The 125323-nt window shown below is 35.9% G+C and overlaps 15 protein-coding genes and 2 pseudogenes across 22 annotated transcripts; 6 read left to right on the forward strand and 11 right to left on the reverse strand.

Moving 5' to 3' along the window:
* Window positions 1–125: 125 nt before the first annotated feature.
* LOC114724796 (65-kDa microtubule-associated protein 6-like) lies at window positions 126–5422 on the reverse strand (annotated as a pseudogene).
* A 9140-nt stretch (window positions 5423–14562) lies between these two features.
* Window positions 14563–32806, reverse strand: LOC114724790 (cyclin-J18-like; the record flags this gene model as incomplete). Its single annotated transcript, XM_028911242.1, has 8 exons — window positions 14563–14608; window positions 16540–16632; window positions 31861–31921; window positions 32019–32145; window positions 32262–32332; window positions 32404–32421; window positions 32507–32605; window positions 32708–32806. Coding segments are annotated over 8 exons (582 nt in total), but the record flags the coding sequence as incomplete, so codon positions are not given.
* On the reverse strand, window positions 17032–18663 carry LOC114724788 (cyclin-J18-like). The gene is made up of 9 exons (XM_028911239.1): window positions 18538–18663; window positions 18387–18463; window positions 18162–18261; window positions 17962–18060; window positions 17859–17876; window positions 17717–17787; window positions 17472–17598; window positions 17281–17362; window positions 17032–17087 (listed from the first exon to the last, which is right to left on the reverse strand). Exons 1-9 carry the CDS (start codon window positions 18661–18663, stop codon window positions 17032–17034), a joined length of 756 nt encoding a protein of 251 aa, XP_028767072.1.
* On the reverse strand, window positions 20748–23428 carry LOC114724795 (receptor-like protein kinase FERONIA). The gene has a single exon (XM_028911246.1). The coding sequence runs from the start codon at window positions 23337–23339 to the stop codon at window positions 20751–20753; it is 2589 nt and encodes an 862-aa protein (XP_028767079.1). The 5' UTR covers window positions 23340–23428; the 3' UTR covers window positions 20748–20750.
* Window positions 32807–34251: 1445 nt separating the features above from the next.
* LOC114724789 (receptor-like protein kinase FERONIA) lies at window positions 34252–35796 on the reverse strand. Its single transcript, XM_028911240.1, has one exon. The coding sequence runs from the start codon at window positions 35706–35708 to the stop codon at window positions 34500–34502; it is 1209 nt and encodes a 402-aa protein (XP_028767073.1). The 5' UTR covers window positions 35709–35796; the 3' UTR covers window positions 34252–34499.
* A 14-nt stretch (window positions 35797–35810) lies between these two features.
* LOC114724791 (receptor-like protein kinase FERONIA) lies at window positions 35811–37036 on the reverse strand. The gene is made up of 3 exons (XM_028911243.1): window positions 36889–37036; window positions 35956–36810; window positions 35811–35854 (listed from the first exon to the last, which is right to left on the reverse strand). Exons 1-3 carry the CDS (start codon window positions 37034–37036, stop codon window positions 35811–35813), a joined length of 1047 nt encoding a protein of 348 aa, XP_028767076.1.
* An 817-nt stretch (window positions 37037–37853) lies between these two features.
* Window positions 37854–38201, reverse strand: LOC114724792 (auxin-responsive protein SAUR61-like). Its single transcript, XM_028911244.1, has one exon. The coding sequence runs from the start codon at window positions 38199–38201 to the stop codon at window positions 37854–37856; it is 348 nt and encodes a 115-aa protein (XP_028767077.1).
* Window positions 38202–47305: 9104 nt separating this feature from the next.
* LOC114724784 (type IV inositol polyphosphate 5-phosphatase 9-like) lies at window positions 47306–50772 on the reverse strand. Its single transcript, XM_028911236.1, has 8 exons — window positions 50692–50772; window positions 50369–50550; window positions 49900–50007; window positions 49387–49747; window positions 48870–49057; window positions 48127–48235; window positions 47752–47906; window positions 47306–47611 (listed from the first exon to the last, which is right to left on the reverse strand). The coding sequence occupies exons 1-8, from the start codon at window positions 50710–50712 to the stop codon at window positions 47368–47370; spliced, it is 1368 nt and encodes a 455-aa protein (XP_028767069.1). The 5' UTR covers window positions 50713–50772; the 3' UTR covers window positions 47306–47367.
* Window positions 50773–60869: 10097 nt separating this feature from the next.
* LOC114724785 (annexin D5-like) lies at window positions 60870–63208 on the forward strand. Its single transcript, XM_028911237.1, has 6 exons — window positions 60870–61079; window positions 61641–61786; window positions 61891–62109; window positions 62327–62545; window positions 62644–62733; window positions 62928–63208. Exons 1-6 carry the CDS (start codon window positions 60998–61000, stop codon window positions 63126–63128), a joined length of 957 nt encoding a protein of 318 aa, XP_028767070.1. The 5' UTR covers window positions 60870–60997; the 3' UTR covers window positions 63129–63208.
* Window positions 63209–64542: 1334 nt separating this feature from the next.
* LOC114724787 (tRNase Z TRZ1) lies at window positions 64543–68040 on the forward strand. 2 transcript variants are annotated; one of them, XM_028911238.1, is made up of 9 exons: window positions 64543–64676; window positions 64852–65110; window positions 65257–65423; window positions 65501–65570; window positions 65679–65774; window positions 66361–66474; window positions 67147–67215; window positions 67334–67408; window positions 67661–68040. In XM_028911238.1, exons 2-9 carry the CDS (start codon window positions 64892–64894, stop codon window positions 67733–67735), a joined length of 885 nt encoding a protein of 294 aa, XP_028767071.1. In that variant the 5' UTR covers window positions 64543–64676; window positions 64852–64891; the 3' UTR covers window positions 67736–68040. The 2 variants fall into 2 exon arrangements, 1 of the variants encoding a protein (XP_028767071.1); XR_003738351.1 differs by lacking the exon at window positions 67661–68040 and having other exon boundaries at window positions 64559–64676; window positions 65257–65419; window positions 67334–67358.
* Window positions 68041–69363: 1323 nt separating this feature from the next.
* On the forward strand, window positions 69364–72135 carry LOC114724793 (cation/H(+) antiporter 15-like). Its single transcript, XM_028911245.1, has 3 exons — window positions 69364–69511; window positions 69816–70810; window positions 70918–72135. The coding sequence occupies exons 1-3, from the start codon at window positions 69364–69366 to the stop codon at window positions 72133–72135; spliced, it is 2361 nt and encodes a 786-aa protein (XP_028767078.1).
* Window positions 72136–73544: 1409 nt separating this feature from the next.
* LOC114724800 (purple acid phosphatase 3) lies at window positions 73545–78317 on the forward strand. The gene is made up of 7 exons (XM_028911253.1): window positions 73545–73861; window positions 76533–76689; window positions 76824–76931; window positions 77027–77154; window positions 77296–77424; window positions 77742–77809; window positions 77961–78317. The coding sequence occupies exons 1-7, from the start codon at window positions 73658–73660 to the stop codon at window positions 78172–78174; spliced, it is 1008 nt and encodes a 335-aa protein (XP_028767086.1). The 5' UTR covers window positions 73545–73657; the 3' UTR covers window positions 78175–78317.
* Window positions 78318–78715: 398 nt separating this feature from the next.
* LOC114724799 (uncharacterized) lies at window positions 78716–82965 on the reverse strand. The gene is made up of 8 exons (XM_028911252.1): window positions 82799–82965; window positions 82575–82701; window positions 81822–81897; window positions 80964–81036; window positions 80758–80853; window positions 80498–80548; window positions 79389–79751; window positions 78716–79146 (listed from the first exon to the last, which is right to left on the reverse strand). Exons 1-8 carry the CDS (start codon window positions 82859–82861, stop codon window positions 78823–78825), a joined length of 1173 nt encoding a protein of 390 aa, XP_028767085.1. The 5' UTR covers window positions 82862–82965; the 3' UTR covers window positions 78716–78822.
* Window positions 82966–85044: 2079 nt separating this feature from the next.
* Window positions 85045–90829, reverse strand: LOC114724797 (RNA demethylase ALKBH10B). 3 transcript variants are annotated; one of them, XM_028911248.1, is made up of 9 exons: window positions 89605–90829; window positions 89338–89340; window positions 88708–88833; window positions 88267–88349; window positions 88011–88128; window positions 87055–87177; window positions 86826–86938; window positions 86578–86732; window positions 85045–86045 (listed from the first exon to the last, which is right to left on the reverse strand). In XM_028911248.1, exons 1-9 carry the CDS (start codon window positions 90230–90232, stop codon window positions 85343–85345), a joined length of 2052 nt encoding a protein of 683 aa, XP_028767081.1. In that variant the 5' UTR covers window positions 90233–90829; the 3' UTR covers window positions 85045–85342. The 3 variants fall into 3 exon arrangements, with proteins under 3 accessions (XP_028767081.1, XP_028767082.1, XP_028767083.1); XM_028911249.1 differs by lacking the exon at window positions 89338–89340; XM_028911250.1 differs by lacking the exon at window positions 89338–89340 and having other exon boundaries at window positions 88708–88830; window positions 89605–90828.
* Window positions 90830–95299: 4470 nt separating this feature from the next.
* Window positions 95300–100692, forward strand: LOC114724801 (anthranilate synthase beta subunit 2, chloroplastic). Of its 5 annotated transcripts, XM_028911255.1 has the most exons (11): window positions 95408–95664; window positions 95794–95833; window positions 95966–96175; window positions 96268–96425; window positions 97358–97428; window positions 97563–97600; window positions 97753–97863; window positions 98109–98208; window positions 98817–98952; window positions 100303–100434; window positions 100501–100692. In XM_028911255.1, the coding sequence occupies exons 3-10, from the start codon at window positions 96058–96060 to the stop codon at window positions 100408–100410; spliced, it is 840 nt and encodes a 279-aa protein (XP_028767088.1). In that variant the 5' UTR covers window positions 95408–95664; window positions 95794–95833; window positions 95966–96057; the 3' UTR covers window positions 100411–100434; window positions 100501–100692. The 5 variants fall into 5 exon arrangements, with proteins under 5 accessions (XP_028767090.1, XP_028767088.1, XP_028767087.1 ...); XM_028911257.1 differs by lacking the exons at window positions 95408–95664; window positions 95794–95833 and adding an exon at window positions 95300–95380; XM_028911254.1 differs by lacking the exon at window positions 95794–95833.
* A 4994-nt stretch (window positions 100693–105686) lies between these two features.
* On the reverse strand, window positions 105687–108619 carry LOC114724798 (probable xyloglucan endotransglucosylase/hydrolase protein 28). The gene is made up of 4 exons (XM_028911251.1): window positions 108220–108619; window positions 107989–108089; window positions 107243–107451; window positions 105687–106527 (listed from the first exon to the last, which is right to left on the reverse strand). The coding sequence occupies exons 1-4, from the start codon at window positions 108407–108409 to the stop codon at window positions 106023–106025; spliced, it is 1005 nt and encodes a 334-aa protein (XP_028767084.1). The 5' UTR covers window positions 108410–108619; the 3' UTR covers window positions 105687–106022.
* A 14962-nt stretch (window positions 108620–123581) lies between these two features.
* Window positions 123582–125319, forward strand: LOC114724794 (probable transmembrane ascorbate ferrireductase 3; annotated as a pseudogene).
* The last annotated feature ends 4 nt before the right edge of the window (window positions 125320–125323 follow it).

Consider the following 125323-nt stretch of genomic DNA (forward strand, 5'->3'; position numbering starts at 1 on the left):
TTATACGCGGTCAGTAAAGCTATCCTAGTTAGATGGCAAGAGGAGTCCTGAACTGTCCCTACGAGCATCTATCGATCAATGCTTCCCAGAAGCTTGATCATCTTCAAACCATAAACATCCAAATCTGTGTCCTCAATTGCCAGTAATCATTGCTCATGTATATCTCCGTTTATTACAAGCACATAACTGTATACAATCCTCATATTCACAAGGTTTACGCTAGGCACGGCCAAGGAGATAGTATGCGATCCCTGAACAAGCAAAAATAATTTTGATATTAAATTCCAGGTCTATCGGTGGACATGTAGCTTTGGATTCTCAAGGACTTTTTCACCAGGACCAAGTCGTTGTGAATAACAACAATATAAGGGTTCAAACAACGAAAACTGAAGCCTGACGTACCTTGTCTGTTTTCTTAAGTTAGCCCTGGGGAGGGATCCAGGCTCCGAACCACAGAGAGATGCGTAAGACATTGTATCTTCTTTAGAGATAGCCACAAAGTTCAGAGGAGCAGTAGACAATCTTCTCATCTCAAAATATCCATTTTGGCGTCCAGAGTATGAACGCGGTGTAAGAAGTTCAGATGATCCGCTTCTAACTGAGTTGCGTCGAGGTGTAGGAGTCATTGACCCATTGCCATTGGACCGATACCCATTTGTCTTCCTGAAGCTGTTACTTTTTCTTGGACTAGGTTTGGACCCATACATGGCTTCCTTTTGGTTATTGAGTAGATCTTGCAGCTTCTTTTGGTCCTACGAGATTCAAGAATATTCACACCAACTAACTATATAATGGGGAAAGGCAGATAAACACGAACGACTTTCTCATAGAATTTGATAATATTCCATTTATTATCATGTGTAAATGGGTTGAATATAATCAATATTGCATACTAAGTCACCATCTGATCACTATGTTCAGACGTCAATTTCCGGATAACAAGTGTTTATGTGAGATGTCCAGTGTTGATAAAATTAGTAACTTACCCTGGATCTTCTCTTTTCTTCTTCTTTCTGTAGTCTGGTCAACTTGTAATCCTCCAATATAGACACCAATCGCACCTGCATATATATCGTCATTCATGTTCAATGTCTTAAAAGAATTACTGCAGAAAAAAGCAATAAGTATTTAAACTTCAGGACTCACCCCATCATAAAGAAATGTGTCTTCTTTTCATCTTCCAGGCTAGTGTTTGTAGATAAGATTGTCGACCATTGCTGAAAACAGAATACACAATTACCAATGCTCCAAAATATCGTCAACAATTATAGGCTATGATGAAAGCTTACCTGTATTTTGCTTACAGTCACTCTTGCTCTTTCTGCACGTTTAGATTAATGTGAGCGCTCTTCCAGCATTGTACCGATTATCATCCTGAAAAATCATTGGCATCCTTAAGAGAACAAGCTAGTTGATCTAACAGTAGTTTTGCTTCATAAACCGTATCATTTCAATAATATTTATTTGAACTGCAATACTTATAATGTATAATGAGTTTTTTTTTTTAAGTGTAATTTGGTAGAGAGAAGACAAACACAAAGAAAGATGGCTAAAAAATAATGAGGGTCCAAATTACTTGATTATAGTCTTCAAGCCAATTCTCCTCTTCACAGGCAGAAAGCCACTTATCTATCCTATCTGTGACTTCTTTTCTGCTCAAAGCCTCATCCTTCACCTTTGTAATCTGGGCTTCAATATTTGCTAATAGTTCAGAAGGATCAACTAGGCCTGTGAAAAAAAGCAACCTTCAGAAAGGTCTGTTCTTCTCAAATTAATCTGCAATAATCATGGCAGGAACCAAGAAACAAACCAGAATCTATTAATGCGCTAGATTTCTCAGCAGCAGTGCTTGTATCAGGTTGAATATGAGTCAATCTACATATTTCTTCTAGCTCTGACCGCCTTTTCAAAACAAGTTCCTTCATTCGGCTTGCTTTCAGCTTCGCTAGCCTCTCCACTTCTGCTGATGCCTGTAAAATTGCATATCAATCTTGGTCCCCTACATCTAGGGATTAAACGCCAAAAAAATCAATTGAAGGGAAGGGAGAGAAGCACTGAGACCTTTTCTATCATTTCTGGGGAAAGAGCTCCTCGATCTGTGATTTCTGATTCTGAAGATCCAAGAATAGAAGTGATACTTGAGAAACCGTTCCTCTCTTCTTTTGATGAATCCATCAAATTCCAAAGTTCAAACAGTTTAGCAACAATATCCTTCAGCTGCATTTTCAAAGATACTTCAAAAATCAAAGATATAGGAGAAAAGGGCCAAAAAAAAAAGGAAGAAAAGGTTAGAAAGATATGAAGAAGAAAAATTAAGAGTGGTGCATATGGAATACCTTCCGATGCGAGCTTTCCTTTCTGCTTTTAACCTCATAATGGTATGCTCCAGACCTTCCAACGTGTTATTACTATATTAGTCGATTGTTCCACATCAGTCCCATGCAAGCTTGGATGCACATCACCCACTGTCTGGCCAAAATCTAATCCAAGCACACCACATAGAGAATGCACCTCATTCACATATTGCAAGACCTTATTAAGGCGGTCAGACTGCAAAGAACAAGTCCAGTAAATGCATAAGCATGTGAGAAGTGGAACAGCATGGCAATCGATAGGTTTGATCTTCACACATGAAAAAGATTCCACCCATTCCCAACCACCCCCCCCCCCCAAAAAAAAAAGGTCCGACTTGTATATCCCACAGGAGGGGCTTTTAGGACAAAATGAGTGGTAGCATTAAATTTGCAGCTACCATAGTAATGAAGTGTAATGGTAAAGGAGGTAAAAAACAACAAAGGAGTTGAGCGGATGGCATGTGACTATTAACCCCATCAGAGATTATTTCCTTGAATCATGATCTGCGGAACTACCTCAAGGAGTCTCAAGAGTCTTCTATACCTTCTCTTTTTGAAGACTGCGAAGATGTGTTTGAAATTCAGTAAGTCTTCTAAGGGACAGATCTGTTCAACAAGCGCTGATGTGCTGATGGCAGGATGGTATCCAGAAATTTCGCCGCTTATCTTTTCTATTTGAGCCTTTACATCAGCAAATTGTTTCAGTCTTTCCTCATGTTTCATCTTCAAATCTTCAACCAATGGTGAGACTGATGCAAGTTTTTCCTTCAGGGATGAAGATCTCTTCTCCATCTTGATCTGTAAATTTCATCAGACGACCAGATAAGGAAGTCAGATCACACAAGGACATTTTGCACCCTCTCAAGTAAAATTCAAGAAAACTTGCACCTAAAACAATATTGCACCGTCTAAGATGCATCTCTGATATGTATACTTTGAATCACGCCTAAAACTAACTCAGTTCTGACACACAGCCCGGCCAAGCATCTATTTTAGAAGTTTCGCCATTCATACAACATGAAACAACAATCATATATAAAATCTTCAACATAGCATGTTATTCACAAGTTGTAAATAGAACAGCTCATTTTTCAAACTCCGCAAAATGTACAGGAACCCGCCTAGTTAATAAAAAAACTAGTAATATTTTTTATGCCCAATTTTATTCCGTTTCTCCCTAAACCTGAAAGGAAAAATGCAAAGAAAATACTAACTGCAACAAAGATCCATTGCTCAACATATATGGATCTTAATGCATGAAAGTATTTGCATGCCTATATTCATCACCAGAAACATGATCAGGCATATTTTGTGACTACCGCACTAAATGCTACCTTATTCTTTCAAATTTTTTCCCTCCAAAATCCACAATTCCTGAAAGTTCACTTTTTGCAACACCATCTTTAGCTGAGCACCATTTTCTGGTGTCTTTTCCTTCCATAAATATGCTTTTTGACAGCCAATTACTTAAATGCTGGACATTAAGAGGATTTTTTTTCTGTTTTTACTTAATGGATAGATCGAGTCAAGGATGGTCATCTTACCGGTGAATGCATATTAAGTTCTCCAAGAGCAGCCATTAGTGTTGCAAGCTCTGCTTCCTTGGCTGCAACAGTCTGATGAAGGCGTGCTTTGGTGTTGGCAGCCTCATCAACCTTTCTCCTGTAAACTTCTAAGCATTCTCTCTCAAGTTCCAACAACATGCGGTCTCTATCCACTTCAGTTTCTCCAATATCATTCCATATTTGCTGCACAAACAATGCAAGCAATCAACCCACATAACATGAGAAACTAAAAAAGCAACAGAAGGAAAAGGGAAAAAGAATAACAAAAATGGGAACATTGAAAAAAAGAACTACTAAGATATCCTAGTCATTAATCTCTCAATCTCTATCCCCATCTCTCAATCTCAAACAATGCAAGCAATCAACCCACATAACATGAGAAACTAAAAGCAACAGAAGGAAAAGGGAAAAGAATAACAGAAAATGGGAACATTGAAAAAAAAGAACTACTAAGATATCCTAGTCATTAATCTCTCAATCTCTATCCCCATCTCTCCCTCTCTCTGTGCGTGTGAATTCATTTTCGGCTAAGCGCAGGCAAGAGATGTTCTAGAAATCGCAAGGCCTGGCTTCCCACTAATGTGATAACGTTTAATAAAATTATGTTAAAAAAAGGACCGAAACAGAGCACCTCAAACTCTATTAACTGCAATGTAAATCGTTCCAGTCATCATTTTGGAAACAGGATCAACAAGCACAAATTTAGAAAAGAAAAACATCTGATAATAGACGAACTGCAAAAGAAGAAAGCAAAACCAAGAATTAATGTGGAACCCAATGATCTAAATCATAAGAATTGCGATTAGAAAGTAACCTAATTGTAGAAAATCCATTTCAATTATACGAATATATTTTACACGAGAAAACACTGATCATCACGACAAGGGTAGCCCCAAAAAATTAAAAGAAGCGTTCTTAGCCTAGTTCTTCTCAAGAGGAAATAACAGAACAAAGAGCATGTCCCCTTATAAAAAAAACCAAAAGAGACCCAAATGTATGTCAACTTTATAAGATATTATGATTCATTATGGACCAAAAAATTAAATAGAAGGGGAAATAAGACATCATTGGGGAGAGAATCGCCACGAAGGAGTAAAACAATAGGTATCGAAAACAAATAATTAGAAGCAAGTTCTTCATCGAGGAGAACAACACAATTCCATTCTTCTCTGAAACCCAAAAAATCCAGAGACTTAGAACACCTGGAGTTTACTGAGCAAACCGTGAAGTCAGAGCAATGACAGAACAAAAGAGAGAGAAAGACCTCAAGTTCTCTGAGCAAGCAGCGCAGGTAGTGCTGTTACGGAGACCGGTGGTAGGATTTCCAATGGTCAGCATTATTCAGAAGTCTCAGCTTCTCTCTCTTAAAATCTTTCGCTCTGTGAAAGTAGAGCTGAATATGTGAAGGGAAGCCACCAGTAAGAGCAACACCTGCGTAAACGCCAAGAAGGCAGCGCAAGACTGAACTACAAGTTCCTAGAAACAGAGCCTGGTAAGGAAGAGCCTACGGACGGAATCTAAAGACGAAGCAAGAACTCGGTGGGTAGTCTAGGTCAAAGAAAGGACAAAGACCAAGAAACATTGGGTGCTTCCATTGCTCCAAACAAGCTCAGTTTAACCAGATCTAAAGCTCGAAGAAAAACTCTCTCTTTTCAAATTCTTTTAGCCAAAAAAGAAAATTTCAGAAAAGTTATAACAGGATCTGTAAAGGGAGGAGGGAAGAGAGAACATGGGGGTAAAGTGGCTCAGTGGGAAAAAATGATTGTCATGATTATTATTGTTCTTGTCGGATTAGGTTAGTAAGAAAAAGCTGCAGCAAAGCCAAGAGGCAAAGAAGAAAGGATAATGCTTTCTTAGGGTTTGGTGGTTGGCTAAAATGCGCCGATGTAGCAGGTAAGACTAAAAAGAAGGAGTTTTGTTTCTGGAAATTGTTGGATCTGCGCACATTAGCCAACAAGTGGAAGTGGGTATTATTATTTTCTCTCAGTTCTCTCATGGAAGTCATGGAAGTGTGAGAATCTGCAGAGTTGTTTCAGGGCAGGGGTATATGCCCTCCTTACCCTCAAAACGGAGCGTGGCATCCACCGCCCAATAAAAGTAGAATTTCAGTGCATGACCTGATGAAAGCGCGTGAACAGAAGCCTGGAGATTTGACATTGTAGTGACTCAAGTAGCGTTTTTGACGTTGAAGTTTTAGTAAAAGGACAACGGAGAAGAAGATAAATAAATGAATAAACGAAAAGATTAATTAGGAAGAAGAACTCTGCAATATTCTCAACATGCGTAGCTGGGTAAAAGCGCATCGAATGAATGAATTCTTTAATTAAAAGTTGTTCCTTTTGGAGAGAGATTCTGCAGAGGAAGAAGGTGCCTTGGTGCTTTTCCGTGCTAATTAATTTTACTTCTGAACGTGAGTGATAGAGTTAAGAGAATACTAATAAGTTTTATCTGCAATCCTTTTATGGAGTAGTCAAATTAGAGAATTTTTTCAAAATATTGAAGTAATAGAAGCAATTAAGATTAAGATTTAGTTCCAAATAATATTTCATTAATTTTTTTAAGGATGTAATATAATTGTGTCTCTATCATTCAAAATAAGGTACATCTAAACTTTCTTTCAGGTTAAGGGGGTGTTTGGATAGAAACCAAACCATGATTTCAAAAGTGCTTTTACGGATTACGAAGTAAATATGTGGAGGAGGTTACCTCGTTTTGCGGAAAAGTGATTCTGAAACCTAGGTTTTGGTTTTGCCAAACACCCCCTAAATACATACCATGAACAGAAAGAACATAAATTAATTAGACGAGTTCATCATTTGAAAAACTCTCTTCGTATGTGAGAGCTGAGAGGTCATCGGCAATAAAGTGCGCCTTTTTTAAATTATCTGACTAGATATTAATAAAATAAAAAATGAGTTTTTTTAAGGAGCAAAAATGAGGTTTATTAGGGTTGTTCTCTCCAAGCAATGCACGTTTCGAAAGGCACAGTAGAGGGATTTAATTACATAGATGTCGTCGTCATGAGTCAATTTAAAAGGAGAGTTTTCAAGGGTTAAATAACACCCAATTTGGTTAACAGTCTATTCCGTGGAATAAAAGTTGTCACGCCTAAATTTCATTGCGTCTTAGGAAACAAAGCAGAGTAGCACCAAAAATAATTTCAAACTCCATATAATTAATTAAACATATTGTCGATATCATGGAATTTCGTGTTCTTTTTCCATTTGCTGATGAAAAATAAAGAATATTTCTTTTTCTTTTTTTATCGGCTCAATATCAAGGAATTGACAGGCACAGATCCACTAAAACCATATATAGTAGTTGATTAATCTCTTTGACATGGAGTCCTGGTTTCCTTTATTCACCAACACGCCCTAACTTCACACCTAATTGCTTAGCTGTAGGGTTGTGATTTTTTGGCCCTTGGTGTTGAAAGTCAAAACCTGTCAGATGTCAAGTTTTGTTCTCCTCATCATGGTTATATCAGGAGGATATCTCCAATTGAACAAGTTCTAGTAAACTGGGATTTCTACGGATTAAATGACACGATAATTGTCTTTATAAACACAGTAAGGTGTCACTTTTTGTAAAGTTGAGATATCATATATGAGTATGAGAGGTAAAGACATCCCATCAAAGAGGGGAAAAAGAATCTTGCATTAGATTGGTGATATCATGATTCATGATCAGTTTGTTATTCTCTTATTTTATCGTTGTTGTGTTCATAAAAATTTAGTACAATAGAATTCATCATAATTGAACAAAATCTGATATTTTGCGTTCTTTCCTCCCTGTCCAATTCACTCGCAGTTTAAAATGTCAATCTTTACCATTACTCTCTGATCTCCCTCTCTCTTTATCCCCACCAAGGCCTGCCAACTTTTGACGCCTCCTTTAGCGAGTGAGAATATTATCTTAAATTTAGTGGAAAAGTGTGGGGGAACAACTTTAGTTCGCAGAAAAGGAGCATTAATACAATCTATTCAATCATTTTTACGAATCTATGAAGAATCATTTTTCTAACCCATGATCGTCGACACTTGCTTAAAAATTTTTACAGGACTCTTAAAATCAAGCTCTGTGTATTGTTGAGTGAGCGTGTGTGTGTGTGCGTGTATCAAGATCTTTAATCCTCTGTATTTGGGATATAAATCACTCATCTTGTAATATGTGATGGAAAGATATGGTAAAGTTTGGTTGTGGGTCACTCCAATTATGATGATTACTCATTGTATATAGGAAAAATTAACGGATGGAGATAAATGGACTCGTCTAGAAAGATATCCACTGTTATTTTTGTGTTTTTATGAGTGAATGATATATATATATATTCCTGTCTATGGTCCAACTCATCAACCATGATTTAAATTGTTTTAAAAAAGATTTCACGGGAATAATAATATAGATGATAGAATAGTAATTGTGTCCCAGCTAGCCCTGCGTGCAGTATAATACAAATACCCAAAATGGAAGACTAGCCACACCAAACAAAGAAGCAAATCATTAAAGATATGTAGCTTTCAACTTTATCATGCTCGAACAACTTAATTAAGCCGTTAAATAGCAAGATTATTCTTGCTAATAATGGGGTAATATAGATTTCGGCATCAAGCTATATATGTATCAAGTATATGATGCCCGGATGTGTAATCATATAAACTGAAATAACTTTATATAACGTATTGAAAAGTTGAGGTCAATATTGATTGAAGCCAAAACTCGGTTAGAAAATCACCACAAATAATGAAAAAGGCTTGGCTTATAATTAGTGGCAGCACCTGAAAAGATTGGCGGAAAGCAGGATGACAGATAATGGGTTGAAGGAGTACTAATGAAGGGGCAACTTGACCTAATGTCTATATATCATATCTCACACGGAAACGCATATATAAGGGTTGACGTATATCTAACTAACATAATTATCTAAATATAAATCACTTATCCCTTAAAGCGAAGCAATTATTGGTTTGTTGGATTAGGTTTCACATCAATATAATTGATTGCTCGATAATAGTGACAGTATGTGATCCTGATAAACATGTATTATCATCAATTAGTATTATATATCATCCTTCTATTATTTTAATCCTCAAATGAATTCATATAACACATATCAGGCAATAATGCATGGATGGCAGAGAGAGAGATGGTAAACTACCTCCTCTCTTGGCTGAATGGAGAAGCCTAAAGTAGTGATAAGAATCAAAGGCAAAGACAAAGTAATTATTATTATATAGAGAAAGGGGGGTGGGGGGGGGGGGTGAGTAACCTCGAATTCTCTGAATGATAAATACATAATGGACCCCTCTTCTCTCCCCTTTCGATCCCCTTCCCACTGTTCTTTTGCACTCTCATTACCGCAATCATACACAGAAGAAGATGCCCTCTTTATTTTCTCTCACACGCACGCACGCCCGTACACCGAGTTATCTTCATTAGACCAATATTTATTTACCAATTATATACGTATTGCCAGAATCTAGCGAGTGACGTGGTTATATTTATATTCATTGCTTGTTATATTATGATTTATGACTTAAAAGTTGGCTGCCCGCTCTCCTCCCCTCTGCAAAAGATAAAGAATGTCAGAAAAACTGTATCACAAATAAGTTCAATATTTGAGTTCATATTTGATATTTGTCCACCTGACTAGCTTAGGTTGTGTAATAGAGATAGACGAAGGCAAGGGTATATTGTAGAGTATCATTTGATGAGTGTCATAACATACGAGCATACGACTGGCGAAAGAAATCACATGGGGCCCTTTTTTCTGTTTAATTCTGTCTTTTCCTCTTCCATACAGATAGAACAAGAAGCCAAACCTACCATTGATTTGATTTTGATATTTTAAGCAGGACTTCTTCAAATTCAGGGCCTTGGCTTTGGAGATGAATTATAACGCTCTGCTTCTCGGCGTTATCCAAAAGTGACAATATTTCATCAATTGCACGGGCGTTCTTATATATTTTACATCATCATTTCTGTCGGAAAGTTACTCAAATTCTCTCAACGTTCTTTCAAAAGCATTCATAAAAATAATTAAGATATTTTTGCCATTAATTTAGTATGAATCACAGCCGAGTATTGTTCCCCGTTTTTATATGGCATCATTGAGTTAGTTTACGTGTTGTCACATGTGACAGATATATCGGAGTCTTCAAAGTAACGTTATCCAGTCATGGCCACTGCAAAAGAAATATATATATATATATACACACAAATATAAAACAAAAGCAAGTCAGTGTTGACAGAAACAGATATCACTGACACTATCATAGCAGTTTCCGGGTTATGAGAAGAGGGGGACAAGGACAAGCACAGAGCAGAGTGACACTTACCACTGTACATAAATTAAAAACACGAGAGAGAGATGCAGCAAATTATGACATGCACATGGAATTCTTTTTTAAACAAAGTGATAATATATTATCTAAATATACATGAAAAAAGTAAGAAACACTAAAAGAACGTCTATTTGATATACTTATTCTGGATTTCTGGTATTGCGTGGGTCATTGTAATTCACAACAATTTTTCTTTTGGGTTTTCCGTTTTGCAATCATCTCAGCTTCACTGTTGCGGAGCATGAGTAGAAGATAGAAGAAGATGCTTTTGTTCGTGTACATGTGTGAATGATTGAGGGTGAGAGAGAGATCCAGGGAGGGAAAGAGAGGGACAAGCAGAAGGGGTGGAGAAAGGGCCTGCTAGTGAAATTTATACGTACTACCTCCCCTCTCTCTCTAAGGTAAGAGTTGGTTGAGGTAATATAAGAGCTTAATCTATTAATTTGTCCCATTTTTATTTTTTTAATATCTCTATTAATTGTATATGTTAAGAGAATTTGTATTATAAAATAGTTTCAATACAAATGATTTAATAAAACATTTAAGAAAACCAGAAAATATTTTTTCATAAATAATCAATTTAAATAATTTTTTAATCTGTTAAATTAGTTAAATAAAATTTATATTAAGAATCAGAGGAAATTCTTTTTAATCTCGATTCCTTCATTCTTAAATTTTGGCTCCTCATAGCCATAGGTGGTATAAAGGTAAATAATGGCGCTTTACATAGGAAGGGTTCACAAGCTTATAATTACAAGTACCAAAAGATAAGAAAATATACTTTTTCATTGAAAAGAAATTAAAGGGATATTGGGGGAGACATTTGCACCGTTGTTTTGCGCTCGTGATTGTGGGGTACTATGCGATTAATATAAATTATTAATCCAAAGTGAAAAACTAACTCAAAGAAAAAAAAAAGTAAAGAAAAAGGCCGTGTGTGGGCTTCTTATATTGGAATCATTAGCCGACAATATCGAATATAAAGCACCAAATCATATTATGGACTTGCTTCAGCAGTTGACATGTATCATTAGATTTAATTACTCACCAAATAGCAATCATCACCATACGTAAACTAATAAAAAAAGGTTTATTAAAGCAAGAGCATCGTTATTTATGAATATCGCTTTCTTCGCCCACAGCAAACTTTCCTTTCACATATCTCCATTTAATTGTATTTCACGTGGCTCCTATTATGTAAAACTCTAGGCCATTAATATCTCACATAAGTTTGGTTTCATAGATGATGATAGTCCATATATCTTCTAAATCTTTTACTGCAAAATTCTCACAAACTTCAAAAAGTAGAAAACTAAGGAGTACGAAAAGAAAACTAATGAATTTTATAATTATTTTATTATTTGCCTCAATTGCTTTGTTGAATTCCGTCTCAATTTTGCCACAAACATATATTTTACTTCTTTAATTTAGTGTTCATTAATTGATCAAAGCTAGCTGGGTCGAAACCGGCCCCTTTCTTGTGGGGATGTGTTATGAACTATTCATTTTAATTAATTTTGTGCGTAAGAGCCAGACATGCTAAAAGCTTTATGCAAATTGGAATTAATAAATCAATTACGATTTTTTCTTTTTATAAACATCAATTACGTACAGGGTGCTTCTTAAGATTTAAATGTTCAAAGCTAGTAGTTGTGCTTTGCAGTTGCAGGTCAAAGAAGTGATCATCATTGTCAGTTGGGTCAAATATCCTCCAAAAGGGCAAAAAAAGAAACTGCTGTCTGGTGGCTTCTCATTTATTTATTGGGGATGAACGTCCTCTTATGGCGGATCATTTTCCTTCCGCTATGAATTAATTATAAGGGAAAATAAGTGTTTAATTAATAAAATAAAATATAAAAAAATTATATAGATATATGATAATGAGGTGTTTTTGCAAGGTTTTTAATGATAACACACTGAGTAATTATCACAGCTGCATATTTATGATAGGAATATGAGACTATTAGTTAAACTAGAACAATTCATCGCCAGTTGGTTGAAGAGCTCAGTAATATCAATAACTGAACATAGATTCTTTAAAAGTTTTATCAAGAGAATTTATTCCCCCCTTTTTTAAATTCTTCTTAGGTGTAAAGCTAGATAGAAAGTGTATAAAAAATTTAAAAACTCTATCTAGGAGACAATTATTTTTTCAAATAGTAATTTAGCATTTCCATAGTACTCTGAAAACATCCAAGCTTTTGACAGTCCAGCATGCACGAGCCATATGCCCCTGCCAGACCGTTGAGAGATTCTGACAACAAAAGTTGTTAATTAAGGTATGATTATTAGAGAGAACGGTATAATTAATTAAAATAATACAACATTAATGATAGGATAACTTGATGACATGTGTTCCAACTCATCCCCTCACTATGCGCTGGTATATATATTTTTCTAACAATTTCATGACTAACGTCTATCAACGGTGGTGGACATTATAAAACCAAGGGAGCATCTGATTCGTCTATCTGATTTTCAACCTTCAACCCATGGTTCATTGTTTTTCCTTTTCTTTAAAGTTTTGCACTGTTTCGTGTATGTATATGTCAAAACATAGACGTCTGTGTCACAATATATATAGGACGAGGAAAAGTGCCTATATCTTAAAGGACACGTACGTATTGATATATTTCAAATTGAAACAAACCACTCAAACTTTCGATCACATTTCATTTGTTTCCATGCGTCAAAATTATTAAATCATGTAATTTTCGATCGAGCAACTATTGTTTTATGAGATCTTATTTTAGTTGCTGATAGTGCGCGAGTTAAGATATGAGATTTAATTTTATGTGTTTGAATGAGCGAATATAATAAATTATGGTCCGAGGTGCGGGGACACCCTTCTTAGTTACCCATCAAATGGGGCACTACTTGTCACTTGTGAGTGTGACAATATCACATGATTTTCTGCGAATTGTTTCAGGTGCACACATATATATGGAATCGCCCTAAATCCCATTTTGTGTTGCCATTTTCCATAACAGAGAAGGAAGATCATCAAACAAAGAAAAGGACACATTCAAATATATAGACAGACACATGTTAAATAACGCGCCTATATATGATGTGGCACTTTCTTGCGGCTAATATATATATGAATATTGGCATATATATCTCTTCAACCAAAATGTGTATATATGGTACGTCCTGGGATGGTAGAATCCAGGCATCATAAGCAGTCAGAAAAGTACTCTCTCCTCTTAATGCACGAATGGGTCCATCTCATTAATAATTCCACTCATTATTCAGTGAATTTTCAACAGTTAATTATCCTCGGCACATTTGCAAGATCTGGAAAACAGGCAGTGAACTCGGTTCCCCATGGATGTAACTCCATGATCAGATTAAATTCGGACCACTTTACCAGCTACTAATGTCAAATGAAAATAGTTGAACGTACAGGAGAGTCATATGTAACTGAGATATATATTTGGGTTGGTGAGAAAGAAGATGGTGGTGGGAACAGCTGTTGAAATTTCAAAACAACGAATTCGGAAGAAGGATGTCGTTTATCAGCAAAATGGCTTCTATCATTAGTGCCGATGTGGGGCGAGCAACCCCACGCAGCATTTGGAGAAAACTTTTGAATATGTACTATCGTTAGCTCCGATCCCTCACTCTTGTTCTCTTGCGACTGAAAATGAGATGGCATAGGATCTTTAAGTCTAAGGCGTGAGGTGAAGCAAAAGAGGAAAGCATGACAGGGTTTGTTAGGTTACTCCTTTAATCTTATTTACAAGGGACAAAAAATGTGTTTTTTTTTTTTTGGTTCCATCTATAAGTCACATATAATTGTACATTTTATTTATTATTAATAGGAGTGTAAAATTCCTATTAAACAGGAATAACGTCAACAAAATATTAAATTTCAAGACGGAGTAAATTAAAATTTTGGTTTTCTTTAATTCGAGTGAGATATAAGTAGGAGCCAAGGAGTATATAGTATAAAAAAATAAAAGCATTGGCGAAAACAGGGATAGCGGGTAGGTTTGGTTGTGTATGGTAAGTGGCAATTGCAGTAAGCAAAAGAGGAAGAGATGAGTTCGGAATTAAGGGACCGCCTTCTGCTTTAATAAATGATCATCGCACCTGATTGGCCCTCTCTTTCCCCCTCATAAATGCTTCATTATTACATGCTTTCCTTTCTTTGGATCATCGTTGTGGAGTGCTGTTCATATGTGAACAGAAGAGAATAACAAAGAAACCAATTGTCAATTAGAACTCAGAAGTTGGGTCTGTCACACGTGGATTGCTCATACCATATTGCAGAGTAGTGACTTCATTTCTTCTATCTCGGGTGGGCTAATTATTCTAGTTGCTTACATCTACAATGTAAATCCTTGAATTGAGAGAGAAATGTTAACGAGATATCGATTTAACCAACCACTTTTTGAGACCCAAAAGCAAGATTAAAATGTAGATACTTGTAGCAATCAGCATGATTTGGTATCCAAAAAATCTGTGAAATGGGACATCATCATGTAAAAAATCATGAGTATTAGTGGCTTATAATTAAAATTAGTCTCGCAAATCAAGATATATACGTCTGTATTTGGGGTCCACAGGTCGCTCTCAAGTCTCAACCCTTGGGGGTCTACAAGTGTTATATATTTATATATATATATTGAAATGAAATTTTTAAGGATTGAAATCGGAGTTTTTTTTTTTGTTGACCGGATTGAAATCGGAGTTTGAATTGTATTGTAATGTTGGGTTCGTGGTCAATGACAGCTCAAACGAAAGTGGCACGGGGAACAAGAAGGAAGGAAGGATGAGGCCTGAAGGAGGAAAGAGGGGCTTTTGTATTGTGGTGAGACTCTGAGATAGGCCACCGACAGGGGAATCAAAACACACACACTACCGCACAGCCAGAGGCATTTTAGATTGGCACTCAATTTCAAAGGATCAGATCATTGTCATCAACAGTGCCTCTTTTGGACCACCCCCTTCATTCACTATTTGTGTTTGTACAGGAAATGGGTCAAATAGTCAGCATACATGGCTGTACATTTAATTTACCCATGACCACACTTCTTTCTTTCTTTATTATTAAAAATAATAATAACTAAAAGTGTCTTTTCAACTTTTCATAACACTAATCATCAAAGTATCCTGCTTTTTTCCAAAAGATAAGCAAAACGGCTCAATTTTCAGCAAATTAAATCGGCATTAGAACTCTATGAACTGTTTTAAGTCATAGAAGGTTGTCTCGGTGTTAAGCTGGTTTGGTTTCAAACGTTATCTGGTGAATGAATTTAAAATTCGATCATGGATACATAGAAGGATCTGATCTGAGTCAAGATAAAGTAAATAAATAATGAACACCAGCACTGTTTACAAATAGCATTTGGAATTCAAGCTTTAGCAGCTTCTTTCGCCAGACTCTCAGGAAATAGCTCCGATCGAGGAATGTGCTTAGTGTGACCACCAATATATTAGTAATTGGGCCTCAAGACTGTTACCCATGGCCTTTCAAGCAAAAATATAAAAAGGAAATTGGCCAAGGACAATCAAAATTGAACCGGCACTCTTATTAGAGGTAAAACTGGTGCTTGGATTGCTGGATTTTGCCAGGAAATTGGCTTTTGTAGTGTTTTAGAAGCTGAGGAATGGGCAATATATAAAGGCTTGAATCCGGCTTGGGGTTTTGGATTCCAATGCGTGTTACTTGAATCAGACTCCAAGACTTTGATTACGCAACTGAGCAGTAAGGAAAGGAATGATAATTGCAGCTTAATGTTCATCAGGATCCGTGAGATGCTGAATCTTAATTTGGAGGTCCAGTTAACATATATTCCGCGAGATTGCAACAGGGTTGCGGATGCTATGGCTAAAATGGGTTTATCCCAATCTTATTGATTTGATAGTTGGCCAGCGAATCTGAAGGCTTTGGTGGAGTCTAAGTCCAGGTGCCATAATGCTGTAAGTAGCTAGTTTCCTTTTGGGCTTAGCCCTCAATTGTACCCCAAAAAAAAAAATTGAGCCGGTACTTGCTACGTATTCCCCTCCAAATCCGTATCCAAGTCGTATGGTACAACCACCGAAAAAAAAAAGACATAATAATGCCAAAAGTACTTTGCAGTAATGGTGGGAGGTGGCCAATGTATTCTCTAATACGTGTTTTGGTTTGGAGTATCTGTCCCTTTTAGGCCATTGATCCGTTAATCTAACTTGGCAGATTCCAACACTACTAATCATTGATATATCATGGTTTGACTGAGCTAAAGTTGAAGACATCCAAAATGATTCAACCTTTTGAGGCTCACTAACCTTGTAGGTCAGAGGAAGGATCGAGTACATGCTTGAGAATGTCCCTCACAATTTTTATGATCTCCTCTTCTGTATACGAAGTTACAAACTTCGCTGCCAACAGAATGCTTTCGTTAGTTTCCAGGTAGTTGGAGTCTGTCTATGTAAGTCCATAAATTATGTTCAAAAAACAAAGAACAAATTAACAATCTAGTTTTATTTTACTTCGAATTCAGCCCTCAAAATATCAGAGGATATGGTTTGTTAGATGTGAAAGTAACAAGCAGGGGATTCTCATAGAACTAAGAACAATGTGAAGAAAATAACAGTAATCCAAATGCCACTAAGACGTCAAAATATCTCAAAGCGACAGATGAAATCAGGGAAATCCTAAAATTGAAGACCCGGGAATTGCTCAAGGGGCATCGGGCATCAGAGCCACAGAAATGCAACATGCGTCAAGCAGAGGGTTTTTACAGGTAAAGATGCTTTTCTACTCCTCTCTAAGCTAGTTTATACACCACTTATATGAGGGACAACAGCCAATATTGAAATCAGTCGAATCTTCCCTAAAGGATATAGAAGTTGCTAACATCAAAGGATTCCCAGACCAAACGAAAAGGAAGCCCCTTCTCTAAACATCTATCAGTAGGGTAACTTATAAGGACATTCGTTCATGAAGAATGAGACTGGGGAGCATTCGTAAATATTAAATGATAATCATTTAAAATAATATATATTTTGTCAAAATCAGCCAACAACATCTAGATAAACCTTTCTTACCCCATGGAAGAAGTGGAAACTCCCACTTCTGCTTTGGGACTGTGATCAAATAAGACGCAACCTGCCCCAAAAGAAAACAAAATAAAAAGGAAAAGAAAAGAGAGAATAACTTGCCGAAAGTAAATGTCGTTAAATAACTGGAATAAGGAAATAACCAACGAAGAAGATACCAAGATTGATGCCGCGAGAGAGCAAGGAGACTTGTAAAGAAATGATGTCTTCTTCTTTTCATAGAGAAGATCCATAATTTCCATACATGCTTCGAAGTTGATGAGATCACCAACTTTGGCCACTCTCCTTCACTCCAAAAGATGAGAATTAGCAAGCCACCAAAAAAAAGAAAGAAAAGGAATTAGCAAATAGAACAAAACATCTGATGTACGTATATAATATCTATCTTGTAAATGTGACTCACTTGATCTGCACCCACAGCTCTTCAAGGAACAAAAATGCAATATTTGTTGTGCCAATCTCAAAGTTCAACACCTTTGGAAGTGCCAAATCATATTAGCCAAACAATTCAGAACAAAATACCTGGCAGGTTTCTCAATTTATACCTGCATGAAGAGCACCTCCTGCAGATATCAATATCAGTTATCAACCACCAAAAATGTAGATCATTCATAGTCGGGAGTTTCATAGTTTAAAGAAAGAACTTACTGCTTCGAGGAAATCTCGAGTGGCAAAGTGTTGGTCCTTGATGATATTGTTAGCCAAGGACTTCAAACATCTCACAGAAAGCGGATGAGAATCATGTGTCTGCATAGCTTGACTTAGTGTTATAAAACGAATTTAAAGTTTACAGTAAATTAATTACGAAGGGAAAAAAAAATCCACTAAGAGAGGGCGTAAAAACGCACTTTGCTTGAAATCCACACAGAAATCAGCCCAAATAACTGCAAATTGCTCTCTGTCACAGGACGCAAGAGCCAGCTTCTGGTGTTACCAGCTTCCATGAAACTTCAGAACCGCCAAGTATAATGTAACAAAATCAAGGAGCGAATGGAATTACTATACGAAGGGGTAAAACTAAAAGAATCCAAAGCGGTGATCGAAATTGTGAGAAACAGGAAGAGGAAGATCACCTGCGCAAAGAAATAAAGAACCGATCAACGAACAATGACAATGCCGAGTATTTGACAATGGGAGCGACTTCCAGTTGCTACAGGAGAATAAAAATTTGAAACGAATCACACCGAAAAGGAAGAGAGGAGGGTGAGGGGAAAGAATGGTTACTTGAGCAGAGTGGATAAGGAACTCAACCAAGCGAAGACGCTCATCTGCAGAGGGCATAGACAGAGCTGGGTTTGGGGAAGCAAAGCAGGAAGAAGCGGGAAGGGAAACCACAGCAACTGGCGTCATTGTGCGTTCATATAGGCGGTCAATTGTAGTTGGATTTAGCTCGGATTTATTAATATACAAATAAAAGAAAAAAAATTAATACTACCTGAGTCCTTAGTTTATAAGTCACTCTAATTTAAACAAAATAAATTGCAGGAATCTAACTGAAATTGATCTAAAGTATAAGAATTTAAAAATTAATTTTTAATAAAATATTATGTTTTTATTTTAATAAAGCAAAATTTGAACTATTAATTCATGTATCAGTGAGATTAGAAATGATTGTGATAGATAGAATTCACCCTTGCAAAGTTCTAGGCACTTTTTAAAAATATTATTATTAAATATACAATCATATGATGAGTAATGTTTTATTCCTATAATCTGAAATTGAGGTGAAAAATGTCATACAAAAGATGGAAATTCTATGAAGAAGAAAATTGCGCACACTCAATGATACAAGCTAAATTTTTAAAAATTGACATGTACTTTTATATATATATATATATACTCTTCCGGTCTTTAATATAAGATCTATTTAACTAATTTGATTAGATTAAGGAAGTTAGGTAAGTTAGTTAATTATAAGAAATGTGACACATTTTTCCTAAAATACCATAATTATCTTTCTTAATACCCCTTCTCCCTCTTCTACTTGATTATAGTTGAAGGAGTATTCATAGGGGTAATTTAGAGAAAATTGATAAATATGATAAATTGGTTTTATACTTAGAACCAAAACCAACTCAAGAATTGGGTCCTATATTAAGGATCGGAGGAGTATATATATATATTTTAATGCCGCGTAATTAATAAACGGTAAAATCACAATAACAAGGATTTGCTTTAATTTGGATACTCCGCATACGCCAAGAAAAGGCAATTATTGACCAGATATAGACCTGGCCACGAATTTTCTTGCCTGTTCATGGAAACTTCATATGAGATCCGATCATGACGGGAGAAGACCGAGTCAAGAGGCACTTCCTCTTTGTCGTGGATGCGTTAACTATATGAGTCCATGCTTGAAATCTTGTGCAATCAAGAATTTATGAACTAACAGGCTGCAGATAACAAAATTATACAATGGCCGATGACGCATCGAATATTTGTGCAGAATGTGAACGAGTGTTCAAGCGTTTCGATGTGAATAATGACGGGAAAATATCACTGGCAGAGTTTGAGGAAGCTCTCAAAGCCTTAGGGGCAACTTCGCCCGAAGAAATCCACAGTCGAATGGCGGAGATCGACAAAGATGGCAACGGCTATTTTTCCCTGCAGCAGTTAATAGAGTTTCAGCAAGCTAACCCTTGCTTGATGGCCGAAGTTTTTAAGAGGCTCTGATCTTCATCTTTTCTTGCTTTCTTGTATGTTAATGAGAATTATAGCATCAACATCTTGTAATGACCTAAGTTCTTTCTGCGTCCCCCATCCTCGTCATTTCTTTTTTATTAGCAACCAGTACATATCAATATGGAGTTTAAATTCAGCCGTGGCTATGTTGAAGGAGGCCGGTTGATTTGGAGAAATGTCGGTGCTAAAGAAATGGCTTCTTCATTCTATGACTTGATTACTCTGTCTTGCATATTGAAACTGTGATCCTGTCCACCTCTGATAGCACATATTGACGTGAGGCTGACCCACAACAGGAGGGAGCATTGTCTGTTATGGTCAATAATTTGATTTCAAGAAATTGTAAGAGAGATAAACAAAACGAAGAGAAGTGTGTCCAATTGCAATGTGGATAGTGATGTACGATATGAAACCACTAAGGGAAATCACATGATGCATTTTGTGGATGTACTTTTACGAGCTGCCACCATGTCTTTAGGATAGGCCTTTTCCTCATCTCTTTAGTCATCATATTTCTTATATTACGAATCAAATGCACGATTGATCTCGAAACTGTGATACTTATAAGCATTAAAACTATTAGCAGAGGCAAGCGAAGGGTCCGAAAGAGGAACTCTATTCATAGTATATTTGACTTGTTGGATGGATCCCAATGCAGAATCCATGAGTCAATTGAACTATCTACCTAATAGTGTAATCTCATGCATTAGACACAAGCACTGAATTTCCATTTGCAGTTACTTATTTGTTCCATGTTAGCGTGCTGTTGGATGCGCAAGCTCAGAGAACACTGTAGGAACCAAGGCTTGCTCCTCCTCACTACTGGTGACGGTGACCTTACTGCTGCACTTGGATTCAGTTGTGGTGGATCCACTTGAAGTCGAGAACTGTACTCCACTTTCTTCATCTTTTCTAAATTGGGTCACTGTTGGTCTGTTCTCTTTGTTTGCCTTTCCATCATCTCTCAGGATCTCAACCTCCATGCTCCCCTGCATCCTCAACGTGGACTCTAAGCCCCTCACAACATCTCTCATGGGCGGCCGAAGCTTCCCATTATCACGCAGACAAGCCAATGCTATTTGAACGAACCTGTTCAAACACTGGGGTGTTATGACCCCCTTCAAAAATGGATCAACGACCTCGCCGATCTCCCCTTTTTCATAGCATTTCTTAACCCACTCCACCAGGTGTACCTGGTGCTTCTCCTCGTTTCGAAATATATGTGGCTTTCCGCACAAAGCCTCAAGTAAAACCACACCAAAAGAGTAAACATCAGATTTTGTGGTCAGCTGTTGACTCTCGTAGTATTCTGGGTCTATGTACCCGACGCTGCCTTTGACGAGTGTGGTCACATGTGACCTGGACAAGCCATTCGGCCCAATCCTGGACAATCCGAAATCTGAAACCTTTGCTTTCCAATTCTCGTCTAACAAAATGTTTGCACTCTTCACATCACGGTGGATCACACTTCGCTTGTTCTCACCAGTGTTGGTGTGAAGATAGAGCAGTGCATTTGCTGCTCCGATGCAGATCTCCAGCCTTTGCTTCCATGAAAGTGGCTGGTTAGCCGGTTCGTTAAGATGATCTCTGAGGGTGCCGCGGGCCATGAATTCATAAACCAGGATCATCTCCTTGTCATCGTTGCAGTAGCCAATAAGATCAACCAAGTAAGGATGGCGAAACTGGGACAGCATCTTGATCTCTGTCTCGAACTCATCGGCCCCTTGGTCTGATTCTGCTTTAAGCCGTTTGATGGCTACGGGTGTTGATGTCTTCCCGTTGTTAATGTGTCCTTTATAGACTACACCAAATCCTCCCTGACCAATTATTGAATTACCATCGAAGTTGTCGGTAGCAGCTCTGATCTCTGCGATGGAAAAGTTACGGCACAAATCTAATGATTTCTCAGCTGTCCCGTCCCCTGAATTTCTGGTCCTTCGCCGACATACAAAGAAACAGATGACAGATAGTGCAATAATAACACCTAAAGCTGCACACGCTGAGGCAATCACCATGGGAGTTTCTGTTTTTTTCTTCGAGAGTTTTGATGGTTTGGTTGGTGAAGATGTTGGGCCTGGGTTGGGTTTGTCACTAGGATCACTGATCTTGAAAACTTCAATTCCATTCAATAGGACATCGTACTTGCTTTTTGAGAGCCTCTGCAACTTGATTGAAATGTTCTGACTACTCTTCAAGTTTCCTTGCTTCAACGAAACAGCATAGTCCCTATAAAGAGGAACTCGGCTGTCTTCCCGCAAACCAAGCACATCGATCTGAGGCTCAGCCAGAGTGTCAGCTATGAGTATCTGAAAAACTCTTTCTCCCTTCTGGACTCTCGGGTCCAACTCACAGAAGTGCAGTCTGATCATATAAGCAAACATGGAGTCCACTTTAAACTCCCAAGTCATTGTATCTTTAGAGGTCTTTGCAGTTAAATAGACATCCTTAGGTGCTGCGTCTTTGAGAAGATCTTTTGGGTACCTCGGCTCTGCATCAAAATCATTATCTTCTAGATCTTGCAAGGTTTGCATCACCGCATAGCCATAGCCAGTTACGCCATGCCAGTCTCGAAGCAAACCAGTAGTGTCTTGCTCAGCTGGAATCTCATCCTTTCCGACATTGATTCTGTACACCATCTCCAGAGCAGTGTTGTTATCAACTCGAATCCGATTATTCTCGTCATTAACCAGCTGCAACGCTGGGTCACCAGCTTTTTTGTAATAAAGATTGGTCGGTATGGCCACAACCTCAATCCCATTAATAAACGCGTAGGCGTCTGGATGGTTGGTGCTACTTGGAGTGAACGTGATGTTCAGCCTGTGACCAGGTTCCACGTTAACACAGTACTCTCTGAACACTTTTTGCCCAGGATCATCGTCGTTATCAGCAGTGAGTGAAGCGTTGAAGTCCTTAAGAAGGGTGTGGTGGCCTGCTTTAACGGAGAAGAGAGCATTGGAACGATCAAAATTGTCATATGCAGCTGGGTAAAAGAAGAGGCGAACAAACTTTTGGCCTTCGGGGACCTCAAAGGAGTAGGTGAATTCAGAACGAGACAGGCGAGCCGTGGCATAAGGAACTTGCTCCGGTGGAGGAGAAACCTGAGCGATTGAGGTCCGGCTGTTTTGACCGAGGGAAACTAGTTTGGAATTGTCATCTGGTTGCCATTTTCTGCCACCTGAAGTAGTGTATGAATTGCCTGATGGGGAGCCACAGTTAATGGAAAACCTCTCTGCAGGAGCGAAGGAAGTGACCGGAATGGTGAAGAGATGTTGAGAGTGAAACAAGAAGATGACCAGAGAGAAGAAGACGCTTGGTTCTTCAATCTTTCTCAAGCTCAACACCATGGTTGTTGCGATTGCAGAGTTGAGGAGTTGCTAGCTAGAAAAGAGGAGCTTTAATTTCTATGTCAATTGGATGAATGATTGGGGGGGGGGGGTTGGAAGAGCATCTTTAACTTTTGCCTTCTCAAGTTAAAGCTGCTTTAATTTTTCCTTTCCTCGTCTTTCACTGCTAATAATGTTTAAATAAAGGCGACTGACGGGCAACAACTGCTTTAATACATGCATCTTTCTTGTATTATTAGAGGTTAGTTAGATGTTGGCATGCTTGACTTTGACTTGGGCTGGCTAGCGATGTAGAAATCTTTTATCGTTTATCAGATTACTCCTGTGTAGTGCAGGAATTTTCGGGTGGCGTTCAGATTTATTTCCGCGCACCGTCCACGTTGTCTAGACGTTGGACTGTTACGAAAACAAAATTCATCAGAAGTCGAACACGGTGAGGGCTGAAGGGAAGACAGACCAAGACGCAAGTTATATAATATTTTAACTCCACAATTATATGTACTTGGGCTTCGCTGATCGCTGCCGGATGGAAAGGTGGAATGGATTATAAGTTATAGAAAGTAACTGATAACATGTATAAAGAAAAACGATGTGTCAAACTCAATATTACTTCCTCTTCTTAGAAAGTGTTGGATTTCATTTTAAATAAAATACTCTAATTGATTTTGTATTTCAAATTTATATTTTTTTTCTTCTCAATAATTGAAATCCTGCTATATTATGAGATTTAAATTATATGGTTTTATATAACAAGTCAAGGTCTTACAAGTGCACAGATTGAATATGCAGAAACCTGATTCCAAACAGAGCGCATGGAAATCTGGGAAGAAATATTAAAGATGGTTATGAGAAGGAAGAGAGCTGGGCGTGGGTACGGAAGTAGTGAGTGAAGTTGCGCGTAAAGGCATAATAATGAGGAGGTCTGTTTGGATGAGAAGGATGACGTGCCGCATATACACTGCATCACAAGGCAGCGTTATGGGGCCCTTAACAGAGTCGCCATATTTGGCTTGAGACTGCTCCAACAGCTCTCGGAAGACGGCGTGGCAAAGGTACTCTATGGGTATCACAAACCGAGTTTGATCGCTCGTGTATACCACAAACTTGCCACCTTTCTCTCCAAATATACTCTCCCTTCTCCTCCCAAACCCTATCACTCTGCTGTTCCACTTCCTTCGCATATTGCCGAAGAACTTCCCCGAGCAGCTCCTCATCATCATCTTCTTAATTACACTTCTCTAAATTAGAGTCCAGCACGCTAGTAATTAATCATGGAGGTCGGGTCCATCGAGCTTACTTCACTATAGATCGAGCTTCAGGCTAATTTAGAGAGCTTGGTTACGTTGTTTACTATGCAGCTTTACTATGCAACTTCTTGCCATATGTTTTAATTTGTGAGGATTCCATGCAGACAAATCATCCGCTGGACCTGGAAGCATATAATTAAGGAGTATCAAATAAATGATCCCTTGGGCGGTTCAGTAAAGTTGTTGCAATGTCTCTTGGAACTTTTGACGCTTTGTTACTTTGAAATTAATGACACCTCGATCGATGTGATTCACTTGTTTCACGCTGATTAGTCACCTCATATATATATATATATATGGTCTTAGATTATTTCAAAGCTCTGTCCTTTCTTAATCTCATTCTCTCTCTCTCTCGTCTTTTTTGATGTCAGGTCAGTAGCATAAGATAATGTGCACGTTTATAAGACTTGTGCTTTTCGGTAATGTTAATTACAATTAATGGGATTATTGCTCTCTCCTATCTAAATATAGGATCTTTTTACCAGCTGATTTATGAATATCAACTGGGGAAAAATTAAATTAGTCGTTATTTGCAATCCATGCTTAAAAAAATTTGTGATGCTTTTCTTTAAATATTATTCTTGCAATTAACTCACCATATTTACTCATTTCCATTGGCCAGAAAACAGTGAAACATTAGTAAGAGGTATTAAAAAATTAATTAATATTATTTTTGTCCTAATTATAATACCTTGTTTATAGTCTACAAACTGGGTATTATAAATAGGATAAGAGGTAGTATAACAAACTACTGTGGATAAAGTATTAACTTAATGATCAAAACAAAATTATCAAAAGATTATATATATACATACATATATATACTTTTAAAATGAGAGGGAGTATAAACAGGTCTTAGGTTGAAAGGTTATTGACAATACGGGGATTTGGGAGAAATGAAAAAGTATGGGAAACGACTAATAAGTAAAAGGACGATAACGAGTGAAAAAAAGTACGGATGATAAATTGGAAGTTTTTCAATTCGACTAATAACTATTGCAAGAAGCTTCGTAGATCATCGCAATCTTTTTTCTCAAAAAAAAAAACACCTTACACTTTATAGCCGCCCAGGCCATAACATTCTAGGACCCTAAATTGGGTCAGCAACACGCGGTGGCGTTTAAGGTTTCAACTTGACTGGAGGAGTAAGAAGAGAAAGCACAGTCAGAGTTGCGTAAATTGATCGTTGAATACCCTAACACGCACCCCCCCCGGGCCGATAAATTTGAAGGTTGTTGGGTAATAACAATCGGATCAAAATAGTTAATATAATTCCATGATATCCTCAGAAATTATTTTGGATTTAATTCAAAATAGACTTTAGATATAATTTGATGATAAAAATAATAAACCACAATATCTATTTAAATAGATGGCCTAAAAAAAAAACCTTTCGCCCGCACACATCATCACATGCATACGAGAGGGATAAGCTAGTGTGGAGTTAATTGACCACGTTTTTGTTTTCGATGAAAAGTTAATTGATGTCCCCATAATGAGACAAATTGTAAATTAAGGCCTTAATATGAGACAGGCAAGTCCAATAATTAGGCAGACTCATTGAGGAAAAGTTGTGACCGGCAAAGGTAAAAAGATTCGTCAGTTTTCAGGCTGTAATCTAATCTAATACTCGCAGTCCATATCATTCTAGGGTTTGAGATAAGTATGTGAACGAGATTTTATCTCAACTTACGTAAAATGTGCTTATAAGTGATTCTGATTAAGTTAAACCATAGATCAATTCGAGCATGCATAAGCCAACAAATGAAAGGTTAATTATAATTATGAGTTGGAGCCAGCAGATTAGTGCATCCCCACAGTAATTAATTTATAAGCCGACTTCGTCCAGGTGCATCCATGATCCTCTTGATACGAGGCACAAGAATCACAAAGTGCTATATGAAATATTCTGAGTCGCGCACACAAATAACAGATCACTACCACAAACAATACACACAGTACAGCTTTAGGGTTTTGATCAATATGCTCTGTTCTTTGCTGGAGCGAAAAATCAATATATACAGTGAGAGCGATCAGAATTATTGGCACTGACGAGCTCATCATCATATTGTTGAGAAAATGGCAAAAATTAATCAAAAGTCGAACACGATAAGGGCTAAAGGGAAGAGAGACCAAGACGCAAGTTATATAATATTTTAACCTCAAAATTATACGTACTTTCAAAAGCATTCATAAAAATAATTAAGATATTTTAGCCATTGATTTAGTATGAATCACAGCCGAGCATTGTTCCCATTTTTATATGCCATTATTGAGTTTGTTTATGTGTGGTCACATGCGACAGATGTATCGGGGTCTTCAAAGTAACGCTATCCACTCATGGCCACTGCAAAAGAAGCATATATATATATATATATATACATATAAAACAAAAGCAAGTCAGTGTTTGACAGAAACAGATACCACTGACACTATCAAAGCAGTTTCCGGGTTATGAGAAGAGGGGAACAAGGACAAGCACAGAGCACAGTGAAATTTACCACTGTACATAAATTAACAACACGAGGAGAGAGAGAGAGGGATGCAGCAAAAATACTACATGCATGTGGAATTCTTTTTTAAACAAGGTGATAATATATTAATTGAATTATACATGAAAAGAGTAGGAAACACTAAAAAGAACGTCTGTTTGATATACTTATTCTGCATTTCTGGTATTGCGTGGGTCATTGTAATTCACAAAAACATTTATTTTGGGTTTTCCGTTTTGCAATCATCTCAGCTCCACTGTTGTGGCGCATGACTAGAAGACAGAAGAAGATACCTTTGTTCGTGTACATGTGTGAATGATTGAGGGTGAGAGAGATAGATCTAGAGAGAGAAAGAGAGGCACAAGCAGAAAAGGGGGGGAGAAAGGGCCTGCTAGTGAAATTTATACGTACTACCTCCTCTCCCTTCCTAATGTAAAAGTTAGTTAACCTAATATAAGACTTTAATTTATTAATTTGTCCCATTTTTATTTTTTTTAAAATATTTTTTTAATTGCACATGTTAAGAGAGTTTGTATTATGAAATAGTTTCAATGCAAATAATCTAATAAAGCATTTTAAGAAAACCAGCAAATATTCTTTTTATAAATAAATAATTTAAATAGTTTTCTTAATCTGTTCGGATTAATTAAATAAAACTCATATTAAGAATTGGAGAGAATTTTTTTAATCTCGGCCCCTTCATTCCTAAATCTTGGCTCCTCACAGCCGTATAGGTGGTATAAAGGTAAATAACGGCGCCTTACGTAGCAAGGGTTCACAAGCTTATATGAGTTTAGTGTACGTACATTAAAGAAAGGGTTAATATAATTTTTAGTTTCTTAATTTTATTTATATTTGGTTTTGGTTCTTTAAATTTCAAACAATAAGTTTTAATCCTTCTAGAAGCAAAATGGTCCAAATTTTTATTAAATTATCAGGATCAATATTTTAAATAAAAAGAAATTTAAGAAACCAAAATTTATGAATATGAGGAACCAAAATTAAAATGAACAGAGACTTGGAAGACAAAAAATTATATCAACTGTGAAGGAAATTATGACCGGCAAAAGATAAGAAAACATACTTTTTCATTGAAAAGAAATTAAAGGGATATTGATTTTGCACTCATGTGATTGTGGGGTACTATGCGATTAATATCAATTATTAATGCAAAGTGAAAAACTAACTAAAAAAAAAAAAGTAAAGAAAAAGGCTGTGTGTGGGCTTCTTATATTGGAATCATTAGCCGACAATATCGAACAATAAAGCATCAAATCATATTGTGGACTTGCTTCGGCAGTTGACATGTACCATTAGATTTAATTACCCACCAAATAGCAATCATCACCGCACGTAAACTAATAAAAAAGGTTTATTAAGGCAAGAGCATCATTATTTGTGAATATCGCTTTCTTCGCCCACAGCAAACTTTCCTTTCATATATCTCTATTTTATTGTATTTCACGGGGCTCCAATTATGTAAAACTCTAGGCCACTTATGCCTCACGTAAGTTTGTTTTCATAAATGATGAGAGTCCATATTCTTTTGCTGCAAAATTCTCACATACTTCAAAAAGTAGAAAACCAAGGAGTAAGAAAAGAAAGCTAATGAATTTTATAATTATTTTATTATTTGTCTCAATTGCTTTGTTGAATTTCATCTCAATTTTGCCACAAACATATATTTTACTTCTTTAATTTAGTGTTCATTAATTGATCAGAGCTAGCTTGGTCGAAACCGGCCCCTTTCTTATTGAGATGTGTTATGAACTATTTATTTTGATTAATTTTGTGCGTCAGAGCTAGACATGCTAAGCAGCTTTATGCAAATTGGAATTAATAAATCAATTACGATTTTTTTTTATAAACATCAATTACGTACAGGGTGTTTCTTAAGATTTAAATGTTCAAAGCTGCGTGTGTGTTCGTCAAACCATAGACGTCTGTGTCACAATACACACACACACACACACACAAATATATATAGGACGAGGAAAAGTGCCTATATCTTAAAGGAGACGTATTGATATATTTCAAATTGAAACAAACCAACTCAAACTTTCGATCACATTTCATTTGTTTCCATGCATCAAAATTATTAAATCATGTAATTTTCGATCGATCAACTATTGTTTATGAGATCTCATTTTAGTTGCTGATAATGCGTGGGTTAAGATGTGAGATTTAGTTTTATGTGTTTGAATGAACGAATATAATAAATTATGATCCGAGGTGCGGGGACACCCTTCTTTTTTTGTTGTTGAATGAAATGGATAGTTCTCATTGCAGAATAAACTATACAAAGTCAGGCGATATACAAGCAACAGGATTTTCATGATTAAATTGATAGTGGAAAAACTTTTTAAGGAATGCCTAACTATAGCACAAATATTTATGAAAATATTTTTAACAGTATAATTCTCATTAGAAAAGAGACGGTGATTCCTTGCTTCCCATAATTTCCAACAAGTTATGCAAAATCTAATTTTTCAAGAATCCTCTAGGTTTGGATGCTGTAGTTGATAAGTTAACCAGTAAACAATATCTTTCCCAAAAAAATCTATGTACATATTATTTGGGAGAACTTTCTTCCACACTGAGAAAACTAAAGGACAAGTCTTAAAGACGTGATTAAGATCCTCTATGTCCGCACAGCAAAGAGTACATATCCGCTATGATGTTATGCCTCTTCTTTATCTTTTAGAATTAGTGAGCAGTTTCCTTGTGGAATTCAATAAATGATCATCGCACCTGATTGGCCCTCTCTTTCCACCTCATAAATGCTTCATTATTACATACTTTCCTTTCTTTGGATCATCATTATGGAGTGCCGTTCATATGTGAACAGAAGAGAATAACAAAGAAACCAATTGTCAATTAGAACTTAGAACTTGTGTCTGTCACACGTGGATTACTCATACCATATTGCAGAGTAGGGACTTCATTTCTTCTATCTCGGGTGGGCTAATTATTCTAGTGGTTTACATCTACAATGTAAATACTTGAATTGAGAGAGAAATGTTAACGAGATATCGATTCAAAGAACCACTTTTTGAGACCCAAAAGCAAGATTAAAAAGCAGATACGGGTAACAATCAGCACGATTTGGTACATCCATAAAATCTGTGAAATGGGTCATCATCATGTAAAAAATTATGAGTATTAGTTGCTTATAATTAAAAAAGAAAAATTCGTCCCGCAAGTCAAGATGTATATACGTCTGTGTTCGGAGTCCCGAGGTCGCTCTCAAGTCTCAAACCTTAGGGGGGTCTACAAGCGTTAAATATATATATATATATATATATATGGAAAATCAAATTTTTAAGGATTTGAACAGGAGTCTGAATTGTAATGTAATGTTGGGTTCGTGGTCAATAACAGCTCAAACGAAAGTGTCATATGCGACAAGAAGAAGGAAGGATGGGGCCGGAAGGAGGAAAGAGGGGTTTTTGTATTGTGGTGAGACTATGGAAAATCAAATTAAATCGACATTAGAAACTCCATGAACTGTTTTAGGTTATAGAAGGTTGTCTCGGTATTAAGTAGGTTTGGTTTCAAACGTTATCCGGTGAATGAATTTAAAATCTGATCATCGATGCATAGAAGGATCTGAGTCAAGATAAAGTAAATAAATAATGAACACCAACACTGTTTACCAATAGCAGTTGTAGTTTAAGCTTTAGTAGCACTTGAAATAGCCCCGATCGAGGAATGTGTTTAGTCTGACCACCAGGATATTAGTAATTGGGCCTCAAGACTGATACCCATGGCCTTTCAACCAAAAATATAAAAAGGAAAATGGCCAAGGACAATCAAAATTGAACCGGTACTTACTACGTATTCTCCTCCAAATCCGTATCCATGTCGTATGGTACAACCACAAAAAAAAAAGGACATAATAATGCAAAAGTACTTCGTAGTAATGGTGGGAGGTGGCCAATGTATTCTCTAATACGTGTTTTGGTTTGGAGTATCTGTCCCTTCCAGGACATTGATCCGTTAATCTAACTTGGCAGATTCCAACACTCCTAATCATTGAGATGTCATGGTTTGACTGAGCTAAAGCTGAAGACATCCAAAATGATTCATCCTTTCGAGGCTCACTAACCTTGTAGGTCAGAGGAAGGATCGAGTACATGCTTGAGAACGTCCCTCACAATTTTTATCATCTCCTCTTCTCTATACGAAGTTACAAACTTCACTGCCAACAAAATGCTTTCGTTAGTTTCTAGGTAGTTCGAGTCTGTCTATATTCAATCTAGGTAATCCAAATGCCACAAAAATGTCAAAATATCTCAAAGCCACACATGAAATCAGGGAAATCCTGACATTGAAAACCCAGGAATTGCTCAAGGGGCATCAGGCATCAGAGCCACAGAAATCCAACATGCGTCAAGCAGAGGGTTTTTACAGATAAAGATGCTTTCGTGCTCCTCTTTAAGCTAGTTTATACACCACTTATATGGCGGACAACGGTAATAATGAAATCAGTCGAATCTTCCCTAAAGGGTATAGGAGTTGCTAACGTCAAAGGATTCCCAGACCAACGAAACGGAAGCCCCTGCTCTAAACATCTATCAGCAGGGTAACTTATGAGGACATTCGTTAATGAAGAATGAGACTGGCGACTGGCGAGCATTCGTAAATATTAAATCATAATCATTTAAAATAATATATATTATATCAAAATCAGCCAACAACATCTAGATAAACCTTTCTTACCCCATGGAAGAAGTGGAAACTCCCACTTCTGTTTTGGGACTGTGATCAAACAAGATGCAACCTGCCCCAAAAGAAAACAAAAGAAAAGAGAGAATAACTTGACGAAAGTAAATGTCGTTAAATAACCGGAATAAGGAAACAACCAGCGAAGAAAATACCAAGATTGATGCCGCGAGAGAGCAAGGAGACTTGTAAAGAAATGATGTCTCTTTCTTTTCATAGAGCAGATCCATAATTTCCATACATGCTTCGAAGTTGATGAGATCACCGACTTTAGCCACTCTCCTTCACTCCAAAGGATGAGAATTAGCAAGCCACCAAAAAAAAAAAAAAAGGAATTAGCAAATAGAACAAAGCATCTGATGTATGTATATAATATCTATCTTGTAAATATGACTCACTTGATCTGCACCCACAGCTCTTCAAGGAACAAAAATGCAATATTTGTTGTGCCAATCTCAAAGTTCAACACCTTTGGAAGTACCAAATCATATTAGCCAAACAATTGAGAACAAAATACCTGGCAGGCTTCTCAATTTATACCTGCATGAAGAGCACCTCCTGCAGATAGCAATATCAATTATCAACCACCAAAAATGTAGATCATTCATAGTCGAGAGTTTCATAGTTTAAAAAAAGAACTTACTGCTTCGAGGAAATCTCGAGTTGCAAAGTGTTGGTCCTTGATGATATTGTTAGCCAAGGACTTCAAACATCTCACAGAAAGCGGATGAGAATCATGTGTCTGCATAGCTTGATTAAGTGTTATAAGAACGAATTTAAAGTTTTTCAGTAAATCAATTACAAAGGGGGAAAAATCCACGAAAAAGAGGGCATAAAAACGCACTTTGCTTGAAATCCACACAGAAATCAGCCCAAATAACTGCAAATTGCTCTCTGTCACAGGACGCAAGAGCCAGCTTCTGGTGTTACCAGCTTCCGTGAAACTTCAGAACCGCCAAGTATAATGCAACAAAATCCAGGAGCGAATGGAATTACTATACGAAGGGGTAAAACTAAAAGAATCCAAAGCGGTGATCGAAATTGTGAGAAACAGGAAGAGGAAGATCACCTGCGCAAAGAAATAAAGAACCGATCAACGAACAATGACAATGCCGAGTATTTGACAATGGGAGCGACTTCCAGTTGCTACAGGAGAATAAAAATTTGAAACGAATCACGCCGAAAAGGAAGAGAGGAGGGTGAGGGGAAAGAATGGTTACTTGAGCAGCGTGGATAAGGAACTCAACCAAGCGAAGACGCTCATCTGCAGAGGGCATAGACAGAGCTGAGTTTGGGGAAGCAAAGCTGGAAGAAGCGGGAAGGGAAACCATTAGCAACTAGCGACTAGCGTCATAGTCCGTTCACAAAGGCAGTTAACTCGGATATATTAATATACAAATAAAAGAAAAAAAATTAACGCTACCTTGAGTCCTTAATTTATAAGTTACTCTAATGTAAACAAAATAAATTAGAGGAATGTAGTTGAATAAATAAAATATTATTTTTTATTTGAATAAAGCAAAATTTGAACTATTAATTCATGTATCAGTGAGATTAAAAATGATTATGATAAATATAATTCATCCTTGCAAAGTTCTAGGTACTTTTTAAAGATATTATTATTAAATATACAATAATATGATGAGTAATATTTTATTCCTATAATCTGAAATTGAGGTGAAAAATGTCATACAAAAGATGGAAGTTCTATAAAGAAGAAAATTGCGCACACTCAATGATACAAACTAAATTTTTAAAAATTGACATGTACTTATATTTTTTTTAAAAAAAGAATGCCTGAAAATTAAATAAACAGTACAATTACAATAACAAGGATTTGCTTTAATCTGGATACTCCGCAGATGCAAAGAAAAGGAAATTATTGACCAGATATAGACCTGGCCACGAATTTTCTTGCATGTTCATGGAAACTTTCATATGAGATCCGATCATGAAGGGGAAAGACGAGTCAAGAGGCACTTCCTCTTTGCCGTGGATGCGTTAACTATATGAGTCCATGCTTGAAATCCTGTGCAATCGAGAATTTACGAACTAACGGATATTGACGTGAGGCTGACCCACAACAGGAGGGAGCATTGACTGTTATGGCCAATAATTTGATTTGAAGAAATTGACAGAGAGATAAACAAAACGAAGACGTGTGTCCAATTGCAATGTGGATAGTGATGTACGATACGAAACCACTAAGGGAAATCACATGATGCATTTTGTGGATGTACTTTTACGAGCTGCCACCGGCCGTGTCTTTAAGATAGGCCCTTTTCTTCATCTCTCTAGTCATGTTATTTCTTACATTAAGAATCAAATGCACGATTGATCTCGAAACTGTGATATTTATAAGCATTAAAACTATTAGCAGAGTTTAAGTGAAGGGCCAAAAGAGAAGCGCATGATTCATACTCCAAGGGATATTAATACCCTGTTCAAGTGACAGTATATTTGACTTGTTGGATGAATCCCAATGCAGAATCCATCGGTCAAATGAACTATTGACCTAATAGTGTACCCTCTCGCATTAGACACAAGCATTGAATTTCCATTTACAGTTACTTATTTGTTCCGTCTTATCGTGCTGTTGGATGTGCAAGCTCAAAGAACACTGCAGGAACCAAAGCTTACTCCTCCTCACTACTGGCGACGGTGACCTTACTCCTCCACGTGGACACAGTCGTGGTGGATCCACTTGAAGTCGAGAACTGTACTCCACTTTCTTCATCTTTTCTGAATTGGGTCACGGTTGGTTTGTCCTCTTTGTTTGCCTCTCCACCCTCTCTCAGGATCTCAACCTCCATGCTCCCCTGCATCTTCAACGCAGACCCTAAGCCCCTCACAACATCTCTCATGGGTGGCCGCAGCTTCCCATTATCACGCAGACAAGCCAATGCTATTTGAACGAACTTGTTCAAGCACTGGGGCGTTATGACCCCCTTCAAAAATGGATCAACCACGTCGCCGATCTCTCCTTTCTCATAGCATTTCTTAAACCATTCCACCAGGGTTACCTGCTGCTTCTCCTCGTTTCGAAATATATGCGGCTTTCCGCACAAAGCCTCAAGTAAAACCACACCAAAAGAGTAAACATCAGATTTTGTGGTCAGCTGCTGACTCTCGCAGTATTGTGGGTCTATATACCCGACGCTGCCTTTGACAAGTGTGGTAACATGTGACCTGGACAAGCCATTCGGCCCAATCCTGGACAATCCGAAATCTGAAACCTTTGCTTTCCAATTCTCGTCTAACAAAATGTTTGCACTCTTCACATCGCGGTGGATCACGCTTCGCTTGTTCTCACCAGTGTTGGTATGAAGATAGAGCAGTGCATTTGCTGCTTCGATGCATATCTCAAGCCTTTGCTTCCATGAAAGTGGCTGGTTAGCAGGTTCGTTAAGATGATCTCTGAGGGTGCCGCGGGCCATGAATTCATAGACCAGGATCATCTCCTTGTCATCTTTGCAGTAGCCGATGAGATCAACCAAGTGAGGATGGCGAAACTGGGAAAGCATCTTGATCTCTGTCTCGAACTCATCGGCCCCTTGTTCTGATTCTGCTTTGAGCCGTTTGATGGCTACGGGTGTTGATGTCTTCCCGTTGTTAATGTGTCCTTTATAGACCATACCAAATCCTCCCTGACCAATTATTGAATTACCATCGAAGTTGTCGGTAGCAGCGCTGATCTCTGTGATGGAAAAGTTACGGCACAAATCTAATGACTTCTCAGCTGTCGCGTCCCCTGAATCTCTGGTCCTTCGCCGGCATACTAAGAAACCGATGACAGATAGTGCAATAATGACACCTAAAGCTGCACACGCAAAGGCAATCACCATGGGAGTTTTTTCTTCGAGAGTTTTGATGGTTTGGTTGGTGAAGATGTTGGGTCTGGGTTGGGTCCTCCAAGGTTGTCACTACGATCACTGACCTTGAAAACTTCAATTCCATTCAATAGGACACCGTACTTGCTTTTTGGGAGTGCCTGCAACGTGATTGAAAAGTTCTGACTACTCTTCAAGCTTCCTTGCTTCAACAAAAGAGCATAGTCCCTAAAAAGAGGAACTCGGCTGTCTTCCTGCAAACCAAGCACATCGATCTGAGGCTCAGCCACAGTGTCAGCTATGAGTATCTGAAAAACTCTTTCTCCCTTCTGGACTCTCTGGTCCAACTCACAGAAGTGCAGTCTGATCATATAAGCAAACATGGAGTCCACTTTAAACTCCCAAGTCATTGTATCTTTAGAGGTCTCTGCAGTTAAATAGACATCCTCAGGTGCTGCGTCTTTCAGAAGATCATTTGGGTATATCAGCTTTGCATCAAAATCATTATCTTCTAGATCTTGCAAGGTTTGCATCACCGCATAGCCATAGCCAGTTACGCCATGCCAGTCTCGAAGCAAACCAGTAGTGTCTTGCTCAGCTGGAATCTCATCCTTTCCAACATTGATTCTGTACACCATCTCCAGAGCAGTGTTGTTATCAACTCGAATCCGATTATTCTCGTCATTAACCAGCTGCAACGCTGGGTCACCAGCTTTTTTGTAATAAAGATTGGTCGGTATGGCCACAACCTCAATCCCATTAATAAACGCGTAGGCGTCTGGATGGTTGGTGCTACTTGGAGTGAACGTGATGTTCAGCCTGTGACCAGGTTCCACGTTAACACAGTACTCTCTGAACACTTTTTGCTCAGGATCATCGTCGTTATCAGCAGTGAGTGAAGCGTTGAAGTCCTTGAGAAGGGTGTGGTCGCCTGCTTTAACGGAGAAGAGAGCATTGGAACGATCAAAATTGTCATATGCAGCTGGGTAAAAGAAGAGGCGAACAAACTTTTGGCCTTCGGGGACCTCAAAGGAGTAGGTGAATTCAGAACGAGACAGGCGAGCCGTGGCATAAGGAACTTGCTCCGGGAGGAGAAACCTGAGCGATTGAGGTCCGGCTGTTTTGACCGAGGGAAACTAGTTTGGAATTGTCATCTGGTTGCCATTTTCTGCCACCTGAAGTAGTGTATGAATGCCTGATGGGGAGCCACAGTTAATGGAAAACCTCTCTGCAGGAGCGAAGGAAGTGACTGGAATAGTGAAGAGATGTTGAGAGTGAAACAAGAAGATGATCAAAGAGAAGCAGACGGTTGGTTCTTCAATCTTTCTCAAGCTCAGCACCATGGTTGTTGCGATTGCAAAGTTGAGGAGTTGCTAGCTAGAAAAGAGGAGCTTTAACTTCTATGTTAACTAGACGAATGATTTTTTTTTGGGGGGGGGGGGGAGCATCTTTAACTTTTGCTTTCTCAAGTTAAAGCTGCTTTAATTTTTCTTTTCCACGTCTTTTACTGCTAATAAGTTTAAATAAAGGTGACTGACGGGCAACGACTGCTTTAATACTTGCATTTTTCTTGCATAATTAGAGGTTAGTTAGATATTGGCATGCTTGACTTTGACTTGGGCTGGCTAGCGATGTAGAAATCTTCTGTCGTTTATCAGATTACTCCTGTGTATTGCAGGAATTTTCGGGTGGCGTTCAGATTTATTTCCGCGCAACGTCCACATTGTCTAGACGTTGGATCGTTACGAAAACGAAATTCTTCAAAAGTAGAACACGGTAAGGACTGTAGGGAAGACAGACCAAGACGCAAGTTGCATAATATTTTGACTCCAAAATTATACGTACTTGTGCTTAGCTGATCGCTGCCAGATGGAAAGGTGGAATGGATTATAAGTTACATAAAGTAACTGGTAACACGTATAAAGAAAAATAACGTATCAAACTTAATATTACTTCCTGTTCTTAAAAAGTGTTGAATAATACTCTAATTGATTTTGTATTTCAAATTTATATTTTTTTCTCCCAGTAATTGAAATCATGCTATAATATGAGATTTAAATTACATGTTTTTATATAACAAGTCAAGGTCTTACAAATGCATAGATTGAATATGCAGAGACCTGATTCCAAGCAGAGCGCATGGAAATCTGGGAAGAAATATTAAAGATGGTTATGAGAAGGAAGAGAGCAGGGCGTGGGTATGGTAGTAGCGAGTGAAGTTGCGTGTAAAGGCTCGATAATGAGGAGGTCTATTTGGATGAGAAGGATGACGTGCTGCATGAACACTGCATCACAAGGCAGCGTTATGGGGCCCTTAACAGAGTCGCCATATTTGGCTTGAGACTGCTCCAACAGCTCTCGGAAGACGCCGTGGCAAAGGTACTCTATGGGCATCACAAACCGAGTTTGATCGCTCGTGTATATCACAAACTTGCCACCTTTCTCTCCACATATACTTTCCCTTCTCCTCCCAAACCCTATCACCCTGTTGTTCCACTTCCTTCCCATATTGCTGAAGAATTTACCCGTGCAGCTCCTCATCATGATCATCATCTTCTTAATTACACTTCTCTATATTATAGTCCAGCACGCTAGTAATCATGGAGGTCGGCTCCATCGAGCTTAGTTGACTACAGATCAAGCTTGTACGATTATAAACGACGAAGGCCACCATGAGATCCGCAGGCTAATTTAGAGAGCTTAGTGACGTTGTTCACTATGCAACATCTTGCCATATGTTTCAATTTGTGAAGATTCCATGCAGACAAATCATGTGCTGGAAGCATATAGTTAAGGGTTATCAAATAAATGATCCTTTGGGCGGTTCAGTAAAGTTGTTGCGATGTCTCTTCGTGGTAGTAGTGGAGCTTTGGATGCTTTGTTACCTTGAAATTAATGGCACCTCGATCGATGTCATTCACTTGTTTCACGCTGATTAGTCACCTCATATATATATATATATGGTCTTAGATTATTTCAAAGCTCTCTCCTTTCTTGATCTCATTCCCTCTCTCTTGTCTTTTTTGATGTCAGGTCAGTGGCATAAGATAATGTGCACGTTTAAAAGAATTATGCTTTTCGGTATTTGTACGACACTGGGGTCATATGTACAAGTTATGCACAACTGTCTCAGTTAAACGAGTCCATTTGGATTAACTGGAAATAACAATTCTGCTGGTCAAAAAAAAAAAAAAAAAAGCTCTCTCCTGTCTAAGTATAGGATCTTTTTACCAGCTGATTTATGAATGTTAATTGGGGAAAATTAAAGGGAAAATTGCAAATAAAGACCTCCCAATATATAAAATAGCAACCAGGGACCCTGAATTTAAAAAATTGCTATAGAGGACCCGGTCCCAATTTGCAATTATGAAATGTTGATTAAAAGACAAAAATACCCACCGGCTTTACATATCCTCCTCTGCTTCGTTCTCACAAACCCATATCCTTCTCTCCTCTCTCCCGCTTCGTCCTTCTCTTTCAACTAAGCATTTCAACTAAGTATTTGAGGCAATACATCGAATAGATTTTATTTGTGTTTGTGCTGAGTTATGGGTGGGTAGGATTTTATTTTTTTTTAGCTCTTTCAACCAAGCAAGTGAGGCACGCGCTTGGGTCCCAACGTCTTTTATCTCTAAAGTTAGAAAGGGATGAACAAATAATCAATCAGCCCAACGAGAAGCACAAAAGTTGAAATCCAAGCCTTTCAAGTATAAGCTAACAACTCTTAACATCCTTGTTGCAGGGTTTGAAGAGGATGCATTTTGAGAAACAGGTGAATGAAGCCTAGCCTACCAATAACATGCCCTCGTTCAGACGATTATATGTTATCAAATGATAATTATATGTTCCTTTATCCATGAATGCAGTTATTAGATGATTGCTTGGACCTGATATTGTCAAGAAATGTTCAAAATTAGCTTTGATGTCATCGATGTTAGATGGTTATCTGGACTTGTTATTTTCTATTAGAGACTTATAATTTTCTATTTTAGACCTGTAATTTTCTATTTTAGACTTATAATTCTCTATTTTGGACTTGTTATTTTCTGTTGTGACTTGTAATTTCCTATATCAGAGTTGTGATTTTTCATTTCAGGCTTATTATTTTTTATTATAGACTTGTTATTTCCTATTGCAGACTTGTTATTTCTTATTGTGGATTTCTAAATCCATATTGCAGACTTATAATTCCTATTATAAACTTGTTATTTCTTATTGCAGAGTTGTGATTTTTTTATTACAAACTTGTCATTTCCTATTGCAAACTTTTAATAACAAGTGTTGATGTAATGCCAATGAGATGCCAATGACAAGTTTATTAAGATGAATAACAAGTTTAGTAACGCAAATGACAAGTTCTGATAAGAGGAATTTAAGTTTGTGCATTAAAATGACAATTTTCACATTCTTGGATGAATGACAACTTCAGTGAAGCTAATGACAACTTTAATAAGTCGAATGACAACTTCTGATAATCTAGTCATACAAATTTGAGCTTAAACTATTAAGATGACAGAATTTTCATATTTCTTTACGAAATGACAAGTTCAGTTAGTCAAATGACAACTTCTGATAAGGTTTTCATACAAATTTGAGATTCTCTATTAGAATGATTGAGTTTTCACATTTATTTATGAAATGACAAGTTAAGTAAGACCAATGACAACTTCTGATAAGCTACTTATACAGATTTGAGATTTTCTGTTAAAATAGCTGAATTTCCACATTTATTTATAAAATGACAAGTTCAGTTAGGCCAATGACAAGTTAAGTAAGACTAATGACAAGTTCTTATAAGGTTTTGACACAATTTTAAATTTCTCTGTTAAAATCAGAATTTGTAGATTTCCTTGATAGTAAACACTTCTGAGATAGGATTCATGACAAGTTCAATTAGGTAAATGACAAGTTAAGTAAGACTAATAACAAGTTTCGATAAGGTTTTCATATAATTTTAATTTCTCTATTGAAATGAGTAAATAAAAAAAAAAGAAGAGATCCTGTAATGTGAGGGGGAGAAAGAAGCAAAACTAAAATCAAGGAAACAAAACCAAGGGAAAGAAAAACACCATCTTAGGTGCCCAAGCTCCTCCGCTTTGATTCTTTCCCCATGGTTGCTAAAAAAATATTGCTCATCATCGTTTTCATGGTCGCAGATCTAGGATGCCCCAACCTCATATCATTCTTCCCAAGCTAGCAGCATCCATCGAAGGGCGGGCCCAATCTTGCAATCAAAACCCCATTCGAGCTTCTGTGATTGAGCAACACTGTGAAGGGGTCGGTCCAATTCTCCCAACCAAACCGCACATGTGCTTTCCCTTCTCTTTGTTCCATGTCAATATTTCGTGCAATGGGAGAAGGCTTGTGTCCAAGCTCTTCAACACGCGCGTGAAATTGATAGTTCCACCCACCCCTTGAATTCATCTTCGCTTTGCTTGTCACAGTGGAACTTAGAGTGGACAAGTAGTTGGATGCAGTGACAGAGCAATGGGGATCTATACTTTGTCATCGATCTAATTTTTACCAGAATTTCTCATCCATAAATCCCCATAACTCTAGCCCCCATTGAGCATTACCCTTCCATTAATCTTCCCAGTTAAACAATCTCTGTCCTTAATCGATAAAATCGCTCCACCATGCTCCCTAAACTAAATCCCCACTAACTCACACACCCCACGTAGAGCCTTGAGGTCACTGGAAGAGAGAAAGAAATGAGGTGATGGAAGAAAGAGAAGGAGAGGGAAGAGAGAACTCTTGGATTGGACTGCAGTGGGAAAGAGAAGAAGATAAGATGATGGAAGAAAGAGAAGAAGGGCAATTTAGTCTTTTTCCTTACATTTCATAATTCATATTTGAGACCCGGTCTCTCACAGCAATTTTGTAAATTAAAGTACCCAAATTGCTATTTTACATTTTCAAAGGTCTTTATTTGCAATTTTCCCAAAATTAAATTAGTCTTAAAAAATTCGTGATGCTTTTCTTTAAATATTATTCTTGGAATTAACTCACTATATTTACTCATTTCCATTGACCAGAAAACAGTGAAACATTAGTAAGAGGTATTAAAAAATTAAAATAACAAACTGCTGTGGATAAAGTATTAACGATCAGAACAAGATTATCAAAATATTTTATATATATTTAAAATGAGAGGGAATATGAATGGGTCTTAGGTTGAAAGGTTATTGACAATAAGGAGGTTTGAGAGAAATGAAAAAGTATGTGAAACGACTAATAGATAAAAGGACAATAACAAGTGAAAAAAAAAATACAGATGATAAATTGGAAGTTCTTCAGTCTGACTAATAACTATTGAAAGAAGCTTCGTAGATCATCACAATTGTTTTTTTTTAAAAAAAAAAAATGAACTTTGCATTTCATAGCAGCCCAGGCCCTAGTGGTATTAGTATACCGTAGCCATAATATTCTAGGGCTCTAAAGTGGGTCAGCAACGCGCAGCGGTACGGTGTCTAAGGTTTAAACTTGACTAGAGGAGTAAGAAGAGAAAGCATAGTCAGAGTTGGGTCTGTTGATCGTTGAATATTCTAACACGCACCCGCTCCTGGCCGATAAATTTGAAGGTTGGTTGGCAATAATAATCAGCTCAAAATAGTTAATTTTCACTTCAAAATAGACTTTAGATATAATTTGATGATAAAAATAATATAACCAGGATATCTATTTAAATAGATGGCCTAAAAAACCTTTCCCCCGCACACATCATCGCATGCATATAAAAGGGAATTAGTTTAAATACCTATCACAGTGATGAGTATCATAATGTTCATTGTTATGATAAAATCTAAACTATTCAAAATCAGTTTTAATGATCTAGATTTTAAATTTTAAATTAGTAATTTTTTAAAAAAACTTATAGTTAAGAGATTGTATTTATTTTAGATTATGTATCTATTAAAAAGAAAACATTCTTAAAAAACAAAAATATTCAATATTAAATCTCAATCATCCATGTTAAATTTGAATGAATGAGATTTGTGAGTATTATGGTACTTATTATTATAATGATCACTGAAACAAGTTCCCCACAAAACAGATAAGCTGATGTGGAGTTACTTGACAACATTTTTGTTTTTGACATAAAGTTAATAAATAAGCAAATATTTTATAATTAAATAGGTCAGATTTTGGAAATATAATTGGCTAACATGTGTGTGTGTCATTTTCTTATCTGTAGGGAAGACAATATATCAAAATTAATTAACTAGGTATAATTAACACACACACACACATATATATAAAAGAAGAGACGTGGAGAGTCTTGAGCAATTTGTGGGTCCCGCAAATGATTCAAATAATTGAAGAAAAGATCACGTGATTCAGATTTAGGGAGAGACGTGGAGCAGCGCCGGATCAAAATATATGGTATTATAATCGTTAATATAAGAACTAATTGATTAATTTAAATAGATTAAAAAATTTGTTGAATTAGTTATTTGTAAGAATTAAATGTTGTATTTTCTAAAATATCTTTACCAACCAAGTGTATTAATTGATACTGTCATTATTATAAAGATTGTCTTTAAAAAAAATAGATAAATATAAAAGACAGAGTGAATTTAAGTTTTATATTTAAAACTAAAATAAAAATCAAACAAATTTTTATATCAAAAATCAAAATAATATTATATAATATATTTTAAGAAGAAGAAGAAGAACAGGAGAGTTGGCGGCAACTAAAGATACATAGGTTTGAGCCTCACAAGAACAAGGGGGAGTGGAGAGAGAGTGCGTAGAATCTTGGCGGCTTCTCCGACTGCAGTAGAGTTCCTTCTCTTGGAACACTAAAAATATCAGCGAAGAATTCTATCTTGCTCTCTTTTCTCTCAGTCTGAACATTTTTTTCATTCATTTATGTTAATCTACAGTAACTACGAACTTACTTATAAATTAGACCTTGTTTTCATTTAATTAATTATGCTTAATATTAATTTTAGTTACTTAATCCTGTTTTGATTTATCTATTTAATGTTTAGCCACTGTTAAATATGAGTTTGAACATTGATCTTAGCATTGACAAAGAAGACTTTAATTATGTTATAAGACTGAGGAATGTGGGATTAGATTTTTATCTAATTTGCAAGTAGGATAGAAATATATCTAGGAACTCCATATAATTGATTAAGAGTGAAATTAATTTATTTTCTTAAGTATTTGAGTTAGACGTGACCTTATTATTTAGGAAATAGTTATAAGTGAATGGAAAGATACTTTTAGCTATAAATATTTTAGATCAACTAAATTAACTAATCAGTTAAATGAAAGCAAAAGCCTATGAAGCTAATAAGGGATTATTGACTCTAAGTTGTCTTTAATACTCCTCCGGTCCTAATTATAAGACTCAATTGACTTATTTGAGGAGATTAAGGAAGTAAGTTAAATTAGTTATTTATAATAAATAAGTGTTGTCATTCCTAAAATATCTTTGCTAATTAAGTATATTGGCTAAAACTATCATTATTAGAAGGATTATCTTGAAAAAAAATGCATAAATATAAGAAACAAAATGGATTAGGGTCTTATAATTAGGACCAAATAAAAAGTCAAATGGGGTCTTATAATAAGGACCGGAGGAGTATTAAATTTTTATCTCTAATTTTTTCTTTCTTTCTGATTAATCAACCATGACTCAGCTTGCTTAACTTAATTAAAGATAGGAATTTTAATGTTTAAATTCTACTTTGTCTGATTTTCTATCAGAATTATACTCTATATTTACTCTTTATTACTTGATCGACATGTGGACTTGTGTTATTCACATTTTGTGTGCATCATTAATTGATGCTCCAATAATATGAGACAAATCGTAAATTAAGGTCTTAATATGAGACAGGCGAGTCCAATAATTATGTAGACTAATTGAGGAAAATTTGTGACCAGCAAAAGATAAAAAGATTAGTCAAGCCAACCAAGTCCTTGTCCACTTGAATTAATTTGGGCTTCATTAGAATGTCGGCCCATACACACCTAATCAATGCAGGAGGATTCACCCAAACCCACAAATTGTCGGCCCACTGGATTTTGGGTATTTATCAGAATCCTGGCCCATATTCCACACTCGTGCCTGGCCCAGCCTCTATGACGGTAATACCCCTGGGAGCATCTGCATGCGCGCTGCAAGTAGCCAAGTACTGTAAGCTCACTTACTCCGCTCTTCAACTGAAATTTAATATATTTATTTCATTCTAGGATTTAACGAGGTGTTTTATTTTTATCACATTTTAAGATGACCATGACCAGTTTGTAAATACTACTGGGAGACACAACTGATGTAATCATGTAAACTTTTCCTAATCTAAACTCCATCGTCAGGAATCAAAGTGGTAAACACATGATTGATGAAGTGGTTTTTATCAAAAGCTGATCAGTTTTAAGGCTGTAATCCAATCCAATACTCGCAGTCCACATCATTTTGTTTAGGGCCCGTTTAGAATAATTTATAAATAATTTTTTAATCATGATTTATGAAATAGGGTTTTGATCAATATCCTCCGTTCTTTGGTGGAGCGAAAAATCAATACATACAGTGAAAGTGATCAGAATGATTGGCATTGACGAGCTCATCATCAGAATGTTGAGAAAATAACAAAAATTAATGGGCTGAGGGAAGGATTGATATTCGTCGGCTGGAGTATCTAAGAAGTGAAATATTTGAAGAGCTGCTCAGAATGGCCGAGCAAGAGTTTGGATTTGCCTAGTGATCAGATGCTGCATTTGAAGCGCATGCGATGTTACATTTGCTCATACAACCACGAAATGCAGCCAAAGATGTGCAACAATATTTGCTCTTCATTTTGAATTTTGTCATATCTATTTAATGGCCTATTTAATACCAATTATGCGGGATTGAAACACACAATCTCTTATATATTAAGGTTAGCAGGTTACAGGTCCATCCATTTTGTATGTGTTCATTAAATCACACATTTTGTGGGGATAAACTAAACCGTGGATTACACGGTACGTACGTAAGCATTTCCATTGTACATGTTGGAACTTAGAGTAATAAATATACTTATAAAATCCTAATTAATTAATGGGTGAGGCGCAGATCAATGAAATGAAATCTCGCATCCGATCGAATTTCCCTTTAATTAAATCAGTATTCAAACACATACAGTCCCACAGCCAACCAAAATCAAACGAGGAAGATAAACTTCGCAGTGACACAATAAAGTAATGTTTGCAGGATATGTATGTTTTCCACCCACATACACCGTAATTGCAAATGTTAATTACATTATAGTTTGAGCTAGTTGTGCGCGTTGATTAGGATTGAAGGACTTGAAAGACATTGACGCTGATGTGAAGCAAGTTGTGTTGGATATATTCGATTCGAAATCCTTTTGATGCAAATGTAGCATTGATTACAGTACTTCACGCCTCATTTTGCAGCCTTTTGTTATTATTCTTTTTGTCTTAAACGATTTGCACGCCCCTATAATTCTACTGGCCAATAAATCATCATATTATTTAATTTTCTCCTCACAAGCTGCACTTATAATATGATATCTTCATCAACTTCAGCTTATTCATATTGATTTTTTTTTCAGTTTTTATGGGTTAAATAATTTAGCTGATTTATCATCATTATCATCATCGATTTATTATATCATTAAAAAAGAAAAACAAAATCTATCGAAATTTGCTTTTTACAGGAACAGGGGATTGGAGAGGGTGATGTTCCTTCCCACTTGCTCTCATGCATTTGTGTGATCGCCAGCACTGACCAATGTCCTTCCCCAGCTTGCTCAATTATTGCTTATATTATATTGTCTGATCTCTAGTTTTGAAACCCTATTTCAAGAATCATAATAATAATACTGCTTCTCGATTTTTTTGGTCGTCCTTTAATTAGATGGGACTCATTATTTAGAAATGAAGAGAGTGGGACACAGGGGATTAATTAAATTTCGGCATTTAAATTTTGACTAACCAAACGTTTATTTTATTTCATTCTTTAATTTGATTAAATACTGAAGGTCCATGCATGATTCTGAAACAATCCGATCCAGCACATATGTATAGTTGATTTCAACTGGAAGATTGGAACTAATTAATGCCATATATATTTGCACTAACTCCAAACGCAGAAAAATCGATTATTTAATATTTATTGATTTGAACCTTGAACTGGCTAGGCCAGGCCGTCATTCATGCCCCCATGGAGTTTTATATTTAGCCATTTAGCATCCGAGAATCTAGCAATGTGAGGAATGATGCTGGTGGCAATGGTTTTTTTTTTTTTTTTTTTTAAAGAAGAGAGTGTGCGCAACATTTTCAAGAATTAATTCGTCCCTGCCTATTACAATGTTCAAGTATAAATTGGATTAATTTGCCTTCAACTATACAATATATGACCTTAATGATTTTTAGTGTTGTAACTCCCTTGGACAACCCCCTTTCATATAAATTTCTCAATTTATAATGATATGACTTTCTTCAAAATATATATTTCAGCATAATTTAACCTTTGACAGAAAAAAAAAACTACAATTACCATCCTCTCCGAGAAGTTTCCCTTTGACAATTTTCTCTTCTCCCTCCTTCACACACACACTCTCTCTCTTCTCTCTTTCCCCTGTTTTTCAGCTTTTGAGAATATATAACATTAAAAATTTAATAATATATATACAGAATCACACAATCAATTGCTCTATAACCGGAAGCTTGTTTGCGTTTTACATAATAACTCATCAGTGGAGGAAACTTGAATGTGGGATTTAAGCTGCTCAAATCTCTCCGACAGAAACAGGCTATGCAAGTTCTTCAGTGTTGGTAAAACCTTCACCTCTGCACTAAACATTGCCTTAACAGGCCTGTGGTCTGATAACATTGATTCACTTCTTGTGTACTGAAGTTGCTTCAAACCCTTACCATACCATATTATCCGATCGCACCTATATAATTAATGAAGAAACACATAAGTAAGTACACATACGCTAAACACATGATTAAGTACATACATATACACTAATCAACAAGTCATTATATTGTTAATTAGAATTAAAATTGATGTTAGTGCTCTAACTATATATACCATGCAGGAGCTCTCCTCTTTTGTGCCCCTTTTCCATGGTAAAAGCATCCATAATAGACGTCTGAGTTGGGACAGTACTTGTAAGTTGGGGCAAATCTGATTGTTCCTTCATGCCACCCTCTTAACATGCTCCCACTCATCAGCTCCGTCCTTAGCTTCATGTAATTTGCAAATCATAAAAGTCAGAGAAAGAATTTGAAAATTAAGTGATTAAGGAGCTAGCTAGCATATATAGGAATATAGGAAAAGATTCAGACACAGACAAAAACGAATTTTATGTCAAATATGCTCGGATATTCGCGCTTCATATGCATGTATAGACTATATATAGATAGAGTTTAGCTTCATTTCCTCGTCGACATGTTTGTTTATTACCTGATCATTTTCTAGTAAGGAATCCCAGTGTTTACTTTCAACAAGTAAGCGTGTCGTTTCTTCTGGTAGAGCAATTCTATAATTTAAATCTCCAAGCAATATTACCAGGCTGCAAAAGACAAGCAATTGTTCGGATAATTAAATACGTATGTCTAGACAAAATATACGCAATATATGGGTGTCAGAGTAGAAAGTTAAGTGCAAGTTGCCTTCAAACTAAAGGTGAATTAATTATCAAGTGACTATGAGGTTAACTGATTATAATGAATCTCAACTACAAGAGGTTGCTAGTTAATGAAAAAATTATCTCTTCAGAGTGGCGGTTTAGCTAATTTATTTGGCTGACTTGGAAACTTCTTTTTAATTCACAAACCCACTATATTAACAAAAACAATTTCCTAACTACTTCTTAAAAAATTAATAATTTGATTTAAAGTTTAGTTGCAAACAGAACAACCAACCAAGAATTAATATGTTAACGTTTCGGCGGCCTAATTAACCTGTCCATCGTATTAAGACAAGTCCAAAGTCGGAGAACAATAATGATGTTAATTAAGCAAGTTAATTAGATATTCCATATTGCCAAAAGAAAGCAAGTAATATTATTTATTTCCCACCTTGTTATTCATGTTTTGTTGAGAAAGGAACCCAATAATAAACAAAAAAATAGAGAAGGGAAAGAACAGAAAAAGAATCATTAAAAATTGTTTTGGACGGTTTCAAAAATATATTAATTTACTCACTCATGATGAAGAATCTTTTTAGGCAAATCAAGCAAAGGGCCTCCTCTAGGGAAGCTTGTCCTGGAAAAGATTTCAGAGACATTAGAGTTCCTAAGCTTTTCATCTCCTTCTCTTCCCCCAGAAGCCAGATGACTGCAAACAAAGCAGAAGCTTGTTTCATGCAACTGAAACCTCACGGACACAGAACCCTGCAAACATATCAATTTGATTATAATAAGATTAGCGCTAACCAATGAAAATTTGGATTTCATTTTGATTGGCTACTGATAATTAGTGCTGTTGATGTAGACAGTGGTGGTGACTGTTGATGCAGCATATACTATATACACAAACACGACATCACATTAACCTTAAATTTACATCAAAACATGCAGCGCCAAGTGTAATTATATACTGTTTAAATCATGTGGGGTTCTGTATCTGTACCAGTATATACGTGTATTTAAGTGTAAAATAAAGTATAGATACAGTATATAGTATGATCATTTTGGGGAAGTGGGGTTGTTTGGGAGGTCACCTTGTTTCCTAAGCAGCCGATGATCCCGCAGCCTACGCATGAGACACTTTGATGCTGAACGAATGGACGGAGATGTCTCCTAACCCACACAGATATTAAGATACCAACCATTTGTTTGCTAATGATACACTGGAAATCTTGTGGGGCTATTTTATTGTACTGAGCTGGGTTTCCCATCTCCTCCACCTCATTATTTTTATTACTATTATTATTCTCATCAATATTATTCCCCACCATGTCCGTACGACCCCCCGTTCTCTTGTTCAAAGCTTCTCTGATCAACGAGTTCCATTTCATGGAGATCTTCCTGTTCTCAGATCCCAGCACGTTTGATGCCTTCAGAGGCACTATTTCTTGAAACCTGGATAGTGAAAATAAGCGGAATCAGAACATCAAAACATTTGCATATAATAATGTCAGAAAAACGACTCTGTTCGATCGTAATTTTTCATCGACGTCCAATTCCAATATATGAATCCTAGAAGGGATTTTTTTTTCCTTTATAGGAGATACCCAAGCACGTAGATGTCACAGTTGGTGCCACTTGTCTCCAACAAATCATCTATGTTCAAATCTTTATCTGGTGCAAGCCCTCCTACGTTCCATGTGCTAGCAAATATCCTATGGAAAGCATCCAAGATAAAACTGTCTCAATAAAAGTATTAGAATTGGAATAAAGCATAACAGCAGAAGAAATATAGACCATGTATATATACACGCGCGCACACACAGTGAAGTCCTTCTTAGATTAACATTAAAGGTGCACTCCTGCATCTTCTTGGTGCATTAAAGATATCATTCCCAGTCTGGTTTCTAGAGAAAATCAAATATAGGCTGAAACGGCAGTGAAATACTGCCTCCTTTTATTCAAAGAGCTGTGTCAATCCAGAATAGATTTGGTAGTAGTGGCTTTTTTCTGAAGATACCAAGCAGACTACTAGGAATATTGAATTGAAAAGAGAGCATATGTTTGGGATCTTACTTGTACTTTTGAGTCTCCTTGAGATCGTCAAGATTATTGGTCTTGGAGCCCAGAGTCGAATGATCATCAATGGTTGTGAAGCCCAATAATGGTTCTAGGTTAGTTGAATAATCTGCCACAAAGTTGCTGCTTCCCAATCGCTTGTTCAGTATCTTACTAGCAACTAATCTAGGCCACATGACCTACAGAGAAATGACGTAAACACACAAATTCACGTTACTAAATGATCGTGTATCTATCTGGGGTGATGACTCGTAACTAAGAGCAAATGAGCATATGAGAGAGAGAGAGAAAGGAATAGGGAGGGCGTAAGATTCTTATACTTCTCCTTGCTTTGGTGGCATGGTGAGGAATAACGGCTGAAAGGGTGAAATGAAAGGGGTGATGAACAGATATAAAGCAGAAGAGACGATGATCATGCTGAGGAAGGCCTCCTGCAACTTGATGAGGAGAAGGAATGCTTAATACTTTGAATGTGACGTAAAAGATGATACACTATTGGCTACATTAACCCAATTGCTTCATATATAATTCAATATATTTATATGTGGCTCGGAAATATTTTGTCTTATCAAAGGAAGAGAGCATAAAACATGGGTCATATAGCTGATTTGAATTCTTCTGGATTTACCCCAAAAAAAAAAACTGTAGCTGAGACCGATGATTTTTTTTTTGTTGAACCGTGTGTATTACGAATAATTAGCACTATGCTATTAATATTCACCAAAAAAATAATTCATTAATGATTTATTAGTCGTAAAGAATTATTTCTTAATTTGGTTTACCAGATCATGTTGATCCTCTGTTGAGAGTTGAAGATATATCATTGAAAAAGTTAGGAGTTGAATTTTTTTTTATTGTGATAAATGGGCTATATATAATTCAATTCAAAAAAATATTAAAAAGAGTGAATAGGGAAACTTTACTTTTAGAGAGAGGGATATTTAGAAAAGAAATATCTTGATTTTGTCAAAAAGAAAAAAGAGAAGAAATATCTTCACGTAATAAATTGAGTATTTTTACTTTTTTTTTAAAACAAAAGAAGAAAAAGGTATATTTATTAATTAAGACTAAATATTATGACTAATAATGTGGGGAATAAATATAAGCAGGGGGAAGAAGTGGGAGGAAGTGGGAGTGCGGTCCATGACTAAAAACAAAGAAATAATAATTAAAAAGAAAGAAAAATATATAAAATTAGGAAAGGTAGAGACGAAGGTAACATTTACATTGGCTGCCTCATGAGGGAGTCGGTAGCTGACAGGGGAACAAAAAGCAGCGGACTTTTTCAGCAGTGGGCATTCCAATCCAAACCATGTGACCCATCCCTCATCCCTCCCCTTCATCTTCTTAATAATTCCTCTCTGGTCCCCACTCCACCTGATTCAACTCCACTTTCCGCTTTCCTTTATTTAACACGTTTCAGGTTAGGGTACCCATTCTCGTCCATGCCCAATCAAGCCCCCTGTTGGGTGGCACTCCGTCTTCATATTTTTATACAAGAAACATTATAAAACATGTTCATGAAAGTTTTTTGTTTTAACCCAATAACATGGTTTTATTAATAAGAGACACTAACTGCTTTTCTGAAATTTTAGTTTCATCTTTTTATTTGTTCCCTTGCTAACTCTTAATATATAATTAAGGATGTTTTATGAAAACTAAATTATATTTTTTACATATTGATTATATTTAAATAATTTTAATCATCTATGTGATTTTGGTTATTTATACCATATAAAAAGGATCGAAGTGAGTATCAAGAAACTCTATAAATGAAACTTAGTTAAACATTAATTCATGATTTCCATAAAATATATATACTCAAAACTATCCTTCTAATTAACCGTATTAACGGGGTTATATATGCAGTTAATTAAGTGACGCGGATAGTTTCATTAGCGGACTCCAGAAATGTAGTTTGAGATACGAGGGAGGGTCTTCATTAGAGGAAGAAGCAAGAGAAGAAAATAATGAAATGATGAAAACATGACGAAAATGAAAATGATCGTTGCTTCTGATCTATGTGAATAATAATCTGGAGAAGCTGGCTTGGCTTCATTAGGCTGCTTTGTTTTATTTCTTTTTTTATGGAAGCAACATGCTGGTTTTGTTAACCCAATTATTGATGTGGGCCTTCCATCTCTGCATAAAACAACTCTGTTATTTACCATTTTCAACGAGTGTCATTGTTACGGATTTTACTTTATTTAGTTAGACGCAATTTCCTTGTATCATCTTAAATCTTCTACATTGAACTTAGTTTGTTGTCATTAAATTTTCACATGATTTTTATGAACCTTGTTGCTCATCCAATACTAATCTGTCTTTATTTTTTCATTTAAAATCTAGAATTCGCCTTTGGAAGAAGAAAAGGAAGCTAATAAACAACTCTTCCCCCTGGAGTCAACATATCATATAGCTAACATATTTGAAGGGAGGGTGCAAATAAAGTTGTAAAATTTACATACTACGTATGCGAGGCTCCGCCACAGATCTCCCAAAATGTACGAGGAATCAGTGAAAATGGTTTCATCAGGTCCCTGTGCAGGCCTAGTGCCTGAGACGTTTCCTATCTGCTACTAATAATCATCAATAAGCATAAAAAGAACCATATATGCTCGCTTAATTGCTAAGGGCTCCTTTGCATCTTTTTATCTTTAGTGCTTATAAGTATTTTCATGTGTAAGTCAAGACAAAACTCTTATCACATTTTGTAAATCATGTTTTTGAAAGCTCCAATGCGTTTCCAAATAAACTCTAAACTTAGTAGGCTTTTATCCCGTATGGGGACAAGATAGAGTCCATATATAGATAAATAAGCTATAGGTAGCTAGCTAGTTATATAGTTGTCGTTCTATGAATTGGAGGCATATATATCTATCTATCACTGCTGTTTATTAGAAGCTGATGCAAGCAAGTTTCTCCTTAATTAATTATGAGACAGTTTCTATGCCTCACACACGCACACACATATGTACTGCCCAATTGATGCTTAATTATTATAAATATGGCGTTTTGAATAAAGCATGGATAACTAGATAGCCTTTTATGTGTTGTTGATCATAGAGTAAGAATCATACATTTTTCCTCCACGCCGCGGCTTTCTCTGTCCTGATGAGAATTACAAGGCGGAGAAATCAACGTTGATGTACACATTTAAATGCAGTTAGAAAACGTTGGCTTTGACTTGACAGAAAAAAAGAGCAAAATGAGAAAAAGAAGAAGAAAGGCGTATGGTGGTGACCCAGAGACGCCGGCACCATTTGATTGGCCCTTCCCTGCTATTAATTATTATCAATAAGAGATATTGTTGTGTCCTCTTCTGGGGCTTAGCTTTTAGCTTTTATTAAAATACACCTTTCAGAGAGGGCTTGGAATGGTGCCTAACCTTCATTCTGGCCAATATTCGCGCAGGATGAATTTGAGCGTCTTGACGTGAAACAAAAGGGAAACATTGGTCTGCATCATGCTGCATAAAACATCCTTAAAACTCTTGTTTGATTTGGTACCGAAGAGTAAACATATCCAGGAAATAAATCCTTATGTGTGTACTCTTTGCAAGTGATATTTGCCTGGACTTGAGAATTGATGTTAGCTTTTAAGTTAAGGAGACGAGTTTTCAAATTGAAAAGTTTTTACTCTGAGCACTAGAAGTAAAATGAAATATGTGTATTACAAATTTAATAAGAGGATTAGATATTCTCTTCGATCCTCAATATAAGAACTATTTAACTAACTTAAATATACTTAAAAAGCAGATAAGTGGGAAGCAAATTAAAAGTATATTAAGATCTTATATTTACTTATTTAGAATCTAATCCAACTTACAAACCAACTCTTATATTAAGGATTACCTAGAAGTTAACAAGCCCTTGTAAATTAAAAGGATAGGAGCAATCTGATTAGATATGGATTACACAATTATGATATATAATAACTTTCATGTTAGTTAATGTTAGTTAAAGTAAATCTTGGAAATTAAATTTACGTACATCGCACTGATGGAGAAATGTATGTATATAGTATTACTTCCGGTCATTAGTATAAGAGCTAGCTGAGAATTGTATTTGATTCTAAATATAATAAGATGACATTAATCCACTTTATCTTTCAAATTTATAATTCATTATCTAACATATCCCTATTGATTATACATATTAAAGGTTTTTTTTAACCAAGGGTAATCATGATTAAAAGGATACTTGAGGAAATTCAACTCATTTGTTGCAAATAACTAATTTAACAAACTTTTTTAATCTACTCAAATTAGTTAAATGGCTCTTATATTAAAGAGAGAAGGTAATAGTTTCTAATTATTGTCTCTCAAGGACCACTTGCACAAGTTGCTATCACGGATAGATAAGAAGAGATCATCAGTACGCATGCAATCACTGAGAGGATGCATATATCACCACATTGGCTAATTAATTAGGTTATTAACATGTCATCAGGCGAAAGGATTATTACCCAATCAAGGCTTATGACTTGTGACTCTATTCTATTCATCATCACCTAAAATAGAACTTTCAGCTCCCCAATTTTCAAACAGCTCACTCCACACTAAAAAAAAAGAAAAAGATTATCAGGCAAATAGTGTATATATTATATACACATTCTTTCATGTATCATGCAAGGTGGCCACCAAATAAAATAAGAGGCGGAGAATAGTGAAGAACATCCATACATGATGAAGACATTTGAAGCTTATGGACAGGGCAATCCATGGCTCTTAAAAATTCAAAAGAAAAGAAAGCTAGATGTATATAAATCAATAAGGTGTTACTTTATTATATATATTGGATTTGATACTCATTTCTATATGTAGTGTAAGTAGGCCAATAGGCTGCTTCTTTAATGGAATATGATATGCTAAAAAAAAAAAAAACTTCAGATAACGTTTTGATCGATATACTAATATTTTAATATTTATCACTGAAAAATTAATCACGATGTATATTTTTTTTATTGGTATTATGATTATGATTTATGAAATATGTGAAGAGGGAGCCAATATTTCTCCTCAAAACTGTTATTTATATTGCAACATGCACAGTACTTCGATCTCCACCACAATTAATTCCACTTATTAAAATAAATCTCTGTCCATTTAAAATAACCTCAATAGATCGATAAGTGAAGATATAAGCTGTTTGGCCATCGCCATCAATTCACAAATCACATTATCTTGTGAGAATGATGAGATTATAAAAATGAAGCCAAATTGCGGATTGGAACAAGTGTTTGGCTTCCAATTGGTTTCATATGCAAATTTGATCATTAGTTTTGATTGATGGCTATAAACACCCATATGAGTTTCCATGTGATAGCGAAATAAAGTGCAAAGTTATTTCCACATCAATCCATTACTTAATTAATTAATTATAGCCCTGAAATATTTTTAATTGTTTTTCTAATCGAAAGAGCCAAGAAAGTGGTGTTGTTAGCAAACCAGCATTCAAAGTGCATTATGGGGAATGATGAGTTTCATCTTCTCGCAAAAGCAGAAAAGTTCAAAAGAGCTTGAGAATCATATTATGCACAGAATAGTTAGTCTCACAAAAGTGCTCCAAGAATAGACAAAAAATGGAACTTTAATATATCTTGTTAATTGTTTGATTAAACTCGGGTTGTTCGATCAGTGCGTATCTGGTTCATATAACCTGGCAAAAAACCAAAGGAACTACACATTGCTGTGGGTGTGATATTTATGTGTTAATTTGTTCTTTTTCAAGTGCTATGACATGAATAGAGAAAGCAAGAGGGATCGAACGAGTACAGTTTAACAGAAAAGGCATAAAATTAAAAGACGATTAAATGGACTTACGCGTGTAAGATGCATTATTAATGATGGGTTATGATAATGCTTAAGGAATATTAGGTTAGCTCCTTGGCTGTGTCTAATACTCTTCTTGCCCACCATGTGAAAAATGTCTCTTAGCTACTTTGTTTGCCTATGTTTAATAATTTTTCATTATTTTTCTAATATTTATTAATTAAAGTCCAAATGATACCAACGGAAAAATCCATGTAAAATAATAGAAGTTAAGTATACGTACTGATTACTAATTAGTACCCTTTGATTAATCTCTGACACTGAAATGAAAATCATTATCAATGAGACACGTCCGTGAATCTTTCTAATTAAGATAATTTCGGATGATTTTTGTGTGATGAGCCTCTAGAATTCAATGTACTTGACATGAATTGTGGTTAAATTGCTTTACTAAAGGTAGAAAATAAAACATATGAATACCGTAGAGTCCCAAGGAGTGGCACTGATAGATTGGTCGCATTAGGAGCGTGGAGTAATTAAGCAAAACACAAGTAAATTAAATTAAATTAAACGTGGAAGTGGTCGACCTTCCTCCATCAACAATTAAGCTTCATGGGACTCTCTTCTTCCTCTGATTAAACTTTTTTGATTGGCCCTTTTGAAATTATTAATTCCTTAATAAATAAACTACGATCAAAATTATGCATTTGCGTTACGCAACAACAGTACATGGCGCTATATTATTGCAGACGCTCACATGGCTGGAAATAATAACTAATTTCATTCTAACATGTCTCGACTAGTTTAATTTGATGCGTTTTAAAGTATTGAAAAAGTTATCAAAAAGATGGTTCCAGAAATGTCAAAGAAACGACTCCTTCATATTTAATTGCCTTTTTCTAATTAGTATATGTTATTAAGTTCATGTCCCACTCATGAGCCATTGCATGGAAGGTTCATTTTTGATGGAGGGCTTAATTAGTGCTTCACAGCTTACGATCCATCTTATATTATCATAAAAATCTTATTTAGATATCTAATCCATTAAAAGTACCTATAAATAATGCAAATAAAACAGCAATATCTATTAATTAGATACTCCTCCGGTCCTAATTATAAGACCCAATTGACTTATTTGAGGAGATTAAGGAAGTAAGTTAAGTTGGTTATTTATAATAAATAAGTGTTGTCATTCCTAAAATATCCTTGCTAATTAAGTATATTGGCTAAAACTATCATTATTAGAAGGATTATCTTGGAAAAAAATGCATAAATATAAGAGACAAAATGGATTGGGGTCTTATAATTAGGACCAAATAAAAAGTCAAATGGGGTCTTATAATAAGGACCGGAGAAGTACATAGCTATTACAAAATGTACAAAAGCTGCAACTATATATGATTTTACCATCTTCGTCTCTTTTGTTAATATCTTCTTATAAATCATGAGACCATGCCTTTTCAATTAATTACTTCACTTTATTGCTCTTTTTGCGCATCACGTGTATGTAATTCTGTCTTTTTAGTTTAGCTAGTAGTATTTATCAGTATATATGAATTTTAATTATATTAATTCAGTCAGTATTGATATTAATTGTCGCTTAAATTTTCTTCACGAATATAGTCATATGATATAATTGTAACGTGTAAATTCAACGGACACAGAATATTAAAATTAATCATAAAAGCAAAATAAACATTTCCCCCATATATATATCACGATCCCAAATGGGGATAAGAATTTATTACTAGTTTTTTTAAGCAGTAGCTTGGAGTCCATTAATTAAGGGCTATAAAACCGAACCCAATTTATTAATTTAATTTGCTTAGCTGGTTACCATTAGTCCACACAGAAATCCGAAAGTCTTGGAATTTCACAAGAAGCCAAACTACACAGAATAATAAAACCCAATAATTTTCACAAAGGGAAGAGAGGAGCTCTGCTCATATATATATATATATATATATATATATATATGATCAAAACGGAAAATAATAAAGTAAAAAGATGTGGAGGTTGTTGATGAAGCCGCCTGTTTTCTGGTAACACTGTGTTGATGGAAGTCTCAAATTAAAGAAAGAGAAGCTCTCGTGATTGGGTGGACGGCCAATTAGATATGCTAATTCCCACTAAAAAAGCATAACTCTTACAATCATCTTATTATATTCTTCAAAAATTATGTTCAAGACATTATGTTATTCGCAACTTGACAAGAAATTAATTAACTAAGCAGGCGTATGGTGTTTTGCATGACATTTATTTTTTCCCCCATTATAAATGGGCGCACATGAATATTTAAGTACCAGTTTCAAACCAAAGCAAGGTTCGATCGCAAACAGATAACTAAACTCTCATTGACAAATCGTGTAATTATTTTGAATTTGATATAAAAATATCATTTAACATGAATAAATGCTCATAGTTTATTTAGTAATCCAATACATTCATTTAGGCGTTGGTGATCAATTTCAGAGTGAGCTAGTGAATATACTGGCAAAATAGACCTCATGGTTCTAATTAATCAATCCTGCTGAGTTAAAGGTTCAATATTACGTATCTTATCATCTGCAACTACAAGCAATTGAAATTTTAATTTTGGGTCAAAGAAAACCGTTAGGATTTAATTTCCATTATTGGTCAATTCGGATAAGTAAGTGAGAATGGCCATAATGTTGATTAATTAATTAGACAAAATATAAATATCATTTACTAAAAAAGAAAAAAGATATTGTAATTGTTTAAAAAAAAAAGTGCAACTTGAACACCCAAACAAAAGTTAACGATTAAAAAAATAATATGTGTTTGTTGTCAAATATAGTGACTGGGAAAGCAGCCAATGATTTTAGCATCTTCAACACTAATCCTTAGCTTTGAAATGCTATTGGTCTCTTTCAAAAATTTCATTATTTGAATATTTCAGTCATTATCCCAATTCTTTTCTCCCACGGTCGTTCCCACTTGCTACATAATGACGGAATTACAATATCACGATAAGGATCGTTGTCTCTTAAATTTTTTCAAATCAGATATTAAAGTTTCAATCCCACTCTGTTAGGTCAATTTATTTATATTTAAACATATATGCAGAAAGGGGGGCTGGCGAGAGGCTGACAATGTCAACTTTAGTTTACTTATTATATATATGACTAGATTTATGAAGATAACATTATAGATTAAAGAAAGGATAGTTATTCACTGGCAAGCATTCTGATGAATAAATAATTACGTACGTCGGTGGTCATAATACTACAACAATAATAACGTAATATTACTGGCCCTGCCTTGTATTAGAATTAGACTGTGTTATTAAACCTGTGCAATTAAGATAGTTAACTTGGAAGACTAAGTGAGACCCTCGAATTCTTAATTACAGTATGCAAGTTTTTATTAAAACATAAGAAACGCTTGAAACCACATATATCGCTTCTTCTTCTTTTTTAGCAGCATTTTTAGTGTATGAAACATTTTATATTTCATTTAATTTTTTTTCATATATACCAATACAATTTATTTGGATTAGTAAACTGCATTTAGCTAGTCTTTTTTTTTTTTTTAAACAGATCAACAACAAGGTTTTTCTGCCAACTATTACCGTTAAATAAGTCATCTTTCTTGCATGGTTGGTTAGTTACAGGGGCAATGTAACTGGATATGACATGTTAAACAAAATATATTAAAAAGATTTGGTTGAGTTTGGGAAGGAGATCTCGTAATCTAATCCATGGCAAAATCTGAGTATAAAAATGAACCAATACTTAGAAGCACTGTGAATAATCAATATATGGTTGTCGTCCACTTTCCCCTCCCCACACAGATGAATCAATCCAATAAAAGAAATGCGTGTTCTTTTTATTTATTCACGTAAATGAAAATATCGGAACACGTAGCCACCTCCCATTTGTTGATTCCCCCCGAACCCCGCTTCACACACCCAAAAAAAAAAAAAATGATGTCGTCCCTGCTATGTCTATTTTTTTTTTTTTAAAGCATGGAAGAATTACATAATTAGTATTATAATGAAGTTTTACAAGACTCATTATCAAAGTAAAAAGAAATAATAGTTTCAGTGCCCCTTTTTAACTGAATTATTTTTTGAAAAATAATCATTAAATCTCATAAAATTTGAAAATAATTTTTATTCGCAACAATAAATGATAATCTTTAAAATTATTCAATGCAAATTTTTAATATCTTATTCATTAGATTAACCCGAAACAAATCAAACTTGTGTAAATATAGGCCCATTCTTCAAGTGCAATGAAACAAAAAAGAGTAAACCCAATTTCTTTAGTCCACCTTTTTCGGCCCCGTACTAAGGGCCGACTGTTTAGCCTAAAACGGTCCTTCGCCTATGCATGTCATGGGCAATAAATAAAGAAAAGGAGAAATATTTTAAACCAATATTGATAATACTACTACAATCATCTGATCATTTCATTAACCTCAATGTAATTAAAATTTAAACCTATTTTTGTACTCACCAGTCACCACTCATTAGTGGTGGGAAAAAAGAAACTAATATAATTATATTCTTTCTTCCTCCCCTTCCCCGATTTGTCTTGTTTTGTCGTGGCAGCTCATTTTCTGTTTGTGAATGCCTATTTTCAAGAGGTTATGGGAGCAAAAGGCTATATGGGATTATCCATTTTCAGGCATCTGAACCCTTTCATGCCCAAATCAAATACCAATATTAGAATGGTGTAAATCGAACCCTGAATTGGGTTCATCGTTCTCCATTTATACTACCAATGCTCCTTGTTTTTCCTTTTTCTTTACGCTCCTCCTCCCGTTTTCCTGCTGCATTCCCGCTTTCTTTGTGATTCACAGGGTTTCACAATAGAACAACATTACCTATGTCAACCTTGACCACTCCTCCCCCAGACACATTCTCGGCTCGTGACGATGTTGCTCGCCTCCGCAAAGCTTTGAAAAAAGGTTACATTTTTCCCCCCTGTTTTCATTTGTTCTCTTTACATAGGTATAAGCGGACAATCTGATGTATGACATGTTTCTCCGTCTTTTTGAATTGATATTCAAAGCCCTGCTATGTGCAATTCTGTTGAAGGTTCAAGAATTTTCTTCACAACAGATTTATAGTTGTTAAATATATTCACATGTGCTTAGGGGTGTTATTCTGCAATGATTTGTATTTTCTTGACCCTGAAACGGTGTGTGCCCTTTCTACTTCCCAATCTTTTACTATGTCACCGGTTCTCTTTATTTTGATGAGAGTTATAATGGAGAGTTCTACTTGTCATCTTAAATATTTTAATGCAAAAGAATGATACGAGTTGCAGGTAAATGGGCACAAAAGCAAGTAATAACTGAGGAACTTTCAACATCAATCTTAATTAATACATAATATGAAAAATAAAATAAAATAAAATTCATAATAAGTTACATTCTTCATAAGAAGCGAGTAGTGCAACTCGTTGCCCAAATTGTATGATGCACTTTCGATTGCTTCTGTAACAGCTTCCCCAATTCTCATTACAGGAATACGCTGCAAAACTTCAGTGGTCATAGAAATCCTTGCTCATAGAGACTCAGCGCAAAGAGAACTCATTCTACAAGAATATGAAACTGCATATTCTGAACCGCTCACCAAACGTATCAGTTCAGAAATTCATGGAAACATCAAGGTGTGTGAGTGTCTGTGTGTATTGAAAGAAAAACTAATCCAGTTATTGTTTGCCTTCATCATTGAAAACAATGGAAAACAAGTAATTCATCTTTTTGACTTCAGAAAGCATTGCTTCTTTGGATGGATGAACCTGCCAATAGGGATGCTACTGTAGCAAGGCAAGCCTTGACTTCATCCCTTGTTGATAATCAAGCTATAACTGAAGTGATCTGTTCTCGCTCCCCATCACAAATAAGGCGCTTTAAAGAAGTTTATCAGAAAGTATACCATACTCGTTTAGAGAGGGACATTGAAGACTATCTATCTGGGGATCTCAAGAAGGTGCTTCCTTCCTCTGATACAATTGACAGATTCTTTTCTGTTCTCTATTAATTAAAATGAGATAGTGGATGAAAGCTATTGTGTGTGTGTGTGTGTGTGTTTTTTTTTTTTTTTGGGTTCTTAATACTTTTAATTCAGTACTTTTAAATTTTGTCATATTGACCTGATCCGCTAGCTAAAATAATTGAGTAACTTGAGTCTAGTTATCTGCGAGCAGCTGTTGCATGAATATATAAGCGTTCCACGTTATGAAGGCCCAGAATTTGATCAAGAAATAGTAGAGAAGGACGCCATGGATCTGTATAAAGCTGGGGAGAGGAAGATGCTAGGAACTGATGAGAAGACTTTCATAAGGGTTTTTAGTGACAGAAGCAGGACACATTTGGCTGCTATTGCCGAAGCATATGAAAGAAACAACGGCCACTCACTGGAAAAGGTGTGCATGCAAATTCCTCAATGAGATGCTTTTGTTCCATACTGTGGTTCACCTTTATCATTTTACACAATCCAATCCATCCATTTCGTGCCCTGCAGGCTATAAAGAAAGAAACAAGTGGCTATTTTGAAAGGGGACTATTGGCCATTCTTCGATGTGCTACTAACCCTGCACTGTACTTCGCCAAGGTATTTTCTCCTTCTCGTAGTTTCATCTTGACGTGCTGATAAAATTTTACCTTCATGTAAAATGATTCATGAAAATTTCACAGATTCATTACATCCTGTTATAGATAGGTTTGTCTCAGTGTTTTCAGAAATTCTTTATGCCATTCACATTGCAGACATGAAGAGGACTAATCTCTGATGTGTTTATTTGGCAGATTCTGAGGAAATCAATGAAGGGATTTGGAACCGATGATAGTCGATTAATAAGAGTAATTGTGACAAGAACTGAAATTGATATGCGCCAAATAAAAGAAGCATACCTCTCAAGATATGGGAAGCCATTAGCCAGTACGGTTCGATCAGACACATCGGGCCATTATAAGGACTTTCTTCTATCTCTAATAGGTGATGATTAGGGATATGCGAACAAAGAGCCCTATGACCAATGGCATGTAAACTAAAATAATTCGTATCCACAGCCAGTTTCGACATATGAAGAAAAGTTTACAATCAATAGTATGATATTGATTTACAAATAGTATCTCCATGTAAATGACCTGTATACTCATGGTTCATCTGTCCTTTATTTCTTTTGTATATAGATTTTACGTGCATAATTTATGAAAAGGAAAAGGTGCAGTTACGAAGCCCTACTGCTCTTTTTGACACAACAGAATTATGTGTAGAAGTGGAATTGCAAGTATATCCGTGTTAACTTGTTTGGTGTAATGGAGGTTTAAGAAAGTGGCTGGACTATATGAAAATGTACTTTTTTAAAAAAATTTTTTTACTATCCTTATTAATTTTTTTTTGGTTTATACAATTTAAATGTATATACAGACAATCACAAATTCAAATCTGGAACCTCATTTAAGAAGTCTTGAATATCACATATGAAGAGCCCAAAAAATTGATTAATTTATGGTAAAAATGAAGAATACCAATTGTTAATTCTAAAAGTTGCAAGAGATAGTCAGAGAATTATTAACTAACACAATGTGAACTGCGTTACATTTTAACTATAAACAAATATATTACTTTGTCTCATTAGCTGACTATTGGGTGTGTGTATATATAATCTGATCACATGTAAACATAGGTATGATGTATTACGCATAAATTGTACGTCCATCAACATAAAATATAAAAATTATAACGAATTACATTATTTATTTGTCATGAAGAGCATAGAAACCATGAAATCAAATTTGATTTTTTTTTTAAAAAAAATGCTTAAGCGACGACTAGATCTTGAATCATATTTCTAAAACTTGACAACCCTTCAATTGAAAATTACCAAGGTTAATATTTTTCAAATAATTAGTTTGTACTGAAACAAAAATCACTTATTTTATTTCCCCATTCTCTTCCTCCTCATGGGAAAATGTAGAGATTGAGTATGAAAACAATCGAATAAATTCGCTGAACTCAGCGTTCAAGGAGCTACAGGAATCTTGAGTTTTACTCTATTTTTACAAAATATATTACTCTCCCGGTCTTAATTACAAAATTTATTTATAGTTTATAAGCGAGTTTTATAATTAGAATAGGATGAAGTATGTATATATAATGATAAATTAATGATTAATGACTACACGTTGATATCCAATCCAAGAAAATTATCCTGTGGCAAATTCTTGTATGGTCCAGGAGTGCCGCCTCATTCAGGCCCTAAAAAAAAAAAGAGTGCCACCTTTCATGTGCTCTCTGACTAATTGCAATTAAAATTTGTTGAGGTGTTGATTTTTGATTAGCCAGATCATGTGAGGTGGCACCCTGATGGCATATAACAATTGACAATTTCTCAGTCTCGTTACCCTCGCACCGCGTTTGAACTCTGAAGTCACGAACGCATAGCAGAGTCCCTCGGTGGCGGGGCAGAGATTGGCGCTTCACCCAATCCCTGCGGTCTCCCTTCAGCTTCCCAGGCTCAGCAACTCTTTGTGTTGCCGACCCCTAGTGAGGTAAGCCTTCAAAGTCACAATTTTCGGTTCAACTGAAAACGGTTTGGTATAGCTGTCGGATCGGTGCTTGTTCCAGTCCCAAGTCACAACTTTTAATATGCGCAAAAAATTGTTTTTCTTTCGTTTTAAACCTGAAGTTGCCTCCTTATATTATTTTCTCCTTTGTTCCTTGTAGCTTCCAGCTTTCGTGGACTCGGCGAAGACTTCAAGATTCAATGTCAGGGGAAGTAGATGTTCGAGGCCCTGCTTCTTCTTCAGAGAAAGGAAAGGACCTGATAATTGAGGGGTACCGTATTCAGGGTTTGTCCATTGGAGGCCAAGAAACCTGCATAATTTTCCCTTCACTTAAGTTAGCTTTTGATATTGGTCGCTGCCCTCCCCGTGCTGTTTGCCAAGACTTCCTCCTTATTTCCCATTCTCACATGGATCACATTGTTAGTCTGTTTCTTCAATGCAAATTCATACCGAAGATTAGTGTTATTTCTTCTTTTAATGAATTTTAAATCACATTGTCGTAGTGAAATATTGTTAGCCCGGCTATATAATGATTGCGTGTCTGACCTATCATTTCTTTGGACAGGGAGGACTACCTATGTATGTTGCAACGAGAGGCTTGTACCGTATGAAGCCCCCAACAATTATTGTCCCAGTATCTGTAAAAGAGGATGTAGAGAGACTCTTTGAGGTGCATAGGAAATTAGACCACTCGGAACTGAAGCACAATCTGGTTGGCTTAGATGTAGGTAAGTTTTGAATTGAAATTTTGCAATGCTAACCTTGGCCCCCCGTATATTTTCGTTGCTTACGCTTCCTTTTATTTTCAGGGAAGAGTTTTATTTGAGAAACGATATTAAAGTAAAAGCTTTTAAGACTTACCATGTGATACCTAGCCAGGTTACCGACTAGCTATCATTATCATACACCTTTTTTGAGTTTAAATCTTAATGTTATACACATTTCTTAACAATTCCATGGACTGACCTTCATGTATGCTTTTGACAGGGCTATATACTTTACTCTGTAAAAAAGAAGCTTAAACACGAGTACCTTGATCTTCCTGGAAATGAAATTAAGAACTTGAAGTTTTCAGGTGTGGAGGTCGGTCTCGATTATTGTATTAATCGATATTTTATTAAAATTGATACCTGGGCAGTTTGTCCTGCTTTCACCATCCAATTTTGACACCCGCTGCTCAGTTCTTTGCACTTCTTATGTTTCTTTTCTTTTTGATTAAATAATTTATGGAAACAAGATATGTGATATAGGCTATTTATATTAAAAGAAAAAATAGTGACTGTGATAATGAAGGAGAACTAAAACTCCGAGCTGAACATATTTTCTGAGTTAATGTTCAGTTAGCTGCCACTTTATGGTTCAGCTGCCTTTGTCACCCTCGTCAAACTCTCGATCTATCTAATATGATTGTAGAAGTTGAACACATGTAAAGTTGTCCTCCTGACACCTGGAGACAATTCAGTTGTATCTATTGTTGATTTTTTCTGCTTTCCATAATTCTTTGATTTTACATTGGGTTATCCTTTTCAAAATGAGGTGGCTATAGGCTGCAATTGATTTGTTTTTTGTTCAAGAGGTGTAAAATTTCACCTATTTTGAATTTTGATAGTGCGTCTGCTTCTTGTTTTGACTTCACTGAGCATGCTTAACCAGATTGTGCTGTGGGCAGATAACATACACTTTGGAAGAACCAGAGATTGCTTTCACTGGGGACACGACGGCAGAATTCATAGTTGATGATGGCAACATTGATGCATTGCGAGCCAGGATTCTTGTTATGGAGGTGCTCTACTTTCTTTATCTAATAATTCGTCTCCTACTTCGTTGCTGATCTAAACTATTGAATCGAGTTGTGTATTTTTGCATTATTGGATCAGATCATTAATGGTCTTCCTTGATTCAAAGCCTATACACTTCGCTCATTATGAAATGGATTGGTATAGATTTGAGGTTTGAGGTTTTCTGTTGAGAATTTTTTTTACATTTTCACGTGCATTTTTACATTTCACATAATTTTGCACATTTTCTTTCTTGCAACTTCCTTTTAATTGTCATCTAAAGGAAGACCGGCTTTTAATTGACTTCCAGGCCTACATTTTCCCTCCATCTTATCTGAAAGTATCAGATTTTCATACCTAAGAGTGATTAATGAATTGATCGAGTCTCCCAATATCTGAAGTCGTGACTGAATGAATTCATTATTATCCATATAATATAGTAAAAATTCAGTTCATACAATCGGTTACTTAAATTCAAAACTAATGGTTATTTTTGAAGTACTTTAGGAAAAAATCCATATGCAATATCTACATTATATTAGTTCTTGCTATTGAATTTTCAACGTCATTTTCTGTACTTAATTTCTGGTCATTGCTCCTACATAATGCGGGTTAAAATTTGTGGTTCACGATATGATTTTACTGCATCTCTTATCCTGTCTTCTTAATGCGTCCAGTGCACCTTTGTAAACGATTCAATTACAGTGATGCATGCCAGGGATTATGGACACACTCATCTGTCTGAGGTATTCTCTATGAACCATTAGTATTGTGTTCACTACCAGCGGCAATGATTATCACATGAACATTCATATCTCTTGGGGGTTTTGGTTGCTCCATTCTCTGCTAATCAATGCTCTCCAGATAATTACTCATGCCGGGAAGTTGCAAAACCGAGCCATCCTTCTAATTCACTTTTCAGCGCGCTACACAGAAGAGGTATGATCCTAGCAAATGAATTTTATATCCCCACACCATCTCAACCCCTTCCCCATGAGGAATTTTATAGAGTGGCAACTTTTGGTGGACTCATAGGTAGTTTCTTCATGTTTGATTTGAGACATGGTTATTGCAGTCTGAAATCATTACAGAGTGATTCTATCATGAAAAACTCGTATGTGTGTTCCGTGTCTCTCTTCCCCGTTCTGTTTCAGCATAGCTAATGCGGGTAATGGCGTTTATGGTATTCAGGAAATTCAACAAGCCATAGCTGCACTGCCTCCGCCATTGGCGGGTCGAACTCATGCGCTTACAGAAGGTTTCTGACACAAGGGTTTGAAAGAGCTTTCTTGATGGCAAAGGAAGGATCAAATGAATGCTGTGCTAATGAGCTACCAGAGCCATCAGGCTATGCTAGTTAGATGTCAGAGAATAGTAGCCCAAAAAAATATCACAGAGAATATGGACGTAACAATACTTATGGTAAAATTATTATACACTCTTCCAAGACATTACAGTGAGGTGTCTGTTGATCATCGACCCAAAAAAAAAATCTCCTTTTGCTTAAGGTTAGAGTGAGGACTGATGATCAATTGCATTATAATTTCTAAAGATTTTATTTGATTCAATTCAATTTGGTAATTTTCATAGAGATAGAAGTTTTAAAATTGCTCTAATGACTAACATCAATTAAATTAAGGCCAAAAATGCTGACGTCATAACAAGGATCTTATGTTGGAAAAGTGAAAGAAAACGTCCCGCCGGAACTTTGACTTCCAAAACGATGTCGTTCCGCCACTAAATAACAATTCTTAAAATCGGCGGCATGGCAACGGTTTTACTGGGCGCTAATAAGTTCTATTTCTTCTCAACCAATCATAATTAATCTCAGTTTTTGTAAATGTATACAGCTTGAATGTCCTATTTGGGTTGCGTTTTTCATGCGTTCTAATCTTACAAAAACATGAAAACTCGTTAAAAATACATAAACGATATTGATTAAACAATCTATCCATCTAAATTCTCAAGTATACACGGCAAATTTTGGGGCATATGCGCACAATTGTAGAACCAGTAAAAATGACTAGCTTTAAGAAAATAGTTACCTTCCACCCATACAACTTGCCGGGGAGGCCACTCTTCTTTTCCCTTGAAATAACGTGACCACGGACGCGGACAATTGCTGTGCAAATGCACTGATTAATTCAGATGACAAGGCAGAAAATTCCTAGACCTTTCGGGGGTCATTGAAAATCTTGGCGTCCAAACTGTCCTAACATGCTCAGAACATAAGTTGTTTGCCTCTGTGAAAAATGTGGTTCACAGTTATCCTGTATTTACCAACTAATCACAGTTTATTCGTTAACTAATTAATTTGTTAATTGGAATCGGTTGCACGAAAATATAAGATGCCATTCTTTCTTTTCTAAACCTTCTTCTATATAACGTTGAAACCCCAATTGATTAAAATAGTTTATGCCAGCTAAACTAGCTAACAGATTCTATATATGCTTGCTAATTTTAGAATTCACACTTGTACCTGAGATCTGGGTAAACTTGATGTATATTTTTAGCTTCATTGACGTTTACACACTGTACCACCTGATTTTTGTTGTATATGCATAGAACTGTAACTCAAATTTTAGCCACATATAGCTATGCACACCTTGAAGTTTTGACGTGCCCATTCATCCTGTCACAGCCGATTTTTGCTTTTCCTTCGAACACTAATGTTTCTTTTTTTATGTTCTCTTGAAAGTTGTCTAACCATCGCTTACCGGTTTTAGATACGACATAGTTATACACCTAAGCGGGACACCGCCATCTAGAACCCACGCTTCTCTTGTATTAACTACTTATTCTTTAAAGCTAGGTCGTTTTTGGTTCATCTACAGAAACCGGAAGATCGAGGAACATTTGGTTCTTGTTCTCCCTTGGGTCACCTGCATACAGCAATGGAACATAATGTTGAAGTGAGAGTGAATGGAACCATTAATCCCGTTGATTTTGACTATAATTCGAATTATGAAGTTTGTTTTCACAAAGGCATCGTACGTTCCAAATTCTTGCATGGCGTGTGGTATAGCGATAGCCCATTCCACAGTGTGCTCCCTATCACGCTGCTCCAAATCTTCTTGTTCCTCATCTCCTCTAGGCTTATTTACTTTCTTCTCAGGCCTATCCGAACTCCCAAGTTCGTCTGCTCAGTTCTGGTATATGTTTCTCCATTCTCCTTTATCTTCACTAATACGTTTCTCGTAATTAATTGAATCTCCTCAGAATCACTAAAATATTTTATCATCATGAACGCAGATTGTTGTCAGAGCTGTGTGTGTGTGTGCATGCATGATTGTAATTCCACAGGAACTAAACTTTCTTGGGTTTTAATTTAACCGAAAATTTGCAGGCTGGGATTTTCCTAGGACCTTCAGTTATTGGGCACAACGAGAAAATCAAGAATATACTGTTCCCGCCTATCCAAAACGAGGTCTTGCGGTTCATGGCATCAGCGTCTTCCATATATTACATCTTCATCGTGGTAATGAAAATGGAGGCGGTGTCGAACCTGAAAAACGCCATGAAGACCTGGAAATTCGGAGTAATACCCCTCCTGTCCAGTTTCTGGGTCATGTTGGGCCTCTTCTTCTTCCTCGTTCCCGACGTGTCTTCCAACTGGACACCGCGCAACGCGTCCGCATGTTGCTGTGCGTGACAACCTCAATCAGCACTTTCCCCGTCATGTCGGAAAACCTAGTCGAATTGAACCTCTTAACTTCCGAGTTAGGCCAGGTTGCAATGTCAGCAACCATCCTCAACGAGATTGCTCACTGGGCTTACATGGCTATATCCACAGTCATCGTCTTCAAGCTGAAGAACACATTTGAGTTCTTGTTTTGTTGCATTGCCTTTATATGTTTCTGCTTCTTCGCGATAAAGCCAGCAATGTTGATGATTGCTAGGAGGACTCCCGATGGGATGCCATTAAGTCAGGGTTATGTTGTTTCGATACAAATCGGGGTTTTGGTTATGGCGGCCATAAGTAGCCTGCTTGGCATGTCTTTCACCACGGGTCCATTTCTTGTGGGCTTGGTCATGCCCCATGGGTCCCAATTAGCCACAACTATAGTGGACAGGACCGAGTGCATAATGTCGAACTTCCTCGGCCCTTTGTTCTTCTGCCATATAGGATTGAACATAGATGTTTATGCCCTTCAATCTTGGGGTATGATTTTGAAGATTCAACTCATCATAATTGCGGGCTTCCTCACCAAGTTCATAACCTGCACGCTCATCTCACTCTCCTATAACATCAGGCTCAAACACGGCATTGTGCTTGGCCTCATGTTGAATTTCAAGGGCATCATTGACCTCATCATTTTCAGGAAATTAAGGAGCCTCAAGGTTTGAATCTTCCTCTCGCTCCCAAAGCCCTGTTCGGCACACTTATAAAATAGTATATACTACATATTCAGATCAGTGATTCTGTGTATGCGCGATTTGTTTTGCAGATAGTGGACGATCAGCTTTTCGCTCACTGGGTGTTTTCTGTGATAGGGGTCACTGCAATTGTGTCCCCATTGATTGAAATCCTGTATAAACCTCTTACTAGACTAGAAACACTTTCGAGATCACGAGCATCGAAGACGATAAGGACGATACAGACCACCTCAAGAAACTCAGAGTTGCTCATTGTGTCGTGCGTGCACAAGGAAGGAGAAGTACGAAGCATCATCGCCCTCTTGGAATCCATGAACCCAAAGATTGAAAACCCCATCTGCGTCTACGCCATCCACCTCATCGAGCTCTCAGGCCAGAGCACACCCATGCTCCGTCGTGTAGACATCAGCAAGAAAAAATCCCTAACTCACCATTCCACAGGCTACATCATGCGAGCCTTCGATAACTATGCCCGAAACTCCGATGAGGGTTCCATCACCCTGGTACCGTACATGAACGTCGCCCCTTACAAGAGCATGCACGAGGCCGTCTGCAACTTCGCCCAAGACAGATCAGCGCCTCTCATCATCCTTCCTTTTCACCAAAACGATCCAACCCACGTCGGAGACGTCGCGGTCGCCATCCGCAAACTCAACATGAACTTCCTCGATCACGCGAATTGCTCGGTGGGGATACTAGTGGACCGGGAGTCTCATCTGAGAGTGAGCTCCTCCGAGCACATGTCACTCCACATCGGAATGTTCTTCGTGGGAGGACCTGATGATCGAGAAGCACTGGCGCTGGGCATGAGAATGGCGAGGCGAGAGAACTCGAGCCTCGTGGTGTACAGATTTGTGATGCAAAACCACGAGAAGGAGGAGTGGGAGGAAGAGGACGAGGAGGATCGAAGGATGGACGAGGACTTGATAGACGAATTCAGGGCGATGAACTTCGGAAGAAGGGGGGTAGCGTACCATGAGATAGAGGTGGAAGGAACGGAGGTGTTCGAGAGGATTCAGGAACTGGAAGGGGAGTACGACCTGGTGATGGTGGGGAGGAAGCACAGGGTGGAGGTAGATGGATTGGAGGACGAGGAGGTGTTGTCGACGTTGTGGGATAATGCGGATGTGTTGGGAGTGATAGGGGATATGTTGGCGTCCACGGAGTTCTGCGATGGGACGGTTCCAGTTTTGGTGACACAGTGTGGTGGAAGCAACCTTAAAAGCTTGGGCAGAAAGGCTTCTTCTGTGGCAGCATCCCATTCCAGTCTTGGTTCCACATTTTGGTAGCTAATTAATAGTTCAGCTTCTCTGCTTCTTAGTCATTGACCCTTCACTCCGTAGATTTTTTTGTCTTTCTTCTTAAGACATGGCAAGCTATAATTTTGTATTAAGCCTATTTTTTGTCCTCATGGCGCAAAATAAAAAAACGATAACTAATATGTGGGTGTAAAAATATATTTTTTTTATAAAAAAATTTATGTGAATTGAGTCACAGAAACTTATTAGGACCAAACGGGCTATGCTTTCACTCTATATCAATTGGACTAACTCTTTTTATTAGTGTGAAAAATATAATGTTACTAACTAACAAAAGCATTAATGACAAACAGGGTGGGTCTAGGGAAGAGGTTAGTCCCTCACAATGTGGTGAACCAAAGTTCGAATTCTTACTGGGAGAGTTGTCCACATTTAGTGCCCGACAGTGCTTCGAATAGGATTACTTCCAATAGGAAGATACCTATGCTTTAGCAAAAAAAAAAAGCATTAATGGACCACTATGAAAGGCCCCGTAACGCCGAAATGATTTATGCGTTTTTTTTCCCCAAATAATGTATGCATTTTTTCACTCCTTCTGGTGTGTGTGTGTGGTGTTAGACTAAATTTTGTTAAAGTTTATGACAATTATATGTAGATTATCATTAATTAACAGGAATGTTTACTTATATAATTACCTAATTAGTCCTGGGATTTAATACTATATTAAGCAAGCTTTTCATCCCCCCCCCCAAAAAAAAAAAAAAAGATATATGATTCTGGACCCGTTAAGAGCGTCCCCATTCAGTGGAACGCAAATGGTCACTAATGATTTATTTTTCCTAACTAAGCATGGTATATAATGTGTGTGTATACACACACACATATACATGTATAAGATTGGCAAACACAGTCAGTATATAATTAAAGTTTAGTTATAAAAATAACTACACACATCATCTTAATCGCATGAACGTAAAATGATAATAAGTACTCCTCCGGTCCTTAATATAAGACCCATTTAATTAATTTGATTAGATTAAAGCAGTTAGGTAAGTTGGTTAATTATAATAAATATGACATGTTTTTCCTAAAACACCATAATTATCTTTCTTAATACCCATCTTCTTCTTCCACTTAATTATGATTGAGAGAGTATCCATAGGGGTAATTTAGAAAAAATTGATAAATATGATAAATGGGTCTTATATTTAGGACCAAAACCAACTCAATAATTAAGTCCTATATTAAGGACCGGAGGAGTATTTGAAATATCTTTTTGAGAGAGAGAGAGAGAAACTAATTAAGGAATGAACAAATGGTGTTGGATACGGCGATACGCTACGTATGGATGAATGAAACATGTAGCAAATTCGTTTGCCTATCACATGAAAGGAATCCACGTTTTCGTGTCTAGTACTATAAATTCCACCCCTCCAATCCAAACCTCTCTTGCCTGCTTCGACCATACAAATACATACATAAAGCAACCTCCTCTTCTCTCTCTCTCTCTCTCTCTCTCTCTCTCTCTCACGCACACAACAGCAAGTCAGCAATGGCTTCTTCTTGCTTCGACGTACGTATTCTCCTCCCTCTGTTGTTCCTCACGGCATCCGTCTGGTTTTTCTCGGCGACTCCTTCCGCCGCTGAACTTCGCCGCCTCCACCACCAACCCAAACCCGACAACTCTCTCAGCTTTCTCGTCGTCGGAGACTGGGGCAGACAGGGATCTTACAATCAATCTTTCGTCGCCCATCAGGTTAACTATTTCTCCATTCCTGGCTTCTTGCTTCACTTATTTCTCTTTTCCTCTATATATCACTAAATCAAATGATTTCCTTGTTAAAATAACATAAACAATGATTTTAACCCCATCTGGCCTTATTATCACATCTAGTTCTTCTAGGTGACTCTAAACTTGTGCCCCATAAATTCGTAGGAATTTGGTGTTGTTTGAAGTCCTTGAACGATTTCTCATGTCAACCTATGCGTGGCTGATTTTGTTATTTATTTTCATTTGGTGCCATATGTTTTAAAATTTGCTTTATTAGAATTGATGGATTCCTACATCTGCATATAATTTTCATATAATATAGTTAACAAAGGGACTAGTTCATTTTTTAAAAAACAATTAGAATGAAATTTTAAAAATTTTATTTTTAGGAGCCAATTAAAAAGTTTAACAATTTTTTTAAAAAAATTATTAATTTATTTCAACATGCTCGACATGGTTTCTCGAACTGATCATGACAGGTGCGTGCGCTTAGGGATTGAGATAAACAAAATGATTGGTGATTAGTCAATTAATGACTTGTTAAAAATTAATTATTTTGAAACCAGACAACTTTCTGTACCAAACACAACAAGGGGAGTACTCACAATACTATAATATAATAAGAAGCATTTACTTACCTTTAACAAAATTTGGAATATATTTGCATTGGATTTGTGGACAGCAACGACTCGTCGTTTTAAATATCCATCAACCATTCTACTTCTTACTCCTCTCTCCCTTCTTTCCTCTCTCAAAAAACGAAAAATTGAATTCAACTTCTTATAGATATAGATTAGAGTTTCGATTCTTTAAGCAAACAAAAAAATATATATATAAAATCTTGTTGCTGATATAAAATCTGTCAAGAATAAATTCTTGTAAGGCGATTTGATGGCTATTACTATACGTTAAGAACTGTTTTCCCCCTTAATTAAAACGTTGTTTTACATTCATTTTTTAATAAAATATAAAAGCTACTTTATATATGCCCCACTTGATTAATGTTACCGGTGAGTGTATTCGTTCACGCCACGTCACTAATTTTGATTTGATGAAGGCATATATGTGAGAATATTCCAAAAGCTCGAGAAAAAGGTTATGCGCTATGCCATGGAACGCATATAAAATGTAAAATGCTTTACATGCCCTATGACTTTCAATTCATTCTGGACCGGCCACTTTGAATGTGTCGATTTTTCAAATGAGCAATTAGTTTCTGCTTTGGTGACAATGAAAAAAAGAAAATTGTTTGTACGCAAGCTGCTTCCTGATTATATTATACAAGTCATTCTGCTCATATTTCTCACTTTTCTATTGAATTTTAGATACATCATGATTTACTTCTTCTACTTTTTTTAATCTTATATTATTTAAATTTGTCCCGTAAATACCCATAGAAATATTTACAAATTATTTATTAACAGAATCTTGTGAATTGCTTTTTTACCATAAACTTTGTATTTTTTTGTTTTTGGCTAAAAATTTTTTTGACTTGGGTTTTGATAACTTGTCACGATCAGAATATGTTATAACTTAAAAAGTATTTACTAACAGGAGTAGGGTCTAGCGGAAGGAGATAATCCCTCACAACATGGCAAACTAAGGTTTGAATTTTCGTTGGAAAAGGTACTCACATTTAGTACCTGACAGTGTCTCGGATAGGATTGTCTCTATTAGAAGGATACCTATGCTTTAGGGGGAAAAAAAGTATTCATGGAAACATTTACTCCTTTTGTCTTGTTTATAAAGCAGAGAGTGAAAATTTTTCTTAATTCTATTTATAAGCCCCCTCTTTAGTTAACAGAATTTTGACGTGGATCAGTTAGGCGACTCAAATTTTTGTTATTATGGGGGGTGGATTGTTTTTTTAAGCTTTAGTTAACAGAATTTTGATATGGATCAGTTAGGGGACTCAAATTTTCGTTATTATGGGGGGTTGATTGTTTTTTTAAGCAATTAGACAAACCTTTCTTAGCATGATGATGTGTGGGATTTGTGAAGTACTACTATCAAACAATGAGTTATTAGACATATAGATTATATATATACATATATATTGAGATGATGGGTGAAGTAAGAAACATTCATCTATGTGCATCGTACTTACTTTTTAATACTTATGTTAGGAAGAGATATCCGAAAGCATATGCCGATGGACATGAATTGAGATGCGTTGTGAAAGGGTATACTTCTCACCATATTCCATACGCATCTCTTTTTCTTACTCCCCACTCCAACCTTATTGTCCTCATGTTCCATTCCTTCCAAGCCAAATCACCTTCATTTCTCATACCTTTCCAGATAAATAATGAATTCAAAATTTTAGATGAATTTTAATTTCACGTTTCAACTCAAAAATTTGGATTAACGCGTAACCACATGGTAGATGTTGAAATTAATTGCAATGTGTATATGTGGACCTAAAAATGACCCAAATTAAACCCCTCCGTACTCTATGAAAAGACCCACATCTGTTTATCTCACACACATTAAATTGAAGCAAACACAAGGGACCTCTCCATGATTTTGACTTTTATTTGAGGAAATACGTATTCGATTTGATTGATTGTACATTTGTACATATTGATCAATGATGTGGCGTAACTAATAATAGTAGTAGTAGTTAATTTACAAGAGATGCTGTGTATGTGATTAGATGGGAATCGTGGGGGAGAAACTGGACATTGATTTTGTGATATCGACTGGGGATAACTTCTACGAAGATGGCCTCAAAGGAGTGGACGATCCTGCCTTCTATGACTCATTTGTCAACATCTACACAGCTCCCAGCTTGCAAAAACCTTGGTACTCTGGTATCTATCTCCACAACTATTCTAACCTTATATCTTTCATTATTCTCTACAAAATATCATTAATTTCCTCATAACAATGCAAGGGGTCTTTTCTCGTACCACATTCATTTCATTTCCTGATTTTGTTTTTGCAGTTTTGGGCAACCATGACTATAGGGGTGACGTTGAGGCACAATTGAGTCCCGTTCTTAGACATAAAGACAGTAGATGGATTTGCATGAGGTCTTTCATACTCAATGCAGGTAACACTTATAGAATGAAATAAATAAATGAGATGCAAAAAAAAAAAAGAAAACAGAGGGAGAGATATAATGTCTTCATTTTGTCCATTTTACAGAAATTGTGGAGTTTTTCTTTGTGGACACAACTCCGTTTGAAGATGACTACTTTACAGACCCGGGGGAACATACCTATGACTGGAGTGGTGTGCTTCCTCGCCAAGCTTACCTTTCTAATCTCTTGGAGGTTAATCCAAATTTCAAAATCCTCTAATGAGATCCTTTTTAATTAAATTCCACTTGAAAACGTGTGGGATTTAAACTTTGATATTAAGAAATGCAATTTATACCAGTGAGTCCTGATTATGATTCGGGGTTTTTCCTGAAGGAAGTGGATTCAGCTCTGAAGAATTCCAAGGCTACATGGAAGTTGGTGATTGGTCATCATACAATCAAAAGTGCTGGCCATCATGGAAATACACAAGAACTTGAGGCTCAGCTTGTCCCAATCCTTGAGGTAATTTGATCATATTTCAATTATACTAAAAACATATGTAATTTGAGTATTTCTTTAAGAATTTGATAGAGTACAGAAGCTCACAGTTTGCCAGACTCCAGGCCCTATAGCCTTTATCTTCCTTACTCATGTTGAGCGTTTTTTCCCCCCCCCCCAGATATTCAGAGAATTTAAATTCACAGGAATCTAATTTCAGATCAGATTGTCCACTGATTGACTAGCTAAATTCAATATAATTTTCAACTCCCTAACAAAGTATAAAAGAGTTGCAGTGAGAATAGTTTTGTTGACGTACAGTTCCTTTTATGATTGTCTAGGCAAATGACGTTGATGCGTACATAAATGGACATGACCACTGCTTGGAGCATATAATTGACTCAGAAAGGTAACCATAGTTATAGTTAACTGCAAGTGGTGACTCCAACATTATCATAATCATTATTCTGAAACTCGAATAACCTATGTTCTTTGTGTGTGCCTCTGTGCCTCTGTGTGTGTGTGTGTGTGTGTGTGTGTGTGTGTGTGTGTGAATGCAGTGGGATTCAGTACTTGACGAGCGGAGGGGGATCAAAAGCATGGAGGGGTGATGTCGGGCCTTGGAACACTAAGGAATTGAAGCTGTATTATGATGGTCAAGGATTCTTGTCCGTCCACCTCACCCAAAGCCAGGCATACTTTGTATTCTATGATGTTTTTGGCAAGGTCTTACACAAATGGACCATCTCCAAAAACCTTAACCCATCAGCTTAGAAATCTGTTTACTTGTAAAGCTTAGAATTGGTACCAGAAAGCAAAAGGGAGATATGTTTGGGAGTATTTGACGGCATATATGCTTCCTCGTTAAGTAATTCTTTTCAAAATAAAATTACTGGACTGATATGAATTTGCAGCGTAAGCGTACCAAATCGATAAGCACACTAGTCTTTCAAAGATCAAAGTAGTAATTTTGTCCTCTCTTTAAAAGATTGGGTTTGTGCGGGTGACTCAGACTCTGTCACCAGCTTTTGCCATAAAAGTTTGATTGAGGCGCCAACAAACTGCTACAGTTTCCACGCCAAAAAGACACAAGTAAATTCAAAATTTGATGGATCAAAGCAAACTCATCAAGTCAAGCAAATTTCCCTTTGCTAGCCAGCCAGCTAGACTGCTTTGAGCTTTCTATATAATTTCACCCTTATTCTGTGTTCAGGTGTCATCTCTTTGAGCTCCAATTAATCAGTTAATACTACAGGAGCAAGTCTAGCTTTCTCACACAAAAAAGAAAAAAAATATAAAAAAATAAAAAGAAAAGTAAAATAAGAGAAACGGATAGATTCCACATCCAGCTCAGATATTTAGCATTAGCATTCTTCATCTAACATCTACTCACCCAAAAAAAGAAAAGAAAAGTCATGAACACTATTCACCCACTTGCACGTTATACATGGATTGGTGAGATTTCCAGTAAGGTAACTGCAAATGAATTTGTTTGATTAAGGTCGAGGTATAATCTTCCCATGCGTTAATTGCAGCCACAATTCCTTTCCAGTCGAAGCAAATGCTTACACTCTCTTCGGAAATGCGACTGAAAACCCTGGCCACCAACCCAGGATCGCTTAGAACTACAGAGTTAAGGCCATTGATTTTCTGCCTTTGCAATTCTGACAGTTTTGTTATCTTCTTGTCTATAGTTGCTTCCCTAGTTTGCAAAGTAGATGCTTTCCAAAGATAGAAATGTACAACCTGTTCAGCAGAAGAACTGAAATCAGAGTGCTTCTAACACATCTTACTATTTTCTCGCTGATAAATATGAAAACCTATCACTCCACCGAAGGGATTCTCCATTTTGGCAAACTGTTAGTTTCCCCCAGCACTATATGAGGACTAGTAGTGCATTAAAAAATTCATCGTCACTTCTTTCCATTTGTTATAATTTCAGCCAATATTAATAAACATGACAAAATGTACTCAATTAAATGAAGTACCTGAAGCACATGCAAGATGTTGACAAATTCCTGCTCTAACATCTCACTTCCCCTCACTAATTGTACTGGCTTGATCAAGAATTCTGAGACATCAGAATCACAGTCATCGTCTTGTGAAAGGTATATGTCATATCCAAGAATTTGCAGTCTCGCCCAACATATATTGAAACCCAACTGTTGACTGGAACCTTGTTCCCCAGAAAACCAGTACATATTACAGGATGCAGGCAAGGGTAGGCTGGGAACCGCCATTTTGTCATGTAATAGGTTCTGTGAGAGAAGAGAAATAAGCTTTGCATCCTCATCATGAGAACCATCACGACTGAACCATAAAGTGAGCGTCAGCCTTTCTCCATCAATGATCTATCAAAGATAACCTCAGATCAGAAGACATTAAGATGCGTATTTATATATTCTACATGCAAAGATGATCACTACAGTGTAACCCTGAGAATCAAAATGTCAAAGTAACAACAACATTAATTTTTAAAAACCAAAGACTGAAAGTTCAATAATCTTATATTCAATCAGCATGATATTAAAACCAAAGTTTGTCAACCATTTTAATATAACAAGATATGCCTCAGAATGTAAGAGATTGTGAGACTCAATGGACATAGATGATGCAATTCTGAACATTCCATTTATATAAAGGACCAAATTCGGGCTAAACATGGATTAAAGCTCCAGGAAAGTATTAAAATGAGTGGAGAAAATAAATGCTAGCATGTATCAAAATAATAATTGAACTTCATACCAATTTGAAAAATAAAACAATTAATTGAAAATTATGTGCGTAAAGCACCCATATAACGGCTCTTCTTGTGAAAAATAAGGTGTTGGGAATGCATTAATCATGATGAACTATTAATTGAAATTTTGGGATGCAAGAAGTGGTGAAATTGTACAAGTCCAATCATGTGTGAGCCTCCACAAGAAAATATGTGCTGTTCTTTTATTCTGTTTCCCTTTATTTCTCTTCCATTTTCCCTCGAGGGGCAGGAGAGCCAGGGAGATCTGGACCTTATAAAAAATTGATATGTGGAATAACAAAGCTAGTTACATGTATTGTTGAGTAGGTTCGTGAGAAGGGAGCTACTGTCCTCTACCTCATCAACAGAATGAATGTTGCGATGATCAGCTGTGTACATAACAACATCCTAAGAACGAAAAAAATAAGGTTAGAAAATTCATCTTTCTCTCCTTGACTAGAAGTCAAATAAGAGAAAGACTTATTGTTATTATTTGCATTATAAAATTAAGACATGATCAATAGTTAATTCAGTCATGAATTTATGTAGCTATTAAGAAAATTAAAAGAGAAAAGCAAATAAAATTTCATAAGAAAACACAAAAGGATTTCACCCACTCCAGCCATGGGCATAATTGATGTTGGTTCGCCTTCCTGGAAATGAAAGAGCCCACCGCTGAAATCTGCCCCATAGCTATTTAAATAGCATACTGCCTTTCAAGACATTGCCAACAGAAACAGCTCTCAGTCATCAGTCAGAGTAAACTGGACAAATAAATTTACTTCAAAAGTGAACTAAATTGGACAACTTGCTGCATACTCACCGCATAGTCACGTTGTTTGAGGTAGGGCCTGTTATCATCACTATGCCAGCCAATACTTGATCCTTTAGTCCAGCTGGTTCATTTATATAGTATTATCAGACAAACTAACTGACACGATCAAAGAACAACATTTCACAAGCAGTTCATATTACATTGGAAAATTGGAGCCATCAAGCACTACGTTGGAAAGTCAAATCCCCTTTAAGTGCATTTCATGGAAAATATACAGTTCCTACAACCTGAGAGAACCACCGGACACACTTAGAGCAAGATTGAAATTTCTTCATAAATAGTACAGCACTCAGTTAATGGAGATGCAATAATTTTACCCCCGAGCAGTCAGTTGGAATTTATAAGCCCCATATTCTATAGTTCCTTATCTTTGTGAAAGATTAGGTAGTCGTAAGCGGCGAATAACTCAGTCTTCTTCTTTGCTTTCAATTTTGGCAATATTCTGTGACTGCACTTTCATAGTCTTCAACATCAAAAATGAACCATTCCTCAAGCCTAAATTAGTTTTTTTAGCCATCAGTTCTACCTATCACTTTAAATTTATAAGTTTAGTTGTTAGAGTTGATTATTGTTCCTTTCATATAATTACAAATGTCAAATACACATTACAAAGTCCACTGAATTTTAAGTGCACGGGAACTGGGAACTGTTTCTTTGTCCACATGAATAACATTCTTTAGCCTTCATTTAAACTTTAGGAAGTTTACTGAAGCAAGCCTTCAAAAGTTAGGGTTACATGTATGCATCTGGAATTAATAGAATAGAAGAAGTGCTATTGTCAGTTTCCTAGCAACAAGAGAAGGCACCAAACTACCTAATTCATGCTATTTTAACAAGCTAACTAACCTGATTAAGCCTGTAAATTCAGTGAAGAGTTCATACTCACATCCAAAAAATTCCTCGAGCTTATCTTTCAACCTTTCTGTCATAAAAGTCGAACAAATAAATAAATCAGATTTAAAAAAGCATCATATAAACTCAGAACAAATAGGAAACATACATCTCTTGCAGCAAATTTCAAGGACATTAAGTGAATTCTGAATTGCGAAAGAAACATACATGCTACCAACTGCAATGGATTTCAAAAGCAGCAAAAAAAAAGAAGAAAAAAAAGGTATCTTGTTTTATTGTTTGTCTTGTAACAATCCGATGCCATGCTGTCAGTATAAACAGACATAGAAACTGGGAAGTTATCTGTTCAGATTTGCATACTTATCGCCCTTGGCTAAGTAAAGATTCTAATTATTAGCACAGTCAAATAGCAGAAATCAAATTTATCATCTTCAATAGGCGGCTTCCTTTAGCACTTTAGAAGGTGATTGCCAGCGGAATAAAATAAGTCAATTTGCCAATTCTAATCAAACTCAACCATGTGAAGTCTAATTGATAAAAGCAAGCATATTTTATCATCAGCTCTTGGCTACAAGATATATATGTAGTTCATCTTCAAGAATTTCTAAAGAGCAGAAGAATAATGAAACAGCGGTCACCATCTGCATATACGATAGTAAAAACCCAGAAAGAGAGAGGCGAAGGACAACAGAGAATTTAAAACAAAAGGGTAGTGGGAGAATCAACGATATCGAATCAAATAAATACCGCGAATAGGTATGAAAGGCATGATCAAGTGAGACGAATTGGTAGCAATGAGATGGGAAAGAGTAGTTGAGAAAACATTTGGTCTATAGCCGACAGTGCTGCAACTCTTGTGGATGAATTCCAGCTCCTAGAGAGAAATCAGAACCACCCACAAAATCAACAGGAGAAGAAAAAGGAGTCAGAAGGATGAAAAAGACGAAGGGCAAATGTTTAAGGAGACAGACCTTGCATTCATCAAAGGAGAGAAAATTGGAGATGATCAGACGCGGGTGTTCAAGGTCCGGCATTAGAGTTCACACTCGCGGACAAACCGGCCTAGCAGCTTGGAGCCAGTTGATCCTGCCGCTTCGCTTTTCTTCGTCTTCTTTTTCCGGTTTTTTGGGTGGTGAAATGCCGCCGGGCGTTTATGCACTGAAGTGGCATGAATTTTTTTTCTTGATACGCGCGTAAATATCGCATGTTAGAGGTAATCTTATACAAGATTACTGTCACATACAGTCTACCACCTCCGATCCTAAGAATCAGTAGATTAATTTGAAAAAATTAAAAAAAATAAATTTAATTAATTATTTATAATGAATAGATGTTATTTTTTTTAAAATATCTTTGCTAATCAAATGTATTGGTTAGAAGAATGATTGTCTTAAAAAAAAATATAAATATAAGAGACAAAATAGATTGAGATCTTGTATTTAAAAACAAAATAAAAGAAACAAGATATTATATTAAAAAGTAGAGATAGTATTAAATATGAACATTTTTTCTAAAAAAAACTTGATTCTTAATTCATCGCTGGTCAAAAAGGAATCTTAATTCATCATTTATGAGTAATTAACCCTGGATGCATCCCGTTTCTAGGTAGCATGAAATTTAGGAAAGTCAGGTAGAGCATCCAGGCCCAAAAAGAAGGAAGAAGAATGATACACACTTCGTTTTTGGCCACCATACTACTATTATATAACCATTTGAGTCCCTTTACATAATTGACCGGGAAAAAAAAAAAAAGAGTCCCTTTACACAATTGACAGGGAAAAAAAAAAAAAGGAGTCCCTTTACACAATGAGGGGGGGAGGATCAAAGGAGCCAAGTACTAGTAAAAGCCATATGAGAATTACACATTATCAATGAACTGAATAACAAAAAATATTGAAAATTCGATTAAAAGTGATGCACCACTCGAATCAGCTAATAAATAAAACGAGAAATTATTTCTTTAAAAAAGGGGTCAGTCAAAATAAAATGTTTCATAATTTATAATGCTACAAATATAGATCATGTTTATTTTAAGGGTTGATTTTGTCGTCATCCCACGCATCAGTGTTTACTACTTTACCTTGCACAGGAGGATAATAACCCTTACCGCCTGGTTAACGAAGTCTTAGCTTTGAGTGAGCATATTGTACAAGCAAGAGATTTTTTTGTTTATGTGCATCTTGCCTAACTCTCTAGATTGACCCTCTGTTTTTATTTTTTTGGGTGAAAAGATTGACTCTGTTTTTGTAGCTTGTCACTTTGCTTGTAAATAGTTACTATCAGTAAATTACCTCTTTTCACTCAAAAAAAACAAACCATGTTTACCGTTTAGGATATAATTTAATGAGAGGTTAAATTAAGAAGTATTCTATTAACAAATTTAAGAAAAATAATAATACAAGAATCAATTTCAAAATTGTTTTACCCAGTAGTCTGATAAGTTATATCCTGACCTAAGCAAGCTTTTTTTGCCCCCAAAAATCGCATCATCCCAGACATTAATATAGCTAAGGTAAGAGAAAACTATTATTTTCTTTTCTTTTTATTTTTTTTGGGAGAAGACAGTAAAGTCCCAGAGAGCAAGGCGGTGAGAGGAATTTGTGGCCAATTTTATACTCCTCTAGTCATTTATAAGGCATCGAAAAAAAATCTTATATGAATGTATAATTTTACCTGTGTGTTAATTTTGTTTACACAAGATATAGTATATATTAAATGTGAATAAAATTAAAAAATTATTAAATTTTAAATAAGAGTTAATAAAATTTAAAGTTTTCTTTAGTCTATGTAAGATATACCGAAAGCAATTTATAAATAAGACTAAAAGTTGACCCAAAAAAAAAAAAAGGACCAAAGGAGTATTTTGCAGGCACAAAGAACTCAGTTCAAGAAGCCAATTGGCTCATTTTGACCCAGTGGTTTTCCGAGGTGTATAGATTCTCCATTAACAATTGGGTAATTCTTCAGTTAGCTTTTTCACCGTTAGATGCGCTTCGAACTTCTCGATTAACCAATTAATTAAATCGTTAGAGAAAAATCTCAAAGCACATCTAACGATTAAAAACGCTCCACATCTTACAAGGTCCATAAAATGGTCCTGAATCTGCACTCTGTTGCAATACCCCTTGCTGTTAAAAGGAAAAAAAAAAAAAAAACCTGCAGGTTGAAGAGAGTGCACCGGGGAAAACCGAAATTAAATGCAAAATGATTGAGAAAATTTTGAACGTAGTAAAGTCAAAATCAGAATTAAGAATGGGTTTTCCCTTGCTGTTAAAAGAGTTGATATAACAAGACAACAAAAAAGCACAGGAGCATACAAGGATTTTGAAGAGAACCAAAATGTTCTTCCTCCTTCCCTTGTTCTCCTCTGCCGTATGGTGATGATACCTTGAATGTTGCCGCTCTTTACATTTGCTTTAAACTCATAGTAAGTTCGCAGCCTACCCCTTTCCTGTGAGAAGCTTTCCTTCCTATCTCTCCCTCTCTCTCTCCCTTTACCTCTAATCCGGTCCAGCCTAATGGCTTACCACAACTTTGTCATTGCTTTCCTGCTCTTTCTCAACAGCCTGTTCTCCTTCAGATTCACCCACGGTTCCATTTTCATTGCATTCTTGCCTTTGCATCTGTCCATCCATTGTTGCTGTTGGGGAAGCACTCGCATTGTTATGATTAGACTTCCCGTTTTCTTTTTCTGGTAGGGTTGCATTCTCTACACTAGAGTTCATCTCGATCAAGGTAGCTGATAATGCTTGAGACGAATTGCCCGAGCCTGGCGGAGGAAGGAAGACGCCAGTGCCAGGAACAGGAATTCGGGGAGGAGGATGCCGAGGAGGAGCTGCTGTCCATCCAGTAGAACCTGGTGGGATAGGAACTGGTGCAGGAAATGGCATGGGAGGTGCAACTTGCGCAGGCACAAACAATGGCTGTATGCCATTTGGAGGTGGAATTTGTGCACGAATTGGTGGGGCTGGCAATACTCCAGTTGTTGGAGCTGGCGCATAATGCTTGGGGCCTAAATGATGACGTACATGATTGGATGATCTGCTTGGTGGTGGACCCCAATGAGAGGATGCAGATGAAGCAAGACGCTGAGCATCACTGGGCATTGATTTTCTTGGTTGGGACTTGGTGAAAGTAACAAGTATGCGTTGTTTGCGAATGGAGGGAAGGGCATGTCGAGCAAAATCAGCAGACTTTCCTTGCATTGCCAGAAGGGACCTATAGTTGCCAAAGTAAGATTTACATCAGCTATCCAGCATGTAATCAAGATCATAAAAGATGAATCTCAAAATAAAAGAAAAATATGTCACAGCTTGAGCCCACGATGAATTCCAAGCATGCCTATGAAGGGTTTCCAACCATAATAGCCATATGCAATGTATTTGTAGTTACTCACTCAAATAAGGACCAACTGAAAGGCTTCAAATTCTGATGGCACAATAATGACTATCACAATTCAGGATAGCAAGAAACCTCACGATCACTTGAGAACTCTCATGTGAATACCCAAGTATGAAGTTTATATATGAATTAATTATTTTATATCACAAGATATGATAAAAAAGGAGAGGAGTACAGATCCTTTGATTCTTTAATCTTCAAGATGGTGTTTCCCAAGAACTGGGTGCATCTCAATGCAGATAACTTTCATCTGAATACCTCTACTATGTCACTATGAACTCAACTAGATCAAACCATGAATTACCTATAACACAAGTAATAAAAAACCGACAAGGTTGTCAAACATTACCCAGGTACAAGAGAAAGCTTGAAAGTGCCCCTATAATCCCCGGGATGGTCAGAGGCAATAAGTCTCCCAAATGTCATGTCACATTCTGTCAGGAAAAGGACGCAAACAGGCCTTCCAAACCAAGGTGGCCAATTGTAAGGCTGCGAGTGATCACCCTGGACAATTGCCACGCCATGTGGCTTTAGCAAATTCCATATAAAAACTTCATGAAAGACAAAACCCAGAAGGAGGGAAAAAAAAGAATCAACCTCATTGTAAAAATCCACAATGCAAGCATCAGGCTTCACGGTCATAACTTGTGAGGCTACCAAGCGCTCAATAATATCTTGAAACGAGGCAGGGATAGATTCTACTTTTTTATCTGCTAAATTCAATTATTGAAACTTCGTCAATAATCATTATAACAATAAAACATCACACAAATTGTAAATTATAGCCTAGTTCAACTTTGAATGAAAATCACATCTGTTAACATGCCTTTGGAGGCTCCGGTCAGATTTTCCCCATCTGGTGGTGCATCAGCAATAGGGACACCCAACTGAATTATCTCCCTTCCACGACCTTTCATAGGCCTCTTTGAAATCACATATGTCTGTGTTCCTGCTTATAAATAATGGCTAGTAACTGATAGTAATGAATCAACAACCTAACCTATGTATAATCCATAAAATGCTGACAAAAGAACAAGATGATTTCATAGTAGGATGCTGTGAAATACAGAGGAATAGAGCATCAACAAGTATGCTTAAGAAGGTTCTGTTTCGCTTATGTTTGGAAGCAGCATGCAAGTATCAGCAGGTCGATGCCTAAGGCGCATGCCTTTAATGATGGAAAAGGCACAAAAGGTGCTCACCTTTTGGCTCCTCACTGATGGGACCTATTTAACACCTCACCTCGGCACCTACTACACCAGGCCACTACTTTAAATGCATATTTTAACATCATAATCATGGAAATATTTATTATAATCTTTAATACGCCCCCTCAAATTAAAAATCCTTGGAATTTTACGTGCAGAGAAAGCACAAGTATATTATGCCTTGTGCTGAAAATTCAATTAGAAGAATGGAAATGTGATGAGAATAACACCTAATCACTTAGTGGCATAGACTGTAATACTAATACCACGTGAAAACTGCTTAAAATCAAAAGCTTGAGCGTTCAAGCAAAGACCCATGCATTTCCATGCCCAAGAGAACAGAAGAGAAACTTCCAGATCAGAATAATTAAAAACCCTTTTTTTGATGCATTTTTCTATATATATATATATCACTTCCTCCTTTTATTTCTTCTAAGACAACCTTCTGAATGACACCCTAATGCCTAAGATTTTGGGGGCCCTCGATAGCGTATCCCATCCCAAGACATGTTACAGTACACAAATGTTGAAAATATAAAACATTCACAAGTACCTTAGAACAGAAAACACTTACCTTGATATTGTCCTCTTTTTCCAGCGGCCCTCATTTCATTTACCAGGGAAACAAGTTTTGAGACTTCATTGCCATCGCACAAATCTTCATATAATTTCAGTCCATCAACCACATTCACCTAAAAATGAAAAATATGCCCACCTTACAAGTCAAATATAAAAAGTTGAAGAAGAAATGCAAAAAAATCATTCGTATAAAAATATATAACAAGAAAATGATGTAAAGAAAAATAAAGAAACATTTAAGAAAGAAATACCGTTTTCCCATCAAACATCTCGTTGCCAACAAAAGTCTTTGCCTGGTTCTGATGATGATTTTGCGAAAAATGCAAGTCATCCTCTGGAAACAGAATGAACTTTTTAAGTTAAAAAGACAAACGTGTGTGTGTATGTGCACGCATTAAAAATGCCTTTTAAAAGACTCTAAATACTAAAATCTAGAGAGTGTATAAGCTGACTATCATCCTACAGGACTATGTGACTCTCTGTGTATGGTTGAGAAAGAAATTGTGTCACTGTGCAAATTTGCAGCTACATCCTATGCATGAGACAAACAGAAGGAAGCAGGGAGCAGAGCTGTGTTTAATGTACAGCTTATAAAATCCATGCACACAATTAGCATGGCTGGGCTTTCTTTCCTTGAAGTGAAACAAACTGACAAGATATTTTCTCTTTAATCATAGCAGAAGTAAGAAAACCTTTAGAATCTGATACAATTACGTCATTTACAACCACAGCTTCAGATTCTGAGTTAGACAGAGATCCCGTGGAATGCCCGGAGCTTTTCAAGCTTCCATCATTTTGAAGCTTTGTTATAACATCTGCTACAACCATATGTGCAAAATAGTCAACATTCCCACAGTGAAACACAAGTGTACAACATTAATCTGAGTGTAAAATTTATTCATAAGGTTGGTCAGCAGCTACAAAATGTGATACTATTTCTAGCAAGCCAGAAAGGGAGGACGGTGAATCCAAGTGCTTCAAAGGAAACAAGCAGGAGATCGTCCATGAATTGCGTTTTATTTTGCCATAAAATCCTATATGATCATACATTACTAGTCTTTCTACTACATCTGATATTTCCCCTAATCTCTACTATATTATATTCTTCAATTCCTCTGTAATCCAGTCCACATCAGTACCTGCTATTTAGTTACATGCTTACACAGGCGTAAAATGATCAGATAATCTCCAATACACGATCCACAAAAGTAGCCATCAAGTTCACCTATCATTATTGGTATACCGATTACATCAAGCAGATTAACATCTGAAAGACGAAAAGTGAAAAGGACAAAAATAGAGAAAGTGAATTGAAAAAGGACCATCTTAAATCACAATGTTGCACTCAAAATTATGATACCGACATTCAAAATAAATACAAGTCCAATTCAATTATTTTACGCACTATTACGTCAAACCAATAACTCCGAGTGCATCAAAACTCAATCATTTATCTCTGTATTTAAATCACATTTCAAGTATGATAGATTCCAACTTGGTACAGTCACAAATATGTAACCATCAGCTCAACAGGCCGACATATACAACCAGATCCAGGATTCACACTGTGATATAACCCCATCAATTACCTTTTTTTTCCTCAGACGACGCTAAACTCTTGTCATCCATCTTGCCAGACTTGCCACCTGATTTATGTTCTTCTTGTTTGTCAGTTAGTGGAGCCCCTTTGTCAGGGCCTTCATTAACTACGGAATTGCCTTCGTGACTGAAAGATTCCACATTGGAATTATGCCCTTCCTTTGCTGCCTCAAACCTCTGCCCCTGTTGCTTATTATAACCAGAACCAGATTTCTTGTATTCCTTCGCTCCCACTTTCACTGGATCCAGATATCTCTGTTGCCTCCTCCATGCTACTTGCTGGAGTGCATATACCACTTCCGCCACCGAAAAGTATTGCTGCATAATAAGCACCTGATTCCAATTGCACCGCCTTTGCTGAATGGTCCCAATGACCATGTCATACTCACCCGGGTCACCAATTGCCCGTAAATGGTGACAAAGAGAGTCTATAATTGCATTTGCAGCAGCGAATTCGCTGCGCAGCCAACTGATAAACCCCTCCCGTTCATCGACCAACCATTGTTGGCGGTAGGGATGCTGATGAATCTCACTGCCTCCACTGCCAGCCCCGCCACCGCCACCGCTTGGAAACTGCATTTTGTCTGGAATTACCACATTTCCCGATGGCATTGCCATGAGTTCTCGCTACCAAGACACCACTACAACCACGTATAAAGCATACCCAAAACAAGCAGATCTGGGCAGAGTAAGAGCGCCTATATTCTAAATTTAGAACAATTCAAGTGTATCCGAGAGAAGCAAACACAAAATTCAGAACAATTAAACTTAAAAGCAGCAAAATTCTTCAGAATTACGTCTATCCCAACAATAAATAAGTGCGAATTCGGGCCGATAAAACTAGACAACTGGAAAACGTATACAGTTTTAGTCTTAAATTAACCAAGGCGATCGGCCAAGATTGCTGAACTGGGTTAAGAAACAAGTTGGAGGTGAGGAAAAGTTGTGAAATTGAGATGGTAAATAGCCTTAAAAATCATTCAGATCTGACAATGGGGTTCCAAGAGCGGGATTACAGGAGCAATAGAGTTCTTTTGTGAGTGCGAGATTGTTGAGTTAGAGTGACGCAAAGGAAGGAGCTTCAAGGGTAAGAATGTAAGATCTAGGGTTAAAGGAAGAAACTTGTTGTGCGTGGGCGTGAATGATGAGAATTGAAGGTGAAATTAGAGAAATGGCTTATTCAGCACGCATGTGTATGGTCTTAAATGGTGGCCGTAAACTCCCTCTTTCTCTCTCTTCCCCCCCTTCCCCTGCCCTCACTCTCTTATTTGTTGTTCTCCCTCTGGATCAGTGTGTGGATCGGATCGACGACGAATATCCTTGACGGTAAGGCCATTTTAGTATTTTCACTTGTTTATTTACCCTCTCCTCCTTCATAATCTTCACTTTAATTAAATTTTAACCCAAAATATTAATATTAAGCAAACTTGATTAGTTATATATTTAACTCAAATAAATTTAAAGAGTAATACTACCGTCACTCCTTAATATAAGATTTTTATTTTGATCCTAAATATAAAACCTCAATTCACTTTATATATCTTTTTTTTAAAGATAATTCTTGTAATAATAAAGTTCTAAGTAATACACTTGATTAGTAAGGATTTTTTTTTGCCTAAGATTAGTAAGGATATTTTAGGAAAGACAACGCCTATTTATTATAAATAAGTAACTTAACCAGTTTTTTTAATCTAATTGAATTAGTCAATTAGTTCTTATATTAAAAATTGAAAGTACTATTGAACTACTTAGCTTATCCATCCCACAACTTGAAAACTAGTACTACCTCTGGTCCTTAATATAAGATTTCATTTAACTTCTATTTTAGTCCTAACTATAAGACCTCAATCTACTTTGTCTCTTATATTTATGTATTTTTTCCATAATAGTCCTTCCAATAATGGTAATTCCAGCTAATACACTTGATTAGCAAAGGTATTTTAGGAAAGACAACACTTATTTATTACAAATAACTAACTTAACTTATTTTTTTAATCTTTTCAAATTAATCAATTAGTTCTTATAATTAGAACCGGGAGTAAGTAATTCATATCATTCCAGTTTTATCAGATCTCACGAAGGGACAAATTGGAAACGAGCTGGGGCCGAAGGATCCGAGTTGTTTATCAAAAGGGTTGCCAGGACACAAGTGAAAAACAGGCGGCTAAGATTACTTAAAATTTATATGCAATGTTTTTGTGATAAATTATGGTTAAAGCTTTCTAATTTAAAAGAGTAATGTTTCTTTGGACCTGAAATAGCGTTCAAAATAGTTTTCGAGTGCGTTAGAATAGAACATTTGTTCAGCATCTGTTGATTTTCTTTTTAAAAAAATCCATATTCATTTGCTGAAAATTAATAATTTTTTTTGCCGGCAAATCAAATTTACGAAGGCTGAAATCTAAGATGACTAAATTTCGACATTTGTTCCCAGACGGACCATATTTGCCTATTTGGAAGTGTATAACTATGTTAGCTAAGATAAAGCTTTTTTTTTAGCATATTTACTCTGGACCATGTAAGTTTCAATTAAAAAAATTATTTTTAAAAATTCTAATTATCATTCCAAACAAATTCTTAATCCCTTACTTCAGTGCATCTTTTTTTTTTTTTTGCATAAATATCTAATTGAGTTAGATTCAAATATTGTTACGTGTAATTAAGAGTAATTCTTTCAAAAATGTTTTATGTATTCGTGCGAATTCATATTCATGTACTTAAGTGACCAAACTCTCATATGATTTCAAATTTTGATAATAAACTATGGACAAAACTTTGATATGTGTCCTACTTTTTAATAAAATCATTTAATGCTAACCACGCATAGAAAAAATAGGGCACATAATAAAGTATGATAAGAAATCAGAACTTCAAACAGTGACTATAAAGTAATTGACATAAAAATTGGCCATAAATTTTTTTTTTTTTTATATGTTTGGCACTAAAGTGGGGGGAAGCTGGCTATCTAGGACTAACTTAGGTAGCATTTAGGGGTACAAATAGAAATTAAAGATTCAAACATCCCCAATATACCTAAAAAGATATGCTTTTATGGTTATTTCTTATCTGCAGTGATATGGTGATCTTGCATTGTATTCTGGCTCAATAATGTGTTTGTGTAAAAAATACAGTACCAAGATTTTGTTCTAAAATTGTCTATAAACATTCCATTCATGAAGGTCGTCTATTTAACATGCAGTACCGTAGTCCTGTGAATATCTGATATGCAAAAAAAAATTTCAAAGGACTAATAATTCGTTGATTACACATATCAATATTTAACAAACATATGTATTTCATATATAGTACTTTTTTTTTTTTTAATGAAATATGCATGCACACACATGTACTATCCTCTAAATTTTCAAAAATAAGTGTGTATAACCATTATATTACCTCAAGTCCTAATTATAAGATCTCATTTATAGTCTATAAATAAGATTTTATAATTAAAACAAAAGGTAGTATTAATAAATATCCCATGGATGCATTGCAATATTGCATTGTGTGTGCGTGCTGCTTTGAAATCTCCATGCACTTTTTATACGATCAATTTTTTTTGCCATATCCTTTGGGGTAAATTGAGATTAGATCTTCTAACTCAAAATAGTCATATTTCTAGAAAATCCAAAATAGCATTCAAAAGGGCGTTATTTAGAAGTACTACAATATAAAAAAACAGTTGTTTAAAACAGAATTCTAATAAGATTCTAAGAAAGAAAAATAATTATAAAATAAATCTCAAAAGTTGTTATTTTTATTTTAAAATTTATCACTACAAATTATTTAAATTGTTATTAAAATTTTTAGTAATTTTTTAAAAAATTTATTTGTAATTCTTGCAAATAAATGAATAATACATTCATTTGAATGGTTGAGAAGGCTGGAACCATTCAACAAATGAATATATTAATATTTTGGGGAAAAAAATTATTAAGTCGGTCATTTAGTGCGTCTAATGAATTGAAACGAGCTCGGTGGATGATGTGTCAGGACCGTGCGGAGGGCTAAAAAGAATTTTTCCTTTTTCGTTACCAGCAAGGCTAAAAAGAACTGAATGTTTTATTCAAAAGGCTGACGCGATGTGATTTGAACATAACAGCTAAGGTCAATGGGATTATTTAAGATCTTCATGCACGTTTTTTTTTTTTGGAGTGAAGTTTCATGCACGTTTTCCCGGATAAAGTGTTTTAGCCATTTTATGTGATGAGCTTAAGAAACTAGATCTTCTGTATTTTTTTAAGATCTATATTGGCATTAAAAAATGAATTAGAATAGTTTTTGAAGTGCAATGTAAGCCTTTAATGCAATGATATGTTGGCTTAAAGAAACTAACATCATAAAATATTTTTTAATCCAATAATAATTAGACTGAGTGAAAATAATCTAATTAAATAAAGTTGCAAATTTGATTATTGTATATGTAAATGGTACGTTTATAAGTTAAAATTGAGAGGGATGGATTCCACACGGTGACGTAGTAAAGTGATGAGATGATTCCCATACTGAGAAATCTGTAATGTAATTTTCTTAAGTAACTATTTTTTATCATTAAATTTATCCACATTCAAGGAATATATAGCACATTTGCTTAGAGAGATAATATAATAGTAACAATATTAACATTCATTCGGATTGATGGAGACACATACACAGTTATTCTCTTATTAGAATTATTATTAACACTAAATGTACACATCTCTTTCAACATGATTTAATATTTATTGTTTTTTTCTATCAGGCACAGGTTATTTTTATTAAAAATAATTGCGTTCGAACCGCTAAATATAAATATTTTTTTTTAGTGATAATGCAAACTTTGGTTCCCTGCTAATTCCTAATTCCGTTCCTTAGATTTAACTACCCTTGGTCAACACTCATTATTCATTCTCAGATCCTCCGAAAGAGCCCCCATGGACCCGGTCCATTGTTCTGACACGGAGAGCGTTTCATTTTATTTTTGCATCAATTATTTTAAAATTGTTATTTATAAATAAAGTGAGTTATTTAAACTGCAATATAGAAGGAAAAAACTCTAAAACAAAATATATTTTTAAAATTTCAGTTTATATGGGTATAGTAATTTATGAAATAAAATAGTCATTGTCTGAAAAAACAGGCTGTCGTTGTATTTAAGTAGAATTGAGGCAATCAAATTATAAAATAAAATAATTTAATATTTATGTTTTTCACATAGATGCGTTGTTATTTACTTTTATCTCCTAAACACTACAGGAGTACAGGCATGCACAAAAAATATGATTATATTTTTTTCCTTTTTATAATCATTTATTTGTAATTGCTTATACAATTAAACCTTAGGCTTTGTAAAATTTTACTTCTTATATGATTATTAATCTATAATATTTCCTTTATTAATTTGCAATGCCTTTGGTGTAAAATTTCCAACCCTTCTTGTCTATATTTGTAAAACTGAATTCATTAAAATCTTCTCTCCTCTCCTTTTATTTCGCTTTGATATTTTCGTACATCACGCCAAACATAGAATTTAACTTCTTATATCAAACCTGGTAAAATTATTGACGTGGATTAATTTTAGATACATGAATAGAAATTTCACGAACCACCCTTGTAATTATAATTCTTTTTATATTTTGCGTTTATTATAATAAATGTTTTATAATTACATTTTGAAAATAATATTTGTATCTTGTATAAATTGTGTCCACAGTACTAGGGAATTTTTCTGATGCGCCGCTGAATTCCTCACTTGCCGCCAGAGGACGGGAGACTTTTTGGATTCAGGTGCATCTTCTTCATTCCTATTTCTTCTCTTTCGATCTTGAAAATGATGCATCCTTCTCTACCTACTATTTAGCGGGCTTAATTGCTGATTTTACTTGAAATATTCCACCTATAAGCAAGCTTATCACTCATCAGTCTGAGAAGGTTCGCATTTTGCGGTAATTGGTAATTGAACGAGATGCTCTGTGCTCACCTTGCGGTTCCATATGCAGCGAGATTCTCTGCTGTAGAAGTTCCAGAGAATCGATCCATTGACCGTTGGAAGCTTTGCATTTTGCATAATCGTATGAACTTAGTACATGTTCTACTGGTTTTGTTGGCTTTGCACGGTCACTCGATTAGCTCACATACGGTGTTGAGTTGTTTCTGTTATGATTATTGTTTGACTGTTTGTTGTATTGGTTCTGAGTTAGATTAATAGGTGCTTCACATTGGTGAACTGCACATGCGTTGGTGGGTTCTAAATTGTTACTTTGCATTGCTGCATTATTGGTCTTTCGGTCCCTCGTGTTGGCTCTGAATTGCATTATTGGTAAATTGCACATCATAATAACATACATTGAATTTGCATCTTTCACTTTCCAGCTTCCTCAGACAGGCGACTACGTGTTCACCGACTATTTGGCTGATCAGCGCCTGAATTCCAGAATCTAGTGGAATTGTTGAATCTTCCCGACATGGCAGCTACTCTCCTCTGTCAGGCTTCGTTCCTTCAACCCAATCGTTCGCTGAATCTCAGAGCTCACCAGTTCCCTCGCGTGGTTCAGAATCTCCGAATTCAGCCTACTTCCTCAAGTACTTCATTTTTTTCTTGCTTATTTTCTGATGCCTCGCTCTTGAATTTTCGCACGAAATTTGATGTTAATGCGATGTATTTCTTTTCTCAGATGCACGGTATTTGGCCAAAATGGAGAATGGGTTCGTCCCGAGAGCCTCGGGGGTTGTCCTCACATCGAATTCTGACTCTCGAGTTACAGTCACAACAGCCAGTAGTCCGATTATTGTCATAGACAACTACGACAGTTTTACTTATAATCTTTGCCAGGTTCTTTCTTTTTTCGTCATGTATATTTTACTTTAAAGAAACTAGTAGTGTAGTAACAAATGCGTGTCTGGAGATGCGTCGGAATAGAAAAGAAAGAGGTCAGATGATTTTTCTAATTTACTTGTTTTCTAACTTCTTTCCTTACGGAGTTTCATATAAATGGTTTTTCATTTGTACCGCACGTACCTCTTCTCTTGGAAGTGGACAAGATTTATAGCAGAATTTCTGCTTTACTGTATGCTTGATTTTTGGACGAGGGATGATGTGGAAAAGAAAGGACATGATACGTTTTCAAATTTGAGGATATGGTGGGGGTGGCAGATGAAGAATTTCCCTCCTTCGTCTCAAAACCCTTTTATTTATATGTCGTTGCCCTCCAAAATTAGTCATTTCATGCAATCTTACTGGTTCTGAGTTCATGGCTTCTTGGACTGTGATGTCATCTCAATTCAAGGGGAAAATATGAAAATGATGACAAAGGTGCAAGATTCAGTTCAATCATGTAATTATCTTTTTGTTTTTTGAATTAAACGGGCAAGCATTAACAATCTTAGATTATAAGCAAGATCATACCTGTGATTTCTGACTCATATGGAGCTTGCATGCCGCTAGATTACGAGGCCATTGGCATGTAAGTATCTTTATAAAAACCTAATGAATCAAATAATTGATTGACTGAAAGGAATTACATTTAGCAAAGGCTTTTGTCATCCCCACCTCCTCAACCTTCTATGCATGCAGTCAACTGCAACCGGTTAGAGGTTGGATGCTTGGATTTAAACATTATAAAATTGGTGCTATATGTATCAATAACTTCGTCATAAGTTTGGTGAGGTTTTGCTTCATATAGAGTCTGTTATTAACATCTTCTTCCTTTTACTTGCTTCTCTAAAGAATGATTATTCTGATGTTGAATTTGTTATATTTTAAAGTACATGGGAGAGCTGGGATTTCACTTTGAGGTATACCGCAATGATGAGCTAACAGTCGAGGAGTTAAAGAGGTAAGAATTGTGTTTGTTACTCATTTTATGTTTCACATCATTATTGATGAAGCAATAGTGAGAACATACAAATTTTTAGTGGTTCTGACATGGTTAGCTAGAAGTTGAACAATTTCTCATTTTCCCCTGCGTAGGAAAAATCCCAGAGGTGTGCTAATATCACCTGGTCCTGGTAAGCATTGTCTGCTACTTCAAACAATTTTTTTCTCATTGCTTTATCTGTATCAATTATTATTACACATGAACAAGGTTTTGACGTAAAATAAAGATGAAAGAATAGATTCCACTCACGAGATTGTTGTGAACCTCATTTCTTCCCTATAGGCGCACCCCAGGATTCTGGCATATCTTTGCAAACAGTTTTGGAACTTGGACCAACTGTACCTTTGTTTGGTGTGTGCATGGGCTTGCAATGTATTGGAGAGGCTTTTGGAGGTGAGCCTTTAAATATTTCTTTTAATCCATGAAGCAACTGTTGTATTAAAATTTGGGCCCATTGAACAAATTTAAGTTTCCTTGATGTTCTTTATATAATTTAACCTTCTTTTGTGGATTCCCATCTTTCAATTTTGAAGGGAAAGTTCTATAATCTGTCCATTATCATTGATGTCTCTCTGATTTCTTTCCATTGGCTTGTACATTGTGACTTGACGAGTACTTTGTGGCGTTGCACTCTGCAGGAAAAATTGTGCGTTCTCCTCAAGGTGTTATGCATGGAAAAAGCTCTTTGGTGTATTATGACGAGAAGGGAGAAGATGGATTATTGTCTGGGCTATCGAAGTATGGTTTTAGTACTTTTATTTATTTTGAAATATGTCATTATCAGATTGTTCATATCAGCTTGGACCTGGAACTTGATTATTTAGTTTTATCTCTTAGGTAAGGTAAGCTATAGTTGATTTTAGCCTAATATGGTATTTTGGCAAATAGGCCCTCTCGTCGACATGCTTCAATTGATGATTAACCGCTACGCTACCTGACAGCTTTCTTTGAGAAAAAGAGCAAATTTTGATGGTTACATAAATGATGAATTTTAATCAATGATGGCTAAAGTATATTAATTGGTTGTTGAAGACTACGTTCATACTCTACATGACCATGTATTAAAAAAAAAAAAAAATCAGAGTTCACAGAATATTAATCAATAATCTTTTGCAGCATTCATGTCAATCAAGAGGCTGGGAAGCAATATTATGATATTAAATGTTAATATCATTTCTTTCAGACTTGTTTTTTATCTATGCCATGCAGTAATGGCAAACTGAAGCTATACAGTCATGGAAATCACCGTTGTTTTCATAGTTGCTTTTCCTTTCAGTTCAGTCTCAATGGTTTCAAAAATTTAAAAGTCACAATGTAATTATTCTGTCATCTTCAAATCTTTTCAGCCCTTTCACTGCTGGTAGATATCATAGCCTTGTGATTGAAAAAGAGAGTTTTCCTCGTGAAGAACTTGAGGTAACAGCCTGGACAGAGGATGGTCTTATAATGGCTGCCCGTCACAAGAGATATAGGCATCTGCAGGTAGCATCTTACTCTCAACGCTATGCTAGTCAGATTTATACTTCTCAGATGTAGTTGATCACTGTGCCTTTAGAACCTGTGGTACTTTCGTCTTCTGGCTTTATTTTCTAGCACGTCTTCTGCTTCTTCTGAGTAATGTCTTCCGCTTATATGTGAAACAGCTTCCTGTTTGATCAAATTAAATCCACTTGCTCAAGAAATTTGCTCACTAGTAGCCCTGTAAAGGTCTTCAACCTATTTACTTTGTGAACAACCGATTCTTATGGTCATAGATGTTTTCTTGGATAAAATGGAATGCCGATATAACGTAATTTCAAGATTTAAGGTGCAATTTTAACCATGATCTTATTTCTCAAGTGCAATTTTGTCCTGATAAATTAATGGTGCAATTTTGACCATGATCTTTTTTTTTTTTTTGGGTGTATTTTGACCTTGAGGGGCAAAATTGCATCCAGAGATCAAAGGCGAAATTGCACTAAAAAAAAAAAAGAAAGATCAGGGGCAAACATGCACCACTGAAAGATTAGGGACAAAATTATACCTGAAAAATAGGATCAGGATCAAAATTGTACCTTAACCCTAATTTCAATACTGGCTTCCTTCGTTAGTTTTGTCTTGCAGTACGCACTTCTGCTGAACTAGATGATAGCAATAATACTGATTAACATCACCTGAACACTATGTCTGGCATCTTCTCTCTCCATGCTGACTTGTTATAACATGCAACCATTTTCTCACATCAAGTCTTTCATTATGCTATTGCTATTTAATGCTGGACATTTAGTTTAAAGTTTCTTGTAACAAGCCCTTTGATTATTTTGTTGGCTAGTAATGAGTACTGATGGGAATTTCTCATCAGCGTGATTGCTTGTGCTTAAAACATTAATGCGTATAAGAACGACTATAAGTCATTAGAAACATAACATGTAAAAAGAAAAAAAGGAAAAGGAAGAAACATACTTTATACTACCTTTAGTCCTAATTATAAGAGCTAGTTGACTAATTTGAGGAGACTAAAGAAGTAAGTTGAGTTAGTTATTTGTCCTAAATAGATGTTGTCTTTCCTAAAACATCCTTGCTAATCAAATGTATTGGATAAAACTACTATTGTTAGAAGGACTACTTTGGGAAAAAACAAAGTATAAATATGAGAGATAAAGTGGATTGGGATCTTATATTTAGGAACAAAATAAAAGTCAAACAAGGTCTTATATTAAGGACCGAAAGTAGTACAATAAAACTGGCTTAAAGTTGAAACAAGCTAGCTGCCATTCAAAAATGAACTGCTAGTCTCTTTTCCTTTCGCTAGATAACCAGTGATTTTTAACTATCATTTCCTCAAAACCGCAGGGGGTTCAATTTCATCCCGAGAGCATTATAACCACCGAAGGCAAGACTATTGTCCGCAATTTCGTCAAGCTTATAGAGAAAAAGGAGGCTGCGGCTTTAGCAAAATAATGTTTCATTACTGTTGAATCTTAGTATGGCTATAGAGCTCATATGGCTGAGTTTCATTACTGTTGAATCTTAGTATGGCTATAAAGCTCATATGGCTGAGGACAGTCAATGTTCTCTGCTCTCTAAAGTCAGCAATCTGCTTTAGAGTTTTATGAGTGCCTGGTATGTACTTAGTTCATAAATGGCGCGTGATGTTTCATCTTTTCATATTTATGTAATGAGTAATGACTATTCGAAGCTATCAATTTTCTTTAAACTGTATATCCCATCTCCTTTCTCGTATCCACGTTTACACGTAAACTATCATTATATCACCTGTTATTGGCAGAAAAGAATATTGCATGAAGTCTAGAAACTAGGATCAGCCGATCATAGTTAAAGGCTTGAGATAATACCGTGCGGTGCTGTGAATTTATTACAATGGCCAAACAAACGCCTGTTATGTGGATAAGAATCATCAAATGTTTGAAAACACTAGACACCTCCCTTTAAATGTTGAAATATATTACTTCCGGTTTTTAATATAAAAGTTTATTTTTTATTTTGTCTTTTATATTTATCTATTTTCTTTTAAAGGAGTCTTTATCATAATGGTAGTTCTATGTAATATATTTAATTAGCAAAGATATTTTAAAAAAGATAAATTTATTTATTATAAATAACTAACTTAACTAAATTTTTTAATTTACTTAAATTAATCAGCTATCTTTTATATTAAGAAACAGAGATAGTATTATTGAAATCCAATGTAAGGAGGTTTTTATTTTCCCTGCTACGAATAGATATCTTTTTATTAGAGATAATTCTATTTAGAATCTTGTTGAATATTAATTGTAGGTATTTTTCTCAGGAAGGATTTAAATTTTGATTCGTTTGGTTTGTTATGTTATGAGAAAGAAACTTTTTTTGGTAAATCCAAACTCCCATTGGTCATGTAGGGAGTTGTGGAGGGAGTCGAGTGCTCGTAGGATTTAATCTCTCTCTGTAAGGCTTTTCAATGTGGCCTATTTAGGACACACTTGAGACCATTTGAGCCTCTGGCACGCCTCACAACTTTTTTTTCTTTTTGGCTACCACAAAAGTACATACATGCATCATATAATTTACAGCAACTTGAGCCATGTACGCAACTTATCTGTTTAGATTCCATACAATATATTAACAGGAAAAAAGAGAGTCAAGTTTCATGACAAAAAAGAATAAGAGAATAGTCTCCATTTGCTTGCCAGGGTCTGCTTTGGTGAATTTGTGCTTCTCACCAAATCTTGTTTGCTGTTATCACATTTGAGGGACATGTCTACTACAATAACATTTATAAATTTTGGCTTTGCTATATTCAAATACATGACACACCAACATACACGTAAATATTTTTGAATAAAAGCACAACGCAGTACAAGTTCCTCTTAAGACGTTCAATCATTTCCAAGAAACGAACAGATGAATCTGTGCCCATGTGGGACATTTTGGAAGTGACTGCAAGTTGCAAGGTGGTAGCAGTTGAGGCCTTAGTTCCAGAACAGAGAAAAAGAACAAGAAGCAAATAGGAACCACACAAGATATGATTTAAATGATAGGAAGAAGATGACAAGGTCTCTTTGTCAAGAGTTTGACTGCTGCTCCTATATACTAATTGACAATCGTAGTTCCAGTTCACACCTGGTTGTCACCCACTCATACACCTACCCTCCCAAAAACTCTTTTTAGGTCCTAGGCCACAACAAAACAACTCAGTTTTGTTGATTCCTTCTATTTTTATTTCTTTTGGCTCAATATGCCGCCATTGAGTCCTATTTATGAATAAACAGACTTTAAAAAGAATGAACTTTTATATACCCATTTGCTAATAATGAAATCTTATAGAAGCTAAACGTACACTAATGTCTGTTGAGGATTTTCTCCTTCTCCTCCTCCTTCTTCTTTTTAATGAAAGATCACGTGACAGTTTGATTTTGTTGCATAAACTGGTAAGCAGAATGACAATGGAGGCATGTTCAAGTTGTGTCAGAGACATGCTTCATAGTCAAGAATCAAGATAAGCCATGCCAAAGCCACGAGATCATCAATCAATATCAATATTTAACATTAAAATGTGATCGCTTATATATAAAACATAAACCTAATTCCCAGCTCAATTGGTCGGTCCTGATTCTTGACTCTGTTGGCAATGTCCTTTTCTGTATTAAAAAAAAGAAAAGAAAAGAAAAAATTCTTTTCGTCCCTTTCTCACATTAATTTTTACCCAAGTTTCCTTGCAGACTGCGTCAAAAGTGAGAAATTAATGCATGTTTGCTTTATTTTATAGTAACGTTTACTTTATTGCAAGTGGATGGAGACTTGCACTAACCACTAACACGGCTAAATTATTGCTTGAAGTTGGTATTCCACATATTCACAAGTTATCATGCTCTTATCTTACTCATATTTCTTTTTATCTTTAAATACTTTGCGGGAAATCTATTTTTTTAATGTTTGATTAATTAAATTATAAATTAAGAAGTTAGTGTCGGAATTATTTCAATTCATATCAACTCTCTAAATTAAGAGAGTCAGTTTAAAAGAAAAATGTTAAGTCCAAAAAAATCTAAAAGAAAAATGACAAATGGCAAGGAATTTGGTCTCAAACTTTCAACTTTGTACATTAGGAAAAAATATAAGAAAAATAAGATATCGAGAAACTTTCTCTCTTAAAAGATTCATCATACTCGGCTCAAGATAATTAATCTAATATTTCTTTTGAAAACTAAAAGACTTAGGGCCCCTTTGGTTTAATTGCAAACTCTTTTGGGAATGCAATGGGGTGCAATGCAATAGGATGCAATGCAATAATGATTACCATCAATATGTTTAGTTTGTTATTAACAAGATGCGCAAAAATTATTTTTCATATTTAATCAGAATTATAAAAGGTCCAAAATGCCCAAAAACTCTCAATTCCCAATCATCTTCTACCTCAACCAAAACACCAGCGTCAATACAAGACCCAAATAAGAATTAGCATGTTTAAAAGAAAAAATCTTGAGCAAATCATGAGCATAATGAATTAAAAGGGAAACAAAATATATGAATTAAGTTTTAAACTTGGTTTCAAATCTTGTAGAGGTAACAAAATAAAAACCAAGATCTAAACCACAGAAGCATGAAAATCTCATGTTTGTCCCAACAAATACTGATTTGAACATTTGCAAAAAAATAGATTCAGAGAAAGACATTCATAGAAAACAGATATGAAGGGGTGACATTCACAACTTCAAACGTTGATGGCCAGAGATGAAAATGACGATAATGAAAGGAGGGAGAAAAAAGAGAAGGGCTTGTCATCGGGGGAAAAAATAGAGAGAAGGGTTGGAGAGGAAGGTGAAAAATGTTGATTCTAGTCGATGGGGCTAATAGTGCCGTGGGGGTGGCTGTCGATAATAGAGGAGGAGGGAGGAGGCAACAAGAACAAACACAAGGGTAAATTAGACTTTTTGAATCATACAATGAACAGTAATGGGAATTCATAAAGGGGAGGTATGAATGTGTATTACCAATTTTTTGATAATAACCATTACCATGGTAAACCCTATTACTAAACTAAAGAGCAACCAAACATGCTTTTTTTGACAATGCAATTTTAATTACTATTACAATCCTGTAATGGGATTGAACCAAACGGGCTCTTAGTAAAAGCATTCAACTCATGAGAATTTCAATTCTCCTTGAAACATCCCAAAAAAAAAAAGCACGAATCAATAGAGGAGGATTGATCACTGCCCGATAAATAAGGAGCAAGTTGAAGAAACATGTGTTGTGATTATAAAGCATGCCATTCTCTTGCCTAAATTCCCAAAAAATAAAAAACAAAGGAATGAAAAAGTAATTGCATAAAGCAGACTCCATCTTTGGAGCTGTTTCCAAAGTCATTTCTGGCTTTTGGACAATATTAACTTAGAAATTTTGATGGGGAGGGACCGAAATGGGATTTGATGATTTCACTTTCACATGTTGACATCAAAATTCAAAATGGGATTGATTCTTGTGATCAAAGTTGCTTTTTTCTTAGAAATAAAAAAAATAAAAAGATGAGTAATTGGCTACAGCTCAAAGAGAGTATAATTAGTTTAGAAATAACCAAACTGGTTAAGCGACAGAGCAGGCATATTGCTTTAATTACTAGACAATTTGGTGCAAGTCCTATCTGTTTAGCACAATGATTAGAGTTTGTTGCATTTAATTTGCAAAATTCTTGCTTTCCAAAGGTAGCTTTTTGTTAAGCTTTTGACAAATGAGCACTTTAGCTGAACCGGATTCTTTTTGGGTGACGAATAGATTCACTGCTTGAGATTGAGGCTGGGTCATATGGTCAGTTTCATCTAAATTGATGATGAAACGACATTTTCGAGCACCTCAGGCCACCTAGTAATTTTTTGTCATTGCATGTCTGAAATAATTTACACTTATTTTCACTAAGCATTTTTAAGGTAATTACTATTTTAGAACTAGATATATGCAGCAGATACTTCTTTGAATAACTAGATTGTTACTATTTCTTTACCACAACTTGACCAAAAAAAATTAAAGAAGAGTCAGTCATCACATGCTTGTTACTGGAGTTTTAACTGATAATTTCGAAGCAACATATTTTTAATGCCACTACAGGAAGTAAAATTTGACTCATTCTCCAATGTTCACAGTTCAGTGGAAAAAAAAAAGTGCCAACTCTATTGAACTTGAAGCCTCTTTGTTTTTTTTTTTTTTGGGGGGGTGGTTGAGGCTAATATTTTTCAGGAAAAGTTCCAGGTTTGATTCTCTGTTCATAGATTCATTAGAGAGAGAGAACAGAAATGGCTTTCATTTTGGCTTTTGCGTTCTCCTAGAAGGAGAGGCATGTAAATGAGACAAGAACTACTTCTCTACAGGATGTTGTGTTCATAACGTTCACAACTTCGTCATCTTCACGGCACAAGACAAACACACTCCCTCATAAAAATAAAGAATACATTAATTAATTTATGATCCTTCTTTATCCACACTATATTCGGTGCTGCTGCACAATTTGTCATATTCCAATGACTTTGATTCCATCTCTGATTGAAACTTTTGCCCCATAGTATAATATATCATCCCAAGCAGACAAATCTAGCCGTTTAAACTTCATTCATGAACTTAAGAAAAAAGAAACAAATCCCACCCTAATATCTTCACTTCAGACGCAGCCAAGAGAATTTCAATGGAGCAAAAATCTACCAACAGACAGTCCGCACCAGAACATTATTCATAAAATGGCCCTCATGTAAAAGTAAATCAATTTTATTGAATGAAACACTGGAGTGTGGTATAAGTACATAAATCATCACAAGATATTCAATTTGGTAAAGCACAAGACATCATCAAATGACAACCTGGGAAGCCCTAAAGGTATGGGACTATACACATACCCATCCACCAACGGCAACAACCATATCAAAACTATCATATTCATGAATTCTATGCCTCTCTCTCTCTCTCTCTATACACCAAAAAAGAAAAATAATAAGAAAATGCTGACCCAGGCAAATCAAACTGAATCAGAATAAGACGGTACGATATTGTGCTTTTATGACCGGGGAATCTTCAAATCAAAACATATTTCAGAAGGAAGCAGCATCAGCATGGCTTCCTCTGCTCTGATGATGATGTCGCTTTCCATGGTGGCGCCGGCCACTACCAAATGTTACCGGATCAAATTTCCTGAGTCTTTCAGCTTCTTGGGCATTGATCACACACTCCGGGGGAGGGACTTTGTATCTGACTCTGTCATAGCAGTAAGAGTATGTCATGTGCTTCTTCCTGATATTCTCCATCTTGATTCTTTGGGCTGGTGTGATGCCAGAAGGAACTGTGTCGGAGCTTGGTGCAATGTCACACCTGGTCGTGTGCTCAATGGGGTCAACAGCACAACCATGCAGGACAAGGTTGGAGAACTCAGCAACATAGGGTGCATACTTGTAGTTCACTCTGTATTTTCCCCCATTGGTAGCCCAATCAGATCCATCCCATATTGTAGCATACAAAGTCATTGGCTTTGAGGGGAAATCACCTCCCATAGACTCTGTCCTCTCGATTTCTCTAATAGGGACATTGTCTACATAGAATCTGCAACAGAGAGGGAAACACAAAATAAGCAGAGCAAGTGAAGAACAAAGAAAGAAGAAATGACAATGTTTAATAATTTCATCAAGAAGCATTTCTTCTCTTTCTTCTATATTTTAGAACCATGAAAAACTCACTGGGGTTGCTTGAACTGCAACTGAGAAAACATAAAAAAGGCTAATTCATGAATTCAGGAAGATTTAAAAAAAAAAAAAAAAATCCCACAACGACCAAGAATGCCATGCATCATGCTATCAGCTTGTTGGTCAATCCCACAAGATTTTCTCTGTTGAGTTCCTCTCCAAAGGAATATTTTACAATGAAGCATTAGATTTTATCAGAAGCCTCAGAAAGTACCCCAGGAATCAGCAATAAATGGTTATTCCACTCCAGACAAACAAACGAACCAAAAACAGCCTGGTTTTGGATCAAACAGCGTGCGTGAAAGCTCAGACGACACTAATAATCCTAGACCAGAAGGCATCCTCAGAGTCAGAACAAGGCATAAGAGTACGTATAAGTGGCAACAAAAATACTGACAACGGAATTTTTCACTTCGATCTTAAAAACATAGCTGATGCCATGTGCCCATGTGAAGTATAAGTACACCGGCAAATGATATAAGGACTTTTCCATAAGAAAGTAAATGCAGATGCGACGGGAACCATAAAAGCTAAGAGAATCAAACATGGTAAGTGGAGCTGTGAATAATTCTTACATGATCTGAGAATCTGTCCAAAGAATACTGTACTGGTGGAATTCCTCTGCAGGATCAAACCAGAGATTATATCTTTCCTCTCTGCCAATGCCGGTGCTTCCATTACCATAAACGTTAGTCTGGATCCTCCATTCTTTCCCTCTAATGTTTCCCAGAAACTCAAAGTCTATTTCATCATGGTTCTTCTGGTACGTATCACCATTTGACATCTGCAGCAGAAAATCATTAAGTAAAATAGTATAATATGATCTTTCAACAAGAGAAACCCTTTCAACGGATAAACAAGAAATTCGCCTCGTATATTGTTATCAGGGAACCACCAAAGTGAAGGAAATGGAATTTAAAATCATCACGCTCGTTATATCTTGAGTAAGGAAATTTATGAAGCATGCTTGAAAACATTATCTATGTAAAATCCTGAGATTTGGTTGAATCATATTATCCACTTTCCGTCAGGTAATGAAGGAGGAAATAATTTTGAAAAGGTCAGAAAATTCGTATGGTTGTTGCAGCCTCGACTTACTATGCTTGGAAATGGATGAAAGTGAACAGCAGAGTAGTGTCAGCTTATTAGCCAGACTAGCTCAGCTCAGTGAAGAAGCATGATAAAACAAAAAAAAGCAGATACAGTTTCTGATGATGAAATTTCTCAAACGGGGCATGGAAATAAAATAATAAGCGGATTCGACAACTAAAGAGTATTTCTCTATTAAAACTTTCATCGGACAAAGGACCCGATCACTCACATAAAAGGCTACCACAACTCCTGCAGTGTAATCAGCGGGCAACTTAATCGAAGCACTGAAATACCCGTGAAGGTAAAGATCATGAGAAACAAACCCAGAACCTGAAAACAGAACACAAACAACCCATTAAGAAAAATCAAAACTTTGGCCAGAAAAGCCCCAGAAGCCCCATGTAGATATTATTTTAAGCCCAGGAGCTCCAAAATAAGGAGGAGGGGATTGGGAAAGCACCTGTACGCTCATCCAAAGTGAGATGGACCGATTTCCCATCCCTATGGACGACCAGATTATTGTCCCCAAACAAGTGTGTGTAGCCTTCGTCAAAGGCTATGATGGGCAAATTCCTGGATGACCCAGAAGCAAGAACCAAGAGCAGAGAACAACACAGGAGAAAACCCAAATGAAATTGAAAACCTCCCATGCTCTTCTTCTTCTTGTTTTTTTTGTGCCCTTCTTTTATGACACGTTGATTTTACAAAGCAAAAGGGCTTCTTCTGTTGTGGGTGTTTATGTCCTTCCCTCTATGGGTAACATATAAGAAGCACAACACAAAAGAAGAACGCAGAGGAGGAGGAGAGGGGAAGAGAGAGAGACCCGGGGGGGGGGGGAAGGGAAGAGGGCTGCGGAATATCTCTATTCTCTACAGCTAGAAGCGATAGAGAGAGCCGAAAAGGGCCGAACAGAGAAAAGGAGAAGGCTAAGGGAAGGTCATTTTATTGGCGAGTGCAGGCGAGGCAAGTAGGAGTGAATAGCGTTGAGGATTGAGCTGTTCATGAAGCAGACAATTTTAAAAATGCCTCCTTTTTTCCCCAAAAAAACTGCTTTTTCTTTGCTCAAAAAGTTTCTTTAACAAATCTAATTAAATGCGCCTTTCATTTTCGTTGATTAGCAATTAAGAAAATATGGAAAAGAAGCGACGAGTAAACAGTGAAACAGAGCCCCCCATTACCCATTCATGGGTGCATCACATACATCCATATCAGTCTCTCTCTCTCTCTCTCTCCCCCCTCGATGAGAACAAAGACTTGTTGACAAAGGCTACAACACGCGGCTCTCTCTCTGATGTCTACATGTCTCCGAATCTCCTTCGCCACAACGTTAATCTCTCGTATTTGCCTGGTTTTTGTCCCCATTATCTTCTTTAATTCTTTTAAAATCTTCTTTAATTCATCTTACACCGTTTGCCCAAACCGAATTTTCAGAGACAAGAAAGCTTCTTATTATAACTACTGACTTTTTAGCCGGAATATAGACACTGACATTTTAAGTTAAATAATATTTAACCCTATGCATTAATAATATTTAATGGCACCACAAAATTTTTAACCCCCGAGTTGTTCCCAGAGAAGAAGGCCCAGTAAAGCTTCAGTATGTGTTTTGACTTTTAATAGACTTGTCCCTCGAGAGAGATGATAGCATATGGCATGGAATGAGGTTGGAAACACCTAATAATGCAGCCCCAACCTAAAATTTTATTCAGATTAAATCTTCATAATTGTACATTTATGTGACCAGAGTGTAAATGCATGCGTAGGGTATTTTAATTTATAGTATTTAAATATATTGTATATAATTATTTTTATAATAAAAAAATCCAACAAAAATAAACTTTAATTTATGGTTTCATAAGAATTACCGAGCAAATTAAAATGATCACCGCATGGGTAGGGGTTAAAAAAAAAACAGTCAGAAAACGATAATTAAAATTAAACGTTTGCCTTGTTTGCGTATAAAGCCGAGACTTAAAAGAGTCCTTCAATCTGTTTGGAGTTTTGATTCCCACTGACTCCAATTAGAATCAAAAAAAGCCAAATTGAAGCACAATGGTTATGATGACATTAATTGGGGTCTTTTCTTCTTCCAGTGCTCCGTTATAAGAAAATGGTAAAAGAAACCTTCATGTGCACTTAATCATTGAAACTCTATCCACCTCAAACGGTAACGAGACTTTAATATGTGGTCAAGTAGGCAAGTTTCCCATTCAAGAGTGCTTATCCTTTTTTTTCTTTTTTTTTAAGCTGAACAAGAGTGCTTATCTTTAAAAGGGGAAAAACACTTTAAATATGGACTTGCTATCGAACCCACTTCACCTAATAATATAAGAGTGTTATAGACTTCTTCAAATTTTACCACTAACATAAACTTTTTATGTAAATATTTTTATGACTCTTATTTGCACCGAAACCATTCGCAAACTTTACGAAATAAATATAAATAAAATGAGAAGCTTGAAGGCAGGCTTTGAATATTTTGAAGACTTGGGGGAGGGGTAAAGTGCCAAAACTGAGAACCATTTTATTATTATTATAATAAGACAAAAAAAAGAGCGAAAAGAGTGAAGAGAAAATAAAAGGTAGAGGATGACAGTGGATCAAACCCACCCCAATACAAGAAAAGTATGAATGATTAGGGCTAAAATAATCATATTCTGCAAACTTTTGGGGCAGAAAGGGGAACCTCTTTAATTATTTTATTACATTATTTACTAGTATTTTTCTTCAAATCCAAGCGCAGACAAGGTCAAAAGTGGAAATTCGCGTGGCTGGTTGCATCCTCGATTGGGCAAGAGCACCGTCCCTATGGAAAGTTTATACGGATTGTGAAATCCCAGGAATAGCCTCGGGCCCCAAATCTCCTAGACTCCTACCCTGCCCCACAAGCGGCCTGGGGTAACCGGCATGGTAATTGGTGAATGAGTTGAATAATCCGACGGGCGTTAAATGAAGCGAAAAGTTTCAACTTTCAACGCTCCGTGTCCATCAATCATCAACGAGCCCGGCGTGGGCCAGCGTGCAAATATTCGGCGCCCCGTCATAAAGCCACGTGATGACACGTGGAAATTAATTTGGTTATTTATTGAAACTCATGGGATGGAAACAGGCCAGGCCAGGCCAGGCTTTGCTCTTAACAGGTCAGGCCTGTTTTGGAGCCTATTGGCCTGAGCCTGGCCTGTTGTGGCCTGTTACAAAGCTTATTTTTCGGCCTGAGCCTGGCCTGTGTAAAGGCCTGGCCTGGCCTGAAACCTGTTAAAAGGCCTGTATTTTTAAAAAATTCAAATTATATAATTATTTTTTAAAAAAAGCTAAGATTAAAAAAACGTACATATAATTAATTTTTAGTCTTGTCTTTTATTTAATTTTAGTATCATAACTACTATTTTAAATCTTAATTATAATTTATAAGAATGTTATTGAAAACTAATTGTAATTATATGTTAAAATTTGAAATAAGACTACGTTTAAGTACACACAAAAAATTAAAATTAAGACAAATAAATAAAGAGGAAAAAAATAATAATTTTATAATGAATAAAGAGGATATCATACTTAAATTAAATAATACGTAAGTTAGTTAATTTATCATTCTTGAAACAAAATTTTTCTTTCCTATTTTTTTTATATTTTTAAGATTTAAAAATCACATTATTTATTAATATTATTATTTTAAATTATATTTTTATCTTCACTTGTTATCTAAACTTCAAAATCTAAGAAAAGATTAAGCTATTAACTATATATTAAAATTAAAAAATAAATTAAAAACACATTAGCAATAATAGCATTAATTAATTTTTTATATATTATAATTATAAATTCTTAACAGGCCCAGGCCGGCCTAACAGGCTTTTTAAAAAGCCTAAACCTGGCCTATTTAACTAAACAGGCCTTCAAACAGGCCTGAGCCTATATTTTGGGAAACAGGCTAGGCCAGGCCAGGCCAGGCCAAATGCAGGCCAGGCCATAGGCCCCTGACACCGCCTGACCTATTTCCACCCCTACTCATGGCTTCTTATTTGATACTCCTCTGATCCTATTTATAAGTCACTTCCAACATGTTTCATACAAGTTAAAAAAGAATTTAAATTTTATTAACTTTCATTTAAAATTCAACAATTTCTCAACTTTATTCTTATTTAATATATATATATTATGCCTTATATAAATAAGATCAATATAATAATAAATGAAAGATGAAATTGTATATTTATAACCCAAAAAAATTTCTCAGCATTCTATAAATAAGATCAAAAAGTACCTCCTTTGTGTTATATAAATAGGACTAGAGGAATATGTTAAGTTATGTGCTCAAGGGGAAAAGATATCGTTACGCTTCAATTGTGCAAATCATGTTGAATTTCATTCTCATACAAATAAATCTGCGTTAAAAAAAAATTGTCTCTAGACGAATTATTTTATTTTCATTTAATTTTCCGTATCTGATGCATTTAATAAATATTGGCAGATGATCTATAAAGATTCTTGAGAACTGTTGGCAAAAAATTAAATAAATAAATAAAGATTCTTGGAAGTACTCTTTAAATTAAGAGGTGTGTCTCAATTTTGTGAGCCTTTTCTGTACCAACAATTGTGTGAGCCTATACAACTCACTTTGCATAAACTTAATTCCTTTTTTTTTTTCCATGATATGTATATGTGTGTGTGAATATACATGTGTAAATTTATGCAAATAATTGCACCATAAGAGAATAAAATTTAAAACTCAGAGAACAAATTACAAAGGCAATGATTTTTCATGATGCTATTTGATCTTGTCATAATGATAACGCATGATTGTTATTTACTATCCGTTTTAGTGGTAATGGTGAAATTAAAGCTAATTTGATTCAGAGCCGCAATAAGCAATCAAGTAGTACCGTATATTTATGTTTTAAAAATTTTTTAAGCGATAAACAGTATTATTAGAACAGAGTTATTGGATTTTTTTTTTTTGGGTTAAGCCCAAGTATTGAGCCTTAATAGTAATAATTAATTCTCTAAACTTTTTAAAGAGGTTTTTAGTAACATTTTTCACAGGATCAAACTTTTAACTAAATATTTAAGAAATTATTTACTATAGTGAGATAGATATTTTTAAGCAATAAATTAAACAATACTAGTATTATTAGAATAACAAGATATTTTGTGGTTTAAGACAAGTTTACTTGTAGAAATGGAATTGTTGATGACAGGTGAGGGGACACGCGAGAATTGGGACGTCGGGAGAAAGTAGCCGTTGAGGAGGTGAGCCCAGCCAGACAGTATTTTGACTAATCAGAGGGATCAACCCCCAAACGGTGGAAACTTTCGTCCCTGACAAAACGCGACCCCACCCCACAGTTCTCGCACTCCCTAACGCCACCCCCATCCTTAACGCCGTGACTCTCGCTGTCCCTTCCCCGTTCACTAGTCTCCTTTTCCACCTCTCGCCCCTCCTCTCCTCTCCATGACGTCCTTCCACGACCCGTCACCTCTTCCAACTCCTCTTAAAAGGGCCAACAAAAAGTGGAACCTCGGAAATTTAGTTTCTGTATAATGGGAAACGCGCCCGCATGGGAAAGGACCGAAATGGGGTCGTCCACTAACCGCAATGGGGTTGCGGCGCATGTTAGAGAATAGGTGCAGGCATGCCTCAAGCTGCGCCGGGAGTGAACAGGAGCTGATGAGGAAACATGGGGATGGGGGAAGGGGATCCACACAGGATCCCAAGGCGCATCGTGGTTTGAGGCCGATGCCGCAGCTTTGCCATACTGTACACGTGACTTACGCTGCACTTTCCGAGGCTCGACCCCAACTGCCCAATCTCAGCCCTTCATTTCCTCGTTCTCATTCCTCAGCCCGTTTCTTTCTCTCTTCTGTGCTGCGCGTGATCTCGCATCCAATGGCCGCTTTTGACACTCCGGATAACTAGGTGATTTGATTTCACCAACAAAATTAAGGCACTCCATATGTCGTGAATGGCCCGTTTAACGTAGCAGTGGAAATCTTTTATAACCACATTTTAAGTGAATTGAGATAAAATTTATCTCATATATTTATTTCATATTCTGTAAATTACTATAAAAAACAGTTTATAACAAGATCATTTTGCTTGAGTTTGTTCCATTAATGTGAATGATACTTAAAAAGTCAATTACCTTTTATTTCTGCTTGTTATATACTATTTTTTTAAGTTAAATTATCTATCATATATTTTTATTTTTAATTTAATATCTAATTAACTAATTTAAAGAGATTAATTAAATATTTTTTTGACTTTTTTAATTTACTTTAAATTAGTAAAATGAGTCTTATAGCAAGGATAAGAAGTATTTTGATATAATTCAATCGATAAATCTTTACTTTTTTTTCACAAGTCTTTAGGTATTATCATATTTACAAGAGTCAAACTTATAACCTTTTATTTTTGCTCAGATTGAAGAAGATACTTGGCAGCATTAGTTATTTTACCTTTGCCATCTATACTTGATATTAGTCGAGTCAAGCATTTCTGTCACGCATTCACTGAGTTAGGGCTGTACAAAAACCCGGTGGTCCGGTATGGTCCGGTCCAACCCGAGCAAACCCGGTCCAGTCTGGTCCAGAAAAAATTGGCCGAAACAAGACTGGACCAGACTGGACCGGACTGGTCTCATCGGGCTGGACTGGACTAGGGACTGGCCCCTCAGACCAATTGGTCCAGTCCAGTCTAGCCCGGTTTTTTTAAATTATTATTTATATAATTTTAATTTGATTTAATTTTCTATATAAATTTTTTATCTATTCAAATAATCAAGATTTATCTATTAACTTTCTAAGTAATAAGCATGCATATATATTTTCTACAATTTAAGATCTATATTGATGAGGATTAATTAATAAAACATGACTTAATTGGGAAGTTGAAAAGGAATGATCAAATTTGATAAACTTTGGATTAAAATATGTGCAAAATTTTATATAGTAAGTTACAATCTTACCTCCTATTGAAGAAAAAAAATTTTTTTAAAAAAATTAAATTTAAGTCTGGACTGCCTGGACTGGTCCAGGGAGTCTAGAGGACCAAGTCTAGTCCAACCCGACCTCGGGTTGGCACTAGACTAGACCAGACCTCGAGTTGTCTTTTTCAGCCCGAGGTCTTTACTGGACCAGACTTCGGGTTGATAACAAACCTAGTCCAGTCTGGTCCATGCACACCCCTACACTGAGTTGTTATAATTAATCCCTTTTCTCAAAGATAGAATTTTTCTGGAATTATAAAAAAGTAAAAGGCACACCCAAGAGCTGCTGTTACTTTTTATATTTCACGACGCTCCCATGACAGCCATGAAATTAGCGATTAATCAAAAAAAAATTTCACAGAATTTATTCTTTTAAAAAAAATTTTCAAATTTTTTGTTTCAGAAGCCATTTTTCAACACCCTCTGAAAAAACATAGAATAGTATAGTGCTCAATTGGGGTGCTCGGCTGATGTGGAAGGAAGGGGGCTGGCGGGGGGTCCACGCAATGAATGTGGACCACGTGTCGGGGCTAAAGTGAGATAATACGAACACGGGCTCTGCCACGTCAACAGAATGGTCTCCCAGGGAGTGCAGGATGCATGTACTGCACTTGTGGTGTCGGATGCATCCTGAGCCCTCGTGGATAAGCAGAAAATAAATATAATAAATGAAAAATAAAACTGAAAGTTTATCCATTCCTTACGTGGCCATCCCCACCGCATCACGTAGCGCCCCCAGCTACACTTGCGGACATTAAATTACGTATACTTAAAGTTTTTCATTATTCCCGAGCTAACGGCTAAGTGTGTCCTTATTTTCATTCATTTTTATTTACAACGCAAAAAAAAAAAAGGAGAGAATCTTACATAAGGTACTGAAAATCACACCAGTACCTAAACTAGTCAAGACAATAAATTAAAAATTACTCCCTCCGTTCCTTATTATAAGAGACAAATAACCAAATTACGTTGATCAAAAAATAGTTAAAATTAGTTGAGGACAATTAATGTGTAAAAGTATAATGTTTTTTCCAACAATGCCCTCATTAATAAGGAGAGAGAATATGAGAGAAACAATTAAATTATTAAAAGAAAAAGAAGTAAGAGGGAGAGAGAGTATGAGTTGGAGACAAAATAAATAGGGGTAAAATAGGAAATCAATACAAAAAACTAGAGACAACTTTTAAGTGTCTCTTATATATAGGAACATGCCATAAGCATCAAATGTCTCTTATAATAAGGAACGGAGGGAGTAGTGTGCTAGACCGGAGTCAAACTAAAGGTTAAACTATTGAGAAATAAAAAATTTAAAATTAATTTAAATTCTCATCATACTATCCAAAACACGAAATATGAATTTAATACCTTAAATTTAAAAAATAATTATATACTTACATTTACTTTTTATTTTTTCTATAATTCTATTGACAAATTGATATTATAATATCATACTATTAAAATCACTAAATATTCATTCAAGCAAAATATCAAAATATATTTATGGCAGCAAAATATTCTTATATACAATCCTTTAGTCATTAATTTTTTAGCATTAAAATAACTTTTTTAAAAAACACACACAATCGGGTTAACCTGTCAAACCGGTCGGATTAACTGGTTTTTTACGGGTTATATTGGGTCGCACCTCGAGTCAACCTACTCACCGTTTTCCCCTTGCCGATTAGATCAGTCAGGTGACTAGTTAGCCAATTTCTAATCCAACCTGATCGGTCTGATTTTCAATACTATAATTTTATGTGAACAACTGAACATTTTTAGAAGAGTGAAGATCACGTTTGCTTCCGCAATGGCCGGTTGGAATATTTAACAGCCTTTGTTCCAGTAAGACGGCCTTCTTACTTAAAATTGAGCCTAAGGGCTTATTTGGAAGAACAGTATGACTATACAAAAATAGTTTTTTAATCATAATTTTAAATATAAAATAAATATTTGAGGAGAGTTTGTCTCAAATATCATGAAGTAGTTTATAAGCACTTAAGTATCATTTCTTTGCCACCTCTTTTGAGAATGACACATCCAAAGCTTGTGTTACTTTGTTCATTAATTATACAGCTGACAGATTGAGGCCAATATACATATCATAGACGCAAGTTTAAGGCACGAAAATTTTGACTAAATGCAAACGATGTCAGCATTAATTCATTATCGTTATTATTATTAATCTAATAAAAAAGTTAAAGACATGGTTAATTGAATAAAATAATATAGAAATGATGTTTGTAGCTTATGCAGTTAAAAAATGACCACAGGGATTAAACAAGTGCAGGCAGGGCTCGTGAACTTTGAGCCTTTTGGCGTTTCACGTGGAGGTTGAATATTTTTCAGATGAGCGTGGGAGCCCCCCCACACAGGATCTCGTATTCTTTAATATTACAAGTTCGTGTTTTGCCCAATGTTTGCATATTACTACTTCCGGTTCTTAATATAAAAGCTAATTAATCAATTTGAGTTAATTAATTAAGAAAACTAGTAAAGTTAATTATTTGTAATAAATATGTATCATCTTTCCTAAAATATCCTTACTAATCAAGAATATTAATCAGAACTATTATTATTACAGGGATTACCTTAGAAAAAAATGAATAAATATAAAAGAGGCAAAGTGGATTAAGATCTTATATTTAGGACCAAAATTAAAATCGAAAGTAGTATAACCATAATTGATAGTCGAAGCGTGTGTACTCAAGCTGTGGGGCTCAGTACTTTGCGTAATGCGTAGGTTATTAGCTGCTGCATAGTTTATCACTTATGAATGATTCGATTGTTTTTAAAATCAATATTTTTAAAAATCAAGAAATCTCTTGGAGCTTTATCTTATATATATTGAGGGGAAAAACTATAGTTGACATATCTGAAAATAGAAGGTCTAATTTGAGGCAGGGGAATATGAAGGGTCCAGCTAAAGCCTTCAAGTGAACGCTTTGAGGGGGGCGGATATAGGGATGTTTCTTCTACTTGGGTTTTTATGTTTTTTAGGGTTCAATTATTGACTAAGAAAGCGGACATATATACATGCATGATTAAGGGCAAGGCGTATTGTTAAGATAATGTGAATGATCTAATTAATACTGCGAGTTTGGCCCCTTGCTTCCCCAACACTCCATTTTTGTTTACTATATATATGTATGTCCATTATTTACTTCATATTATTGTTAACTTGTTTTTCTTTATAAGAGTAAATCATGCTGAGCTCTCTTATGTTTTGCTAAAATTATAGAGACCTTCCCTTATTTTTTTGGGGGGTGAATATAGAGACCTTCCTTTGTTTTTTCAAAATCTGTAATCAAGGATATTTTAATAAGATTCTAAAATACTTAATCTTCTGGTGAAAAAACACACTAATCTTTCATTTATATTTAAAATTTTAAAATTAATAATTTGCCGTCGTCATCTAATTCTTCTTTGCTCTCTTATTTTAAAAGATTATTTTTTATTATAATTATGATTAGTGTTCGCAAGCATAATGGTCACCTCACTTAAGGTGTGTTTTTTGTTTGTTGTGTGAATTGCTGTCGTTCTACGTTAACCCACAAAAGGAAACAATGGAAATAATTTTAATTTCTTCTATTTTCGTCGCTATTCTGTTCCAAAAAATAATCAACACCATGTATACCTATTTAATTATAATGGTAATGATATTGTAACTACTCAAATCTTTCAAGAAATGACAAGATAAATACTCCTTTGGTCTTAAATATAAGACCTTTAAACTAATTAGTGTATAAGGGCCTTGTATTTAGGACCGGATGAGTAGTTTAATTAATGTGCTAGGATCGGAGCACTAATTTTAATGGAAAATAATATCTTAATGATCAACTTGAGGTGGCCACCGAATGCTTCCTACTCTCCAAACTACCAAACAAACCACCCAAGGCATCCAAAGAAATCATATATAAACCATAAACTTCTGAGAGAGATAGAGAGAGAGAGAGAGTACATGAGAAAAGTGGCTAACCTGCGCGCAGGTAATAATTTAGCACCTTTCGGTGCAATATATTTATACACACACACACACACTGGCCATCGCACGCCGAAGTCAAAAAAAATTATACAAGGTTACACAACAAACAATAACAATTATGTTATCACATGACAATATGCATATATACTAATCACTACTTGTATATAGAATAAAAGAGAAGATCAGATATAGACACGAGAAAAAAAAATATAAACATGTATAAAAGGTGGATATATATGATAAGAATGTTCGGGTGTGTATAATATATACATGAAACAAATAATTGGGGAAGGAGAGGTGAAATATTAGGGGAGAATTGCAATAAAATCCAAATGAATAAATGTAATTACTAAAAAATCTCAATAATTATAGAACAATATATAATAACAAGTTCTGACATAGGAAAAATAATAATTTATTTCTTACGATTTCATAGTAATTTTCCCAAATATATATGTGGGAGCTTGGGAGCAGGCAGTGGGGTTGCAGAAACAGCCATGTTGCTGTTGAAGATTATTTGTGAATGTTGGGAGAAGCAGTGGCATTATTCTTGCAGTTAAATTGAGGTTGTTGTGCGAACGTAGGCCCTTCTCACATCGTTTATTCCCGACATATATAACACATCTCCAGCTCATCAACCCATCCATATCCCCTCTTTCTCCATGATCTCCCCCCATTATCTCTTCCATATTTCCTGCCTTCTTCTGTTCTCTTTCCATTTCAGTGACTCATCATTTATGCTCTCATTCCTGTATCATTATATATATAATTAAAATTATATACTTGCTTATATCCCAAGCTAAATCATTGACATTTTAATGGAGCTTACTCTCTCTTGACATGATGTCAAGCTTTATATACATCAAAGATAGTGACATAAAGCTTCCAACAATATTAAATCATCACACGGTATTCCGCACCTTTGTCATCAATCATATATTTACACACCCACTTTTTCTATATATATATATATATGTATAGATAGTAAGTAGTAGTATTCACAAGTAATCATGAACATTATTGTTACTCATACATCAGATTTCATTTGTAAGATATATAATTTTATATGGCTTGTTACGTATCTATCAAAAATGGTAATTAAAAATTATTTATGCTACAAAAATGGAATATAGTTGGGCTCAAAGGTTCAGCTGAACACTGCTAAAAACTACTATATCTCTGGTTCTTAATATAAGACCCTGTTTGACTTTTATTTTGGTTCTAAATATAAGATCCCAATTCACTTTGTCTCTCATATTTATACATTTTTTTCAAGGTAGTCCCTCTAATAATTGTAGTTCTAGCCAATATAATCGCTTAGTAAGGATATTTTAAGAAAGACAACACCTATTTATTACAAATAACTAACTCAACTACTTCCTTAATTTCCTCAAATTAGTCAACTAGGTCTTATAATTAGAACCAGAAGTATTACTAGCTAATCGTTACGTTGCAGCAGCAGTTTTCCCAATGCTACTACTGCTATATTATCATGGCAAATATGCCCAGGGGCAGTTAATATTAATTTATATAGTGATTGCATTAGTTCTTTTTTTTTTCTGGGGCAATAAATGGGTGGCTCTAACTTGTACGTGCAAAGCTAGCATAAAAGACTTGAATTTAATCACTAGCCAAACTGTATGTTGATAATGTATATGTAGAATTTTTATACAGAAATTCGTCATATAGTGCTGCACGGCTTGTATATATGATGTGGTGGAGTGGAGTCTATATATAACTTCCACCATGGATTTACAAAAGAGAAACGGGATGAGGTAATTAATTAAGAAGGAAGATAAGCAGCATCTTCATTTCTTAAAGGCTAAAGCTTGAACGGCTTAAAGATATTGTTTGATATCCAGATGAAGACATATACAGGGCACTAGAAAAAATGTACGGGAGGAGGGTTTATTTGGAATACTTAAAACAAAAGATTGGTTTAGGGTCAGAATATTAGAAGAATATATATATTTATATATTAGTAATGATCAAATTAATATCTATTTAGTTGGCACAGCTCAGCCCCAGCTTGACACATCATCGCTGGTGAAAGTCCCTTTCCCCTCTTTTCACAGCCAATGCCATGAACGGATATTGGAACATGTTTGTTCGTCCACTCAATTCTTGAAAAGCCATACCCTAAAGCTGTGGCTTCAATATTTCCATTTCAAATACTTGTAATTTAGCAGAAAAACAAACAAGGCGGCCATGCATTTAAGAATGTGAGGGTTACTTCAAAAGGTATATGCATAGAGTTGATGCTCTCTCTCTATCTCTCTCTCATATGCTGAAAGAGACAGCCTGAAAGTGGCGGTTCATATGGCAGGCCGAGTCATTTTCTGAGACAACTGTGAGAAGATAAGGGAAGGGAGAATGAGATGATATGATCCAACCCTCTTTACTCGTATTCTGGATTGTGACTCAACAACCTCTGCCTTTTAACCAAAACATCCACAGACGTATGAGGCTGATGTTGTTGCAGTGGAGCCACCATTTAGTTATATATATATACCCCTATTAGACAGTATCATAAAATCTGCATCAATTTTTGGAGCTCTCAAAAATATATAACACACATGTAAATATAAATAAAAAGCCTTGGAACTAGCAGGCGGCTGATATATATGACACTGAATAAGGTGCCGTCAAATATATATACATCAAAGTAAAGATGCCCACTCGGTTGCCCTTCTTTCTTTTGTTTGTTGCATATATATATATTTATATATATATATATGAGTTGCTTTCTACGGCACTACCATTTCTCTCTCTACGTCTTATCAATCCTTTTTCTCAATTTTCCTATGTATGTTCTGTTCTACGCACGCACACACCCCAACTTATTATCTCACCTATATGCATCTACATAGTTTCATATTTACCTGCACAAACATTTAATTAATATCAGCCTATATATGTAGATGCATGCTATGTCTTCTGCGTGCGATTCATACACATCCTCCTCTTTATTCATATCCAACCACTTATAAAAATATATATGAATAGACTAAGACCTTCTTGGATCTTAGGTTACATTTGGTAAGAATTATTGAAAATGAGGGATTGAGATTGTAATTACAATTGAGAAAATCTATTAAAAGAGTGTTTAGTATAAAATATTGCTTGTTATATGGGATTAGCCAAACCCATGTATGTGGAATTGGAGAATATTATGGGGGAAGTAGTATTCCTCAATCTCACCTCTATGGGTTTGCCTAATCCCATATAATAAGCAATTACTCATGCTAAATACTATTTTAATGATTTTTTTCAATTGTAATCTTAATCTCAATCTCTCATTTTCATTGCTTCGTACCAAATGGGACCTTAGATTTATAAAGTGAGGGGGGAAAACGTAGTGCTCTATCTATTTAAATCAGATTCTTCATAAAAAATATGATATGTGAAACAATTCTTCTAAAGGAACTCGCATGTATACGTGCGTAAGTTTAGTGTTTATTTTAAATGAAAAATAGAATATATAGAGTAATTAGTAATTGCGATTATATTAATCGCATCATTTTTATTAATTTTAATTCTCAGTTTAACTATGCAAATTAAAGGATGTCGTGATTTCGAAGAATTTTCCTACATTGCAACAACTCCAATCTTCTTGTGGTCTTTAATAGTTGTTCACATGTGCACACATTCCACAAATTTAGGAATTGTTCTCTCCCAATTTTATATATCTACACATCTGAATTATTGTTTCAAGATGCTTCCCCCCCCCCCCCCCATGCATTATGGAAACAATACAATTACGTAAACCAGAAGCTTATGTAAAAAGCCAATCCTAGGTTTAACCGAACAAATTGACCTAGGAAATAGACATCTAACCATGGCAAAAAGTAGAATCTCAACGTTATATAATTGAACATGGCAGAAAACTATGTAAGGAATTAACAAAGGAGGATAAAAGCAAAAGTAGGCAAATGAATTGAGGCAAATGTCTCTATCAGAGTGGCTATGCTTATCTGACAACCACTAGAGAAGTATATGTGCCTCCATGATATCTGTTTGCCAATCCTATGATATGAAATTCTTAATGAAAAAGAAATACATCAATGATGACCATAGATTTTAGTATGCTCGCGAGAGTTTAAGTATTTTAGAATTGCAGTGAAAACTTAACCTAATTCTTACTTCAATCCTAGCCAGCCAGCTACAAGCTGCACTCTCACAGCTAGCTCAACAATAATTTTAAATCCGCAATTCCTCCTGCCTTGTTTTTGAAATGGAGTGACTAATTTCTTGATTAAATATAACTAGGATTATTTTGGACAAAAAAGTCAAGTGATGGAGTGGATGAAGCTTAGAATTGAGGGAAGAGAAAGTACAAAAGGGTTTAAGTTGAAGATCGCAGACTGATTTGCATTTTGCCCTAATATATAAGAAATTCACAGGGGTCATTATAGGCATGATTAAATTGTGGGGGGAGAACCTTCAACTTTAGAGTGTGGTCCTGTTATTGCAGCCTCATCAACATACACTGCCCAAGCTTTTCTATCTCTCTCTCTCGACTCGGAGACAGCAAGGATGAGAATTTGAAACCAAATTAAAGTTTGAGATTTTTTTAAAATTTAGAGATTAATATGAAAACTTGGCTATGTTTTCTTTGCGACTGATTATAATAGACTACTTCTGATGGTTTATAAATCCTTGCAAAGCAGTTAAAATTCTAGCATCAGGAAAATTACTCTGATGAGCTGAAATGATAAGTGGGGTAATATCGGAATAGTGACCTGGATTTAGACCCTCTTTTTTGGGGGGCCCAATATACTAACCAGTGTGTATTATTGGGCCTTTTTTGGCTAAAAGGGGTCGTGAGCCCAATAGGGCTTGCTAGCGAGATAGATGGACACACATGATGATCGGACATCGGAGGCAAAGGATAGGTAAGCCCATACTTTACCACCACAAAGCACATCGGAGACAGAGCTTTGTCCAAAAGAAAAGTAACCTCTTCATCCATTTTCAGTTTTCTCAGAAACCAATCATTTATGAATGTGTGGGACAGCAGTATATTTTATCTGTGCCAATGAGGGTTAGGTCTACTGAAAGGGGCTAATCCCTCACAACGTAACGAACCAAGGTTCGAATCCTCGCTGGGAGAGGTGCTCACATTTAATACCCGACAGTGCCTCGAATAGGATTGCCTCCAAACAGAGAATACTCATGCTTTAGCAAAAATATATATATATATATATTTTATTATCTGTGAAAGATACTTTTCTTGTTAAAGATGAATGCCTTCATTCCTTTTCAACTTTCCGTTTTGATCTCACACACGCACTCTCTCATTTCATCTCATTTCAAATTTCTTTCTGCATTTCACATTACGTACCTTAATGATTCTGATGTTCAAAATATTAGTAAGTACACCTACCAGACCACACACACATACACATATGTATTTATAAATTTTCAACTGTTTTCTGATTCAGTGATTAAATTAACCAACGAGAAAAATAACCACATTCACTACTATTTCATGATCCTTATTTTTATCAGCTGAATTATATATCTGATACATTCGTGATTTTCAGATGTATGAGCCAATGAGAAGAACTCTTGAATGATTATGTGATCCATGTGCTCTGAATCAAATATATGCCAATCCTCATGGTTAAGAACAACGCCAGATCATTTGGGCCCACTTGAAAACTAATAGAGTTGGGTTTAACTGGATTCTACGTTGGGGGACACTTGCTACATAATACATGCTGGCTTCCAAATTATAATCAAGAATATATCCTCTTTTGTTGTTTTGTGCACTTGAGGCACAAATTGTTAAAGATGCTTGCTAAAGCTCAAAGTTTTCTGTGATCTAAATTCCAAAACCAACCGATCAAGCAATTCTCCCTCCCTTTCGTAAAGCCGAAAAACAGTGAGTATCTAATCTATATATAAGAACCTTAACGACACACCACCATATCAGAATCACAAGACGACACAAACTTTTCAGAGTCCCAGAGCTATCCAAAATCTGCGTTTGCCACAAGGATATGGATACGGTGGTTTTACAGGCGCCGTGCCTCTCGCATTACCATTTTTGCTCAATTGTTTGGGATCCTCGCCATCATCCTCCTGCTTATCTGGTTGCTGCATTATCGTGAGGGGATTGAATATGATTCTCCCGATGGATACCGAGTCTTCAACGTACGATAACACAACACACACACACACCACACCCATTCCCCTTATATAAACAAGTTCGTCTTCTTTTTAACATCAAAATCTTACGTACGCAGGTTCACCCTCTTCTGATGTTCATGGGTTATATTTTCATGTCGGGTCAGGTATATACCAATAATCTTGAGATCAGCATGGTGTGTTTGCAGTACTGATATCGTGCATGCAAAGTAACGCTAATTTTGTGTGTGATTATGAGCAGCAATAATGGCATACCATACGATACCAAGCGAGAGGTCGACCCAGAAGTTCATGCACATGTTACTTCACTTGATTGCTTTCGTTCTGGGAATTGTTGGTTTATGCGCAGTTTTCAAGTTCCACGACATGGCCCGTTTGGAGGACGTGTTCAGCCTCCATTCCTGGATTGGCAATCGGCACTTTCGTCTTGTACGGCATACAGG

This window comes from Neltuma alba, unplaced genomic scaffold, assembly GCF_004799145.2.
Source record: "Neltuma alba isolate B1F8T4 unplaced genomic scaffold, ASM479914v2 tig00012199_pilon, whole genome shotgun sequence".
NCBI classification, from domain to species: Eukaryota; Viridiplantae; Streptophyta; class Magnoliopsida; order Fabales; family Fabaceae; genus Neltuma; species Neltuma alba.

Coding starts and splice junctions, on each gene's coding strand:
- LOC114724798 (XM_028911251.1), bottom strand. CDS start 108,409: ATGGGAGGTTTTCAATTTCATTTGGGTTTTCTCCTGTGTTGTTCTCTG. Junction 108,090..108,219: donor CACTTTGGATGAGCGTACAG/GTGCTTTCCCAA, acceptor TTCTGTTTTCAG/GTTCTGGGTTTGTTTCTCAT. Junction 106,528..107,242: donor TGGACAGATTCTCAGATCAT/GTAAGAATTATT, acceptor TCTCTGTTGCAG/ATTCTATGTAGACAATGTCC.
- LOC114724788 (XM_028911239.1), bottom strand. CDS start 18,663: ATGACGCCAGTTGCTGTGGTTTCCCTTCCCGCTTCTTCCTGCTTTGCT. Junction 18,061..18,161: donor CTGTGTGGATTTCAAGCAAA/GTGCGTTTTTAC, acceptor CAAGCTATGCAG/ACACATGATTCTCATCCGCT. Junction 17,363..17,471: donor CTCTCGCGGCATCAATCTTG/GTATCTTCTTCG, acceptor CTTTTGGGGCAG/GTTGCGTCTTATTTGATCAC.
- LOC114724787 (XM_028911238.1), top strand. CDS start 64,892: ATGTCAGGGGAAGTAGATGTTCGAGGCCCTGCTTCTTCTTCAGAGAAA. Junction 65,111..65,256: donor ATTCTCACATGGATCACATT/GTTAGTCTGTTT, acceptor TTCTTTGGACAG/GGAGGACTACCTATGTATGT. Junction 65,571..65,678: donor ACCATGTGATACCTAGCCAG/GTTACCGACTAG, acceptor TGCTTTTGACAG/GGCTATATACTTTACTCTGT.
- LOC114724800 (XM_028911253.1), top strand. CDS start 73,658: ATGGCTTCTTCTTGCTTCGACGTACGTATTCTCCTCCCTCTGTTGTTC. Junction 73,862..76,532: donor AATCTTTCGTCGCCCATCAG/GTTAACTATTTC, acceptor GTATGTGATTAG/ATGGGAATCGTGGGGGAGAA. Junction 77,425..77,741: donor AGCTTGTCCCAATCCTTGAG/GTAATTTGATCA, acceptor ATGATTGTCTAG/GCAAATGACGTTGATGCGTA.
- LOC114724791 (XM_028911243.1), bottom strand. CDS start 37,036: ATGGTGCTGAGCTTGAGAAAGATTGAAGAACCAACCGTCTGCTTCTCT. Junction 36,811..36,888: donor TAACTGTGGCTCCCCATCAG/GCATTCATACAC, acceptor CGGTCAAAACAG/CCGGACCTCAATCGCTCAGG. Junction 35,855..35,955: donor GCCTCAGATCGATGTGCTTG/GTTTGCAGGAAG, acceptor ATCACGTTGCAG/GCACTCCCAAAAAGCAAGTA.
- LOC114724792 (XM_028911244.1), bottom strand. CDS start 38,201: ATGGGAAGGAAGTGGAACAACAGGGTGATAGGGTTTGGGAGGAGAAGG.
- LOC114724795 (XM_028911246.1), bottom strand. CDS start 23,339: ATGGTGTTGAGCTTGAGAAAGATTGAAGAACCAAGCGTCTTCTTCTCT.
- LOC114724801 (XM_028911257.1), top strand. CDS start 96,058: ATGGCAGCTACTCTCCTCTGTCAGGCTTCGTTCCTTCAACCCAATCGT. Junction 97,864..98,108: donor TATTGGAGAGGCTTTTGGAG/GTGAGCCTTTAA, acceptor TGCACTCTGCAG/GAAAAATTGTGCGTTCTCCT. Junction 98,953..100,302: donor AGAGATATAGGCATCTGCAG/GTAGCATCTTAC, acceptor TCAAAACCGCAG/GGGGTTCAATTTCATCCCGA.
- LOC114724793 (XM_028911245.1), top strand. CDS start 69,364: ATGGAACATAATGTTGAAGTGAGAGTGAATGGAACCATTAATCCCGTT. Junction 69,512..69,815: donor TAGCGATAGCCCATTCCACA/GTGTGCTCCCTA, acceptor GAAAATTTGCAG/GCTGGGATTTTCCTAGGACC. Junction 70,811..70,917: donor GGAAATTAAGGAGCCTCAAG/GTTTGAATCTTC, acceptor TTTGTTTTGCAG/ATAGTGGACGATCAGCTTTT.
- LOC114724789 (XM_028911240.1), bottom strand. CDS start 35,708: ATGGTGATTGCCTTTGCGTGTGCAGCTTTAGGTGTCATTATTGCACTA.
- LOC114724799 (XM_028911252.1), bottom strand. CDS start 82,861: ATGCCGGACCTTGAACACCCGCGTCTGATCATCTCCAATTTTCTCTCC. Junction 82,702..82,798: donor TCTCCTTTGATGAATGCAAG/GTCTGTCTCCTT, acceptor ATTTCTCTCTAG/GAGCTGGAATTCATCCACAA. Junction 81,037..81,821: donor GAATTTACAGGCTTAATCAG/GTTAGTTAGCTT, acceptor TAAATGAACCAG/CTGGACTAAAGGATCAAGTA.
- LOC114724797 (XM_028911248.1), bottom strand. CDS start 90,232: ATGGCAATGCCATCGGGAAATGTGGTAATTCCAGACAAAATGCAGTTT. Junction 87,178..88,010: donor AAAAAGAGGACAATATCAAG/GTAAGTGTTTTC, acceptor ATTTATAAGCAG/GAACACAGACATATGTGATT. Junction 86,733..86,825: donor TTGTGGATTTTTACAATGAG/GTTGATTCTTTT, acceptor GCAATTGTCCAG/GGTGATCACTCGCAGCCTTA.
- LOC114724784 (XM_028911236.1), bottom strand. CDS start 50,712: ATGCCACCAAAGCAAGGAGAA. Junction 49,748..49,899: donor TGTGACATCTACGTGCTTGG/GTATCTCCTATA, acceptor TTCACTATCCAG/GTTTCAAGAAATAGTGCCTC. Junction 49,058..49,386: donor TCGGCTGCTTAGGAAACAAG/GTGACCTCCCAA, acceptor ATATGTTTGCAG/GGTTCTGTGTCCGTGAGGTT.
- LOC114724785 (XM_028911237.1), top strand. CDS start 60,998: ATGTCAACCTTGACCACTCCTCCCCCAGACACATTCTCGGCTCGTGAC. Junction 61,080..61,640: donor CCGCAAAGCTTTGAAAAAAG/GTTACATTTTTC, acceptor TTCTCATTACAG/GAATACGCTGCAAAACTTCA. Junction 62,734..62,927: donor CTGCACTGTACTTCGCCAAG/GTATTTTCTCCT, acceptor TTTATTTGGCAG/ATTCTGAGGAAATCAATGAA.